Below are 144179 nucleotides of genomic sequence, written 5' to 3'. Positions count from 1 at the left end.
ACCTGGTAGCCTCCTATGATGTTGTCATTGGCTGGGTGGGTGGGGGGAGGATGGTGGATGTAGTCTACCTTGATTTCAGCAAGGCATTTGATACTGTTTCCCACTACATCCTTATAACAAAGCTGAGGAAATGTGGGTTAGATGAGTGGACAGTGAGGTGGGTTGAGAATTGACTGACTGGCATAGCATAGAAGGTCATCGTTGGCAGTACAGAGTCTGGTTAGAGACCTTTAACTAGCGGTGTTCCCCAGGGGTCAGTGCTGGGTCCGGTCTTGTTCAACATTTTCATCAGTGACCTTGATGAGGGGATAGTGGCCACCCTTAGCAAGTTGGCTGATGATACAAAGTTGGGAGAATTGGCTGACACGCCTGAAGGCTGTGCTGTCATTCAGTGAGACCTGGACAGGCAGTAAGAAACCAGATGAGGTTTAACAAAAGCAAGTGTAGAGTCTTGCACCTAGGGAGGAATAATTGCATGCACCAGTACAGGCTGGGGGATGACCTGCTGGAGAGAAGTTCTGCAGTGGGACCTGGGTGTCCTGTTGGATGACAGGTTGGCCATGAGCCAGCAGTGTGCCCTCGTGGCCAAAGAGGCCAATGGCATTCTGAGGTGCACTAAAAAGAGTGTGGTCAGCAGGTCGAGGAATGTGATCCCCCCCTCTACTCTGCCCTGGTAAGGCCTCAACTGGAGTACTGTGTCCAGTTCTGGGCTCCCCAGTACAAAAAAGACAGGGATCTCTTGGAAAGAGTCCAGCGGAGGGTCACAAAGATGGTGAAGGGCCTGGAGCACCTCCCCTATGAAGAAAGGCTTAGTGAACTGGGTCTGTTTAGCCTTAAGAGGACTGAGAGGGTACCTGATCCAGATCTATCGGAGGTGTGGGGGCAAAGTGGGGATGCCAGACTCTTTTCAGCAGTGTATGGAAAAAGGACAAGGGGAAATAGACAGAAATTGGAGCGTAGGAAGTTCCGCACGAATGTGCACAAGAACTTTACGGTGAGAGTGACGGAGCACCGGAACAGGCTGCCCAGGGGGGTTGTGGAGTCTCCTTCTCTGGAGATATTCAAGATCTTCCTGGACACCTACCTGTGTGACCTGGTGTAGGGAACCTGCTTTGGCAGGGGGGTTGGACTCGACGATCTCTGGAGGTCCCTTCCAACCCCTACAATTCTGTGATTCATAGTACTTTTTTTTTTTTTTTTTTTTTCCCACTATTTTACAAGGAGATGTCCTGTGGGGCAGAGATTAAATTCTCTGAGAAGACTGTTAATATGCTGGAATAAATATGTGAGGTCTCATAATGTGGAAATATAATTAATATCACCAAGTAGTTACAAGGAGAGGAGGTGGAAGAGGATTTCATTCAGCTAAATTATCACCACATTATACATAATAAGTTAATCTCAGGATAAGGAAATAAACTGGTTTCCCAGGTGATCTGGTTTCTATTTCTGGCTCTGCTACAGATCTGAATTCTGACATTGGGTGAGACATTTTATATATAAACAGACATTTAAAATATACTGTTGCTCACATGCAGTCAGTCCACAATCAAAACCAGATCGGTACACAACCAAAAACAGAATCTGAGGTATGTTAGATCTGCTTTTCTTCCCAACTCTCGGTCTGAAATGCTCAGATTATTTTAGAAACATGTTCTCATTTCTAAATACATGTCTTTTCAACAGCCATCTCTGGGATCTCAGATTAATCCTACAGGTAAGATACAAATAATAGTAATACTGATCACCGACCATATGCATAGTATAAATACTTGAAGAAATGCATGTTATGAGTCATTTTTTTCTCTTTTGCCTTTTTCCTCGTGTTTCCTTCCCATCTTTGGGGCAGTTGCCAGTACTTCATTAGTTGCTTGTTTGCAGCAAAAGGACTCTGCATTCCTTGTTTTGTTGACATCAGGGGAAACATGAAGGAAGGAAAAGGAAGTAATACAAATTAATGATGTTTTCTTCTTCACCATCTCCCCTGCTTGTGACTTGCCTTTAACAATCCTAATTCAGCACATGTAGCAACTCACACAACTGTCAGATTTATTTTTTTCATGGTTCTTCTATTTTATCATAAAGCAGCAAACAAGCCTTCATTTTGACTCCCTGATAACATTATTTGAATTCATTCCCCATTAAATGTTACTTGCTTTATTGTATACTAGGGCAAGAATCATTTTACAATTAAAAAAACATGCAGAAAACCAGTCTCAAAATAATTACATCTGTTTGAATCAGCTTTAATGCTTATGCATGTTATCCAGACCAGATAAGTAGTTAGAAGAAGATACATATTTCTGTCTCTAATTTGTTTGTTCTACCATTTCCGTCATCAGTGTTTAGACTGTGCACAAATAGTTCTTTGATATCATTGGGTATCTGAGATGTAATAAATTCACACTGCATACTTACACTGTCATTGGATACACAGAAGAAAAAAGCTCTGCCTTTCCTATTTGATCTTCTTTTCAATACATCTGCCAGAGCATTTCTGCAAAATGATAATAGTGGAAGAACATAGAGAAGAGGAAATAAATCTATTTTGATATTTAAATAAATCTTAGATGGCTACAACATATTTACTTATTGCAATTCTAATTAACTAAAATAATAAAGATCAGATTCTAACCTGATTCTTGACATAGCTCTATCTAAAAACATCTACTTCAAGGTGATAAACAAATGCAACAATTGGTATCAGTCAGGATGTGCAGTGAAGCACAGCACGTGTCTTAAATTAGAAGCTGCCTTTTCATAAGCATGTTAGCAGAAGACTGTGTCCTAATTGCAGCCATGTGACACTCTGCACAGCATCTGAGATGGGAATGCTGTCTTAAGATGCAACATTGAGAAGAGATGGTTTATCCTTGCTGTTCTCAGTGAAGAACCTCATTTAAATATATATATATATATATATTAAAAAAAAAATAAATAAATAAAGGAAATGGGCAAAAAGTCTGCTAGCAGAGTACAGAGATGTGCTTATAATGAGTGGTTTTAGAATGGTCCATTTCAAGCAGTTAATTTGTCTCTGTTTTCTTCAAAGTGAAAGGACAACACAGTGCTAACACACAAAGAGTATCTTAATCAGCCCAGCTCTTTGTCACACTCCTTTCATAATGGCATTATGTAAGCATCTGATTTGCATCAGTGTGCAGTTCTGATTGCTGAGAAAGCAGTTTGCCATTCAAAAGGCTTCATAAACAACGATGTCTTTCTCTTATTTTCTTGAAGTAGTGTTGATAGCTGGAATTATACCGTTTTGTTTTTTTTTCTCCTGCACTTACAAGCACAAATGCCACAATGAATAACATGATTTTTTTTTTTTTTTTTTTTTTTTTTTTTTTTTTTTTTTGTCCCTGGATGTATTAAAAGACCTTTCAAAACTGAAAGAGATAGCGTTCATATTTCATAAACGCTGGGCTCAATATGAAAGAGACAGAAAATGTCACTAGGTCAGGAAGGACAGACATATTGATTTCTTCAAAGAGAAGGGTGGGATTGCTCTACAATACACTTCCAGCTCACAGTGACTGACCATTTGCTGTTGGGAAGTATTTTCTTGCTACTGATGACATCCAGCATCTCTGAGCTCAGCACATTATGTTTTCGCTCAGAAACTCTAAAGATGACATTTCTAGCCCTATTTCACTAAAACCACAGAATACAGACCTGCACTAAAATCAAGGATATTTATAAGTGGTAATCTCAGACATCTATTATGAGCACTGTTATGTCTGTTGGAAAAAGCCCCAGAAAAAGACAAAGATTTGAGAAGGGATGAGGTAGGCTCCCCTTTCTATTGCCTGTGCCAAGCAGAGATAGCCATGAAACGGAAGGCATCAGGAAGCTCTCAGTAGAGCTGGACATGGCATCTGAGCACAACTCCTATCTTCCCTATTCCACCAGCTTCCCTTTGAAAGTAGCAAGCACATCCAAGCAGTAGTAACACCGTGGGGTCTGGTGGCCACATCTCAGATTGCCATAGTTATGCTGGCAGTCACTTGCAATCATGGGCCTACTGACAGGCCTGCCCCTGGCATGTTGCAAGGAGGCCATGGTGTAAGACTCGTGTAGACAGATCTTAGTGACAGCAATATTTACATGTACTCTATGCCATTCTCTTTAAACTTTTTACTGTTGAATTCTGATGAGAGTAGAAATGCCCGAATTAAACTACAATATCAACGCTAGGGAACAGGCAAAAGATCAAAATGATTGACTATTATAAGTAAAACTACAGGAACATTAAGTATTTTTTTTTTTTTGCCCAGAAAACAATTATGTTCTCCCCTGCTATTTCTTTCAAGGATAATGCACTAAATAAAGGGATTACTGCTACTTTTGAGAAGATACTACCTGAAAGTAGGCCAGTAAGCCAGTGTTTTTCAAATTGTCCTTATTTCAACCCTGAATTCAGGTCTTCCTTATCATGTGACAGATGACTGAATTCAAGTGAAAGAAGCAGACTGAGGTCTTGCTTTCAACTTTCCAATTCCAAGGCTCCCAGTTTTTTCAGTAATAGAATTCAGAATTTATTTCTATAGAACTGTTTCTCATCTGAAAGAATGAAACATTTGAGATATTCTTTGGTGATGAAGGCATGTTAAGAAAAAAAAAAAAAAAAAAAAAAAAAAGGCAGAACAAATGGTATATTGGAGCCCATGAAAAAAAATCCCTTAGTAGTAAAGCAAATGAGGTCTTCAATAGCATGAAGGGACCAAATGCATTACATCAGCGACATCTGAGCCACTTATGGATTTCTGTAGCCAAAAGGTTCATGACATTTTTATCTCTGTTAGTCTTTGTATTTTATTTGAGCTTATTAAAGCACTGCATTGAAGTTTCCCCTTCCTTAAAAAATTACATTTCTTTTTGAATTGTACTGCTTATATATACATATATATGTATATATATATATATATATGTATATACATATAAATTTATATTCAACTTTTGGATGTGTTATCAGCTTTCTACAGAAACACACAATGGAAACAAAAAGAGTGCATCTGATAATGGACTATTCTACAGAGCTACATTGCACTGACAACTGCCAATGCTTTGTTTACTGTTGTAGATGCTAACGAGGCTGAACCTTGTAGTATTCGGAGGGGGTAAACATATAGGCGGTAGCGGGGCTTCTTCGGGATGTGACGGTGATAATAGCCCCTCCCGTTTCCGTCTCATGCCCTATAAGGTACATTGGCACGCATTTCAAACGTGTGCCCTAGGGGGCGTAGACGAAGTAGTAAGGTATATAAGGTATTGATTACTCCTAATAAAGGCCATTTTGCCACGTTTCTTGATGAGTCACGGTGGTCTTTTGGCTCTAGCAAAGGTTTCGCAAGAAGCTGGGAAATAGGGGTTTCCGAGTCACGGCAACAGTTTACTTGCAATTGCAAGATATATCAGGAAAGACCACTTCACATTTTACAGCTTAACATGTGGAAGTGGACAGTTAACATAAAATATGTATTTGTATAGGTGAAAAGCACAAAATATGGCTATTGTAAGGTATGTGTATATGGGGGTTATGTTCACTTAATTGCTTTACAAGCGCATTCACAGTGCAATTTCAAGCTCACAACAGTTAAATACGAGACATCTTATGTCATTATGACATTACCAATTTTAAGCATATATTCACCTTCATTTTCTACCGGATGTTCATCTATGTGATATTTCTCTCTTCTCTGCTTCTTTCTTTTCCAGTGCAATTAATTCTCCTCCCCAATTTCTAGTCTGTCTTTCCATCCTCAGGTAGTGCCAGCCTTTATGACCAGCCTCTTTGTCCAGCACCACTACAATTTAGACTCAATTTCTTTACCTCCAGTTTTTTGTCCCAGTCTGTTCAGATCAGATCTCTCAGTCATCAAGCATCCAACTTGAATGGCCTTCTTCTGAATTAGTGTCGGGTGCAGGGGAAAGAAGAGAGAAAAAGGGATATGTATAAGACCAACTCCCTAGATATTTTAATGTCTTGCAGGGCTCAACAAAAAAAGCAGACCATTTTAGCAGTATGGTCTGTATGGATTTGTAAAGGTGAAGCAAAATAAACAACTCTCACAAAATCAGCTACGAATTTAAGGAATAAAATGGAAAAGCTCATCTTGCAGAAGATACAAAGCATCATTCCAAGTGCTGGACACTACATTTTATAATACGAACCTATTGGTTGTCTCCATAATTTTTTGGTTACACTAGAGAAATTTTCCACATGTAATACATACAGACACTACACATAGACCCATTCCTGTTTCTCTATGATGCTTCCCCTTCTCTTATGTTTCTCAATTTCGTTTTGCATTCATATTTCACCATATAATGATTCCACAGATTTTTTCAATTAAATGTTTTGGTTTTGGTTTTGTTTTTTACCTTGTGTCCCTTTTTGTTGTTGTTTGCTTGTTTTTCCCCCAGACACCCTACAGATATTAAACTAAACTCTTGAACATGTTACTGTAACACATTTGAAAGACAGGACTGATTTAAAGGCAATACTGTGCCTCATCATTATAGGAAGGTAACTGAAGAGGTTTGGGAAATACAATAAAAATGCGGAAGTGGTATAAGAACACCATTAAATAATATTATCAACAAGATAGATTTAAATATATTTGTCATCTGACTCAAATATCTTTTGATTTCCTGGCTGTAAGTGATCTTTAGAAATGCTTATTGGAAATGGAAAACATTGCTATCAGCTTAGTTTTTTAAATTTCTATGTTCTCTTAAGATTCTTTTGGCAAAATTGAACTTCCAAGGGCCAGTAGAACTAAATCCAGATGAATACTCCAGAAGTGAGAGAAATACAATCTGTACCTCAAGCTCAAGGCATTTTTTGGTCCCATATTTTTTGCAAGGTGAAGTTTGTCAGAAATGAGGCTTTACACCCTCTCGACTATTAATCAAGAATCACAGGATGCCCAACATCAATTGCTTTCAACACCTGAACAGAACCACTGCCTACCAGCAGACTCACAGACTGGAACCAGAGCATGGAACAAAGCAAATCTCTATATTGAGACATTTTTAATGCACAGTAGAAACCAACAGGCACTGGAAACTGTCCCCCTCTCCCTGATAATTTTGCAGAACAGTGCCCTGTGCAAAAACCTCCACTGCATCAGAAAGAGGAAGTACAGCAGAGGCAGATTTTTTAACTTCATCACACGTGTGAAGGAGCATGCGTCCCAAAGAATTTCTTCAGATGCCAGTCCTCCAAATAAGAATGAAAGCAGCAGGCGTTGAGCCTGAAGGCACTGAGAGAATCAGTAGCACGCCCTCCAAATACTAATTCAGGAGCAGGCACTCCACCAGATGTATTCCTTTAGGCCTAAAGTCACCTTTCAGCTGCTGCTTTACTGAAGGAGCAGTTACATCTTGGTGCTGCAGCAAGCCCCAAGTAACTCCCAGAAATAGCAGTAATGAGAAATAAGAGAACAAAAATGGTCAGAAAATCAGATGTAACAGCTAGTATTAAGGCAGACACAGAGGATATGGAATGCAAGAGAAAGTGTGTTTTGAGTTTCTATCTGCTTTCAGTATCAAATATGAAGTCAGTAATCTCCATCATCATTTTCAAATGTCTTTTTCTGTGTCTTTTCCACAAAGTGAAACAAATCCCTGCAGACTTTGCACAAACAACTTTCAGAAGAGACTTGTTCCACATAAAGTCCTCTGATGGGACTATAAGCACAGCCAGTTCCTGCGGAGAGACTGAAAAGAGAACTGACTATGCAAAACTCAGCTGTTGACCCATTATGCAAAGATATTTTAATAGCCTCGGAGCATTTCTTCTTAAGTGTTTCATTTCTATCTAATGTGAAATTAGCACAGGTTGCTTGTGACAGAAACACATTGACAGTGATTAGAAACTAAGCTAATCAAATCAATAATTGGTAGCATTAAAATTTACCAGGCTGTAGAGATCAGTGGTTGTCATGTTTTTCAAACATTTTAGAGGATCTTAGAGGACATAAAAAAAACTCAAAACATTGACAGATTCCGTCTTTTTCCTATAAATTAGACAAGAAAAGTGTAAGTAGGGAAACAAGAGATCAGCAAAGTAAAATGTCTAATAGTCCTGCATAATACACAGTTACCCACATACACAGGACTCAGTCTCCCTTCTCCAGGTTCTCAAGGTGTCAAACCAAAATTCACTACTTTGCACTGAAAGTCAGGAGTCATATCTCTGGAAAAAAAAAAGCAAGGAGACAGCTTTTCTCCTTCTCATCCATGCCTCCCTCATTGCTCTGCTACCCATAAAACAAGAAACGAGTTGTAACATATATGAAAGGAGTGGCAGAACTGAACCTTTAGAACCCTTTTTTTGCCCTGACTCTATCTGCTCTACTACTTCAGCTGTCATTAAGTACATGAATCTGTTAAGACTGCATGGTATCTCTCAGAAAACTCTCACCTCTGGACAAAGTGGATATGGACAATTTCCAGTTGAGCTGTCACTTTGATTTTGACCTTCATAATTCATTTTCTGTTTCCTCTATTGAAGTGTGGTGCTTACAGCTTGTTTGTGTTGCTAACATCTTTGCACGCTAAGATGCACATAGTAGGTTTCTCACACAGAAATTGAGGAGATTCCATACATATAAGATATCATGTCTAGCTCTCTGGAAAAAGAAAAAAACAAGCTCCAGAAAAAATAATACCTTTAGTGGACTGAATGAAGTCTCTAGATGTATTTCTAGCAAATTATTTTGGATGGAAACTGAGGTTTTTTGTTTTTTTGTTTGTTTTTAAGGGGAGGTAGATATGAGCTTTACTTTACTTGTGATCTACTGCAGGGCTGGCACTAAATTTGACAATAGCGAGCAGAGATGAATACAGGAAATTTGAAAGACAGAAAAGAGGAGAGGAACAAGAGATGTCAGGAAACCTATATTTAAAGAGTTACTTCAGCTGGTCTTTGAGATAATAATGGTACTGCAGGTGCAAAGACTAAATAAAATCAGTCAACAGCTCTGCATTTGTATTAAGCAGTACATAAAACTCACACATTTAAATGTAGAGGGTGCAGGTCTAGTGTTACTGTAAACAAGTAAAAAATAGAGAAAATAATGAAAAAATAAATAAAATAGAAACATGGAGCTATATTGTAATGTCATGCCTTCCTAAGGCGAAATGGCGAAAGACAGCTTCCAGTAATGAGTTCTTAGCCAGACTGGAGTATCTTCCAACAGCATATTGTTTGGAAAGACTTTTATAGCAGCAATGTAACTTTCCTTCCTAACAGCTTCAACAACTTTGTGAAACAAAAGATATCAGTGGAGATCCAGCAGCTCACCAAACAGTACATTTGGCCTGGACAGTCTGAATTTGGAGTGAAATAGGATCCTAATTCAGACTGGAAGGATTTGCTTTACTGTGAAAATGTTTTACTTATAGTCTATCTGTGTCTCTCTTGTTTCAACCTCTTGCCACATCTTTTGGCATTGGCTCTATCATATTTAACTTCATCATTTCTAAGCAAGCTCTTTTTGCACCTCTATCTCTCAGGGAAAAAAAATAGCTCTCCTCAAAGGACCTATCACAGAGACCTGTTATTGCACTGGCTGACACGATTTTTGACAGTACTTATTTTTCCCTTATCTAGGAAGGGAACTGAGACTAAACAGCCCCATTTTCTCAGCTAAAGATAGATTACAGAATGTTCAACCTTTTTATTTCCTTTGAACTCATTTTCTCAAGCTATTAGCAAAAAATAAATGAAGGGAAATTCAATTCTAGGAAGTGGGTCACTATTTACATTGCTTGCCCATAAGTAGATATTTGCGAAGACTGACAAGAAAATGATACCGCCAAGCAAGTTTTTTGTTTACTTTTACATGGTACCATATTTGCTGGTTTGACTTCCATACAGATCAGTCAATTTCCTAATAGTACCTATTAATAACACACACAAAAAAACTGTTTACCTCTTTTCCTTGTTTTTGTCTCAACAAAGAGAATGATGCTGAAGTCTGCAAGTGCATTACAATTTGTCAAAGCACCCCCCAATGTCAGTTAGAGAAGCAAAAGGGTTCCCCTCATTTGCACTGCTAAACACTGAGTATATTGGAATTGGCACTGATTAATTAGATTCAATAGGCTGAACTGAAGCAAATAATATTTAATAGAACAGGGTGATCAGTAAAAGCAAACAGTTTGTAAACAACTCACTTTCAGCTTGAAAATTCAAATTCATACAATAAAATCATAGGCAAAATTCTCAAAAACAGTGATATTTTATAAGTCGCAGTTTATTTATTTAAAAAGGGGTCTGAATTAATTGCCCGTTTACCTCTAACATTAAAATTACAGATTAATATTGATTATTTATTTATTATTATTTTTTATATTACCGTCTTGACCATACTCTTACTGGGTACACTGCTTTGGTAAGAAATATGTCTTCCTAGAAAGGAGCCTCTGTTCACTGCTTACAGTATCTTATCTTTGCTGGAGAGCTGTCTTTGAACTGATGTACTCATACAAAGTAAGATCTAATGACTGACAATGCTTGCAAGTTAATCACATTTAAGCTTAGGATACTTTTTTGTGGTTCAGTGACAAAACTATAAACGCACACTTTGAACAAAATCCTTAAGTAGTTAAACCACATTATAAAGTAGCAACATTTGGCTGAAAAATCAAAGGCATACAAACAAATAATGATGTACGTATGTCTGAGCAGGCTGTGCATGTGAAGGAAGATGAATCACTTTGTTTTTTCTAATGTTGGCCCTGTGATAGCTGAGCAATGTAATTATCTTCTTTTGCATTGTGTTAGTTTTATCTCATTGGCATTAGATTTTTATTTCTTCCATATCCTTGTTTCTACAGTGGGTGAAGTGCAACATTCCAAGAAGTAAGGCATTGCTAGGATAGATATTGTTCAGGCTTCACACAAAGAATTACTATGATTAATAAATGTTCCTACTGAATAGTGTTAAATTATATTAATTTACCTTCATTTAAAATAAAGGAAGGCAACCAATCAAGAAAATCCTTTTAAACAGCCCAAAGGGTATACTGAGTACATAGGATGTGCTAAGAAGTGTATATAAAACTAGAAATATGTCAGGGGATTTTGTTCCTTATTCCAAATAGAATAAAATGCCAAAATTGACTAGGGACATTTTCTCTTTTCACCTACATCATGACCAGAATTAACATGACATCTGTAAGATATCTTTCCGTGTAAGGATATAAGATCTATGTAAAGCAGATTAAATTGGGTAACTCCTAAGGAGTCATTTTAGAATGTGTTTCTCTTGGAAATCATGCCCTTCAAAAGGCTTGCTCATCAGTAAGAGCTTCATAGGAATCAAATCAGAACAAAACAAAGTGCTCGTGATAAAAGATCATGCAAAAAGCAAGGCAGCAATATTCCCCACTAGTTTGGAAGTTGGGATTCAAATGATTAATATGACCATCTACCAGATATTGCCCAACTTATAAGTGTACACTAAAATGAGACATCTGTGATCTAGATTAGGACTCTGTAAAGCAAGTATTTAAAGCTAGTGCAAAGAAACTCAGATGATGTGACAAATACTGCTCAGCAGTCAAGTTCTGACTTAAGGAAAACACTGTACAAATAGCATGAAAGGAATACAGGCGGGCAACTTTATCTGACTGTCTAGGCTGACTCAGCAGTCAGACAAGAGTAGCAACTTGACAATAGTGCATATGTATACGCCTAAAAAAAGAGTAAAATACCCTGGCTTCCAGACCATCCATTGCCTAGCCAACATGATGTTAGCCTTACTTGGGTTGCCCTTCAGCCTCACAGTGCAGCAGGCAAGAATAGACTTTCATTAATTACTCTGCTGGAGCTCAGCACAGGTGCCACATACACAACATCTATGCATGATGGTTCAGTGTGTGCTGAGGGCTCTTCAGCAGTCAAAAACTGCAAAATAATGGTTCTGCATCAGGGTGGAGGCCAGTCACAAGCAGTGTCCCACAGGGGTCAGGTTTGGAACTGGTGCTCTTCAACATCTTCATTGTGGTCTTCCTGTACTTGAAGGGAGTATTTAAACAGGATGGGGAATGGCTGTTTACGAGGGTGGATGGTGACAGGACAAGGGGGGATAGTTTTAAACTAAGACAGGGAAGGTTTAGGTTAGAGATTAGGAGAAAGTTTTTCATACAGAGGATGGTGACACACTGGAACAGGCTGCCCACAGAGGTTGTGGATGCCCCATCCCTGGAGGCATTCAAGGCCAGGCTGGATGTGGCCCTGGGCAACCTAGTCTGGTGGCTGGCTGCCCTGCATATATATGGTGGGAGGTTGAAACTAGATGATCATTGTGGTCCTTCTCAATCCAGTCCATTCTGTGATTCTATGATTCTGTGGTTCTATGATTCTATGAAAAACACCAGACCAAATCCAGGTTTTGTAACTTATTTTGTAGCTCAGAGACACTTCCATCAATTCCTAAGAGCTGTAACAACATCTAAAAGTAACTCTGGACCAGTGACTCTAAATTATTCTGTGCAGCAGCAGATATTCTGCAGATAATACTGCAGGATGAGTCATACAAAGACATTTATGAACATGAAAAATAAGATATTTTTTAAGAACATGACATCATTTTGATCTGAACACTGAATTCCAAACTCTCCTGGAGAAATCCAGATTACTTTTTACATAAAAGAATTCTAGGACTGCACAGTTCCCCCAGGCAGCCAATTTTGCACAAACAGCAACTTTCTCACATGACTGTGAAAAGTAAGCAATCAAGTGGCAACGTTATATGAGTAAAAGGATGAACAATCATCCACACAAAATCTATTAAACCTAAAACCACTAGGCTCCACATTCAAGGCACTCAAAAGTCAAAATCAGAAGCATTTCTAATGACAGGCTCATGTAATAGGATATGTGTGGTGAAGCAATGCATAGCTGTGGTCAGATTTAGAGCCAGATCATCACTTTAGAAATATCAATATCTGGATGAGGTCCAAGTTCCTTCCTCATCAAAGCAGTACGACTCCTGAAATAATGGCCTCAACTTGTGGAGACAAAGTCCTGATCGATAATGAATCTTAAGATGTCTCAGGGATCTTCTGCCTTCTCAGATGTGAATTAGTACTGACACCCTTCTGGCACCCTGCCTGCAACAGCTGCTCACAGAATGTTGAGTGGCAAACGTGGGCTGGAAGAAATTGAATACAAATACAATATCTGGAGTAAGATTTGTCAGAAAAACAGCAAAACGTGTCTATTAGAAAACTTTAGAGGAACACCTGATTGCACTTGTTAATTTTCAGAGATAGAATGTAGCCTGACACAAATATGGAGCGATCCCTTAAAAGAAAAACAAGACCTCAGTCCTCAAAGCAGCTTCCCCCAGTTTTGGAGCCAAAGGACAATCATCAGCCTTTTTTAAGTCTTGTATGGATTTCCACATAGCCTGCTCACCAAACCTTTAACTGAATGCATTATATTTTGCTTGTTTGTTTATTTAACAGACACCACAGCCACGGGCCACATATCAAAGCTATGTGACTTGTAGCTAGAGAAGCACAGCTCTAAATTGTGCACATTGTTTTCTGTCAGCTCAAATTTCTAATGTTTTGTTTCTCAAATTAACCCGGCATTCATCAAGAAAGTCCCTGGAAAACTAGTGGAATTGTTTTACTAGATTAGGCACCTGGTCCATTTCATCCTATGAAGACTTAAGAAACCAGGCATTTGTGAGCACCAGGTTAGGTTTCACTCTGATATTCAGTTTAACTCAGAGACTGATGTAAGCCCTAAATTCCAGGTTTTGTTTTTCATTCTGTATTTTATTGTCTTATATTTGGATGAGAATTAGAGCTCTACAATCACTGCATTCTTAAAATGCATTTCACATGAGAAAAAAGGATCACTTTAATGAATGACTGCCCAGGTTTCCTCTGATGAAGCTCCTCTACACTATATCCACAAGCATGCAGACACAAATACAGAATTCTTCATGCTCTAGGACATCTGTTTCACAGGCAGTATATTAGAAATAAGTCTCCAAACAACATATTGTACATTTTGTGTAACTTTTCTTTGTTTTGGGTTTAAATAATTGTTACATTAAAAATATTCATACCCATCACCTGGATAGAAATGCAAGTATCTCAAGCTAGTGCTGGAACAGACACTCCTGCAGGATGGAGACTCCTCAAAGATCACAAATGCTCACCTAAACACCCACTGATGTTGGTGCTGTATCTGTATGTGAAACTTCCGACCCTGCTCTCAAGCTCTCACACTGCTTCAAGCCATTTTTCATCTGGACTTCCAGAGACGTCACTACCATTCTACTCACAAGTCCTGCACTGTCTAGTTGCATGGATAATGTTTCATACATACATGTAGGATAGACTCAGACTCCAGAGGCTTGAAAAATGCATTTTACTTGTAGTATTCCAAATCTTCCCTGGAGCAAACACATATATATATTAAATTCTAGAAACCTCAACTCCACAGCATTGCAGCAGAAATTATCTAGTATTTGTACAATAAGGACCTCAGGCTTCTGAATACATGCTCAGATGCCTTAAGAAATGACCTGATTTTTAAAAGCAGTGAGACTCAGGTGACTTCAATGGATTTAGAGTGAGGTGCTTAATAAAGCTGGGAAAAAGCAGCCTGAGCTGCTCCTGTTGTGGTTGCTAGAAGTGTTACTGTTGAGCTCAGCTGCTAATTTTTAGACTTGTTTTTGACAAACAGGTAGTCACAGGAACTAAATCAAAGAATACTCAAGGAACTGGGCAGGGTTTTGAGAACACCACAAATGAAATGTACTCTCCATTTCTGAGTGTTTACTTGCTTGACAGAATAACAAGTGTACAGGAAATAGGATACAAGAAAGACACTTTATTGTAACAAAACAATTTTAATTGTGCCATGTTTCCTATGTGTCCTCTCTCCTGCCTGAATCTTTAAAGGGAAAATGCAACCTCTATTATTAAAAAAATGAAGATGGAAGGTATGTGTTAATACAACACTGGCCAGATTAGGGCAGTGCAAACAGAGAAAGCAAATAATCTCCTTTTAAAATACAAAACAAGCAAGATTATTAAACAGTAAAACAAACTGCTTCATACAGTAAAAATATATATTTTTAATCTTTTAATTACTTAAATTTCATGCACAGTTTTTCTGTATGGCATCACATCTTTGTCACCACCAAAACTGAATAATTTTATCATGTAATGCAACAAACTGGAGAAGCTATAGTAAACCAAAATCTCTCTGTTTATACTTCATTTTCAGATCATTTCTTGCTTATTAGTAGGATCTTCTCAAGTATATTATATATATATATATGTATATATTGTATTTTCTCTTTTCCTCTAATGATGGAGTCTCTTCTTATTGCAGCTCGTGCACTTTTCAGTGTTTCATTTAAAATTATCAAATTCAGAATGAAAACGAAAGCCATTTAGTTCTATAATTGTCTTAGAGACAGCAGGGCAATTAAAGCCCTCAGAAAAGCAGCCTAGAGGCACTGGTTGTGCAGAAAGGTAAAGAAAACTTAATACAGACATCTCAAAAAAATGTCTAAATAAAATATTGTAGGCAATTATACACGCGTCCCTGAACAGATGCCCTTAAGAACTGTATACCTTAATCAACATAAAATATCATATTTACATATGAAGCATGTGCTGCAAGACAGGCCACTATAAATCAGCCATTCAGATGTTATAAAGGAGACCGAAGCTGTATACAACATTACAAGAAATAGGGTTGAAGATGATGTGATGCACAAAGATAAGAGTAGAGATGTCATATTAGAAGTAAGTATGAAGTTCTTCAGACACAGACATCCAAGCCTTTGCACTTCTCTACACTTTGGAAATATCTGCAGCTGCACACAGCAAAACCAAAACCAGCTGGACTTTCTTATACAGCAGAAGGGCAAATCTAAAGTAGTTTCACATTTATGACTCGCATGAAAAATCTTCCAGCTAAGTTTGGAGAAACATGGCCATCTATCTTGCTAAAAAGCCTTAACCTCTTCACTCTGCTTTGTGAGGTGATGACACCGGAGAGGTTTTGGTTACCATCAGATGGAACTAGTTAGAAACCACAGCATTTCTGCTGCTGCTCAGAGGCAGGAAGGGTGACTGCATGCACAGTGGAAAAGCCTCATCAGCTGCAAGAGTGATACAAACCCTCAGAAGTGCTCCAAACCCACACAATGTTCCCTCTCTATATAACTTGTATCACCTTAGAAATAGCAGCACCAGAGTTACTAAGCTATTTCTCCCAAGTGCCATCACCACGCAGAAAGCACCGCTTCATTTCAAGTTAATAGAAGACGTAAACAACAATTATTTTTTCCTTCGCACAAGGAAATCAGCTCCCTTCTGTTCCAAGCAGTTAACTTTCATCTCACACGTGTTTTGGCACTTGGCAATAGGTAATTATTGGCTGCCGCCAAGTTCTTCCCTTTTATAATTAAGCTTTCCTTTGAATTGTGGACAGTTAACTTTTCTCCTGCTAAAAAGCTGCAAGCAATTAGAATATAAACTACAAGTTGACACCAGCAGCTCACACGGACAAGACAAATAACGTCTTTCTCCTGCACTGCAGGTTACCTGTACTTAAAGTCACTCAAAATAATGATCTTTACAAGTTCCAAAGCCTTGAATTGATCAGAGCAGAAAACCTGTTCCTTCCTTCTACCATTATGAATCAAGGCACTGCCCCAGTGAAGATCAGAAGATGCAAATTTCTTTGAATGAAAGTATTTTTTTCACTTCCCTTCTGCGCAGCTCTTCCCTTTGTTAACTTGGACCTGCACCCCTGAGATGCTCAGTCTGTGCGGCACCCAAGAGAAACAAAAACAGGTTCTGGAAAAGAGATATAAGGGAAACTCCTCCTGGAGACCGTGAGATCTTTTAGCAGGCCTAGGGCTGTCACACAGCACTCGAATACATCCAGACTCAATGCTCAGCTTGCTGATCGGCCCTTGCTGACTTCACAATTTCTCAAATCTCCAGGCTGGATGGGGCTTTGCACAGCTTGACCGTCTGGAAGGCTTGAAGTTATGACTTAAGTTATGACTTATGGTCCCTCCTAACCCAAACCTCGCTGTGACTCTTGCGAAGGGGCCGAACTTAACACGAAACTCTGTTATTGTGGCTCACTAATCTGGAAAGGAACGTTGTGGAATCCCTGCACAGACTGCACAGAGCCTCCGAGGCGCGCAGTGACTCGCCCGCACATCTCCGCTCCCTCACAGCAGAGAATCCCCGCACATCCCCCACGCCGGCTCCCCGCTCGAGGAACCCCGCACGGCGCAGCGGCGCCCCCTGGCGGGGCAGGCAGTAAGCCTGAGCACGAGCGGGGGCGGCGGCCCCCAGAGGCCTGTGGCTGCACCCGGTGGCTGCACGCCGAGATACCAGGTGCGGCGCTCACGGCGGAGCGGGCAGCAAGCGGCAAGCCCCGCAGCTCAGCGCCCCCGCTCTCCCCTCCCTCGTCCGCCCGCTCAGCCCGCAGACGGCCCCGCCGCGTCCCGCGCTCCCATTGGCCGGCGGCACGTAGGCGGCAGCCAATCGGAAGGCAGTTGTCAGGCTCCGCCGTCTATTTTTAGCTGAGGTAAACAGGCGCGCGTGTGGATGGGCGGGTGGATCCATAGGGTTGGGGCTGATGCGGGTGTGGGCGGCGGGCTGCACTGAATTAGCGGAGCAGGTGACAGGATGGCCGCTGACGTGGAAGTGTGTGTGCAGCAACAGTGTGTCGCTGGATTCCTTCATGCCGAAATGAATGGCACCTGTGGACGTTCAGTGATGTTTACTGTACGTTTATGGAGACCGAGCAGTGGGTGCGAGCGCAGTGTGAGGCTTTGGGTGATGCATTTCAGCAGTGGTGACAGTGACAGAGGGTTACCCCTGCTAGTGCAGATTTTCACGAGCACAGCATGCAGGCTCTCCTTGTATAGCTAATAGTGGTGACTGTGCTGATAAACAGTGCTTTGTAGCTGAGAATTTGCTCTCTTGCTTTCATTGCAGCGAGTACTCCATAACACATCTACTGCATGACACACTTGTAGTATTGGAATGGAAATTTGCCAGCTGCTCCTTACAGTGTCAGCCCTTTGGTGGTGGTCAGCATTGGGCTGTTCTGAAACCCCCATCCCCGTGGTTCCATGGATGCATTCAGCTTCCATAGGATATACAGAACCAACAGCAAAACAAAGGAACTAAGTCTAAGCTGGCAGCATTTGGATGGAGTTTCAAGAAAAAAGTGGCCCATGGACTTAAAACCAGCCCAGAAAAAAACGTGTATTCTGTCATCATCGGAACATTCATGTAGTCAGAAACATTATTTCAGTGAAGTTTTTACATGCCGTTGAATGTTTTCTCTGTGTTCACGGGTTGTCAGTCTTCCGTGCAGATTAAACTAAGTTCTCACAGAGGAAGTGCACGCAGCGTGAATTCCGTTAGCTTTGCTGATCCCATTATGCACCATAATGCGAGAGCGAAGATTGCTCTGCATAAATATTCATCTCGCATCTTTCAAGTTTTCACTTTTCATTCTGCTGCTGCCTGACCCTGTCTGCCGCTTTTCTCTGAATAATCAGCACTGCTGAGCAATCCATTTGGAGGAAAAGACGTTTGCAAGACTAAAATATCGGAGCTGGACGCCTGTGGGTTGTCACTGGGACAAGATGCAGCATATTGCTGCAGACATTACAGTGATCCAATGTACTGTTTGAAGTTGCTCTTTGTGTTTCTTTATACTGTGGCTTCTGGACAGACCAAACACAGGGACAGCAGGACCTTGATTTTTGCTCCAATCACTTAGAGTCAACATTACAAGTTTTAATTCTTGTAGGTTTCGAGTTACATCAGTGACTGTTTGAATGCAGTTTCTATTCGTCTACAAGCCAAGGGCTCTGCTTGTGCTTTGGGGTAGACTGGGGATGGTGAAATTAAACAGTGTGTTTTTGTGGAGGTGGAGAGTGAGGCTCAAGGGCTCCTTTGATACCAAGTGCCTTAAAAAGACTATAGACTAGAGGATGTAGCCCAAACATGATAAAACACAATTCTAATGTGAGTCCTCGGCAGGTCCCAAGATAGCAGTGTCCATTCCCCACATTTGTTTATTTAGCCAGTAAAGAGATCCTTGTTGTGTTCTGTTGGTAGCCCTGATGTGCAAGGATTGGCTGTCCTTGGGAAAGCCATTCCCCAGATCTCGGGGCCTCAAGTCTGCAGTTTGTGTCTCTTGCCTGGGGGGGTGAAGCTGAGGAGCTATTGTGTGACTGGGGAGCCTGTGCGTGGCTCTGAGGTGAGCTGGTAAAAGGAGATGCTTTTCTTTTTAAACCAGCCTTCTTTTGCCAGGTATTGTCATAACACCTTTTTCTTTTCTTTCTTTTTTTTTTTTTTTTCCCTCTTTTTTTTTCCATCCCGTCAGAGTTCCCCTAGACACCATTTGCATAATTTTCCCTGCTTATCAGCTTGACATCTTAATTGCAGAAATAGCACCAAAAGGGAAAAGCTGCTAAATAGCAGGTGCCAACACCACAGCAGGTAAAAAAGAGTAATATTGTTGCTCAGAGAAGACCAAAGTGGTGAAAACACTCCCCTCAAAAATCAAGTTGAAACCAGACACATTCCCATGCTGAATGAATGAAATCTCTTTCCAATTAGACATCTTTCATCCAATCCTGCAGCCAAAAAAAATCCCTCAAAAACACAGCAGGGTGAACAAGGGGAGCTGGTGGCAATGATGACATACCACATCGTGCCCTGGGGCTGCCTGAACCTGGTCCTGTGCACTGTGTCTGCTCTGGGGAATCAGAGGAGCAGGGCAGGCACTTTCCAGCTGAATCTTGATTGTTTTTTCTGTTGGTAGCTGAGTTTGTGATGCTACCCCAGTCTGGTTAGAGGGAGGTTAGAGCAGCAATTGTGTTCCCATTAGCGACAGCATAAATCCTGTTTTAAATGTGAACTTCATATCCACAAGCCTTAAAGTCAGTCTTGCCTGTGTGTTTTATGATGACTGATGCTAACATTGATGCTTCTCTATGCCCTATGCCTTTTCCTAAAATTGTCATTTGGAAGACGCTCATTCTTCTAATTAAGATCAAATAATATGTAGAGTGTGTCATGTAGTAGACTCATCATGTCAGAATGCGTACATCACTCTGACTTATGCGTGGTGTGGTCGATCGGCCATGTGAGTGGAGGATTTTGAACTAGCTTTCTGGATGCTCTGGGGCTTCAGCCCTCTGAGCAGCAGATCACAGATGCTTTCTGTCATATATTAATAGCTGGCTCAGGATGAGGCCTGTAATGCCAGAGCTGCCATAAATGCAGAAAATGTTTCACCTCCAGGACATAGAATACATAACTTAATGTGCTGTTGAATGTTCTGGAAGTGGTTTTCCTTTCTTTTTCTCTAAGCCACTTCTAAGAGGAATGTAAGCTCATAGAAATATTCATGTGTCCTAAAATTTAAAACCAGTATGGCATTCTGTTTTATTCTTATTTATTTATCTATTTATTTATTCATGGAAGTGTAGTAACTGGTTTCACAGTCAAAATGCATTGCTTCAGTTTTCTAAGAAGAAACACCTATTTTGTGTTTGTGGTAAAGCAGTAGGAGATGAGTAAACCTGACGCACTGTGATTACAGCATAGGTTGTGCAACCCTACAATGGTTTGCCTTTAAAATGTGAGTGAGGTGAAAGTGGCTTCTCTGATGGAGTCCCTGGTGAAATTAAGTTTTAGGTCATTAAGTCAATAGCTCCTTGTCCCAGTCCTGAGTCATCACAGCACAGCGTGAGAACTTGTTAGTGTCTGCAGCCTAGGCCTTGGAAGATAAAAAAATACACTGGGTTTTGTTGTTGGTTGTTTGGTTTTTGCAGTTATTTAGTGTGTGTTTATCAGGGACATAGTATCAGGGCTTTGTTGTGACCAACTTGGGCTCATTTTCATTATTGCCTTGCAGGGTGTCTCCTGAAGCATTGATAAGCATTTAACAAAAGTAAACATGGATCTCTGGGAGCATTCAGACAGTTTGGTACTAGAAATGGAGCAGCAGAGAGGAAAGGTAGTTTCTCCTCTTCAGTGCCAATTCTTTGATGGGGGAGGCACATCTCCTGGAGAAATCTAAAGATCTGTGTTCAGTTCACAGCCCTGATACACAGCCAACATATTTGGCCACAGCATCTAACTAACCTCATTTGAATGTGTGTGATAGTGTGCTCCATGTTGCAAACTAGAAGTAACATTTGGGTCTGGTCCTGTTTTCAGTGGATTTGAGGAATTTTTCTCTGTAACATGTTACACATGTATCTGCTGAGTTCACACTCTATCCTACTTTGCTTAGGGCGTGCAGAAGCAGATTCTTCTTTGAATGACTGATCATATTCCTTTCTTGCCAGTATTTTTTTTTAATCAGCAAATAGCTAACCTACCTTGCATCTCTACCTTCCTTCCTTATTGCTTTCATGCATCCATTTGTGAACTGAAGAGGAGGGTAATCAGACCTCTGGGTGTATGCTTCCTTAATCTGCAGATGACTTTAGGCAGAAGCAGGGCACACAATCTCATGTGGGTTGTGATATATCATGCTACACCATATGGGAGAGGCAGCTGTACAGCAAGGTAACAAATGAGCTACAGACAAAATCCATCACTATTGCCTGTGGTGCTGTGGGTCTGGCAAGCTCCTGTTCTCCCCCTGCCTGTGAAACATCAGCTTTTAGCCACTGCCAGGGGCACTGTCATTGGGCTTGTTTGTCATTCTTGCTGCTGTTCCAGGTCAGTAGATCCTGTGTTCTCCCAGCACTCTGATAAATACATTATTTCCCAGAATTGTGGAAGTCTCCTTGTTTTTCCTTCAAGTTTATGGGAATCAAGTGAACAAATACTGAAACTTTTCATATTGATACAGTTTCTTAACACACTTTTAAGACTTGCTTTGGCTTCCACACTTGCTTGAGGTAGGATTATGCATTATGTATTCCATGGAAACCAATTAGTTCAGATCCTGCTGTGTTGCTTTGTAGGTGTTTAGTCCCAAACTGAAACAATGATTATGTAATTACAGTCTTTTTTTTCCTGTGACTTTCAGTAGTGGTTTTACTGTGAAGTGACTCTTACTTGTGAGAAGGAAGCAGTCTATTTTAAGAATAATGATTACACTAAGAGGAAGAGAAACACAATTGCAAATAATGTTCCAAAAGTCAAATATATCCTGGTTTTGCTTGGTACTTGAAGATACTTGCCCAGGTTCATTAATGTCTGAACAATAAATAACTGTATCTGTTACTCTAAGAGATGACACAGGGAAATTCTCTCTGGACATTATTCATCTCTGAATCCAGGTGACCTTTAAAGATAGTTTTGGAGAAATGGCTATTCAGACTTCATTTCCTTTTCCCTCATTATCTCTAGTACTGCCTTGCCTTGCTTTAGAATGTAAACCATGGAAAAGATTGCCTTTGTGCCCTTTGAACTTCTAGCAAGAATGGTCCCTTCCTTGGTACAGCAAACCTTGGAGGGTCTCTCATTTATTGTAGTCTTGTGAGGGATGCAGCCAGAGAAGCTGTGGGTGCCTCATCCCTGGAGGCGTTCAGGGCTAGACTGGATGGGGTCCTGAGCATCCTGAGCTAATGGGAGGTGGCCCTACCTGTAGCAAGGGGGTTGGAACTGGATAATCTTTAAGGCCTCTGCCAATTCAAACCATTCTGTGATTGTGTGGTAGTTGAGGGCATTATTAGAGCTCATAAGTTCTCTATCACACCATGTGATATGGAGAAGAATGGTATATAAGAACAAATGAAGCTGAAAGCAGCTGAATAAACAACACACCTCCCACCTCGGCAAATATGACTTTGAGGTGTAAAAGGACTTAACAAGTCCATATATACTGGTAAGACAGCATTTGAGTCTTTAACGCTTCCTCTATTATTTGGAAAATGCTCTGTATTCCACATTGACGGTATCTCTCACATATCTATGGTATGGTTTTCATAAATACATCCTAATCACAGTTTTTAAAAGTGCATGAGGGAGGAAGAAGTCAGTATGTTGTTAAACAGCAGACAGAGTCAGAAATTCATGCAGTAAATGATCACCTTAAGCTGCTGCTTTGAAGTTTCACCGCAGTTTTCCAGCTCGTTTCCTACTGATGGAAAACTTGCCAAAATTACTCCCGGCAGAGATAAAAATTATTTGGCCTGCTGAAATCCACACACTTGGAGATTATCTGCAGATCAAAGCAAAGAGTCAAACTGTGTGCCATAGACATTTTACATAGAACTTGTATATTTATAAATCACTGCCTGTGTATCTCTAGCTAATTAATGCATGCATTACTTACATCGGTAGCTCTAAAGCAGAATGTGGAAAGATGTGCCAGTGAGGTCTATAATATGAAAAGCATATTTCAGATGATTGCTTTAGACTTCAAGTATTTGGGACTGGTCCTGTTGTGGTTTTATTTTCTTCCTTCTGAAAACTGATTCTGAAGTACCTCTGTCAATTTTGTTGTAGTGGTTACAGGGTTTATAACATCAAGAGTGTGACATGTTTTATTTTGCTGTACAAGAGCATCTGGATGGCTTACCTCTCATTAGATCATGGTTATTTGGAAAGGGTACATTGCCCAGAACCAACAACCAAAAATGAGTTTTTTAGTAACATGAGTGTTTGAACTGATAACAGCCCATTTAAGTTCATGTTTCATTAATTTTCTGCAGACAGAGGATGTTGGTAGAAGTTGGCCTTTCATGCAGATGTATTTGTAGTTTGTTCCCCTTCTGCTTCACTGTGGCCAGTGGCCTCATCATGAGTGGGTCTGTGGAGTCCAGGGCTCAAGTGGTGGGGACCAGTGAGGAGGTGACACAGATGTTCCCCCTGTCTGACCAGACCCCACATGACAAAACAGATACGTACAGATATGCTCTTAAATTGAACTTGAAAACAGTGCTAAGCAGTGAAACACTGAAATTTTCAAAGTTGTTGCAAAATGGCGTTGTCTTTGCTTACCCTAAACACAGCATTTCTTCAGACCCTCACCCCTGGCTGGGTGTTGAGAGACATAAAAAGAACCAGAAATAGAACAGATTGGAACATTTCAAGAGAAAAAAAAGTAATTCTACTCAAGGCGGTGCAGTGTGAAACAATCACACGTCTCTTTAACAGTAAAACCAGAAACACTGCATGCTTCCTGCTCTGTGTAGTCAGAATAGTCGACCCTGACTCACTCATTACTCACTATTAGATTGGGTTCAGGTTCTGTAGGAATTTGTTGTTCTGTTTTTGTTTTGTTGTTGTTATTTTTTAAGTTGGGTTTCTCAGAGCAGTGCCATTTTGTCGTATTTCAGTTTCAGTTCCTGCACCTATTTGCTACACAGTTGGCTGAAAATACAACTAAAAATAAACTGCTTTTTCCCTTCCATATGTTATATAAATTCAGTCTCTAGCTGTTACATGGTTCTTACCCAACGATGCTGAGCTGATTTCACTCATATCTTGTGTAACTTGATGAAACCAGCTGAGACAAAACACGCCAGTTGTTTTTTTCCAACAAGTATTTGTGTCAGATCTTTTCCTCAGTCTTTCCCCTGCTCACTGCCCAAATCAAACATATTTTAAAAGCACAAGGGGCCCTCAGTCTTTTTTGATGTGGTTACTATCACTGCATGTAAGAGACATTTCATTTTCATCCCTGGAAACCTCTTTTGGATATCAATTATATTTAAGCCAGTCCTGTTTGAGCTGCTCCATGTTATTGTTCCAGCAGTTTGAGCTGCCCTGCCTCAGCCTGGTTTGCCTGTTGGATTCTTCTCTTCCATGTTTCTGTGTGGCTGCTGAGGACAACGTTCCTATCCCTGGCCTGTGCATTTCTTTATAGAAAGTATCAGGTCTTTAGCACGGTCATTACATTCTGCTGAGCATAGTGACCTTCCCATTTTGTTCAAATACTTCTGAACTTCTAATACCGTAATGCTTACAGCAGGAATGAAAAATAATAATAATAACCGAGTCAATAAAATAGAGGTGCTACTGCCTTGCCTCTATGTAGATCTAAAACTAACATCCTTAAAATCTTTGCTCAGCTGCTGCCTGGATCCGTGTGCTTTTTTGTCTCCACTCTCGATAGGCACTCATGGGGAACACTAACAAAAGGTGTTGTCTTGTGAAAAGCCCAGGGCTTGCTGCCAGCTCTGTAGGCTCAGCTGCTAGAGGGCTCATTCGGGTGTGGGCTCCAAATTTTGTTGAATCCTTGGCTTGCAGGAATAGAGTTTATTCAGCTCCAGACCATCTGTTGAAATTTTCCATGTGGCAATAATTAAGTAATTATTAGGGCAGAGAAAGCATGACTCTGTGGCCTGGGGAGATGGATGGGGTGACTTCTGCTGAAGCTCTATTGAACAGTACACATAAAGCACTCAGACACTTGTGGGAGAAGAGGCAGCAGCTCTGCCTCTCATCTGTAACTCGGAATATCCCTTTGGCTAGAGCATCCATCTGTCACTGCTGAGATGGACCTTCAGATCTCTGCAGGCACCAGAGAGCGGTACGCCCTAGGTTCCTCCTGCTGAAGGAGAGCCAGGCAGGGAATAGCTGTGCAAGCAAAAGAGGCATGTTCATTCATCCTTTTGGCTTTTTGTGCATGAGATCAAGGTCAGTGCTCTACATCATTATCTCAAGACTGGCACCTCCAGCCTGCACCAAACAGCACCATCTTGCAGTTAAGTTTGGATAATGCACCTGAACAGCTCAGGCTCGTCCTGTCAGCCTATAACTTTTCCATTTTGCTTCTGTTCATAGAATGTTTAAATCATTACCCTAAGTTCAGTCTGAAAAAGGTCCAGGAGGTTCATAAGTTTCTTTTTACAACAGCTGGTCTCATAAAAGATGCTACTTTCTCTCTGAGCCCTTCTCACTGTGTTTGTGCGCTGTCTGAATCTGCGCTAGGGATACCACCAAAGGATTTGGAAACTGATCTGAATTTATTGATTAGGATCATCATGTTCTTGACAAAATACCAGCGGCAGATAAAAATGGTGCATGGAATTGCGAAATAATGGTGTTTCTGGGAGTTTGATTTTACAGATCTTAAAATTAATTTTTGTTAACCTTGTATCACAATGTAATATGACTCCAAAAGATACTTTAATAAAGCCATTGCATCCCGGATTAATACCAAGTAAATGTACAAACTGTCAAATCTTCATGAATTAATCAACTTCTCATTTTACTGAGGAGAGGTGGTGTCAGTCCAATTGTCATAGAAACAATTACACTGAAATTATAGAACTAGGGACATAAGTAGGGATGCTCCCGGTTCTGTAATTTGGGAATAGAATGAACTAGTATACCTCAATAGTTTTTTCACCCGTTTTTCTTGAGTGATTTATTAGATTTTTGTTCATGAAAGATTTTTATTTTAAAAAATATTCCTATTATAAAATCACTGCACATTTTTTTTCAAAAGCTGTTTGAGATATAAAAGCCTTATTTTATTTTATTTTATTTTATTTTATTTTATTTTATTTTATTTTATTTTATTTGTTCTTAGCTTTAAGAGTCGTTTGTCTCCAAGAGACCTTTAATCACTGAAAGCTTGGTAGTCCTTCTATACAGATAACTTAATAGACCACTTGATGTCACCCTTGCGCTCCCCTGAAACAAACACAGCAGTAAAAGAAAAAGAATGTAGTTTTAAAGTCCTGGATGTGCTATGAGAAGGCAAATGACAGTTATTACCAGAATATGGATATTCTAGGATAGCTTATATCCAACATGTGAAAAAGTCTGCTTTTAAGAGTTTTTGTTTCGCTTTAGATGAAGAAATCTTTGAGCCCCAAACTTGTGGTTATTCATTTATTTCTACAGTCCCTGCAAAAGTGGCACTGTAAATTTGGAGCCTGCAGAACCTTCTGTAGCTCAAATAAAATTTGGGATTCAGCTCAGAGTCGCCACCTGCTGATTTTATCTATTGTTATATGCATTTTGTGTAAGTTATGCTTGACTTACCGTTAGGTAAAAGAAGACGAATAGATTCTAAGCTAAGGCAAGATATGTCAATTTTCTTATTGTAGCCACTCAGTTCAAATACTGTCTAATAGAATTAAACCGTATATTCACATTTTTTTTTTTTTTTCTATCAATGTGGCATCCTATCAAATCATTTTGCTCTTGTCAATCTTCTGTGCCTATGATCATCATTGACTGCTGTTTCATAACTGTCAAGGGGAGTCCTATACAACTCAGGAGTGTATGCTATGAATCCATTACTAACAACTCTCTGCATAAGCTGACTGGAGGAAGAGAGAAGAAGGAGATGCATAGCTTTTGTGGGTTGTCCTACTTCCATCAGAGATGAACAGATAAACATGTAAGCTAAGAGTCTGGCCCAGGAAGTTTAAACAAACATGTTTAAATTTGCCTCTCTGAAACATCCTTAAGTTGTTGGCAGGTTGAAGATAGCCAAGACAGTATGGTCCTTTCAGGTTCCTCAGCAGGACTGCAAACAGGGATGGGCTTTCAACAAGGTTTGCACTCCTTATTCATTACTCATAAATTATCCTGCAAAAATATTACAGTCCTCTTGAGATACCTGTAATTTGATGAATCATTATCAGCAAGACAGAAATGAAAGATTAGAGAATACTGGCCAGCACATAGTCCATGAAATATTTCAGTTAGTTGTGCTTGAGAGACACTGTCCCACACTTAGAATAGAACAGGTTGTGAAAGTGGCATTCTAGCAATGTTATTGTTTTGTAGTGATTTCTTTGTGTGAACATAAATGTCTCTTACAGAGAAACAAAAGCAGAGGTCATTGAAAATGGAAACTACTTTGTGAAAACTTCTGATAGCACTGATTATCCACCATCCCACAAGGAGTGAGATAATGAATTAGAAATAGCATTTTGCATTCAGTTTTACAGTACCTAGTGTACTGAGCAATCTATACTGTAAGGTCTTAAGACCAGTATACTATACTTACCCAAGGGACCCAAAATGCTTCAAAGTGAGGCAGTCTAAAAAGATAAGTCAGGAGATGATAAAAAGACAAAATATTCTGTACAAATTTGAAAAGAAAATGCATGTGCTGTACCTTCTCCTGAGGTAAGAAAGAGGTAATAATAACTATGATGTGGACTTTTGAAAAGAAAAAGAGGAATCTAAACCAAGCCTTAGTGGGTTCAGACAGAGGTAAGGCACAGTCCAAAGCCAACAGCATTAAAGGCTGTCATGATCTTGAAAAATGATGAGAAAGAGGCATTAGAGAAATCATATTAAGCTGGTGTGTTACCAGTAATGACAATATATACATATATATATATGTGCATATATACCAAATTCTTTTTTTCCCCTAAATTTTTTTTCATCAAATATATTTTTTACATTAACATGAAATCTTATCAATCATGTAAGTCATATCTCCTTCCCTTGTATTTCCCAAGTTTGAATATAATACTTTTTATTTTCAGATTTACAGTTGCTTGTGAATACTGAATTCTTCCTTCATCCACTAGATGGTACTACAGCTTTAAATCTACCATTCGAGGCTGAAATTACAGAATCGCTTTGTTTCTGTTCAGCCCAGGTCACTGTTATCAAGGGCTGCATTACATTTTTTTGTATGCTCCAGTGTAAATTAATTTTAACTTTTCTAGTTTTACATCAGTTTCTGTAGGAACATCCATGCATAACCAGAGATATTGGTGCCAGACCTTATAATGATATAGAGACATTTCTATCAAATAGAAGTGTTTACAAGCAGATCCTATAGTTAATAACCTCATGTAGTGAATCACAGTTAAAAGATTGGCTGCAAACCACTTCTTCCTCAGAATTCAGCTATGAACCACAAATGGCTGAGAGGTCTGAACCTTTCTACAACTGTGAAAGCATTCTCATTGCAAATGGGATTCAATAGCCCTTTTCGTATAATTATGCTATTTTGTGGTCAGAAATTTCAAATAATCAAAATTGAATGTCAGCACATGATCATGTCTAATTGACAGTATGAACACTTAAGATCTGATTTTTATATTGGTTTTAAACACTGTTTATTTTACTGACCATCATCATGCCTATAAACTGTATGTTCATTTCTGCAGACTTTTTTTAGGAATTAGCAGAAAAGAAGGCCAGAGTTGCTCTCTGAGTCAAAAAACTAAGCCATCATTGCTAAACCTTTCCCTCTGTTGTTTGTTAGAAAAGTTATTCATCAAAGGAGTGAAAGCTGCTCCCATAAATCTTCATCGTAATGCATGTAAATGAATTTCAAGTCATGGAGCTGAGGGGGTTTAAGAAGCAATGGGAAATAGCAGAATAGTAAAACTCAGATGTCAAAATAAGTCACACTGAATCATCACTACCCTGGGAAATGGAAAATATGTGACATCTGTAGCAGGAAAGACAATCCATGGGGGTATGAACAGCTGCATGATCCTGCATATGTGATGCAATAGGAAATATCACAAACATATGCAAAGTGTGCAAAGACTTTTTTTGTTTTCTGAACTCTGTAGAGTTCTTGTTGCAAGGTGCTGTGAAAAATGATATGCCAGTGAATCAAAAAATTAACAGATTGTTACAGGTAAAACAGTAAGAAGAGAAAGGAGGATGCCAGAAATGTATGTCTCAGTAGGAGTCATATTCCGTCTCAATAGAAAGGAAGGGAGTCAGGAAGTGAAGGCTACCAATTAACTGTCCTCCAGAATACCCATGCTGTAGTGCTTAAGTCTTTCCAACAATTCATGGAGTTCATCCATATTTAAGGGCTAGAGCATTTCTTCTATGAAGAAAGGCTGATGGAAGTGGGCCTGTTGAACCTGGAGGAGAGGAAGCTTTGGGGAGACCTCACTGAAACTTTTCAGTATTTAAAGGCAGCTTATAAACAAGATGAATACCCAACTTTCTACACAGCATGATAATGATAGAACAAGGAGAAACAGTGTTAAACTAAAAAAGGAGAATTAAATTATATGTTAGCAGGAGATTCTTTACTCAAAGGGTTATTAGGCACAGGCTGCCCAGAGAAACTGTGGGTGTCCCCTCCATGGAGCTGCTTAAGGCCAGGTTGGATGGTCAGCCTGATCTGGTGGGTGGCAGGGGGCTGGAAATGCAGGTTCCTAAGGTTGCTTCCAACTCACAATGATGCTGTTTTCACATGAAACAAATGTGTCGGCTTTGGACAAAGTTGCAGTGGGTGAACCCTTTAAATGTTGATATATTTAATCTGAATGTCTATATCCCCTGTTCTTCCTGAATTTAGATCCATTACATAACCTGCATCTAGATGCTTGACTGTTCTGTGCTCTGCACATCAAATTATGTTTCTTACTGTTTGTTTATTTTGTGTAGCTTTCCCACTGAGCAACCATTGCATTTGACCTGGCTTGATGAGAAAACGAGAAGTGACTTGTGCACAGAAGCTGAAACAAATTACGAGGCATCAGTAAGAACTTATGCTCTTTCAGTCAGGAGATGACATGATCCACAACCTGAAAAATACAGAACTACAAGAGCTCTTGAATCCAGATAATATATTTTTAAATTCAGTTTCTGGTTGTTGAGTCTGTTAGCAATGTCTGTTAACAATGTCTGTGAACAGAGCTAAAGTTGAAAATCACCTTTTGAGGTGTGGCAGACACCATATGTATGACAATCAAAATAATTTTCCAGGAATATTTTAAGCTTACACATAGAGAATAATTTTCTGTGTTAAAAGAATTCTGTAAAAGGGCTGTGGTTTGTTTGTATTCTGTGAAGTGACATTGCTGAAAAGCATTAGGAGGGAAAAAACCATTCCAAGGGGAATTTCCTACTGGATCGCTAATGTTGACCTTGATTTTCTTGCTCAAGAATTTTATAGATATCTGTCTTGCATGGTAGTCCTTTTACAGTCATAATGTAATTCTTAGAAATTACTCTGTTGAACACAAAATAGAAATTAAGTCAAAATTCACAATCACTGCAGTGTTGTCACTCAGCTTAGAACAGAAACAAGTGAACAAAACCATTTGAAATTAAATTTGTTAAAGAATCACAAACTGGAAACTTGGACTTGATAGGGTATGCTGTTAACAGATGAGAAAAAGTAAGAGTTCACTCCTGGAAAGTTCTTTCTGTGTTGAAGAGACTTCAAGACCACCTTAGGAAAATATACACATTGTTATTAGTTTTCCATCTGCTTGTATTGAGTATGTTCAATTCATCATATACCTTCAGTACAAAAAGATTTCAAATTATCTTGTCAGAATTGGATGAATATAATAGGTTTTCCATTGATATATATCTATGTATTTTAATGACATCTTCATATTTCCAAGGGTGCAGTGATGGGTGTACTAATGTTGAAATAGCACCAGAGATTGGTTATCATTTTATGCACCTGTGATGTAGCATAACTGACAAGATTAAGGCATTGGCAAAGAAATCAGTGTGATCTCCATCCAAGCAGACACCAGCACCCTTTCAGCCATTCTTTACAGCCTGTCATGTGAATGATGACAATGTGGAACTAGTAAGGAACTAGTAAAGAACTTGATGACTTTACCTTTAAGCAGTGGGACAGTGAGTGCTGCTCAAAGCAAATTTACACAGGTATTGTTAATAGACAAGTATACTTGTATTAATTATTTCACAGAAATTATTGGAGAAGCTGAAGCTATTGTGGACAAGACACATGGTTTCATTGAACAGAAGTATATAGAAGAAATAAAATGTAAAAATGTATTTTAAGTGTATTTGCCATATTAAACAAATCATGACCATTCATATTTGTTGGATGTATTTGCCATGTCAAACAAATTGTGACCATTCATATTTGTTGGATGTGCTTTATGTTTGTTGTTTTTTTTTTACAAGATTGAGACTGTTGTTTCACCGCTTGGATTTCCCACCTGAACGGGCTGTATAAAGAGATACAAGAATATTCAGTTCAGAATTGAACTTGGAGCAGAGGTACGAAGTTTTTCTAGATGTTTAGAATAAACTTACCCCAGTACTAACAAGGGCTGTGAAAACAGCCCATAGAAATAAGTAACTTCTTGACTCTCTTATCATAGGTGGGAGTTTCATATTCTTTAATTTACTATTATGTGGTTCATTAAAAACAACTTCATGAATTTGGATCACAGACACTGAAAGTAGATAAAGCACACACAAGTATGAGATAGTGTCAATCATATTCAAAGAGTTGCCCATGGTCTGTGGTCCAACATCTTTCTGCAGGTCCTCAACTTACCGGTAGTAAACAAAGGAATGATTTAGTAGAATATGATGGAATAAAAGGTACACAATGCATCTCTGGTCCAGGTATGTGTTGTATCTCTGATACTTTTTATGAGAGATATTATGTGTGCTTTCATCAGCTGGAAGCTAAACAGACAAACAGACTGAAACAGTTAGGAAGGATCAATAAATCCTTCCCAACTTGGAACTTTCCATCAGTTCCAGAAAACTGGTACAGCAATACCTCATTAGGTGCAGCTGGTAGATTTGGCAAACTGATCTTGTATTTAACAAAAGAAAGGTTATATCTTTGAAAGTGTCATCCAGAGAATGATCTTTCGTCACCTTTTGTCTGGCAGTAACACATCACTGATGTAATGCAAAAGGAAAAAATGAATCAAGTTCTTCAAAATCCATTATTTAAACCAATGTTTCATTCAGGAAAGACACTATACGCTTAAAAACTGTGTTAGGAAGATGTTGGAAGTTTCTAACCAAACTTCAAAGAACAGGACAATATACACTGTTATAAATTCAGCAATAGATCTTAGAAAGCATTCCCCATATTGTTTCTTGGTATTCTTTAGTAGTAAGATGGAATTCTGCCATTATTTCTATACATTTCTTAATCTCTCTGTTTGACTTTGGCTGAAAGATAACGTGATGCTTCTGTGAGTCAAATGCCTTACTCATTAATGGGGTTTTATTGCAGCTGTAGAAGATGTTTCAGTTTGAGGGAAGAGATGTTCCAGTTGTGTGGATAGCCGTGGTATTTTATTCAGCTTTCAGATGAGGTATGGCCAAAGAAAGAAAGATGTTTGACAAGTCCGTGAATATCTGAGTAGTACACAGATATTCAGTGCCTTTTGTCCTCTGAGAAAATTCAAGCAGCTGTGCCTGAATTATCTGTGGTTCTTGGCTGGGAAATTATTTGGACATTCTTGGTGTGGCAAGTACAATCCAAGGTTATGCCTTGATAATTGGCAAAGAGCAGGCTGAAATAAGGAAATGGTTTGATGGGTCATTTGTATCGGTCAGCTGACAGGAAAAAGGAGGAGAAATGGAGGACTAAGGATGTCCCCTCAGACTATTCATATTGAGTTATACTTCAATTCAGTGCCTAGAGGGAAGCTTCAGGTGTCAGTAACAAAGGTTACACTGGTCAGGTAGATACAGCTCCATAAGACAACCATAAATCTTACTGTGATAAGGAGATACAACCAAAGCAAGTAAAGGAAGATGAGAATACATTAGATCAAACAGAAAGCTGGAGGGGAAGATGAAGTGAATTAACTTATCAGTCCTCAATCACTACTCTAGGACAGACTTAATAGTCTGGAATGTGGACTTTGGTGAAAGCAGAACTACTTGCCAGTTAGTAAGAATTAAAGCCAAAACCTGATAACCCGATACTTAGAAATGGTGGAGTTGAAAATTTTGAATTCAAATAAAGTTTTCTCAAACTGCTGAACTAATTCCTTGTTTCTGGTTTTCCTCTGTGTCTGCTAGGTACAAAACAGATGATATGATGTCTAAGCTGCTGAGCTGAGATCTGATAACAACAGAAGTCATATTATGGCCAATATAATTGTAACTATAATATAATATAATTTTTATTTTTTTTAATCATAGATCAAAAAGTTGTCTGTTTGAAGCATGAGTTTTTCAATTTAAATAGCTCTCTCTGCTGATTTCTCCTACATGTTTTCAGATGCATTAAACCAGTTGATTTTGTAAGATTATATTGTTAACAGGCAAGTTTCTGTGCACTCATTCAATAGTCAACCTGGAGTTCCTGGATTTTTGTTCATTATGTGTTGATTTTGTTGCTTTTTATTCTTCTTTTGAACTTATTAGATACAAAGAAACCCATTATAGGATTATTGTTGTCAAAACATCAGCACACAGGGTGTCTCTGGTCATTATTTGCCTGATAAATAGAGAAGCGTTAATTCTCATTGGTGAGCGTACCAAACTAAATGACTGTGCTAAGCCTAATAGATTTTACTTACATTTAGCAGCTCAAACTTTGAATCTTCTTCAGAAGTTAATTGTGTTAGATTCTCATTTTTTTACATCTGCATGCTTTAAGCTTAAGGCCCCTCTAAGAAGGAAAGTGCTGTCATCTCTTTGAAGCTCTGGCATGCTGCTGAGCAACATTTAACAGTCTGTTTTCTACTGACAGGAAGCTTAATGTGCTGCCTCTTAGGAAAGAAACTGGTGTAAATTTCTAGGTTCTTACTTTTTGGAGAGCAAGTTTGTTAGACCTGAAAGAGGAAGAATTTGCACTGACAAGTACTGGGAATGTGGAATAAAATTGAAGTAAATTAAATCTACATTAGTGTACTCTGGTATATTGATACATCTTACTGCTCTACACTCAAAAAAATGTGGTTGGATGTGCTCCCACACATGCACGCTCATACTTTTCTTTATAGTCATTTGTGTGTTGCCTGAAAGCCTGGTCCTGGACCAGACAATGCTGTGCACAGCATGCACTGCACAGAAAGGCACTTAGAGTCAATAAAAAAACCCAACTGATTTATAAGAGTGAACTAAGAATGCTTTACCTGGTAATGGAATTGGTAGTGACTTCAACACATCATCAAGGTAATAATTTCCAATGCTTCAAACTGAATTTGAAGCAAATTTAGGCTTTTAGGGAGGAAAGAAAATGATGTAGGTTTATATATAACTACTGAACATGCTTCCTAAAGATGAGTCTCAGAACAGAAGAAAACTGGAAATGCTGGCTTGAAAACTTTTCATCTGGGCTGAAATGAAAGGGCATTGCAAATGATGAAGTGATGAAGATAATTAAATGGAGATAAACCACTGGGGTCTTCGAAAGTGAAGACTAGTAACTTGAATCATTTCAACTATCCAAATTTAATGTTGTTTAAGAATGTGGGTAGCTTCTGTGAACTTATGTGAGTCTCTGTATCTCACACACAGAAGCAGAAAACACTCCTATCACCCATTCCTTGCAGCTGTTTTTTGTGGTTAATGATTTACCTGCCACAGTACTGCAGAGGTATTAGAGATAATCCACTCCTCTACTAACATCTCAGAAATCTTCATGGACCTCCACACTAAAGAAGAAAGGCTTCCAGTCCCTGGAAACAAACTAATAATCTTCTTATGAATAACAGCACAACTGTTATGAGAATATATTCACCATTTCTGCCCATAGTCACCTACTCACTATCAGACTCATTTTTCAGAATTTTTCTTTCCATATTGGAAAATATACTGTCTTTCTATAGGTATCTCCTGGTAGATTCACTCATTCATAAATATTACCATTCAGCTCCTCCTCCCTATTCACCATCGCATGCAACTGTTTACACTTGTACAGAGTCTAGAATCGAAATAGTTAAAGTGATTTAATCCTGAGTTTTTAGCATTTCTGTACTTCTTCATACTGAGTTATTGATATACTTATTTCAGTGACTATTTCACAGCTGCAAAAAGAAAAACAAACAAACCAAGAAAAAAAAAAAAAAAAAAAAAAAAAAAAAAAGAGTAGACTCTTTTGTGACCTCTACACCTATTTTAGATTTGGAACTAAAAACAAAATCAGACGTGTCCAGATGGATAATGGAAATCCCATGGGCAACATAGACTTTCTGTGTAAGTCTGCTTGATAAATTTATTCTATCTGAAGCTGAATTGGTCCAGCCAAAACCACAAGGAGGAGAGAGAGAGCTGACACAGACTACTATGGGCTCTTTGCATCCCATATTTGCACAGATGTGTGTGATTACACAATTCTTTGGCTCAAAAGACAGGAGGGTGAGTAACCAAAAGTGGAATACAGGTGGTCTTTTGCTCTAACATCCCCATGCAATTGCAGTGGGTATTTCTGTCTTTCTGTCAGCAGCGGATTTCTCCAAAGCTGATGCATGAGGAGGTGCTAAATCCCAGAAAATCTTTTATGAGATTTATCAGTTGGAAGTAAATTCTGCTTGAGTGGGAAAGAATAGATGCGGTGATAAAGTGCTCAGAGCTGGAAAAAAACAGTTGTGGCAAAGCAGCTATATAACACACCATTTGTGATGGAGAAAGCAGACTCAGAATTATATAGTAGGAGTTGCCATGGACTATATTTATTTTCTTTTCCATGAGTGAGCCACAAGGATGATGTAGGCAGCGCTGAGAGGAAAGTGAGCAAGCAGAGGCCTTAAATTTATTCTCTGAGCTGGGGTCAGTGGGATAGCTATGTTTCAGCACTGCTGACTTCAGCTAGAAGATCTCCCCAGGGCTTTGGAGCCTCTAGGCTGGCAGATGGGTTTCTATGCTAAGCTTTGGTCTTAAATCCTTTCAGTGCAATCCAAGACAGTATGCAAAAGCAGAAGACTTTCATCTACCGGAGGGGTCCATTTTTAAAGCCAGGGAAAAGTCTGTGCACTGTAACTAAATGGTAAGATATTATTTTACTGTGAGCCCTTAGCATATCCTAGAAAGCAAGACAAAAAGAGGGCTGTGGTTAGTAAGAGAAGTTTTGGAGCGAGGATGAGTAAATTAAAGGAACTAGTTATGATCTCTACAACCGGTCTGTAGTATTCTGACCCTCAAATTTAAAATATATAAATTTGTTGCATGGAGTAACATTAAAAAAGCACACATGACTACAAAGTCTAATGAACAGGGTAACTTGCCCTGTTCAACAGGATAAGACTGAATTTGAACTCTTGGTCTTTTTGGAGAGAACTGACTTCAATATTGTCAAAATAAGCCTGGAGATGGCTGCAATATGTGTAGCCAGGGTTGTCAAAATGTAAACAATTTATTATCCTGAGATTTCAGTGAAGAGCCATGTTGTTGTTATTATTATTATTTTTTAATGTTATAACAAAAATAAACAAACAAAAACACTTAATACAGCAAAACAAAGCCTCAGCAGCATCTGAGAAATATTTTGCCTGATCCATATGTTGGATAGACTCTGGGAGAAGCAGGATCAAAGATTAAAAGAAATGTGTGGATCTGAGGGAAAAGAGTGCAGTTGTCAACAGCAATGAAGGGAAGGAGGAGGGAAGATTTATAAGGGGAGATGAGAGGTTTAAATAAGATGAACTTCAGCTTGTAGCAGAAAGTTCCAAAACAGTAGGTCAGGAAGACTGCTTTGTATGATATAAGGAAGGGGATGGAAATCATGGGGTTCATTCCTTAGGGATAGGTGTAAAAAGCTTAGAATGATCAAATGACACTGATGGAAGGAGAACTTATTACTGTGCCTGTAGAAAGACTGGTAACAAGACAGCCCAGAAGGCCACCTATGTTCTGGGCTGCGTTAAAAGAGGAGTGGCCAGCAGGGAAAGGGAGGTGATTGACTCCTTTTACTCAGTTCTTGTGAAGCCTTATCTGGAGTACTGCGTCCAGGGGCCCTCAGCATAAGAAAGATGTGGAACTCTTGGAATGAGTCCAGAGGAGGGCCATTAAGATGATTAGGGGGCTGGAGCACCTCTCCTAAGAAGGAAGATTGAGGGAACTGGGCTTGTTTAGCTTGGAGAACAGAAGGCTCCAGGGAGACCTCATCATCACCTTCCAGTATTTCCTGTAAACAGGAAAGAGAATGACTGTTTACAAGTGTGGATATTGATAAGTCAAGGGGGAATGGTTTTAAACTGAGACAAGAGAGATTTAGGTTGAATACTAGAAGGAAGTTTTTCACACAGAGGGCGGTGACGCACTGGAACAGGTTGCCCAAGGAGGCTGTGGATGCCCCATCCCTGGAGGCATTCAAGGCCAGGCTGGATGTGGCTCTGGGCAGCCTGGTCCGCTGGTTGACAACCCTGCACATGGCAGGGGGGTTGGAACTGGATGATCACCGTGGTCCTTTTCAACACAGGCCATTCTATGATTCTACAGTTCTGTCACATATGGGAAGAGTATTGGCCCTTAGCTCAGGAAATAAGACTATGGGGATCTCAGTGCTTTTTCATAGTGCAGTATGATCTCAAGAACATATATTTCTATGCTTAAAATTCACCTAAATAATCCATATCCTTTTTGGAAACTTGATTTTTACTGTTTAGAAATTTTTGCAGCACTCTGCACTCACAGCATGTTATCACACTGTCAGGCAGGGTGAAAACTCTGCAACCACTTTTGAACAGACAGTCACACTTTTCTCTTTGGCTCTGTTACTGCATTTGGATCAGGTCTACGAACAGGGAAATAGTTTCCCTAGCTGATATAACACTGAGTTATCTACAAACAGAGCTTTACTCAGCACTTCCATGCTGTAGAGTAGGACTCTGATTTTCAGCCCACCTTCGCTCCCTTTCATTGCAGAAGCGGCACCACAAAACCCTTTCCTCAGCTGTTATGAACATTTCCTCAGTATAACAAGTGACTACCAAGCTCCAGTAGTGATACCCTACTACTGTTGCAGAATCTAACTACCCAGAGATTCATTATCTCTCCAGACAAAATCACCTCCACTGCTCTAGCACACACCAGCAACACCTCCTGAGCAGTATCTCTTTGTTTTGTGAGAAGTCCCTTTCTTGGTTTGCACGTACGATGCATTCTGTGTAGACTCACTATTCGAGGCAAACAATTCCAATTTTTGAGGCAACAAGTGGTTGACACGAGGACAACTGAGCAAATAGGAAAGCTTAGGCTGTTTTTCCAACTTGTTATTCAACAAGTTAGCTTCAAATGTTTGACTTAGATGTCGAATATATAAACTTCCTCAGTACTCTATCTGAATACACTTGTTTCTGAAAGGATGATTTTAGAAGGAATGCTCTGGAAATGGCAACACCAAGATGTGCATGATGACTAATCGTTGATTCATTCAACTGCATTTTGAGCTGAGCCAAAAACTAATTTTCAAAGAAAATCAGTAGAAAATCTATGTCTGCGACCCCAGTTGTCTCACTGAAAACACAATGTTCTCTACAAAGGAATTGCTGGATCAGAAATTATTTTCATCAGTCCCTTTTCACCCCATGTGAATTGCACTCAGATTTCTTATGGGATGTCTTCCTGATGCAGAACCTTGGTCAAGTTGAACTTTTAGTGGCTGCTGGTCCTTAGACTCCTTCCATTCCCAACTCGTAGAAGTCTCCTAATAAGCTGTGCAAAAGCTCTCAAAGCAGTAGTTACCAACTACCTTACTTCTCTTAGATGTTTTTCCATCTTCAGCCACATTGTTTTTATTTATTTTCTTAAACTATCAGCTGGAATTAGAACATAAGCTGCATTTGTAAATAATTAGGACTGTTTCTGGCACAGCTTTGGCCAAGGCCAGCTCATGCTGTCTCCTACGATTCCCATCTTTAGCAATTGCAGGGTCTAGGTCCCATTCCCTCCAGGCAGTCTAGCTGTGGAAAAGTGTCTTTGAAAGATAAGAAAATTTAAATAATGTGAGTGCACTGCATGACTGTTGGCCTGGTGATCCTGTGTGCTATCAGGCGCATTTACATTACCAGTATAAAGGCAGACCATCTGAACTAGGAAACTCGTGTTTGAAAACATGGTCATGAGCCTTAGGAGATGCAGTAAGAGAATGCATTTGCAATAAACAGTAGAATATATTGCTTTGACACCATCTGTTGGCAGGTGATTCAGCTCTTCTCACGTGTACCAAACATGTTCCCACTTTGGGCAAGAACCAGCAATTCAAGACCCTCTCTGCACCTCTTGCTCTACTTTCAAGGGAGCAGATTTTTACATGTATTAGGGAAGTGCTATTTTTTAAGCCAGATGTATGAACAACCTTAGTGCATGCATCAAGTAGAAAAATAGATTACTGCATATCCATCAATCACTCCGCTGACCTGTACTGATGTTACCAGACTGTGCCGTTTTCCAAGGCAATGATGTTTTTACTCCATTTTCATAAAAAAAAAAAAAAAAAAAAAAAAAGGCACAAGAAAAGCTTGGAATGAGATAAAAATGCATAATTGCTCATTAAATTAAGAGTTAGTGAACGTAAGTTACATTGTTAATTAAAAATTGAAAAATATTTATATGTATAGAAAAACTGCTCAAAGTGGACATGGTGATATTCCAATGCCTTAGTGAAGTACATCAAGGAACTATAGAGGTTTTAGGGCACAAGTTTCCCCTGAGCCAATGAATAATGGTTTGGAAGGAACTTATGGTTCCCAAGGAACACCAAGGATTATATAATCAGGTTTCTAAGAATGGAAACATTGTGAAGATCTTATCTGAACTATTCTATTACACGAGACTTCCATATTATCCTGTATGAAACAAACTGTGTCTTGTAAGAAAGCATCCAAGTAACACGCGGGCCTGGTAGGGACTTCCACTATTTCTGCTTGATTCCATTCTCACTTGACATACGCTGCTATAGACATGGTGTCTTGAGAATCCATACCTTGTCAGAAACCTTTCAGAGAAAGACCAAAGATGTGTAAGCATCCCACGCTACATAGACCAATGGCATTTCACAGAGCCCTGTGTGATTGTGTCACACAGCAGAAAGAAATACTAAGTGGGATGGTCTGTCTGTAATAGGCTGAAGTGTGATGATTTAATTTTTACTCTTTTTCACATCTGGATGTTCTTCAGACATTAGCATTATCTAAGTGTGTGAAATAACAGATAAGATTTTCACAGCATTTAATTGTGTTTACTGGTATCATTATCAAAACTTACTTCTTCTGGTCTTTTATCATGAAATACATGTAATTTTCGGGACAGTTCTCTTGTTAAAGAGGCAGAAAAACATTGCTGTCATGCTAAGCACTGTCATCTAACCAAGAGGTGCTTCTGACTGCTAACAACTCTTAACTAAGCCAGTTTTAATCCCAGCAGAGAATATTATCAGACCAGAGCATGCTCCATATGTACAACTCAGAGACATTAGAAAAGTAACAGCAGTAATAGCAGAAGAATTTAGCCTACAGTGAAAAACACAGGCAGAGCTAAGAACGTGCTGAAACATATAACATAACATGTAAATGTCAGCACATAGTTGACGTGGAAATGATTATAAAAATAATACACAGTGGAATAATTGCAAAGTGAAACCTTGAGGCAATCCTTCCTATTTCAAGCATTCAAGAGGAAAATTACTGCTGGATTTTCATCTTACCTGAATGAAATCAAAACTGTTTTAGGCAGAGCTATAATTAGTTTAGAATTATTTCAGTTGATCATTTATATATATATATATCTTTAATGGAGACATGCAGTTGAGAAAAACATGTTCTTTTCTTTCTTAAATTCAGTGACAAACCATGCAAAGATTGAGTGAAACAATATGTGAAAATCTTGCTGATCTTCAACACTGACAAAATGAACCTCTTTTGTACTTACAAATAAGGGGTTTACAACTGATACATTCAGAAGTTCCTGTTTTCTCCTAGTCTGGTCTTTGGATACCCTGCATTTAAGTTAGTAGCATTAGAAGGTGTGCAAAAATCAAACCATAGCTTGTAGTTGAGCCTAAGAGTTTTCAAAACAAATTAATGGGTGCAAAGAGGAAAATGTTATGGTTCATATTCTGTTCAGTTTGACATCTCATCACAAAAACTGTTTTAAACAATCTTCTTAAAGGATAATTGACTTGGAAGAATTTTCTCAGCTCATAATAGAATTGTATAGATCAAGTCCTACCAGACAATCGTGTCTTTTCAAATTGTCTTACAAGACTGCAGTAATTACTGTCTTGCTGCACATCCTTAACAAAGGTGGTGACGTCATTGTACTGCTTTATTCATTCTCCAGCCCTTCTTAAACTCCTAAGTTTGTTCCAAGTCAGCAACAAGGTGAGCCAGTTCTGTGCAAACACCTCATATGAGTAGGGAAGTTCAAAGTACAAGCCCTGTGCTGTCTATAGATGGGGCAACTGGCAGAGCTGAGCAGCAGAGTGCACTGCAGATTTGGTGACTTCCATGTTCAGGTGAAAGCCTGCAAGAAGTTGCACCCATAGGATAGAAGTAAGAATGAAAGGAAAGGAAAAGGTTGCAAGAAAAGTTGTCCTAACTGCAGGTGTAGTCTAGTGAACAGACTGTTGGCGAATGATGGATGAATGGATGGAAAGAAAGTGGGGAAAAAAAAAAAAAAAAGTAATAATTTATTAATTATAACTTTATTTATATAAATAATTAGCTGCCATAAATATTCCATTCTTTTACTTTTCTGAGGTAGGCAGATAAAACAGATGTGGATAAACTGTTTTAGTTCGGCATGTCTTTAATAAATCCACACCTCCTCTGGAAATCTGTCTCTCTAACACAGGAATTCTCACTTGCCATGTGTCTAAAGGCACTGAAACTGATCCTATGTTAAAAGATGGATTAAATAGAATGTCTAAATTAAAGAGCCATGTTATTCTGATTCATATTGAAATACAAATGTATTGAATAACTTAAAAAATCCACTAGCATTTACAATGAAAGAAGAAATTATATCCTCCATTACTGGAGGATCCACATCTCAGGGGCTGGTATAAATATAAAGAGGAGATATTAAGCAAAATTTTCTTAATTTACACAGATCAAAAGTTTAATCCATGGGCTTTTAAGTTAATATGTTTTATTGTTTATGCATTTCTTTTTTTGTTGATTTTTTTTTCTTTTTTCCTTAAAAGAGACAATGGTGGATAAACAGAAAAAATGTGAAAGCAGGAAAAATTGCAGTGAAGACATTCCAATCAGTTCAGAAGTTCAACGAGGAGTTTAATAATGCAGTTTTGCCTTTGAAACACAGCAGCATTCTTTCAGTCTTAAAATGCAGTGACAGAAGCTGCAGAAGATTGTGGAGGTACAGCGTTGCTGAGTGATCCTCTGGTTGCTGCCACATGTCTGATGGATTCCCCTGCAGAGGTCAAGGACGGCCTGTTGGGTAGGAGCGCAACTGCTGACATCCAAGGAGAGCCAAGAGAGAGGCCTTCTGTCCCAGCATACCCATGGACAGGCAGAGTGCCTGTTTGAGGTATGAATCAGAAACCAGGTCAAGATGTGTGTTTTCTTGCACCAGAGAGTCAGGCTCAGTCCAGAACAAAATGTCAGGAGAGAAGGGAAGGGAAGGGAAGGGAAGGGAAGGGAAGGGAAGGGAAGGGAAGGGAAGGGAAGGGAAGGGAAGGGAAGGGAAGGGAAGGGAAGGGAAGGGAAGGGAAGGGAAGGGAAGGGAAGGGAAGGGAAGGGAAGGGAAGGGAAGGGAAGGGAAGGGAAGGGAAGGAAAGATTTTAAGGTTTAAGAACTATTAAAACAGAAAAAGCAAAGAGAAACATCTTTGAAACTAGAAATAAGCTTGCAAAGAGTGTGGAAGACAGAAGAATAATATAATGAAAAGCAATCATATGACTGTAGGGAAGTGGAAGATAATACAGTCAGATTGCCAACATTTCTTTGGAGATCAATTCTGCCCTGCAGAGTGTGCTTGCTCTAGCAGTTGAGTCCTCCAGATAGAACAGGTTAGTTACATTCAGAGAATAAACTGTTTAAAAATAATTGTCATAAGGTATTTGGCTAAACATGTTGAGGATATATGGTGGAAAGTCAAAATAATACTTGTTCCATAGGATATAAATTGGTAGTGCCACATTAGTGTGAAATTCCTGTGCACCAAATGCATGTAATCAGCAAATGAACAATCTGATATTCAACAATATCAGCAAATAAGATCAGTGATAGAGATACAAAAGAACCACTTGAAGGCTTGCAAAGGCTCACAATAATTTTAGCAGCATCCCAGCAGACACAGACACAGCAGAGCAGACTTGCACTCAGTACAGGAACCTGAGTAGTACTGAGTTTTCTCAGTAACAGGTTATCCCACCAATCCTCCTGTAAGGAGGCAGTTCTTTCCCTAAAATCTTTGCATATTATGACAGTGACCTTCAGTCAGCTGAGGAATATTCCAACAATCTTCCATCTATGACTTAAGAGTTATATTTAGCAGCCAGCAAAATGTCAGTGATTCCTACTGATGTCTTCTGAGAACTGTCAGAGCTAGAAAAGCTTGATCTCAGTCACAACCAAATTACTGGGAAGGACACTACGAAGGCAGATTTTGGTAATCTGACCAGACTGGAAAACCTGAACTGGGCAGAGAATTTGCTCACTGGAGAACCACAGCAATTGCCTTCTCTCTGAAGGATGTCTTTAGTGAGGCAAGAAGCAATTTTAAAGCTGGAAAACTCACTCATATTGATCTTTAAAGCAATAATATACCTCATATAGGATCCAGAATTTTTCAAGACAGGGAAGATTTATTTCCTTGAGAGGTAAGATGTAGTATGTTATCATAAATACTTCACCAACTTCCTATCACATCACAATTTCTTTTTGTCTTTACTACACATATTCCATCTATGCCAGAGGACCCATTCTGTGGCAGTCATAATGCTGAAAACATCGTTTTCTCGTACACATGAACCTTGATAATTATGTGCATGCACTCATATGCCTGAAAGACTAAGCCCAATTTTATTAAAATACATTAAAAAAAAATGAGAGAGTTCACAGAGAGCAACCAGAGAGTGGAACTCCCTTTGGGTAGAAATAATAGATAGATATTGGATAGATGTTAGTTTTTGACCTCTGCCCATGCAATAATAAACTGCAATAATACATGAAGTTAACCACAGTCACAAGAATAAGAGAATACTGTATGTATTTTAAAGTATTTAGAAGTAGTTTTGTTTTATAAATCTCTGTATTCACAATCTCTGTGAAGTAACTAAAGCAAAAATAGCAAAACCTTTTTGTTCCTCAGTGAAATAAGACCTCCATCATGTTGTCAATAAGTTCAGTGCTGTAGTATGTCATTGCACGGATTCCTGAGATTACTTTTTTACTGCAATTTACTTTCTGTTCAGATTTTCAATGTAAAAAAAAAATACGTATAGCAGGAAACTGTTATAGTAGGAAATATTCTAGACTTGTCCTGAGTGCATTTGATGCTTACAAAAATTTAAACACATTTGTAGGTCATTGTTTTGTAAGCATTTCATACACACACACACACACACACACAATTATTTCAATTTATCTGTCTTCTCTATGATGCACTCCAATGCATGTACCCAACACTTCAGCCTCATGGAGGTTTCCTGTAGTAGGACACTTGTCCTCCTGTGTGCTGGTCCTCCAGCTCCAGTGCCACCTTGCTGGTGCAGCCTCAGACATGCTTTCAGTTCCCTAGAATGCAGTTAATTTCCAGCACCATTGAGCAGCAGGGGCATGCTTTACTATCTGCTGAGAGTTGTTCTGCTTGCCATTAATATAAGACATGCCCTTTTAAACATGCTTTGTGCTTGTCTGCACAAAATGTAAGATGGAGCATCACTTCTGGAAAGAATTAGATATGCAGATAGATAGACATAAATGGTTAACTGGAGATTTACCTGCCTAGAGGGAAAGCTGCTGGGAAGAAAGAACCTTTGTGCTGTGATTTAATACCCACAGGAGCTCAGCTCTCTGCAGTTGTTCCCATCAGCTGTAATTCTGCTTATTTTGCAGTCTGAAGCCAGGTCAGATTCTCAGGTGCAGCTTCAGATGCAGACAGCAGAACGGTGTTAAATAACTCTCCTTGGTTTTCCTAAAGCTTGCTTGGGTGCAATCTTGCATTTTGATCTCATACATAGACTGGATAGAAAGAAAAATTTTTTACAATTAGGGTAGCAAAGCACAGGAGCAAGTTGCTCAGAGAGGTGGTGAATGCCCCGTCCCTGGAAATATCCAAGTCAGGTGAAAGCATATTCTGAGCACCCTGATCTAGCTGTAGTTGTTTTTGTTCATTGAAGGATAGTTGGACCAGATGACTTTTAAAGGTCCCTTCCAATTTGAAAGATTCTGTGATGATGGTTCCATAATACTAATGAAAGGAAAAGTCCCAAGTTCTCCTATCCACTCCCACAGGATGGGTCTGTGCTGCGCAGGGCCCTGCCTCCCCTTTACAGCCCAGTGAGGGCCTTGCTTGCCAGCAGTTCTAAAAGGAGTCCTTTGGGTTTTACTACACCCCGTGCTTATAAGCCAGTACTCATTTACCCTTCCCCACAAAAGCATCATGCAAGGAAACTTCAGCAGCCTCCACAGACAGAATAACCTTAAGACAGCCAATATAAGCTGTTTTGCTAGCAGGCTGCGTGGCCTGGGAGACAGGTAACATACTGGAGGCAAGCAGAATGTGTGCAGTGCTGCTGAAGTCTATGAAGACTGGGAACCTGAGCCAGGAGCACAGAAATGGTGGGCTGTTGAAGCTGGCGCACCCAGCTCCATTTCTTCACCCTACCAACCACCACTAACTAAAACTAGCAGAGCCACCTCTCTCCCTTCTTATGGGGTGAGAGATTTGGCTTTCTTTCCATGTGTGTACTCCTTCTCTCCTTTTAACCTTTGATATGGGCAATTTCTGCTTGCCTCTATCTGACTGGAGATGGAATGAGCATGGAAGGGAAATTGATTCCTCCTTCCCCAACAGCAGGTGGTGGTGCTGGGTTGTGCAAACCACTGAGAAACTGCTTACAGATGTTCCTTCTTCATTGAAAAGATTGGATTGCTAAACATTTGTCCTCTGCTTTCCCCTCCTCGTTGGAGGGTCACTTACTGTTTATCCCTTTTCAATAGGCTGTTTAATGAATGTTTGGAAGTGTGTTTTAAAAATGAATCTTGCTAAAATAAATACTCCAAGGCTTGGAATAAATATAGCTCACAGTATAACATTTTGTTAGTTCTCTAAAGATCTTGCATATTGTCTGCCATTTTTTGTGAAAACTGACAAGGAAGTTTTGTGTTTCTTATCTCCTGGAACAGTTTGATTACATTCTTTTTTCTTATTTTCTTTTCCCCCATATATATATATGTACATATATGTATATTTCAGATTGGGGCTGTGAGAAATGAAACATATTTGTTGCTCTCCTGTCTCACATCACTTACAATACTGACACTCGCAGTACGATGCCTTTTACTAATTAAATATAGCGCAGCAATAAACCGAGTTCCAAATCAGTTTTCATCACAGTTTCTTTTCCTGTTATTTCTGACTGATTGGTGCCATGTTGTTTCTCACCAGTATCATTACTTCAAATTAGCATTGCAGCATGAACATTAAAACAAATTAACATTGTAATATTATGAAGCCATGCCTGGAATATCACAATAACCCACCAATCAGCCAAAATACTGCTGTTGCCTACAATAGCTGTCCCGATTAAAAAGTGGTTGTGCTTTAATAGCCTATTAAGGTTTGCATGTGATTTTACTTACGCCTTTTGTATTACTAATAATTCCCTCTTGCCTGGGAAAAAGACAGCAATGAAAATGTACATGTGCCTATGTTGGGCTTACATAAAACCCTTGATAATAAACTAATGTTTTCAGGAAAACACCTCAACAGTGATATATTGGTGCTAAGCTGCTCCTAGACAGTATTGCACAGGACAGAGGCAAAAGGGAAAACAGATCCAATCTGTAAGATTTTGACAGACTCTTCAATTGACTCTGAATTTTGCTTATCTGCGTCTCTCCTTAGAATATATCTGCAAATGCAACAATCCTCTATTTTATAAATATTTTTGTACAAATTAATGCCATATGCAAAGTAACCAGAGAAAGGCAGCTTTGTCAACAACGTAAGCTAATGCCAGCATTCCCTGCGTTCAGTCATTCACATAATTTCATCGTTGCTTTGCCAAGAAGTTACAAAGAAGTTACCGGAGGCTCCTGCACCAGAGCAATGTGTATGCAAGTTATGGGCAGACAGGAAGGAAGGCCCTAGGACTCAAGCCCTGCAGTGTCCCAGATGTGGCACAGATGTCTCTCACAGCCGACTTTATCTTTTTGGGCCATGTGTTTGGCTGGTATAAATCAGCACAGCTCCACTCAGCTGCCCATATTTTCTGCAGCTGAGGTTTCTGACCCCTGGTGAATCAGCTGCTCATCTATATGGCAGAGATATTAACGCTTCCCTACCCCTTCTGCTGCAAAAGGATCGGCTCTGAGTTTGCAGCTCACATAACACAGTTTGAGAAGCTACAGAAATACCCTCACACCAAGCAGCTTGGCATCCCAAGCAGGTCTTGAAGAGGTCTACTGTGGATGTAGCTAACATGGGGGTTGATGATGGCTGTGTCCAGAAAAATCCTCAGACCTCCAGAACTTGTCAGTTGGTCATCCTTCAAAGGTAGAGGGGAAAGAGAACTTTAGGTCCCCAGTATCCTGATTAAAAATAAGTGCTGCTGAACATGGACCTCAGCAGGAGATGCAGCCAAACGTGGGCTGAAGTAGGCAGAATTTTAGCAAAGGGCAGCCATCCTGTAAAGCTGCCTTTCTTCCTTGATTTGGCTTGGGGTCTTGCAGAGTTTCATGCTGGCAAAGCCCATTTCAGTATTGAGTAACGCAAGGAAACCTGATGTCCTTTTGCAGCAGTTACTGAGCAATAAAAGCCTCAATTCTCAAAGGATATGTATGGCAGTGGGTGGTCTCATTGATTTCAAATCTATTTGTGTGCTTTAAAGTAGGCATGCACATGTGTAACTTGTCCAGCTGGGCCCTCCTAGAGCTGCTGGTGAGATTTCCATTTTAGAATCACTTCCCAGTCCCTAAAGTTATTGCTGGAATGGCTTCCTCCTCTGGGCATCGCACACACCAGCAGTCTGCCTCTGCTTTCCCACTGATTTAATGCCGTGACACTGTGGCACAGATTCATGGCAGCATTTCCACTAACTCCACACCGAGCTGCACATTTCCCAGTATTCAACATTAAACTGCTGCAGCCGTTCCAGATTATGAAAAGAAATATTGAGATTGACTTTCTTTAAAAAATGCTTATTTCACGTCAAGCAGGGCTTCTTTGCATGAAGATCTGTATGCATCAAGTAAAACAAATCACCTGACAAATCTTTTGCTTCCTTCAAAAAGTTAAATGTAGCTCAACACAAATTCCTATGCGGTAAGTGTATTATTGGGCTTTAAACCGGTGCACATGGAAGAGGCTGAGCTTCAAGCAAAGAGAAAACTTTGATTACGTGTGTTCAGGTGGCAGTGTATGCTTTTATGGCTTCCAGTGTACTGCTGGGTTTCTAAGAAAATATTTACAAGATGCAAATAAAATGTAAATGAAATCATGTTTCCATGAAGAAAAATGAATGAACAACATCCATGCAGCTCATACAGTTTTACACACTGCACCAATGTTGCCTTATGATCCTCAAGGACCTTTCTTTGCACAGAGATCTGATTACCTGAAATGTACTGCTGCTTCCTCATCCCTTTTATTTTTTTTTTAAGCAGACATTCTGTTCGAGATTATCTTGCCTTGCAACACATGCCTTTAGATTTTATCTCTTCATCATGGAAATAAACCCTGTTTTCTGAGATGGCTTTCCATTTCCACAGGTGTTTCTTATCAGTTCCACATTTTCTCCTGACAACGTGAAAAAAGAAAATCATATGTCCCTGCTTAGTAGCTGCTGCCTGACCCAGCCCTGAAAAGCTTTCCTGAACCCAGAAGTGTGTTGCGTGGCTGCTGTAATATCTCCATAGCCCAAGGGTCTGCTGCTGCTCTCTTTTACAGCTACAAAGAGGTCACATGCCTGGCCCTAAGCTCAGAGGAAAATTTGATTCAGACTGAGAAGAAAGATGTGACCTATTTAAAACCACCAAAAAACAAAACAAAACAAAACAAAACAAAACAAAACAAAAAAAAAACCATCAACACCCACAGTTATTAGGTATTGTACCTCATTATCTTGCCAATCCACTTATTTATTTGCCACATAATGGCAAATGTGGAGTATCTCTGTTGCTAGTGCTGCTTTTCCTGTGTGGCAGCACGCTCTGTACAAAGGCAACAAACCAGATCTTAACAGCAGCCACATGCAGTTTGACCCACCATTACTTTAAAGATTCAAAAGCTGTTTTCCTGCCCCAGTGTCAACCGTCCTTCACGTCAATCTTCTCCTTCCATCCCTCTAAGAACATAAAAAGATCACTTCATACAAGTGACCTGATAGATTCTGGGTTCTGATACAGCAACTACACTGAAGCACACAAGGACCAGTGGCACCTCTGTTTGGATTTACAGCACCTGTTCCTGGCATCTGTTATCTCTGAACATTCAGAGTCCCCCTTGAAGGTGTTAAGAACTGTTGCACAATTTGGCACCAACAAGCTGAAGAAAGAAGGGTACTGTAACTTCCGGTTTCAAGTCTGAAAACGTTGTTGTCATTTAAGATCCTTAAAATTACTTCTGAAGTTGATTTGGTTCATTTTAATATAAAAAGAGGAGAATATATTTGGAATATGCAAGCCTTCAAATAACTTTTATATGGTGCATTCATGTTTCCATCTCAGGTCATCTGTAATAAAAATACAGTTTTAGAGAAAACTGTCATCTATGCAGCACCTGAAATTCCTTGTGTCATTTTGATTCTTTGGCATGTATTTAATGTACTTATTAAGGTACTTGTCACTGAAAAAAGACTGCAATACTCTGTTATAACTTTTGGAGTGATACATCTAATTACACAGGAATCTTCTTTGAGTGAATGCTGGTTTTACTACCAATCGTAAATACCTACGAGGCTTCAGCCCTAAAGGGGGCCCTCAGCTGCTGTGCTGACTGAAACAAATCAACATTCTCACTCAGATCACACTCCTGTCGGTGAAGTCACAGAAGCAGCTTGCTGTGTTGCTACAGTACAAGCAGTCCGTGGGCAGCCATGCAGGGCTGCAGGCTCTGAGGATAGCCAACCACCCTGCCTAGCCCCATGCTGCTGCCCCGTACATAACTTCTTGTAGTGGCAACAAGGGGGACAGCAGGTGAAGCTGCAGGCTGATGTTAGCTGCGTGATGTGGGTTGCCAGGATGTACAGCTGGTTTCTGTGCAATTCCACTGTAAACCTTGCAATCAAGTTTGGTGTACCCCATGGTTTAAAACACAAGAAGCGCATTGTTTCTATTGGCTGTGCTTTCCTTGCCCACATATTAGTGTAATAATCTCTTTACAGCCTTTAAAAATAAAGCAGAAAGGAAAATCCCAAACTCTTCTCCCCACTGAGGATGACAGGTGACAGAGCAAATCAGACTTCAATAGCACTGCTTTGCTTTTTACACTTGCTGACAGCATCCTTCTCTCTCACAGCAGTTTCACGCGGCTCCCACGGCCGCTCCCAGCCCCGAGCCGCCGCCACATAGCCGCCAGCAGAGGGCGCCCGCGCAGCCCGCTCTCCTCCTGTCTCGGGACCGGGGGAACCAGGCAGACCCGGAGCAGCCAGCAGGGGGCGCCCACGCGGCCCGCTCGCCGCCTGTGGCGGGGCCAGGGGAGCCAGGCGGACCCGGGGCCGCCGCCAGCCTCCAGCCGCCCGCGGACGTGGCGCTGGGCGGGGTAGAGCCTGCTGCCGCCGGGCGGGCGGTGGTGTGCGCGGCGGGGCGAGGCCTCTCCCCTCGGCTTGCTTTAATTTGTTTGATAAGACCGAGCGGGCATGTTTTTCATCCTTAAAATAAACAATTAAGGAAAGCTAAACAAACAGAAGGGAGAGACAGAGCTCCTTCCTGTTCTCACAGCTAATCTCTGTGAAAGTTAAACACGCTTATCGGTCAGCTGCGCTTTGCTGTAATCTCCAGCTTCCATCTTTTGTCCCAGGCTTCAGTAGATGCAGGCCATCTGCTCTGTGTCACCCAGCAGTCGGCTCTGGCTGGGCCCGATAACGGAGCCATCAGCCCTTGTCTTGAAAAAGGGTAAATCTGATAGCACAGAGCCTGCTGCAAAGGGCATCAGACTGGTGATATACGGCCCCACTTGGGAGTGAGGAGCGCTCCCACCTGGGCTGGCAACGTTACTTCCTTACGTGTTGGCCTCGTTATTACTCCCTTTGCTGCTGCTCCACTGACAAGGAGCGTGCTGTGCTCTGCCTGATCTCCAGGCTTGGCCACATCTGGTTGCTGTGCACATGCCAAAGTGTTTGGGATTCAGTGGAGAAGTGAGGCCTCAGAGGACCAGCTGATCACCCTGCCTTCGTACACATGGCGGTGACTGCGTGACCAGTGCCAATGGCCCTTGGTGACTGATGTGTGCATTGCCAGGGAGAGGGAAAATGGACCTAGTGAACACTCAGCATCCTTTGCCTTGCTGTCACGCTCAGCCCGGAAGGTGGCTGTGTGCAGAGTATTCTTGGCTGTTACAAAACACAGAGCAACTGTGAAAGTGCTGTGATTGTAGTGGGGCCACGCCAGCACTGTGGGGAGGTGCAGAGGTGTGGTACAGGCACCTCTGCCTTGCTCCATCTGCACCTCTTCCCACCTCTCACACATGTGCACTGAGTCTGCTGACTCCATGTTGTCTGGGGAAGGAATCAGTTATGTACCTCAGCACTCCCTTGCTGTTCAGAGCACAAAATTAAACTCATGCAATGCACTAAAGGAATTGTGGACCAGGCAGCACGCCTGTCTGCATGGACCAACACATGGGTTCAGGGTAGGGTAGGCAAAGGCTTAATTCGGTGGGGGGACACATCACATCCTGCTAAATCCAATCTCATGCTGGAATCCCTTCGGGATGATGGGGGAGTTTACACCTTCCAGGAACACCCTGGTGCCCCCTGTGTTGCCGTGGCATGCCGCATGAGGTGGCTCCAGCCACCAAGGGGCGGTGTTGGGGCTTGCTAAACTCCAGCGTTGCAGCAGCAGATCTGGGGGAGATGAGAAGGGGAGATTATGGATTATTCCCCCCTCCAGTCAAAAGGCCCCACCCTTGCTGTATAGGCAGTCTGGGTCAGAATATCTGAAACAGTTTAGAGGCATGCTGAAGGTTTCATGTGTGGTATTACAGGTATTAGCAAACTCAGGCCAGTTTGCATCTTTGAGTGGAAAAACCATTCTCAGGTTTGCTGCTGGAGAAATGTCTGAAGTTGCAGTGGGGTGGGTGTCACTTAGTGGGTGTTTCTGTGGGGGTGATGGTTTTGGTTTTTTTCAAGCCTAGATTATTCCCTTTGCATTTCAGGGTTAAGCAAAACCAGACCTCAGAATGAAATGTAGAGTGGGAGAGAGCACACATCAATTTCAAACAAAAGAGGAGAAAATGGTTCTTTAATACTCAAGTCTGCACAACTGTGGTATCCTGTTGAGCACCAGAGTTTCCCAGCCTGCTGTAGCTTCTACCTCAGTCTGCTGGTGGTTGCACTGAGCCAGGCTGGCTCAGGTCACTGGTGGCCAGGAGCAGCTGTATCAACTGCTCAGAGCCTGCTGGGCTGTGGGTAGCAGGAGGCAGAGGGCAGTGAGGTCCTACCCAGTGCTGCATTTTTGGTATTGCCTCAGCTGGTGTCTGGATGTCTGGTCAAAAGTCAGAAATACGGATATCTGAGCTACACACTTCTTTGGGTAGAGCTTTCAAATTCTCTTTCAGATTTTTTTATACCAGAATTCAGTGGTTGTTTTTGTTTGTTTGTTTGTTTGTTTCCTGAAGACTTTTTCAGGCATCTACAGCTGTCCAGTTTTACCAGCATTGTAAGTTTGCATACTGTCACCCTTCGGTGTATTTTATAGTAGGCCTTACAGTCACCACATGCGGCAGAAACATTGTTGACCATGTTTAACATTCATACAAGAGAGACTGTATTCATCATCCTATTCTGGGAAGACCTAAAGAATGGAGAGGTCACGCATAGTCTTTAAAAAGTGCAGTTTTGAAGCGTGTCTTACCACTGCTTTGGATGGAAAGGGATTGTTAATATACCACGTAGCAGGGGCTGGAAAGAATTCTACATGAAATGACAGAGGAAGGTTTCTGATAAATTGCTGCCCATGTTACAACTTGTGAGATAAATATGATGCTTTGTCATGTGCTCTTTCTTTGAAATGTTCCATGCATTCAGCTTTGGTGAGCTTGTAAACTACCACTTTATTCATTAGTTTGCAGCTATAATAAAAAGAAAGAAAGAAAGAAAGAAAGAAAGAAAGAAAAAAAAAAGACTGTAATTAAGCATGCAGTTTGAGAAATCCTCTGCAGCAAATATATCAAACCCCTGGTTTCATCCTGATGCCAGAAAAGTTCTTTCACCCTGCACCAGGAATTCAGTTCTGTAGTAACTACTGCTAGCAGTAGCTGAAGGGTGACCGTGGTTATCTTCAGAAGAAATTTTGGCAGGGCTCACTGCTGAAGTTTAGGTTCATCTTAAAAACAAACAAACAAACAAAAACTTGAAAAGTTGAGGTCTTTTTACAGGTCACCTGCAGGATACTGAGAAAGTCTGAGGATCAAAAGGGAAGAAGGGATAGACACCGCTGTCTGGTGCTATAAGCGCTCCATATCAATGGAAAGGAAATGCTCTTTGTGTATGCATCACCGTACAGGAGTGTGCATCTTTATCTGGGAAAGAAGACTTCATGAAACAAAACAAAACAAACATGAAAAAAAGCACAAGAAAAAGTGTTGCTGGGGCTGCTAACTTATGTTGCTGTGCAGCCTGGTGGGGTCACGTGCTAAGAGAAAAAGGGTGCTATGAAATCCACCATTGTTGAGAAGGCTTTGTCATTGCCATAGGACTGACAAAAATAATAAATGAAAACACCCAGACCTGCAGATGAAAATTTCTTGTGGTTGTTCTGGCCTTCAGGAGCACATTCTCTGCTTCCTCAGCTGCCTGCAGGGTCAAAGCAGGATCCCAGCAGCCCCAGACATTCCTGTGGAGGAACTGAAATGCAGAAAGTTCTCCGTGCTGTGCTCAGTGTTGCTGCTCAGATGGATTGATCAGGAATCTACACCAAAAGGAAAGGGCTTTCTGACAGGTGACATATCAGCCAGCAGGCAGAGCCAAACCTCTATAGCTAAAAAGGCTACAATGAGGCCAGACTGTGAAATGCACTTGTGCGGCCCATTCTTTGAAGATTTAGCAAAAACAAAAAAACAAAAAACAAAACAAAAAGCCAAGTATGGTAATTAGGTGTTTGAGCTTCAGAAATGCATAGGTTGTCAGTGTAGATTAGACTTTGTTCAGAAGTGTTGCAAACATATTCGAAACTAAAGGGTCAACATATATATTTTTTTCATATCTGATATTGTCTAATGAGGTTTGTGAATATAGTTCTTACAAAAGTCATTTCATCCACTTAAATGGTTGCTGTCATCTCCCTGCTCCCTTAAATATTCAGCTGTTGTGAGCATGCTGTGATCATAGTTAACTCTTGGTTAAGTTAACTCTTAGATGATCTCTTGGTTGGATGAACTGTGGGCTTTTCTGGGCAAGTGAGTGTAGTTCAGATATGGATTTAAGAGAGTCAAAGGCATAGAAAAGCCATCGTTTCTCTCGGCATAATCACCTGTTACAGTCAGCTCAGCGTGGTCCAACAGACCTGCCAGATACATCAGTACTAGAACAGCATTTTAGATATCAGAGTGAGCAACTAATAGTTTATGCAGTGTTATAGTTTTGGAGGAGAGCTGGAATGGTATCCTTAATGTCTTGAAGTCTGTTGGCAGTGTCTGTCTATTTGTCTTTAGTGTGAGAGCTGTCATATAGCTTTTCAATCAACATCTGACTAACGTGGGCCTTCCAGGCACTCCAAGATTTTTTTCCTCAGTCACAGAACACAGAATTACATCCATGACTTCTGAAGAGAAAATAAAAAAAAAAAAACATCTGCCTTCCCCAGTGGCAATTTTTGTTTACTGGATTCAGAGCAGGCTGGAATCTCTTGAGGAAACAAAACTCAACCCGAATGGCTTGTTGCTCTGTGTTTAGACTCTACCAAAGGCCTAAACAATCTCCAGCTTTCTGTAGATGAATTTTTTTAAATATTTTTTTATTTTTTTTTCTGGAATTTCGTCACATAAAACTGACACCAAATGGAAACAACATCTTCCTCTGAGGACCTGCGAAGCCTCAAGTCCAAAAGGGACTTAGAGCACTCCTAGATGTTCTCTCCTCAGGGGGTTCAGTCCAAATAACAGAGTCTGTCCAGTCAGGTGAGTTTTGCTTCCTGGTTGTTTGAGCAGGGTGGCTGAGGGCCAGGAAGGGGTTGTGTGCAACGTGGCCGCCCACCAGCCTCTCTGCCAGTCCTCTTCACATCTGTGGAACAAGAGGAGAGCATCAGGCCTTCAGACCATCTCCCAGCACAGCCCATACTTCGTCTAGGCATGTATTCAGACCATGAGTTTGGAAAGTACTCCTTGGATCTGCCAGCAAGGGCTAACCACTGCCTGTCTGGGAAGGACTGTGTGCATTTTTGAGAAGGAGTGGGTTTATTCTTATTTAACCATGTCTCACATATGGGAGGCTGCATAATAGCACAGCATGGCCTAATTGCTCACATCTGGATCCCTGCTGAAATTGTACAGTGGTGTACATGCAGTTTCACTGGGAGAGGCATGATTTACTGAACTGTTCTTGGAAGCTGCAGGAAGGTTAGCAAGCACAAACCAGACGTACTCCAAGTGGCAACTGCAGCCCAGAGCTCCTCTCCTCCCTTTTATTCCATGCACACACACGCACACACACACTCTCACAGGCCCTGGCTGCCATAGGAGTATTGCTTTCACAGTTTTGTTGTTATAGTAAAAGCAGACAATAAATGCCCGTTCAAAAGTTACTGTAGCCACTGAAACTGTTTGTTCATCAGAGCTGTGTAGCTCTCAGTCTTGAAATTTAAACAGAACGAAAGCACACCAAATCATTCTTACTGATTCTACTAGTGTAAGTCTCCCTCTAGCACCTCATTTTCTTCCAGAGTGCCTCTGTGAAATTGGTGCAAGCTTCCTCCCAGGACCCGTGTATGTGTGAGCTGTTCTCCCTTGCACAGCTTTTGCAGTGATGCAAAGAAACTGAAAACTCATTTTCATTTCACACTTTTACTTCAGTAGCATACAAACGAGATATCTCATCTCCAGTGCATCCACCCCATGCAAGTAAAGCAGTTTTTAGAGGAAAGGAGTGTGGGAATACAAGAAAAGCTGTTCAGAGCAGCAGCTGTGGAGCAAGATAAACAGCAAAGGAGAACTTGAAGTTTTGTGCAACCCATGTGTCAAATCTTGAACACTGTTTGTTTATTTGGGGCCTTAGAGAGTTCGGAGGATCTTAAACCTATGTGATGTATGTGAAACTCTGAAAATTGTATTTGTTTGTGTGAGGGACTGAGGGGTGGGGAGGATCTATCCTGACATCAGTTCATTTTATAAGTGAATGTTAAAGGCTGAAATTAGAACGTTCACTCTAGCAGTGAAAATTGTATTTGAAAGCAGGAGCGTCCTCTCCATCCCTGTTTCAGTGTGTGGATGAATGCTCCTCGCTTTCCCCTTCCTATCTAATCAGTCCCTCATGAGTATTTTCATAGTCCCATAAATTTGTATAGATACACACTAAGTCCACTCTTAGTTGCCTACTTCAATCTCACTTGCTTATCCTGTGATATTCTTATTGTCTTGTTGAAGAACAAATTATGTAAGTGAGAAGGAGGAGTGTGACTTTTTAGCGTAGATATTCTACTAAAGATCATAATTACAGAAATCTCTGTAGCTAGATTGGCTGTTTTTTGTGTTTGTTTTTCCTCTTTGTTTTCTTCAGAAAAGTCCTCCCACAAATCTTAGAGCTGTACCTCACACAGAGAGAGGCTTTTGTTTCGTTTTGTTTTGACTTATTTTTGTATAAATGTCAATCCTCCAGTTATATGCTCAGGTTTTAATAATAATTGTCCTTATGGATTTCTGTTCTTTCTGCTTTTAATGTTGTTTTTATTTTCCTTCAACTTCATCATTTGCCATTAGTCTCTAGCTGGAACATACAAGTATAGGCAGCCACTTATTTTTTTGTAGGTTGTTTACTGATGCAGGAAGAAGCTGTTAACTTGGGTTACTGTGTAGAGGATCATCTGGCAAGGAATTCACAACTTTTCAAACACCCAATAAATACATAAATAAATAAATAAAAAGGCAGGAAAAGACAGGCCAACATTTTTTGTCTGTCTTCTCAGCGTGACAGCAGCACTGCAAAGATGTAGCTGGAGATGAAAGAAACAGAGTTAGATGCAATTTTAAAGCTCTTTAATCTTCACTTGCCAGTTTTTTCACCCTTGGTCTTCCTGTGGGGACAGAGACAGGAAGGAGGCTGCCAATTGCTTGTTTGCAACCAAACAAATGATGGTGCTGCTGTACCCACTGCTCCAGAGGACTTCTTAATCCGTGTCACTTCTCCACTGAGGTGCTTTGTCCAGTTCCTCTTCAGTGAGGGTTGGTGGGCAGCAGAGTAGGTGTCACCCAGTTGTGTGTCTCACAGCATCTCCTGTCCTCAGAGGGCAATGGGCAGTGTGTGCAACAGATTTCAGTGGTGCAGCCCCTGATGAGACCTTCTCTTACATATCTATTCTTTATTATAATCTTTTCTGCAGCTCTGAGTCTCATTTGGTTGAGCTCTATGTTGTGTCACTACAGTTTCTTTCTTTTTCTCCCTCTATCCTTTCACTTTTTTTAATTTCTTTTCTTGTGTGTATGTATACCCTCATCTATCTCTCCACTGATTTTCTGATTCCTCCAAACTTTATCAATTTATTGCTTGATTACAATTTATTGTTGCTAGGGACACCTTTGGTGGTGACTGCATGGTGAGTAACCAGAAGTACAATGGGACCAAATTCAGCAGATCCTTTATGTTTTCTTTCTTTTTTTCTTTTTTTTTTTTTTCTCCAATCATAGTTTTGTGTAGCCTAAGACAAACTAAAACCTCATAAACAACACTTCTATTAGTGACATTTAATTAAATATGGGTATAATTTCAAAAATAGCCATTTTCAGCGGGGTTTCAAGGGCCCTGAATCCTTTAAGCAGTACCAAAGAGAACACTAGTTGCCTGTTTCTGGAAATATAACAGTTTTCCAGTGACAAGCATTCCTGGCACTTACATGACAGTTATCATCCAGTGGAAGAAATTCTGCCACTAACCGGCATGGTTACTGTATGCAGTATTCCCAGATGTTTCTTTCTTCAGATGTGGCTTCCTCATGAATGTGTCCCATTTGGCAGTAGGTAAGGCAGTGGAGGTGAGTTCCTCTGTCTGCAGCTGAGCAATAGAAAGTGCAGAAGACCTCACTGCATAAACTGTAAGGATAGTTCTGGCAAACCGTGGTCATGGTTGTTGGTTTTTTTTTGTTTGTTTGTTTGGTTGGTTGGTTTGGGGCTTTTTTACATTTTAAAAAGACTTTTAAAACAGTTGTAAAAAACTTACTCATCAGAGACTTCATACAGAAAAAAAAAATAAATTGTGGTGTTGGCTTAGTTTTTTAGAACTGGATTTTTGCAGCGTATACTGGAAATACTGGGCAGGAACAGACAATCAAGACTGTGAGACTGGAAGCCATCAATTCCCTTCCTAAAAAAAAATAAATAATTGAAAAAAGAACAAGCTATTGATAAGCTAAGTGTCATCAGCATACCTAAAATAAGCAAAATCTTTTTATCAGTGAGTTCAATTGTTGCTAAGTGTAGTTGAGACTTTGTTTGTTCTTGTGCCCCCATAGGAAAAAGCAAAGCAAAACAAAAAGCATTTCTTCTATCCGGTGTAATAAGATTGGAAGCATTTGTTTCTTGGAGTGGAACGATTCTCAGCTCTTGTACCCTTCCAAATACTACATTCCACAAATTTGAGAACACCAAAATTGAATGACTGATATTTATTCAAGAAACCACAAATATGCACAAACCTTTCAGCCACTAGTATTGTGATCAGTGCGAGTCCTATTTGAGTTCTGATGGCAAAAATGATTACTTATTTTTAAAATAAAAAATAACATTCCATGCGCTCCCATCTGGTTGAAAATAAAGAGGAATTGCTGCTTCACTAAAAGCTTCAGTTAAAAATAAGCCTTCATTTTCTTACCATGAAAGGCAACCAAAAAGCTCTCCAAGGGTCTTAGCTGATCATTTTCTTTATATTTTTATTACCATTATTATTATTTACATACATTTAATTAGTAAATTTGTTAACCTGGTCTCCTGGGAATTGTATTTGTATCTTAATATATATATATATATAAATAAAATAAAAAAGGAATATAGCCTATTTCCCATGTACTTCAGTGGAATAACATTTCTGGTGAAAGAAAGATGAGAGACAGAGAGGGAGAGGAAGAGAAGGAGAGAGATGCTTGTACTTGTTTAGCAGAGGGTTAGCGTTCTGCAGACACAGGGTAAAATGTGCGTGCATAACTGAATGCAGTAAGGTTTTGAACAGTGGCTTTATACACTCAATTGCATCATCTAGGCCTGTTCTCCAGCATACTGTAAGTATCCCTATTGATCCCAAAGAACAATGTGGAGAGAAAGTACCTTGTTGACTACCTTTAGAGGAAGCTTAAGCACAGACAAGATTGAGAAAACGGAGGTGTTTATTGAAAGCTCTATTTGGTCTTCAGTCACTTTTCTCCAGTGAAATTAACAGACAAAAGTAGCACATCCACATCTGAAGCTGCACTGAATTATTACTGTTTTGTTGTTGCTGTTGGTGGTGGTGGTTTTTTTATTGAATAAATACATTTTTAATATAATTTTCAAATGAGTATTGTGACCTTGTAGGTACCTGATTTGCTGTACAGAGGACTGGAAGAAAGATCTTGCTGTCTTACCCTGAAAGGAAAGAAAGGGTGAGAGAAGGGAGATTTTCATTCTTTGGTTTCTATTCTTTGTCTTTTCTCAGTTTTTCTGATAGTCCTGAGGTCTTATTTCATGATAATGATATGGAATAAATGCGTACAATATTGTAACTTTTTAAAAAATATATTTAATATTCTTTAATTTGAGGCCATCTATATTGTTTTTTTGTTTTGTTTTTGTTATGTTTTCTTTTTGGTTGTAACTGTTTACTTCAAACACCCTTTGGATACTTTATGATTCCAGATTCAAGAAATAATCCCACTTATCTATATAGAAATGACTCAATACTAGCCACTAGTCAGTGACTCTCAAGCAATCATAATATAAGAACGTTAGAAGAACTTTGTTCTGCTTTACTGTTTGTATCACTGTATGGAAGATGTTCCAGTTGTTTTTATAGATTTTAAGCTGATATTCTGTTAATAGCCTTAGGAAAGGGATGTTGTAGAGGAGACATAGCATAGCAAAATATAACAATGCAAGAAAGTACTTTAAACAATTTTAAGGTTTTTTTTTTTGTTTGTTTGTTTGTTTGTTTTTTGAGGCACGTTGCCATGAATGAATGAATGATATTTTATTGAAACTCACAAGTTTTGGTTTTATGTAGATGCGCAAAGAATAGCTGCATAAGCTCAAATATCAAGCCTTTAGGCAAGTGTTTAAAAGTCTGCTGGCTACACAAAGCTTACCCTTCACTCTTTAGATATGCCCTATGTGTTTTTTAAGCACAGCACTTTTTGAATTCTGATTCAGCCACAGTCAACTTTCCACTAAGTTCTAATGATTCATCACTTAACACTTTGAAATTTTTTCTCTTCTGCAGTCTCTGGGGATCATTCACTAGCATGTAAGCAGAAATGGACTCTAACATCTAAACAGTAAAGACATAACACCTAGCTTGGACTACATTCATATTTCTCTTAAAGTCACACAAAGTCTTAAGTTTATTTATTTGCCTTTCTTCGTACAATATTCTGTTAACAACCCCTTCATGGGATGAGTTTTGAATAGAACATTATTATCTGAATTGTTGCTGCTTTCATATCAGATATTATTTCAGGACTTCTGATGTCAAGCAAGATGACCTTCCTCAAATCTGATGCCTCTGTATGACTCAAAGAAATGTTTGAGGATGATGTAACTGACTCCTGCTCCTTATGTTCATGTTCAAAATCCAAATGCAAGAACTGTAACACATATTGCTGCCATTGCCCGAAGAGATTTTTAACAGGCTGCAAGAGAACACACATAAATATTTGAAGTGGATCATTTTCCTGCAACATTAGTTAAGTTATCCTTTATAAGAGGAAAATTAAAGCTACGTTTCCACTGAGTTCAGGCAGTATTTCTGGAAGTATGTTCTTATAAACAAAATTACAAGGATTCTTCCCACCTGCTTCTACTTTTACTACCGATTAAACCCTAAGGTCACTTATTTGCAAACTTGAGGAAACTTCTGAGTCAGTGGTTGATTTAATTCCAGAAAGAGAAGAAAAAGAACACATGAGACAAACCCGGTAGTGTTGATAAATAGGTTGGCTTTCTTTAATGTAGTCTGTCAAATTAGGTCAGGGAAATTGTGATGCAAGATGAACGGAAATTGTTGGTCATAGTATAACTTGACATTTATTTTAAATTGTTGGAAAATTTCAAAATAAGCACATTTGCTCACATTTTATCCACAGTGCAAGAATGTGAGATCCAATTTGTCTTCTTGTGGACAAAAAGATCCTTCTCTCTGCGTTTCTGTATTTTTCATAACAGCTGTTTAAATTAGACATCTGGTACATTTATCATTAAAATTCTGGATGAAATGTTTTGATTATCTCTTATTATAAGATGACAAGCTGCAGAAAAAAAAAAAAATAAAATCCGTGTTTCAAGACAAGAAACTTACTGGACTACCTCTTATTGAATATGTGGAATAAAAACATAAGAACATTCCTCTTTTAGTATGAATAGTAAACATTGGCTTTAAAGTGTTTAAGCCATCTCATATTCTTGCTCACACTGAAATGACACGCCACAAATACAGGTGTATGTTTGATGGAACTTGGTTGATAAGCATCCAAGGCAATCCTAGATACTCTTGCTACATCTATATTTGTAAATAAAATGGGACCAAGATCCTGGAAAAGCCTCTTCAAGAGGTGCTTATTTGACCTTCTCTTGGGTAATTTCACCAGCATCTCCTCAAGAATGTGAGAGCCAGTGGGACAGCGTGGGCTAAAGCGTGTTCTCTGTAAACTGTCTCCATTAATCTACACACATGGGGGGAATGGAAAATGTTTCTCTCCATGGCCTCGGCAGTACAAATGATTACAACATATTTTACAGCTGTCATGACAGTAGGTCTGTAGAGCAGACCACTTCTCATTTTAACAGATGCAGCTCCTAAGGCAGTGATGCCCTTGAGGGTCTTCTGTAGCATCTGGAACCAGGCACTGAGATGCAAAATATATCAAGGAGAGGAGACTGGTAATTATTTTTCGAGGGGATATGAGTGATGCAGATGTGTGGTACATTAGTGGTCTTGTATCAGCTGTCAGCTTCAGTGGGAAAGACACAGCCACAGATGATCACAGTCTGGTTTTGTTCCAAGGCCTATACTAAGGTAAACTGAAATCTCAGATAGATCTTTAATAGCCGTGGTGTTAACAGGATGTAGCATGTTGCAAAAGCTAACCAGGAGCAGAGGTCCAATACTGTTGTGGGAATTTACAGTATTCTTAGTGCTTTTCATATGAGACGTATTTGCTGGATCTGGGGTGCTAAACTTGAAATGTACTGTTGTTTTTTGTCAGATCAGTGGTAGTTCATGTAAATACCATGCAGACAGTTGTCTAGTCAACGGTCCAGGATCTGATTTCTTTTAGAGTCAGACTTTTCTAAAAATATTACTCTTCTTACTTTTCTGCTGATGTACACTTACCAAGAGAGGTGCTAAACTGTGGAGTGACCCTGCTGGCTTAGTCCTGAGTACCGCTTCATAAGGAAAGAAAAGCGCTACTGGCATACTCTGGCATTCTCAGTAGTGTAACACAGAAAGATCACACCAAATCCAGATAATGGGAATGAAGAAAACATTCAGTGAGACGTAGTAATAATATTCCAGAAATTGGAAATCCCATCAGATGAAGTCAGTGAAATGGAACGTATGTCATGAGACATAAAATGTCTGCTGAAAATAAATAGGGTTTAAGAAACTTATTGAAGACGATGAACAAAAATATTTCTGTCTCAGAATCAGGAAGTCTGAGAGAATTGTCGGGTGTACTGGAGCCTCAGGAATCTTAATAAGCTTTTAAGGAGGGGAACAATTTTTATGGAGATGGTAGGTGGCTTTTTAACATCTGTTTTTGACAGTGATAATTCAGTTGAGACGGTGCCTGAGACATACTTTTTAGAGGGATTAAGTGTGAGATCAGCGAGGTGCAAAAGAAGAATGATGGAACAAATTAACAAACTCAGGAGATAAAAAGCTTTATACACTTAGAAATTGTGGAAAGACTGAATAGTGGATTTTCTGAGATGCAGACAATAACAGTTCAAGCTGAATAGCATCAGATGCTAGATGAGGAAGTGGGATTGTAGCAGATATTTATCTTAATGCAAGTGCTAAAGGATATTTTATAATAAAGAAAATGTTGATTAAGAAACCGTAAAGAAGGAGATTAAAAACAAAGGAATGCTTAAGATATTTCTGTAATGCAGCCGTATCATTTTTAAATTATCTTTTGCATGTTTTATCACTGTCTAAACATCTAGTCTTGTACTGAATCTGTAACTGACAATCCTGAGACTTCTTTATTTTTCTGTTTGTCTGAGGTGAGGGTTTTTTTGTAGTTGTTGTTTCCACTTGTATTTTTTTCTTTCGCATTCCTTTCGGTATGTCTCCAATAGCAGCAGTGCAGGAGAAAACCAAAAACCTAGAGAAATGAATGGGAAGAGCAGTTGATTAAAGAGATTATATCTGTATCTGGGCACGTCTCAGAAATCTGGATTAACCTTCAGCAAATGAGAGTAGAAACAAGCTTTAATTTTGTTCCAAGAGTAATAAAAATGTTCTGGATGGAAATGTGTATCATTTACCAGCACACCCGCCTTCTTACTCACATCGTCTGTATATTGCATTACTCCCCTGGGAACACATTCCTTCACATTTTTCTCCATCAAAGCCAGATTGTTACAATGCCACGTAAGCTGAGGCAGTACTTGAAGTGAAAGAGCTGATGGCTCATGGTTATATAAACCCGTCTCACAAGTTGAGAAGCAATGGGTTTACTGTTCTTTTCAGTTCTGTTTAGCGATGGGGATTTCAGTGGCCAGCTTGTCCTTCTGCAGTATGTTTTTTGATGGTAGTTGACTGTAGTGTCCCCAGCCTTGTTTCTGGGCTCTGCATGCTTGTCTGCTGTCACCTTTTAGCCCAAGCACAGAGCTATCAAATTTATTTTGCAAGCCAGTTTGCAGAACATCTTAGATACATTGCAAACAACAGGTAGGAGGGAGCCTTCCTAAAGCTGCAGCATGCACGGAGCAGCATGTTGCAGAGAATCCTCTGGCCAGTACTGGGATGTTGTCTTCTGCAACTGTTGAAGCATTTTCCCTGGATCACTCTTGTTTCTTTGGTGACGTTCCTGTAGGTGATATTCACTCATGTTACAACCTCCCTATTTAACAACTTTTAGCCCAGCTCACTACACTTTGACCCTGTATTAGAGTCCAACCATGCTAAGCCAGTCTCTACTGTTCTCTCATTAAGAAAATAAGAAAGTCAGGATCTTGGCAGGAGAAGAGTGAATCCCCCAAACTGATGAAAGGTGACCACATGCCCATAGCTACTTTTTTCCTTAGTCTTCTTGTGGAATATGTAAAGCAGTTGGCAATTGTTCCTGAAAAACAAGATGAAGAGGAATGAAAAGACAGTTTGGTAATGAAATATTAAAAGCTTGGGAACATTATATAAATCAGTGAGAACAATAATAATGTTTTACTGTCTTCTATCATTCTACATTGAAAACTTTGTGTTGGGGAGCAGCGTGGTCTGTCTGACACGTACTCAGGGGCAGTGTTACTCCACAGTTCTAAAACATTTCCATTTCTCCATGATTCTGGACTTCAGGAGCTTCCTAAGATGATCATATGAGAATTTCTGGAGCCAAAAACATTAACTCCAAATGCATGCTTTTAAAGCTAAAAGTACATAGCACCTTTTCCCCAGCAGCTTCACTGCTTCTGGTACCTAGCAGCTGGTCTCAGTCCATGAAATTGGATCTCAGTCCAGCTCAACAGGGAATGGACAACAGACATTCCAATTTTAGCTTGAAAGAAAAAGAAAATCACAGTAGAAAAGTGTTTTGAGAATGGTTTGGTGGTAGTCAGTAAGTATCAGGCAACAGAGCATCTGGACAAACACTGAACTGCATAATGCAGTGACAATGAAGTGTTTGCCTTTGCTTTCTCTCACTGCTTATTTAAAGCTAGTAATTTTCTTAGCTTCTCACAGTATTTTTCTTTACCTTTTGATCCTAAGAGACCCAAGTATTGCTTTATGCATTCTGAACTCTTCAACTGCACAATATAGCTCTGGTTTCTACAGAAGGTCTGCAGGCTGGAAATAAAAGGCTGAATTGTCCTAGAGATTCTGGATAGATATCACACGTGCCTGTCCCAAGCCCAGTGACCACATGCTTTATAGTAACTATTTTGTGGCCCTGCACAAGCAAATGACAATGTGTGCTGTTGTGCTAAATTCTCTCTCTGCCCAGTGCAACCTACTCACACTTACTTTGCAGTTCCCAACACCAAGACAAAAATGAAGCATTAATTAAATAAATAATTAAATGTTATTCTCTTCACATCACAAAGTCAAGCAAGTGCCCAGGGATAGAAAATAGCAGATGTATACTGTGGACAGTCTGAAGGCCAAAGAATAACTTGCTGGGTTTGGGATTTGGGAATCTGATCTTTTCCCAGGGAAGCCAAACAAGCACTCTATGAGCAGACGAAGTACAGAGCAATGACAAGAGTGCTGTGGCATTTCTATGGCAAAGAAAAATAAAAATAAAAAAATAAATAAATAAATAAAAACAAAGAAAAAAAAACCCAACCCATAATTATTTTGTAGTATTTCCAAATATTCCTAAGCAGAAGCTATCTAGTATCCTAGAGAAGCTGATGGGAACTGGCGTAGAAAAGGTAGCTTTACATTATTAAACACCTCTGAATATGGCTGGATATAGGTGGGTACGTGTATAGAGCTACTGCTCCTTGGAATTGGCTTCCTGTTCACTACTGAATTAGATACAAGTAGGATTAAACAAAGAAGTTATGGCAGAAAAAGGGACAGGGAAAAGACATTTGACTGAAAAGTAATCAACAGGATGAAAGAACATCTACTTCAAACTTTCTTGTGTATAGATTTAATAAACATTGTGAAACGCTCCATGGTTTCTATTATGGAAAAAAAAAAAAACACAAAAAGCCCAAAAGTATTCAGAGGCCTTTGAATAATGTATCAGAATTGCATATTTCTGTAGTAAATGCCACAGCAAACTGCAACAAGAAAAAAAATATGCTAAGGATATCAGTGTTATGTTCACGTTTATCTCCTGGTTTCAGTACTTTAAGAGTGCTTTTGAGTTATAAACTTTTTTTCTTGAGTGAAAGCATCCAAAAATTATCTTAAGAAAAAGAATGCAACTCTTAGATGATACTTCGAAGAACTCAGATATTAAACTACTTACTGATGCTTCACAGAGACCACCAAGTATTGTGTGCTTAGACTAAGACCACAAAAGCTGGACATCCTTGGAAATGTGATGATCATTATAAGTTCTGTGTCTGGAGATCCCAGAAGGAAGTGTGCTAAGGAGTGCATGAAGGGGACTGTTGATGTATGAGCTCATGTACCAAGTGAAAATTTCTAATAGATTAGCATAATCTAGAAAGTGACATTAAGTTCCCTTATACTCATAGAACTGTCGGAAAACCTGTCTGACGGCATAAGTTCTTTGTTTATTTATATCTTTTGGAAGCGATCTGCTTCCTGACACTGATTCTTTCCACAGGAATGTCTGATTTAAGCGTTATTTATTTATTTATTTTACAAATGCCTTTTCTATTTTGTTTTATTTTATTTTTATTTATTTATTTGTTGTTCAGGATAGAATTGCTGATTAAGTGTGAGACTGAGATCACACATGCTCAGTTGCCTGGTGTCAGGGCACTCACTTCAATAAGAGATCTTCTTGCTAGGACCGGAGCAGACTTCACTGATACTTTATTTTAGGTGTATCAGATGAGAAGTGATTGCCTCAGCTGTCCATAAGGTGACTATTTTGGGCAATAGTGTTTTGTGATCTATTGTTCTTTGGCATAAGGATAAAAATCAACGTAGTCTTTTCACCAAGAAACACTGTTCTATTCATGTTTATTTCTGAGCTTGCAATTTGCAAAATACAAAAGACGTATGTTGATCACTGAAATGGCACCATTTTCACTTTCATGGGAACAGCAGAAGTCAAGAGCCAGTGTTTCACCATTAAGGACAGAAAACCAAAGGTCACAGATGACAATAACTGTTAAATTTATGATGGCTTAGGGGTGTTTTTGCAAATTCTAAAGACAAAACAGAGTGTCATCTAGCAGGTCTAGTACCTTTGAATGTCTCTGACAGGTGAGTCTGTCTTCATTATGAAGAAATTCATAAAGCACAGCTTTGATATGGAGCTTAACTATAGTATACTCATACTTTGGAAAACTGACCCAGGGACAGTTGTGCCGTGGACAAGCAGCAGCTTCACAGTACTCCCAAGCAAAAATACTCAGTTACTGCTCCTACAGTATCTTGTAATGAGTGAAGATTCTGGACAAGAAAGTTGTATAATTTATGATTTTCTTTAATAAATCATTGAAGGCCTCGCTCTTATCACTGAACATGTGCAACATAGGGAAGAAACAGTATGTATAAGGGAAAGGCTGCAAGGTACAGATATCGAAGTAGCAAATAGTCCTCTTAGCTCAACACTGTAGTACTCGCTTGGACTACAGGATTGTGCAAAGGACAGATTTTAAAGGCTTTGCAATAGTTTAGGGTATGATTTATGGATCCTAGGCATCCATTCTCAGCTAGCCATCTAGACTCCTTCCGTGGTCTGTGGAAAGAAACTGCATAGCCACATGGTCATGGATTTATCTTAATATAGCGACCCATATGATTAACGGGATGAATCACTTTCTATAATTGCCAGTCCCTCTCCACTCACTAGTGAGGTTACACACATAACTTATTACCTAAGGTACTTAATTTATAGAGTACAAAACTTAAATTAAGTGGAAGTCTTCTCCCCCTAGCACTGTAAATAACCATCTAGTTCCTGTTGAGTATCTGGAGAGTGTGGTCACTTACAGTAATATACAAAACAAACTCCCCATACACGGTTTCTGGTTTGGTTCTGAAGAGGTCGCATGTGGGAAAGAAGAATCCATTCTCTTGTTCCTTTACAATTTATCAATTTTTAATCCTATCCCTTACCGACATAGGAATCTGCCATTTCATCTTTCTAACAGAATTGTTTCTAACATATAAATGTTCTTTGACATATGGAGATAGACAAGTTCTATAAATGGGTGGAAGTGAAGGCTGAAGGAAATGTTGTGGAAACATTAAGATCCTTCTGGACATAAATTCTGAGTGTTGCCAGCTGGGAACTATAATTTAAGAATCAACCTACAATAAAAGTTTAACTTAAACCAAACAGCGTATATACATATATATATGCAGTTCTCCTCTGCAGTGTGAATTTTGCACTTACTGATTGTACCACACTGTTACCCTCAAACAAGTAAAATCCCCTGGGATATGTGCATGGTCAATAAATATTAAGTAGTACAACACTATTGTCTTTTATTTCTAGAAGCCCAGACCTGGAACATCCATTTGGGACATATAAACATTATTCTGTCTTAAACATCTTCAGTGGTATTCAAAAGTGGAAGAAAATTGGGGTTGCTCTCTTTCAAAACTGCTTCAATGCCTGGATCAAGAAACAAAGTGAATATCTTTGCATGAGAAGGGATTCCTCCTGTTTGCACTTCTAGCAATCTTAGACTGTAGATTGAAATTCTGTACTCTCCTTGAAAATTTATACCTCATATATATACCTCTTCAGGCTTTTGAATACTGCCCAACATCTTTATGTCAGAGTCTGACATAAAAAATCTATTTCTATGAAGATAAGATACAAAACCTCCCTGAATGCAGTAGGCCTTTCTACTGAGATGATTCTGAATCATGTTCCATGGTCTGTGGTGGAAGTCAGATTTTTCTCACTCTTTGTGAAGTTTATCCTCTTAGCTCCTGCAGAAAAAATCAAATTATTAGTAGCTTTGAGACAGACTGATAATAAGACACATCTCGCAGTCTTAAAAAGAATAAGCTGTACTGAATCTTTCTGAGTAGATTTTCCTATTATATTATTAAGCAACTATTACTAAAATTCTAAGGAATTTAATAGTGAGCAAGAATGGAGCCAGGTGGCTGTTGTAATCCTTCCCTTCCCGTCTGTTCCTTTCCCTTCTGCAGGATAAGTGAACTTTTGCATGCAGATTTAGGGACTTTTTGTCTGAAAAGATTAGTGAAGAATGATAACAGATCAGAGCGGAGCCCTACAGGCTGCACTCAGTACTTACTTCTCAGCATACTCCATGTACTGGTATCTTGCTGGGGGATTCACAGCACTGGGGCCCAACTGTGTGTTAAAATTGGATGGTTTAAAGTCAATTCCTCTTTGACATACCTTTCAAGTCTGAACAGATTGGAAGCCCTCAGGGTTATGAATTTGACCTTCTCTGGAAGATGTTTATGAGATTAACTCTCAAAGCACAGCTGGTCTCTGTCTCCCATTATGCTACATATTAATGATGCCATCAAACTCTATTTGGAAAAACAGAAAGTTCTGCAAGTCTGAACTCAGAACTGGCTGAGTAAAGCTTGTACAAATTCCTTATGTTTCCCTTCACTTTGCTCAATGTCCTTCATAGAAACAAACTCCAGAAAGAATCCCATCTGTTAAAGTACATTATTTTGCATGTGAAGGAAAATATATACTCTTACAGAAATTCTGGAGAGACTTGAGGCAGTTTCACTTATGTACAGCGAGCCTCTCAAAATTGTGGTAAAGGAGAGAAGCATGTTTTTCCCAGCATTTGTACAGAGTAATTTTAATCAAATAGAACTGATTCCTAGCACTGACAACAGTTGCTGAACTATTGTTAGGAAATAGGATTTAGAAACTAATCTAAAGATACGAGAGACAGAAGCTCCCTTAGAGCTCACAGCGTGTTATTAAGTGCCAAGATCAATCCACGGAGTTTTCTTTTAAACTGGATTTATTCAAATGTCCATTATATAAACAGCACAGGAAGAACAAAGACTCAAAATTTATTACTTATATCACAGTTACTGTTCACTGGAATTATGTGGCTGTCATACCCAGAGCAAAAATAAAAACTGATTTCATTCAAGTACTACAATTGGCCAATGTCTGGACCAGAGTGGAGGGAACCTAAAGCAAATATTTGTCTAAATTTCCCCCCCACTCCCAGACAAAAAATGTTGTTACTTTCTGGTTGATCTACAGTGCCCTCTATCCTCTTGTTACCTGATTAGAGATGGAGTCCCTAAGACAAATGTTCTTCTAGATTGGCAGTTGCTGATTCAAACACAAAAGTAGGCATAGTAAAAATAACTGTCAAACATTCCACTGTTATGCCTAAGAACCTAAAATGTTCTACCACCTTTGCCTTTATGCTACTTCATTTATATCTGAATATTAGATTACCTGATACCAAGGAACATTCCCCCAAAACCTGGTATGTGAGTCTTCTGGCAAGCAGTTTTTATCCTGAAAAGGGTACTGAGAGTACTGAGAGGGAGCATATTTTCTTCCATCAAAGAAAATTATCAGTGGGTGAATGAATAAGGAGTAACATTTGGACACAAGCCTACAAAAAGTCATGAATTTGCAGAACAACTGGTCCAGGCTGTCCAGACACAATGGGTGATGTAGAGCAGCTGCCTCAGCCATATATAAAAGCCTCAAGTGCAAGTTTGTGTTGCTCAAACTCCTGGAAAACTGCATGGTTCTTATTTAGATGTACTAGTAAGTTTTAATCACCCTTGGCTAAGGTTGTGCTGAGTAGAAAAGTATAAGTTCCGGGTAGCTCTACATAAGCTGTATTTTCATTAAGTAAGTGATCACATTCGCTTTGACCGATTGCACCATTTTTTTTTTATTTTTTTTTCCAGTGAAAAAGGAAGTGTGGATGACACTGTGATAATCTCTGCCATTACAGGGGTAACACCTCAATTTCTTTCTGAAAATATACATTAAAAAAAATAATAATAATGTATCTCTGGGAACAGAGAAGAAAAAAAGCCTGGAAACTTCCAGAGAAACCCACGCAGCCATTGACGTTCCTGGGCCAAAAACCTTCTGATCAATGTTCTTTATAATGTTCTCATAATTTTGGGACATGTGACAGAGCAAATGAATGACTGCACTGGAGAAAGAGAACAATCAGCAAGGATGCGAAATTACACTTGGCACCATTTCATTTGCCTCAGAGGTTACTAGAAAATCAGTCTTTCATTTCAGCATGAGCCCAAACCCATTTTTTTCATTTTTCATTTTTTAAGAAATTTTAGGTCTTCTGACTGGTTGCTCGAAATGTGGGTAAAAATGAACACTGAAAAATGCTACACCATTATATTTCCAAGAGCTACATAAGGCTCTGAACTGCTTACTTTCCTGGGGCAGGGGAGAGGAAGAGAGAGAAATAATTATAATATTTTGAATTTTTTTGTTCCTTGCATTTATGTGATGCAGGGATAAAAAATTCTAGATCAAAGGAGTACTTTTAAACAACCTCCAAGTTCAGCCTCAACTAAAGACAGATCCAAACGGTGTTCTTTTGATCTATTTCCATTTAATTCCTGAAACCACTCCCTTGGTGCTCAGCATACCTTCCATCATATGAGCTTGGATGGTAGTAAAGACTCCTCATTTTCAAACAGGTTCTGGTCCACAACACTTTTGTGGCAAAAATCATTATCAGCATCTTTGAAGGGAGGGATTACATCTTGAGTTATCTTCCCTGTTCTGCCATTGTAAAACCAGAACTACGGAGGAACAACTAACAGCAACCTTTATCTTTGTGACACAATCTACTGAAACTAGACCAGTGGGCTGAGCAAGCATCTGTTTTCAACATTTTTGTGGAATATCTGTAGTCTTTCTTTATCCACATCTTTTGTGAGTTGGCTACTTGAAGAGAGTTAAATAGCACCAGTGATCGGGGTCTTTCTCTCATCTCTGAACTTTAATTAAAGCAAGTGTAACTGACTGTGGAATGTTTGGGTTTGTTTGTTTGGTTTGGTTTTTTTCTGTGTGTTTTTTTTTTTTTTTTTTCATATTAAAAACAAAAGCAAACCAAAATCATTGTTATGTGAGCAGTTTGACTGTGAAAGTCTTTCATGTTTACTGCAGTGTAATTAGAGTTTCATCAGGTATATTCAAATATCCAATCACAATCAAGGAAAAAGCAGAATCAGTGAGAAGGCAGTGGGGGAAATATACAAGCAAAGGCTTTGTTTCCCATGCTGTTATCTGAAAAAACCCTACCACATCACTGTGGCAGATTGGTGGCGTTACGGACCAAACCTCAGAGTTTAACTTTGAAAAGACATTCTGTAAGTACCCTCCCTCTCCCTCCGTTTGTTTTTTCCCATTTCACAGTTAGAAGGACTTCATTGCTTTAGAATAAGAATTAATGGTAAAAAAAATTTAACGGACAGTTAGAGTAGTTGGCCTTAATAGGACAGACCCGTCTTCAAGGAACAAATCTTTTGACAGTATTTGAGAGTTGTTATCTCATTCGAGAGCAAGGCTCTTTCAGATAGCTTTCTGAAAAGAGAACTTTCTAGAAGAAACCAATGTGCCACAACTGTGAAGCCAGGTTATCAAAGCCTGAACTTTTGCAGCAAATTTTTCATCACTTCCAAAAATGAGATCACATCCATCATATTTGTTCATAGTGCAAATGACTGTGTGAATTACAATTAATGTGGGAATGAGGCCCTAGAATATATTTACATACATACATACACATATGCATATACAAGGGATGCTCTGAAAGAAATGCCTCCTATTTTATTATGTTGGCCCACAACATCAGAGGTGGATGTTGGTGGTACAGCAGTAGAGGTTGAACCCTCCAACCAGTATTCCATTTCATTTGGTTGCTGTGCGACAGATGGCAGCAGAAGTGCAGTCTGACAGAATGGTGACAGAAGTGGAAATGTGGATGAAGCAAAGATGTGTCACTGAATTCCTCCATACAGAAAAAAATGCACCCATTGACATCTGTTGACACTTGCTGAATGTTTATGGAGACCAAACAGTGGATGTGAGCACACTGAAGCAGTGGGTGGTGTGTTTTAGCAGTGGTGACAATGACATGAAAGACAAGCCACATTCTGGATGGCCATGCAGATTGTTACGAGTGCAGCATGTGGGCTCTTGTTTATCTCTGGTGAAAATGTGTAGCTAATGGTGGTGACTATGTTGAAAAACAGTGTTTTATAGCTGAGAATTTGCTGTATGAAACAGTGTTATTGTGCTCTTCATATCTGTTCTAGTTTCAATGGAAATATAAAGGAGGCATTATTTTCAGAGTGATCTACATACATATTTGTTTTAAGCGCTTCCTTGCAGAACTGCACTTACCAGATATATTTGTGCCCACCAATAAACAGAACCACTGCTTTCAGATGTCACTGGCTATATTTTAAAATCACAACTGACAATCAGGCCAGAAAAAGCTGAAGAGCTGCTTTAAATTAATCTCTGTGCAAGACAAGAGTCTTTCCTGTTACATGAAGATGCACTGATTCAGCAAGAATTGAACCCTAAACACTTCAATAATTTCTTCAAGGAGGAACTGCAAGAAATGCCAGCAAAATCATCTGTGAGTCATTAAGAGAGAAGCCTCTATGGAGGCTGGTCTTTCATGTCCCAGAGAAGGCAGTCACAGAAGAGCCATCTTGAACACTGTACTTGACACAGGGTCCATATTGGGGTAGTATATACAAGACAGTACCACTGTCTTTTCTGGTGTAGCCTAGGTTTTCTTAATCAAATACAATCTTCTAATAGCTCTATTATCCACTACAGTATCACTGTCTTTAAAGTGTTTATTTTAGAAAAGAAGACTTGCTTTTATATTCCAGCTTTGTGACTGCCAGAACCCTCAAGTATTTTATTATAGCACATTGCCAGTTTTGTTGTAGCTTAGGTGGAGAATTCCTTACATTTGCAAGCTTTTGTTCCATATAAGAACATTAACTCACGCTTATCTTGCCAAAAATTGTACAGCTTTGCTCACGATGAAGAACTTTATTTAGTGGTCCAGACCTTGAATTCAGCAAGATGTTCAGAGACATAATTTTCTGAATAAAGCATCATTTCTTGGAGGAAATCCAATTCTGAATGTATGTATGTATAACTCTGCTACTCCCAGTGAAAATTCACACACCCTCGATTCACCCTTGCCCCAGGAATCTCAGACATTCCATGTAAAACTGCCACTTCCATAGAGAACAAGACAGAGAAAGATCGTTTTTATTTTTATTTTCAAAGAAAAAGACAGAGATTAGTCTCGGCAGTGAGGTATGCTTCACTGTCAGGAACCAGATGAATTAAAGTGAGCATTGGCAGGCAGAACACCTAGTGAGTCTCTGCCCATGAGCTGGGGGTTATGTGAACTTAATTGCTCGAGGACACATACTTTGGTTGCTGATTTCATGTCACACCCAAGCAGTGTAAATCTAAACTTTGCTCGCTGATGAAATACGAGAAGTATCTGCAGGCGTTTTACTAAAATGCAGCTCTGCTACAGGGGTGTGTGTGTATGGAAGAATTGTAATATTGTAATCACAGTCTACTGGATAACCAGGAAAGAAAGTGAAGCATGTCAGTGCTGGCTAGGGGGCTATGGGGGAATATCAGACAGTGGCTTTGGGAAAGAAATAGTCTGCAGAGGGCAATAAACAGAATAAGAAACTAAGGAGCAGTTAAAGGGCAAATGGGGGCTGGGAGTTCAGATCAGCAGAGGGAGGAAGGAAACTGGGGAGGCATAGGGATGTCAGATGTGGCTGAGACCAGAGATCACTTTGCTCTTCCTTCCCAGATGTGTTCTGGGTCACAGAGCCTGGTCATGGGTCAACAGGATCCTCATCCTGTCTCCAGATTTAGTCAGAAATTGGGGCTAGGTGGAAACAAAGAGAGTGATCATATGGATTTAATCCTTAGACAAGAAAGGGCATTTAAGAATAAGGCATGGACTACCTCAAGTGTGAGTACTGCTGTCCTGGGCAGCATGTCACGAACTGAGGAAGGCCTTAAATATATATGGATCAGAACAAGAATGAAGTAAACTGAAAACAATGCAGGATTTCATTTCAGTAATGTCCTATAGGTGATCTGTTTGAATGACAGCTCTGCAACCCAGAAAAACCTTAAAATCACTGTTATTTTCAGCATCCTCTATACCAGATGATGTGCAGAAGAATGTTGTGTGCTGTCTGGTTACCGGTTACTACAGGGTTAAACTGTTAAGAAAGATGGAAGGATCAAAGGAGGAAGTGAAAAAGGGAGAGAACTAATTGCAAAAAGAACCAAAATGAATTGCAGAAACTTGCATGGAAGGAAAGCAAGACAAAGGAGACACACCACTTGTTTGTGTACTCTTTGCCATCTCTAATCTTTAGCCTGTAAACAATGTTAGTGCTGGGACAGATCCTACACATTTTCTATATTTGTTCTAAATTTGTCTGATAGCACTGGCAGATGAGATGTGATTGCTTTTAGTCAGAAATTCTGGTCAGGCTGCCATATATCTAAAGTCTCAGGTATGTCCCTAAGAAACTGTGCACTATATGCTATATACCCAGATGGATCTGGGAAGCTTTGGACTTGCTTTGTATCTGCTTCACAGGCAACTGTGCAACCATGCTGTTTTGGTGTCTTGAAGTCATTAAACAGATTATGAACAAACTAATAGCATAAAATGTGTGTAGTAAGTAGATACAACACTTCCTGTGTGTACCACATTTTTGCAGCCTTGTGTCAGCAAGCTCACTGCAGCAACATGCTATAGGCACCAGAAGGAACTCTGTCTGCTCTTGCCAATATGGGCACACATGCCATGTACTGCACATGAATTATGGACAAGAGCAACATTTTAAAAGCTGAGGAAAAGGAGAGCTCAAATGGGAAAAATCACACTTTTCAACTAAGGCTGTGAGAAAGGCTCTCTGTCAGTACAGCTAATTGCTGGCATTAGTGATAGTATCAGTGACAAACACCACATTCTGAATCAAAAGAACAAAGATGCTGCAGTGTGTCAAGCAACCCTTGCAAATGCTAAGCAAGGTACTTGCTGTAGTACGGACAGTATAGGGGCAGGTTGAGGAGGAATGGATCTGTTCCTCCAGCTTGTCACTTTTCTGCTTTCAGACATAAGTTTCCTTTACTTTATGCAACCAAAATTGTCTAGACAGCTATGGAGAGAGACAGGAATCTGGGAGGGATTATTTTTCAACATAGTGACTATGGTATTTCCAGAGTTCCCTTGTATGTTCATCATCTACCAGTCTGAGACAATCCAGAGCACTAAAACTCTTTACACATAAGAGCTTTATAGGTGCTATCAAGCTATGAAATCCCTTTCTGAAATTTCCTGACAGTTATCTTGCAATATTTGGTATTACCTTATTATTTGTACTATACAGATAATAGAAGCTTAGTACTGGATTTCAAAGTTAAGCCTGTAAGCTGTCCTGCGGTTTCCTACTAAAAAGACATTTGGAAAATAAGACTTATGTGGAAAAGCTGAGAGAACTGAGTTTGTTTAGTCTGGAAATGAGGAGCTGAAAAGGCAAATGATAACAGGTTTCAGGTATGCCAAGACAAGTACAGAGAAGACAGTGAATTATTTGGATTCTCGAACTGTGGGAGATAGGACAAGAAGAAACTGGCTTATTTTGTAGCAAGAGAGATTTGGATCAGTCATTAACTGAACACTGGTATAGTTTATTAGAGAGACTGTGGAATTCCTTTAATATGTATATTCTTTCAAATGTATGGATATCAGTGTGTTGTATCTGTTTGAAAATGCCCCTGAATGCATGGATGGGCTGAATACCTGACCCTTTCCATTGCCTTCAGCCACATACTTCTGTGATGTTGCCTTAGGAAAAGGAATAACATCATTTTTCTCCCCTTCCTTTATTTATCAGCCTGATTTCTTTGAGGGGATTTGAGGGGGAAATTTCTGAGTTCTGTGGAGAGCTATCTGTGTTGGTAACCCAGCAAAGAATGGAAAGGTGGTGGGCAAAGAGGAAGAGAGACAGAATACTTTCAAAATCTTCCACCAGACAAGCATAGCTAATGAAATTGGGTTACCAAGAACAGTCCCTGAAATCTGCCAGTGCTGCAAGAGGTTTGTTTCCAAATGCACTGCTGGTACCCTGCAGCCATCAAGGTCTGATCATTAGCAGAGGCTGAGTGCTGAAAGTGTGGAGGTTTTGGAGAAAATGATTCTCAAAGCAGTTAAGACTGTGATCAGTGAGAGCACTACCTACAGTGGCATCCATGACATATATCAGTATTCAAGCTTGCTATGGGTATGCGAAGGACTAGGCTGCTGTTGATTGGCAGTTCCATGGAGCCTATCTTGGCCACAGCTCCTCCTGCCACTGCCACACATTGAGGGAGCTGGGTGTAGCTACCCGAGCTCTTTAGGAGGAGGAAGACCACCCTCTCCCTAATATCCTAGAATCCTGACCAAAACTCCCAACAAGCTGTTCTACTGCCAGAAGAAAGAAAGACCACTCTTGCTCTCATTGGGCAGCAGTAGCCATCCCATGATCTTCATCTGTCACTTGGCTCCCCTGGCAGAGTCCTGTTTCTTCACTTTCTCCACTTGCTGAGATCCTGCAGGTTCTTTGTGGAACAGCCCCATATTTTCTTTTTGTGAATGCTCTAGATCCCAACCGGGCAGAAGTCCTTAGTATTGCCTCGCTGTAGACAGTACTGAAGCTGTGCTGTTACAGCAATGAGTTACAGAGATGTATGACTGTCATACACTGAATGAAAAGAAAGTGACTCAAAACTCAAGCAAATTTACAGTAAAGAAATCTTGGTGTAAAGTTCTTAATTCTCTTGTTTTTCTCTGTGCTGATGGTGGCTGTGTATTTCCCAACCGTATAAAGAAGTGGAAATTCCAAAATCCTCATGGAAAAGTTTTGCCTGTGGTCTATGACCAAGCCACAGATGTAAAGTACTGGAAACATTGTGAGAATGTTTTTACTCCTGAGCTTGGCAAAGGGAAGCAGTATTTATTTATTTATTTACTTATTTATGGCTTAAACTGGTTCAAGCATTTCTATGGTAAGCACCAGGTTTTCCCAGACATTTATTTATAGTACCTTTCTCTATTTCATAAATAAGAGAGTTTCTATTTGTGATTGCCAACATATCCTTCTACAGTTTTTTGCTGGTTCAGAATTCTTGCAACAAATAACTAAATAAATCAGCCTCTGAATTTCTAAACTAGCTTCACTTCCTACTCTATGACTTTTTGTTTTTTAATTTTTATTGTTCTTCTGTTCAGTGGGACTGTGTCTTAAGAGTAAAGTGCATTCAGCTATGTTCATACCTGTGAAACTTCAGTAGGGGTTCAAAAGAAGAACAAATGTTTCACATTTAGTAAAGGGAGAAAGCTTTTTCAGTTTCTTTAGTCTGAAAAAGACTATCTAGGATTACTGAGATATCCCAGAGAAAATAAAAATAAAAAGTGAATATATATATATATTTAAAATATTCCTTTCTGCTGAATTTGACACCAAGACATATTATATCTGAGCTTTGCACTCTGAGTTTGTGCATCCATTTCCTTGTTCTTATATATTATCCACCATTTTACAGTCATTTTCTTGAAAATGAGTATTCTTCCTTTCCCTTTAAAAGGTAATTAGAAGAATTTAAATTTCATTAGCTGAGATACACAACAAAATACTCTGTTTTTACAAGACATTTATGGACATGCTTTCTTTACAGATGATCATTCCAAATTCATCTTCACGTGCATTACAAAGAAGCAAGTCTCTCACTTAAAGTTGGGACATCTAACCATCTATATTATTCACAGACTGTGCAGTAGTGGTTCAGTGCTTGTATGCAAAATTGAGAGACTTTAAATGTTTTGGATTGACTCTCATACTTCTATCTGTTTGTTCATCATCAGTGTTTGCTTGCTTCTATTTAGTAGTAGAGTTGGAGTCTCAGCAGTAATACAGTTATTATCAAGGCCCCACAGGTATCTCAGATGCTTGGTTCCACTGAGCTTTTGTCATAGCCTTCTGGATTTGTGTCATTAATAATTGTTCCCATGGCAGTGAGTGGCCCAGTCACTTGGGTTAATGTTCACCAGTATGTACAATAGGGAGGAAAGGAAGATTTTCAGGAAGCAAAATAGGTTTGACAAATGAAATAGGTTTGACAATAGATCTTAACTGTGTCAAGAATGAAAACAAGAGCATGGTCCTCTGAGTGGACTTCTGAGTGGAGTGACACCTGCCATATGATGCTTATTTCCTTTCACCTTTGCTCGGCTGAGCCCTTCAGGAGAACTTTGGATCTTTACCTGTAATGCTACAATGACCACCTCTCATAAAGCCAGGCAGGCAGCACACAACAGGTATTCAAAGGTTCAGTCTATTAAGAACTACCTTTTGCAAGCCATGCGACAGTTCTGAACTCAGTGCTTGAATTCTGCCCTCTCCTTATGTAGGGTAGAAGCTAGTTGGTATGGAGCTCATCAGCATGCTGTGAGCAACCTCACTGTAATACTAGCTCAGTCAGCTACTCTACATTTTGAAATGCAGTCAGAGGGTTCCTTTCTGTTTCTGGAATTATTCTCCCTTCTGCTTCCTCTGGAACTGCTTTTTGAAAAGTTTCTTAACTGGAATGGTGGAATGGTATTGACAGTGTTTTCTCTACTACCTTGCTTTAAAATATCTTTTAAATATATATATATATTTTTTTCTTCAGTACTTCCCTCACTACTGCTAAATTATTTTTAACCTTTTATATCTATTTTCATTTCTTCAAACATTAGGGAGATTTCTTACCTTGCTGGAAGTAATTGAGAATTTGGCTTTTGCTTCGGAGTAACCAATGTTTCATATTTATCTTGAAACCTACTAAAATGAGACTGAATTTATAAATGGCAAAGCTTATTCTCTATATTTCCAATTATATTCTTATAAAGTAAAACCATTCAGTGACCTTTTTTTCCCTGAATTTTAATTTATTTTGAGTTCCATGTATAGATATCTCACAGTACTATTCCTACATCTTTCCTAGTCCAGGGTAAAGATCTTTAGGATTCACTTTGACAGCTGCCCTCTCCATTCAGCCTATCATCTATATTGCTACAGCAGAGAGGTTGCCTGAAGAGCTGCTCAGAGAGGTTGTAGCATTTCTGTCCTTGAAGTTATTCAAAGCCTGAGTGGACATACTTCTAGGGAGTCTGCTCTGGAGGGGTGAATTAGGTGGTCTCCAGAGGATCCTGCCAACCAAAAATCCCCACATTCGGAGAGTCCATGAAAATATGAACAACAGTTTTGTTTCCTTCCTGACAAGTTTTTATGTTCCTTCCCTCTCCAATAATTTGGTGGGGTGTTCACTGGAAGTTTTATGTTGCTCAGTCTCCAACTTTCATTTGGCCTTCAGTATTGTCTTTGTTTCTCTATTCTACCTATTTAAGATTATTTTTGTATGAATTAACACGCTATTGTTGCACTGCTTTATTACTTTCTGTAACAAAGTTTGCTGTTGCATCTGTTGCATGTAACCTGAGTAGTCATCAATTTTCAGGGCTTTGCATAGTTCTGAAGTAGTTTTCTTTGTTACTTTTCCTCAATAAGAATAAAATAATTTAATGAAAGTAATTCTATTTTTTATTTTTATTTTTTTTATTTATTTATTATTATTATTATTTTTTAGTGCAATCTAGTTTACCTACAATGAATACCAAGTTCCATTCACTTGGAAAAGAAGCAAACAGAGGCTGTTCCCTTGTGCGATTTTTTCAGAGCTTCAGTCTTTGTCTTTTAGCACCTTCTCAGGGCCACACTTGTTTCTCTTGCTGCTTCCAACCTGTAAATCCACTCTGCTTCTGACAAAGCAGCCAATTTAAACAGGAGGGGAAAAAAAATAAAAAAAAAAAAAAAGAAAAAGAAAAAAAAGCCCATATCTCATCAGTTTGTGGCGTCAGCTCCACCCATGTTACTCAACTTCTGCTGAGACATTACCCACATCTGGAGCTCTAGCTATGAGGATGCCAGCTGTCTTATTATGGGTAGGAGCTCAGCAGCTTCTTCCATTTGACCAGAATGAAGAACACTTCACATATACATGGCTTATAAGCATATTTGCTGGAAGCTCTCTGTAATAGATGTATAATTAGTGTGTAAAAGATGTAGATTAGACTGACAGGTAGAAAGCTGAGACATAATTTATCTTTGAAAGAAATGACTGTATGGGCTTCTTTTCCAAATGGAAAAGGTTAAATATTCCAGTTCAGGCGCAGCTGATGAACAAATGCAACCTTTGACTCCAAAACCATACAACCACCCCTTACTAGTCATATAAAAAAGCACATAAAAGATAGCTTGGGTCTGATTTTCCTTCCGAGTGTTTCATCATGTGAATTAAAAAACTGCATTCGCATTTCACAGATGAAAAGGGAAAAAATGTGATAATTAAGCATTTTAATATAGCAGAAAAGTTTCTTGAAATGATGCTGAGTGTTAAGTTAGAAACGGCTATTCTAACCTCCATTGCTATGGAAGCAACTAATTGTCATTCTAAGCATTGCGTTGATACTGTGGATCACAAAAGAATGAGACAAACTCTAAACACAGATTGATTCTCTCTCTGGAAGCTTCCAGATGTTTCCCTTCCTCAAAAACTGAGTTAACCAGCAAAACTGCAAATAGATAAAAATATATAAACATATACATATATTCTATTTTTTGAAAGATAAACCCCGTCTTTTGTATAACACCGCACTGACACTTCACTATGAATGCATTCTTATTCTGCTTTGTTTTTGAAGAACAAAGGAAATGCATGACCAAATGACTCTTGCACTTTCTTTCCCTACACAAAACATATGTTCTGAACTCTAATAATAACATTCAAATTAACCTATTACATTCATGGGAAACAGTTATGAAGGCCCTGCATTCCAAAGATCTTTAACAGTTAGCTTGAACTATTTTCCTCTGTCAGAATGAGACACATTATTTTTCTTTCTCACAGAGGTCACTGCATATGTAAAACATCACTGGAAATTCCTTCCTTTCTTCACGCTGAGTTTCTCTGCCTCTCCCCATCAGTTTGACTATTCCAACACTTATAAGGCACTCCATATGTTGATGAATATACCGTCATTTCCCACTTGTAATGAGATTACTCAGTCCATGGGAGCAGATTTATTAGCTACAGTTATTTCATGTCTAATCACATCCTTGCTTTCCATGAAAAAAACGAACAGAGATGGATTGAATTTGAGAGCTTGGAGTCCTAAATATTTGAGTCAGAAATAGGTGGGCTTTATTGCTTGGAAGGAAAGCAAAAGGAAACAGTAAAAAAACAGAAGGGGAGAGTTTTTTTTTTTTATAAACTTAAGTTAATAAATGCAAAGAGTTTGTCACTGGACTTACTGCACATGCCTTGAAGTTTTTACACACCTTCACCATATATTTGTCCAGCAACTATGTCATCTGTTATGAATAAATGATGGGTGGGAACAGAAAAAATGCAATGGAGGGAATGAACTTCAGTGGTGGAATAAACAGTTCTTGCAGCAAATGCGTGGTGAGAGAGGCTTTGTGGGAGGTAGAAGCCACATTTCTACCAGATGGCATGGGCAGCTGTCCTGGGGGAGAATGGATATGATGGAGTCCAGCTGTAATCTTACTCTCCCAAGTATTACCCTGATCCCAGCATCACAAAAACAAAACAAAACAAAATCCTAATACTCAGATCTTCTTCCTTCTTTCCTACCCATCCTCCAGAATGAAATTCAAATGGAATATCTAGTCTGAGGCTCCGGATGCAAGGGCAGCTCCAGATGTAGCCCAAGGAGGGTCCTTTGCATGTTTGGAGAACTTCCTACCTAGGGGGCCCATCATTACTATGTCTTGACTCATCTCTTGCCCCAAACTCTCCTCCTGGCCCTGATTCATGGTAATCTCCTCACTTTGATCTAAGATATTACTGCCTCCCCTATTTTCTTCTTCCCTTCTTGTAATCTTGTTCCTTTTGATTGTCCTTCCTCTTCTTATCTTTCTTTCTGTTTATTGTTTTCTTCCAAAGTAACCCTACTCTCCCTGAAGCTAACAGCAATATGATGTCTCACGCTATTCCACACAACTCTTGTATTGTGTCAAAACCATAGTGGAGTCTATCTCAACTGTTTAGGTTGAGTATTTTAGTACTCTAAAATACTAGTAAAGGCCACATTAATACTTCTGTGAGTCATCATGATAAGCAATAAGTTTAACACTCTACATACAGTTTCTGAAAGAATTAGGAAAGGTTTTGGCCTGTGATTTTTTGCTCTACCCTACTGCTTACAAAAGTGCATTAAAGAACATTTAAAAAATGTAATTATTAAATACAATTCAGTAATGTAAGCCATGTGCCTAGATACCTGTGGCTATGTATTTACACAGATACACAAGGGGAACAAAAGGAAACCATAGTAACAATGTTGCTCAGGAACAACACAGATTGGAATAATCAGGTTAGGATGGAGAATATAGTGATTCTTATGCAACTAATATATAGGCTAATGTATGATCTGACAGAAGACAATGTTTCCCAAACCTATGTAGATATGTATGGTTAATAACTCTATTACCAGTAAAACTCTTTGACAAGAGGTACTATAAATAAATAGATAGATAAAATAATCCAATATTTTGTCAGTTATAGTACAAACAAAGCCTCCTATTTGCTTCATGTAATCCTCATAGAAAAGTACATTTCTAGAAACTTGTGTATGAATGGCTTTCAAAATTACCGCTGACAGGCACTATTCTAGACTGGACATTTTTTTTTTCAGACATCAGCATCTAAAAGCATCTGAAACCTAAAGCAATGATTTTAGAGAGCAGGTTTTAGTACATTATATCAACAAAGGAATGAAAGAAGACAGTAAACACAATAGTGAGTAATGTTAAGGAAACTAGTATCCTGTTTCCACAGCCTGTTCAGCAAAAATGAAATTTCTAGCTGACAGGAGAGAAAAAGATACTGAATGGCATGACAAACTGCAAATTAAATAAAATGCAAGAAGAAAATTAAAAGCAATTGTGTGATTGTTTGCCTGATTTTTTTGCCTTTTCCTCATTTTCTCTGTTTTTCCAAAGTCCTGTACTTCCTAACACCATTGTTTAGAAATATTTCAATGGGATTTTAGAAAATGAATAAAGACCTCTGGCACTGAAACATTTTTCACATGACGAATGTTTTTCAAGGATGTATCTGGTAAAAATTTTCATACTGGCATATGAAACTGAAAGAAGGCTGTAAATATGATTCCTTTTTTTGCTCCAGGAGAAATGAGGCAAGAAGTGTAAAGGGGATTGCATTTTCCAAAGGGATTGCTTATGCTTTATTGTTTGTGAATTCTTTTGATTAATTTAATTAATACTCCTCATCTTCCTCCTTGTTCTCTTCTTCCTTCTCCTCCTCCATGTTACATCAACAAATTGCTTGATTGGCATGAGGGGCCACAATTTGCTTCTGCTTCCAATTTGCTCCTTTCTGCCGCAAATACTCCTTCCCTACACAGAGAATGTCAATATTATGTGAATGCAACTAGGCCTGGAAAAAAAAAAAAAAAAAAAAAAAAAAAAAAAAAAAAAAAAAAAGCTTAATTAGTTTGAGACCAAGAAAATAGGAGTATCTCAGTTATCAGTTTATTCTTTTTTACCATTTTTTTTTCTTCCTAACTTTTGTTACTTTATTCTTGCATTTATTTTTCATTAGTTTTCCACCAAAAGCCCCCTTCCTTGCAATAGCTTGCAGTTTGGTAGACAAATATAAGCAAAAAGCAAATAAAAGAGAGTTCCTGGAAATAGTAAGACACCTCCCACTTTGTCTTCAGTGTAAAAAGCCTGAATATCCAGATGTTTTTGATGATGGTGAAGCATATGAAACACAATAGTATTTAAGTTTTTAAATAGTTGAAATGCTGTGCAAGTAAGTAGTAAGAGCAGTCAGTTTTTCATTTGGCATTGGACCAAACAGCATTTACAAAAAGCTTGTGCCTATGCTGCTGCCTTTATTGGACTTTCTGCCTTCATAAGTCTACTAACTGACTGGAGATCTTACTACTAACATGGAGGAATCAGCTGAAATTTTCATTTAAAGCAACATTCTTGTCCAAAGACATCATGTTGCTCCATAGAGAATGTTTTCCCATATGCTCTTCAAATTACAGCTGCTTGGACAATCCTCCTACATCTAAGTCATTCAAAACAATGAATATTGTACTCATTCTGTTGAGGCACAAAATGTTTTCATACTTCATCAAGAAATATTTTAAACCAACAGAACATTCATAATTAAAGCTGCCGATTTGTTCCCAGTTCACTCTTTTTTTTTTTTTTTTTTTTTTTTTTTGACAAAATATACTATGCTGTTTTTCTGGAATGAAACAGAAAGAAACAGAAAGATTGAGCAACTAGATGTGAGTCCAGAGATAGCTGCAAAGGAAACTGAAGCTGGACCTTTTGAAGTGTCAGGTAGCTGGTAGATACAGTAATTAGCACTGCTGCCAGATTCCCCTCCTCCCAAAGGCTCAAAAATGCCCTTGGCTTTCAACTGATAAAAGCACTTCTGCTGTCAGAGAAGTTTTCTATATCTTCTTTGTTACATGAATGCAACTTCAGTCTCTTTTTAAGCAGAAAACTTACTTGATCAGGCTTGAGCAGTAGTGCTATCTAGATGCGTTTATCTATGACTTCTTTCTGGGCAGTGAAGAAAACGAACCTATGCTCATTATTATATAATATAACAGGAATCCAAGAACTGTTTTACTACACTGAAGAAATAGAATCTCTCATCGTTATTATATAATGCAGCATGAATCCAAGAACTGTTTTCCTACATTAACTAATATTAATGTTCCTTCTGGCCTAATGTAAGGAGAAAAAGTTGACTTTAAAAATACATTTTGAAGAGTATTCAACTTCACAAAGTCACAGAAAGTTTCACTCCCCTACCAACATTGATAGCTTTTCAGTTTTGTTTCTGTTTTCCTGTAGCTGAAAGATGAAATTGTCCCATTTTCCATAGCAACACAAAACAGTGGAAAGTAATGTATGCATACACTGAGAGAGATGGAATAAAAAGATTTTGAGTTTAGTGATGGAGAACTCTGAATCACTAATCATTAACAAAAGTGTTTAATGTAAATGATGAAATAGCTCACTTCCTATGGCACCAGTCCTAAAAATGACAAAAAATGTGCAGTCCTCTACATCCACAGAGAGTCCAAAGTCTCCTGCTGATGTCTGTGTGTGTAAAACAACTCCCCACTGGGAAAGAAGGCAATGGCATATCTCCATACTTCTGGCTTTAACTTTAATTGCTTTTTTTTTTTTTTTTTTTTCCTTGTACAAATTTCAATATAGTTTTCCAAATGCAATTATATTTATACTCTCTTATACCTAAGTTACATTATTATACTAAATATTTAAGCAACTGTCAAAGTGCTAGTTATATTTTATGACTTAATTGTAGAGAGAGGAGAACAATTGATTTCATTTGTTGTCTCTTACTATTTCCCACGTTTTTAGGTTTGCTCTTGGCTTCTTACATCTGTTATGTAGTTTTAAAAGAGCTACTAGATTCAAAGTCAATTTTAGTTAGCAAACACAGGCACTGTTTAGTAAACCCAAACACTTCACTTTGGTGTCCATTTGTACATGATAGGATTATCAGCAAAATATCTCCAGAGGAAGTTTATTGTGATACCATTTTCACTCTGCTTTTACCATTTTACTGAAAAAACTTTAAAAGGTGATGACAGTTGAAAAGGTAAGAACCTGAGGTCAATTTGCTGATACATCATGATTTGAAGACTTTGTTTTCAAATAGATTTGGGAATATAAATTTTGGTATATTTATATATTAAAGGCCTGAATGTAGATTCAATTATTTCACCATAGCACAATTTATCCTGTCAACACATAACTATTCACAGTAGCCTGTGGAACAATTCATCAGTTCATAGGTAAAATAAGGGGGAACAACAGGAAGCCCTGGGATAATGCCCTACTAATCAGATTCAAATGGACTGTAAGGACCTACTGAATTCAAACCTAAGTTGCATGAATTAGCACAAACACAGGAAGCAAGTGGAACCAGGTACTAGAAAAAGAATCTGGGCATAAGAACTGTGCCATGATAGAGTAGGAAAGACAAAATAAAAATAAACTGGGGATACATATACAGGAGCACTGCCTGTGAGAGCAATATTTTTATAATCTATATATAGTAAATAATAAACTCTAGATATATTTCTAACGGAGTACAGTTTTGAGTGGACCCATGGAACAGAAGCCACAAGGAAACACTTGGGACAAATCAGAGAAAAAAAAAACAATGATAATTGTCTATGAGGAAACTACCAGAACTGGGGGCTAGAAAACAAAGACCTGTACAGTCAAAAGGTCCACTAAACTACTGAAATTGCAAAACAGACTATCTCCTGCCCCCCTTCTCAGTGGCTGTAGCAGAGGAAGTGAAGGGCTTTGCTGCAAGACTTCAGGGTAGATAGTGGGAAAAACAACCAACTGCCAGAAAAGGTCACTTTGCTGATGCTGGAGCAACTGTAGGACTGCTATTGCTGATGGCCCCATGTGTCGTGAGCAGCATGAGGGCATCTCAGGAGTCAGCTAACTCTTCTTTGGATCTGTGTGAGTCAGTGCCATTTCTCTCAGCTGCAGGTTTCTCTGATTGAAGTTCTTACCGGTAATCCAGGGATCACTGTAGAAAAGACAGTAAGGGATAATGTTTGTTTAGGAAATAACATCAAAGAGCTAGGTAGAAAGAATTTCTGGGACACTTTTTGATGCCTGGAGCAGAAAGTCTTACTGAGTTTGTTACAGGTTCCATAACTTTTTGGCCTCTCTGTGTTACTTGCTTTTGGCTGTTGAGCTCAAGAAGCAGACTTCAAGAGTTTGATATACTGGGTCATTGGGTTGGTTTGGTTTTTTTTTGGTAATGAGAAAAAGAAGTACCCAGAGTTAAGAGTTCAGAGAATATATTCAATAAAATGTGTTCTACTTTTTATTATTATTATTATTATTATTATTATTATTATTATTACTATTATTATTTTTCTTCTAAACCCTTTTTCTTTTACTGGAGAAGAAAATATTCCCTATCAACAATTTCAATTTCTTATTACATCCACACTTTTTGGATTTAACTACAAGGTGCATCAAGAGGCATGAAAGTGTACACCATGACCAGCACACCATTAACAGTTAGCATATTTACTATTATTTATGGCCATCTTATAGTCATCTTCAAATTTTCATCTATAGTCCATCTTCCTTTTGATTTCTGTATTTAACTTCACTTCTATACATGTGTTGTTTCAAATAAATATCTTAAATATCTTAATGTTATATCCAATAATTTCTCAGCCCTTTTCTTAGCAGAAATTACTACAAATGCTAGTATAATTTAAAATCACTGATAATAAACAACTTAAATGCAGAATGGTCCATTTTTCAAAGGTAGGCTACTTGCCAAGAATGAGTTCTTCAAGGTCAGTGACTATTGTTGCCTAGTTGCTATTTTTATCAACAAACCTATACTTCCTGGATTGCTAAGTGCTTATAAACAGCATCTTTCAAAAAGATATAGTGAATGAAACATATAAATCAGCCTTTCAGATATAATTTAAATGCATGCCATTTTAATATTAAGATTTGTGCCACAGCTCTTATGGATGTGGAATGACAGTAGGCCTTATTTTCTTCTTATAAATGCCTTATATGAAACATTTTTAGTCAAATTATCAAAGGATGTACAGCCTCAATTTTTCTATTGTTTCAACTCTTCAGAGTGAAGAAATAAGTTTTCAAGTCTATAAATCTGCTCTATTTGATATTTAGAAATACTCCAAGTATATTAAAAAGCAATAAGTGATATTAATAAAGAGGAATGCTGCCAAGAAGCCTGTAAATTGTTAGGCTAATGCACTGAACATTCACTCACTAGCTGTGTATAGTACACTGCCTTCTCCAATACTCTGCATGTGAATTACCATTCACGTAAACCAAAGCTCCACAGTAACTAATGTGCAACAGTATATTATATGCTATTTCTGAAATATCTCTACATAAAGAATGTCAGATCAGTTCCACGCCAAGAAAAAAACAGTATGAGATACTGGGTCTGGGAAATGCTAAAAGACTTTGCATCATTAGGGCTTCTTATCATTAGTGGAAATATACACTGTGGACAAAATCCGAATTAGTGATAACAGTGGTCCATCTAAATGTGTTCTGCAGAAGTAAAACTGTATGTCAGCCAGCAATTTTCTTTTTCAGTAAGTGAAATATCTGGTTACTCTTCCTGCAATATTTTATTCATTTCTGATTTCACAGTAGCTTAAATTTTCTCTAACAAGTCCAAAGTGACATACTTGAAACCATCTATGTGGTCTCATTCAAGAAATGCTAATTTCCCACATTTTTCACTGAGCAAACACAACTGAGTTGATGCACAAAACTGACCTACTTACTTATGGCCATATCCAACATCCACAGGAATTAGAAAAAAAGAAAAAATGTCCTTATATGAAGTAACATGAAAGAGCTTGATTAGTCCTTTAGGCACTTATTAAAAGAAGAAAAATAACCTTTAAAATGCCAAGCAGATTTGGTAAAAAAAAGTTTGATTTGAGAGGAAAATATTTGCTTTTGAACATAAAAACCTATTTTGGCAAACATGTTTCTAAGTCCTGTACTGTAATAGCTGTTCATAAAGAACAGTGGCAAGGAAGCCTCAATATTACAGTATATCTTACTCAAAATATTACTCAGAATTATCCTCCTAAAAAATTTCAGTGAAAGAAATTGTTATTTTTCAGTGTTCTGTCATAAAGCAAGAGATTTGTTTCTGGAGAATAATGCAAATACCCTCAAGCAAATGCACTATAATAATATTATTCAAACTATTTTTGTATCTCAGACTATTAATTCAGAAAGTTTTCTCATGGCCTCTCATATAATCTATTTATACTGTGTCTGCCCGAACAATATGTGACTGAGAATGATATTTATTTTACAGCATACTGGGAAATGTTCATTGCCCTCTTTTAAACAAGCATTTAGAACTTCCTGTCTCTCCCCCCACCACATACACACACACATACAAACCCTCCCCCATCCCCGCACAAAGAAAAAGGATCTTTCTCTTCAATTATGTGCAAGGCTGGCAAAACTGAATGAATTTGAAAGTGAAAAAAAATCAACTATTAAATGGCTTGCTCCAAAGAGAAGCATTATTTGTTAAATAAAGCAAATAAAAATGGTTAAGTAAAGCAAATAAATATTGGAGTAACAAGTCTTAAGAAAAAAAAAAAAGAAAACTGCAGTGCATATCTAATACGCAGATTTGCCTACTAATTAGCTGCCTCAGGCAATTGATTTTTAAATATCCATGGGTCTTCTGCTTACCCTCTGAGCTGCACAGTCTTTTGCACATACCTATGACAGCCTTTACTCTTCTACCCTTGTCATACTCTGCATAACCCTAGAACTACACCAGAGTGACCACGCTGAAACATTTAGTTGAAGTCTTGTCCTGCAGTGGCTACTGAGCAGTGAGACTGCTTGTGCCAGAGAGCTAAAAGGCTTTCCATGACCTCTATCCAACATGTAAAATTGAAAGGAGTACAGTTATGAATGATGTTAATTCAGCATTCAATCTGCTCTGCCTACTTGTTCAGAAAAATAAATAAATAAAAATAGTCCAATTTTTGAATTAGGGAACTCTGAAAGCAGAATTTTCTAGAACAGACTTCTAGTAAAGTTATTCTTCTAGAAAAGATTGAAGAAATATCTCAGCATGGGAGAAAGTGAAAAAAATATATATAACCCTGTGGGAATGTTCAAGCGCATGTATTTCTTAGGTCTCGGTGAAAAATGGGAAGAGATGTCAGAGAAATATATGTGCTAGGGGAGGAAATCTCAGTCTGGCAAGCAACAGGCATAGCTTGAATTTTAATTTTTCTACATCTAGCATTATCCTGCCCACGTTCTCTAAGTTTTTATTGTTGTTTTGTGTTTTTTTTTTTTTTCTTTCCCATTTTTTCCCCATTAAGTTCATTTCACACTCCTAATTATTCACAATGAATCTTATATGGCTATTGCATTATTTTTGTAGCAAAAGATGTCGTGTTTTTTTTAAACATCACTAATATTCATAGCACTGTGTGCAAAAGCACAAGGTTTTCAAATATTGAAAAGAAACATTTCTGCATATAGGAATTTCTTCAGTTTAGTAGCATTTAAGACAGGGAATAACAAATATAACTATTTTATCTTTTCCACATCCACCCTCCAAGAATATTTGGACTACTAACACTATCTTTAGTGCCAGAAAATACTCTGCTCTCTCTGTGCAACTCTACAGGCCTGTAGAACTGCAGTTTTAAAGCTGCCTGGCTATATTTTCATGTCTACAGATTTCAGTATTGTGTATCCTGATGTTAGAAGCTTCTTCAGTAACATTTCTCAGTGATCAGTGGATCATGTGAAATGAGTTGCTATAACATTTATTTCCATATTTATACTGTACTGGTGAAGAGGAAATCCCAGGCTGAACTCCATTGTTGTTTACTCCATCATTTCTTACTTCTTTGTCTCCAAGACACAATAATGTTTAGCTCCATATGATTGGAGCAGCCCTTTCTGGGTGCTGTTTGCGTAGATTGATGAGTCCACACAATAAGTATGTGACATAGACAAATTTAATCGAAATAAAACATTGCCAGTCTTAGTTTCAAGACATTTTTCAGAGCTTTGGTATTGATATTTGCTGTCATACATGAAGAAGGAATTTCACCATTAGTTTTTGCATGATTGGACGCTAATTTGTTGATGCAGGCAATCCTGAAATCTACAGAAAAAATAGGAATGCAACATTCTTACACTGTTTGAAACAGAAGATGATGTATCAACAATTTCTTCCTGTTTCAAGGTATGCAGTCACCTGTGTTTTTAGAGGAGCCTTTTATTATTATTATTATTATTATTATTATTATTATTATTATTATTATTATTATTGGTGAATTATTTTATTGGGTTCTGAAGCAGGAAAATTAAACACTGCAAGTAGATCATGTTTCATTATTATAATTCAGATAGTTAAAGACTGTTAGGGAAGGCCAGGTGCCCAAAAAATCCACCTCATTACTCCTTAAAATAAAATTATATTGCTATCAATCTGTATAAATCCTCAGAGTATAGGAGGGGAAACCAAGCAACAAGTTCTGATGAAGTCATATGAGAAAATCTGTAATTTTCACACGGTAGGTGGTTCTGTGACTTTGCATTGGGCACGGATATGGAGGTTCATACATTTCAACAATTTATGAGAGCACCTAACACTGTGAAAACAGCTCATTCAAAACAGATTGTTTCTTCAAAACCAGGCTTTCCCTTTGAGAATTTAGCTTAGAAGAGATTTAATTACTTTCAGGAAAAAAGTAACTGGGCATTTGAAAAAGTCTGTTATAATCAATCAATCAATAAATAATACATATACCAACACCACTTTAACAAGGTTAAATGCATGTCACTGCAGTATAAGAGTTGCTCGTAGCAGACAAGGCACAGAAGATGGCTGTTCCACTCTTCTGAGCTCTTCTGAATCTCATGCAAGGTGCTAGGTACCCAACTTAAGGATTAAATGGAGAGTATCTATGGATGAATAAATGAGTCATCAAAGGACTGGAAAAAAGAGGATCAGAATGCATTTGTTTAAAACAGGAAATTACAACAGTTTTCAAGCATGCAAAAAGTTGTTACAAAGACCATGGTGAATTATTCCAGAAAAAGTAGAACAAAGAGTAATTGGCTTAATCTGCAGCAGAGACTCATATCCAGTATTAGGAAAGGTTTAATAACCAGCAGGACAGATGAGTAATGGAATCCATTGATGGGGAATGGAGTACTCTTGGATCTGCCTGTGCTCAGGGAGCAGAAATGACCACAGGAGAAGAATCAACATTTCTCAGAAGTGTTTTGCTTGATGCCACCTCACAGTGGAATGATGAACAAGATGGTCTCTTTCAATGTCTCTCCACATTGCTATTAGTGATATGAATTTCATTCTGCACTTCATCACAAGCTTGCAAAAGCATACCGCTATTCTGAAAATATGTGCTGAAACTTCTGCTTCATAGATGCGACATGCATCTTTTTAAACTAAAAAAAGAAAAAGGTTTCAACTGTGGGGTAATCTCATTGCAGCCTTCCAGTACTTAAAGGGAGCCTTCAAAAAGGAGTGGAGTCAACTCTTCTTAAGGGTAGATAATGGCAGGACAAGCGGAAAGGGTTTTACATTGAGGGAGGGATGATTTATCTTGGATGTCAGGGAAATTCTTCACAGAGGGAGTAATGAGGTGCCAGAACAGGCTGCCCAGAGAGGCTGTGGTGCCCCATCCCTGGAGATGTTCAAAGCCAGGTTGGGGCCCTGGGCAACAGGTCTAGTATTAAATGTGGAAGTTGGTGGCCCTGCCTGCTGCAGGTGGGTTGCAGTTTGATGATCCTTGAGGTCCCTTCCAACCCAAGTCATTCTGTGATGCTATGATTCTGTGATTCTATGAAGCTATGCTCAGCTCTAAAGCATGCCAGTGCCAAAAGAGTTTTAGATACACTTGTGCCTACATCTTACACAGGCCTTTACCCCATGATACTCATGTCAAATTGTTAGCTTACCTTAGGTGGTATATACTGCTTTTTATAAATTAAGGAACACTGAAGAAAACTACTTCATTTTGCTGCACCCCTGTAAACACTATGTCATATTTATTATAATATGTAGCTAGTCAGTAAGTATATTTAAATAGAAGAGATATGGAATTCCAGTTTACAGTCAATCTTATTGAAAAGTCTTACTGAATTTAAAAGGAATGAAATAAATATGCTTTTACAGAAATTACTTAAAACTCACAAGAACCAAATAATGAATAAGATTCTTTCAACAGAATTTTTACATGGAACAGGATGTAGAACAGAGATGTATTGCTGGAATATAGTTTTGCATAACTTTTCCATGTGATTGTGTTGACTGTTTCAAAAACAGTAACTGTTTTGTTTCCTGTTAAGTGCTTTTGGACTGTGCCATAAAAACGTATATACAATTTTCTACTACTTCCTATCTGGTGGATAGAAAAAGGATGGCAGCATTCTTCATGTCTAGAATTATCATGTTTAATTAAGATAATAATAAGTTGCCCTAACTCAACAGTTTATAACCAAAGGAATCACAATGTTACCAAAATATTGCTTACAGTTCCACTTAGCACACAGTAAATGCTTTATCTATCTTTAGTATCAAATAGCAACCCCTTCTTTTCTGATATAAAACACCAAATCCCTTTTTGCACGTAACTGGACAAGATGAAAATACACACAAATATTTACTTCAGTGTTTATGTGTATATATTCATATATATACATATATATATATTTAAAAGGGGAAATTCACAACTTTTTCAGAATAGGCTAAAGAATTCTTAGACTGGAAACTAAACTTAAGCTATCAAAAATATCATCCAAACTTTCATTATAAAGCAGTAATTTGACTCTGTTATTCCTTGATGAAAGATATCTGGCATTATTTTTAAAAGCTTCAGACCTGAAATACAAGAATATCAATTTTAATATTTTACAGCCCCTGGTCTTTTATTCTAAACATAAGGTCATATTATGGTTTTATTTTTAATAAATAAAATATTCTCAGACATAATCTCATAAGAGAAGCCACATAAAAATAATAATCTCAGATAGACTGAAACTTCTTCTGAGGTTTAAAGAATATTTTCTAAAACTATAGAAAACGTTTTACCGTCTCCAGTATATTTGTTATTACTATTCCACTTTTTTTGGTCATTTTCTAGTGCATCAATTTTATTTTCCTTTAGTCTGAAACATATGATAAGAAATTATGAATTCACTATTTGTGGAAGCAGCTTTACAAAGAAGCTGTTTGTTTTAGAAAGTGCCACCCATCTGCCTCAGTGAACAGAAAAATGTAGAGGTCAATGGAAGACTTGCAGAAAAGGAAAAGGAATTTCAGTTGATGGTGAGAGTTCTGTAACTGTACAAAAATCACATAAAATACCTGGCAAATGAATCTGTGGGGAAGAGATGGTAAGTACTTGAGAAATGAGGCTACCTGGTTGCAAGGGATGAAATAGAAACATACTACTGGTGCAAAATTTTTTGTTATAATTATATTTGAACACATACTAGTTGGACTGATCAGGTCATCAGGCCATTAAGCCCAGTAGTGCCCTCTCCTGCAAGTCCTGGAAACATTTATAACGAAGGTTTTGGGCAGACCCAGTAGTTTCAGGTAACATCAAGTTTAGCACTTCAAGATCAATGAAAGCGAAATAAATATATTAAAGTAACCTTAACTCAAACTGAGAATTTCTTGAATGTATTTTTAAAGCCAGATTTTCTATTCTATAATTAAAATAAATAAATAAATAAAAATTATTACTATTCTTCTGCTTATTTTTGTGCCTCCATTCCAACTTCTCTTTTGCCAAATACTTCTTATTTTAAATTGACACAAAAATGGCTGCAACTGCTGCGAAAAGGTAATGTGCAGTGAGAATTTCTCCTCACAGAGCTGAATTTTTTAACTGTCACTGAAATAAAGGTACTTTCTCTTGCAGAGCTGATTCTAACAGTTTGGAGTACAAACAAGGAAACAAGGTGCAGGAGCACAACGGAAGATCTTTAACAACATAATAAATGACTGTCTCAAGCTGTCCAGTCTCAAGATCCAACTTATAGTGGTTTTGGTCTTACAAATCAAGAGCAGGCGCTGAGCAGATTTTTGCTTGCAAACGTGTGGCTTCTTCCTCAGATGTAAGTTTTCCATTTCATCATAAAAGGCTGATGCATTCATTGCAAAACATCCTATTTTTTTCTATGTGTTAGGCAAAACAACCCTATCCTTAAATTTAGTCAGTATATTTAAACTTAATATAATGAGGTCTTAAAGGTGATTAGTCAATTTAGTTGTCTGTTTAAATCTGAGTCCTATTTTCCTATACTTGATTTTCAATAACTGCTCTTTGAAAGCCTCTTTAAAAATCAGATCCATTGACATGTTGTAGAAAACTTACTTTTCCAAGCCTTGATTTAGATCTCTGAGGGATATGCTTCCTTGTATATTACTGTAGATCAAGATGAGTCAAGAGATTCAGTGGCCAGATTTTGAAATGGTGTAAATCACAAGATGCTGCAATTTTAATAAAATTATATGATTTATGTCCATTGAGGGGTGTGTCTCATCATGTTCATAAATCCATCTATTTCATATACAAATCTAAAAATAATTAAATCAGATGAGATCAATAAATACAAACCAAGCACCTTCCTAACCAAAATATATTTTAACTTTTATTCAGCTGAAATATAATAGATTGCCTGTGTTATCCTCTAAATTAAAACACAGATGGTTTTGCTTGGAAGCTGCATTAAGTATCAAATAGAACTAACTGAACATCATGTTGCAAACACAAAAATAAAACAATACACAATTTACAAGTAGAATAGGTTTCAGTTTTTCTCATTGCCAATAGATAATTCAATAACTGAAGGATGAAATGTTACATTAAAAATGTTTATTGTAGAATTAAACTCTGTGTGGTTTTGTTTGTCCATTTATTTCTTTGTTGTTGGCTTGGGTTTTTGTTGTTGTTGTTTTGTTTTATTTTGCTTTGTCTTTTTTTTTTTTTCTTTTTTTTCCTATGAAAAAACTCACACTTTCTCTCTTATTTAACTATATTTTTTCAACTTGAGTATTGAAAACTGCTGTTGAGGATCATTGATGCAGTTGGTTAGAACAGTTCTTATCCATAACAAGAGCTCATTCATATAAACAGTTTATTTATAGGAATAAAAGAAGAATCTGCTTAAAATTGTAGGGAAATAAATAAGAAAGAAAGAAAGAAAGAAAGAAAGAAAGAAAGAAAGAAAGAAAGAAAGAAAGAAAGAAAGAAAGAAAGAAAGAAAGAAAGAAAGAAAGAAAGAAAGAAAGAAAGAAAGAAAGAAAGAAAGAAGAAAGAAGGAAAGAAGGAAAGAAGGAAAGAAGGAAAGAAGGAAAGAAGGAAAGAAGGAAAGAAGGAAAGAAGGAAAGAAAGAAAGAAAGAAAGAAAGAAAGAAAGAAAGAAAGAAAGAAAGAAAGAAAGAAAGAAAGAAAGAAAGAAAGAAAGAAAGAAAGAAAGAAAGAAAGAAAGAAGGAAAGAAGGAAAGAAGGAAAGAAGGAAAGAAGGAAAGAAGGAAAGAAGGAAAGAAGGAAAGAAGGAAAGAAAGAAAGAAAGAAAGAAAGAAAGAAAGAAAGAAAGAAGGAAAGAAGGAAAGAAGGAAAGAAGGAAAGAAGGAAAGAAGGAAAGAAGGAAAGAAGGAAAGAAGGAAAGAAGGAAAGAAGGAAAGAAAGAAAGAAAGAAAGAAAGAAAGAAAGAAAGAAAGAAAGAAAGAAAGAAAGAAAGAAAGAAAGAAAGAAAGAAAGAAAGAAAGAAAGAAAGAAAGAAAGAAAAGAAAAAAGAAAGAAAACTTGTACCTGGATCAAGGTAACTCCCATTACCAATACAGACTGGAGGATGAAAAGACTGAGAGCAGTCCTGCCAAAGATAAACCTGTGTGTATTGGTGGATGGCAAGCTGGACGTGAGCCAGCAATGTGCCCTTGCAGCTCAGAATGCCAACTGTATCCTGGGCTGCATCAAAAGAAGCATGGGCAGCAGGGTGAGGGAGGTGATCCTGCCCCTCTGCTCTGTGCTGGTGAAACCTCACTTGGAGTACTGCGTCCAGATGGGGAGTCCTCAGTACAGGAGAGACCTGGACCTGTTGGAGCACATCCAGAGAAAGGCCACAAAAGTGATCCAAGGGATGGAACATCTTCCTGTGAGGACAGGCTGAGAGAGCTGGGGCTGTTCAGCCTGGAGAAGAGAAGGCTGCCAGGTGACCTTATAGTGGCCTTTCAGTATCTAAAGGGGAGCTACATGAATAAAGAGGACAGACTCTCCAGCAGGGTCTGCTGTGATAGAATAAGGGGAAATGGCTTCAGAGCTCAAAGAGCTCAAAGATTTAGGCTAGATATAAGGAAAATAATCTACAGTGAGGGTGGTGAGGCACTGGAACAGGTTGCCCAGTGATGTGATTGATGCCTCATCCTTGAAAACTTTCAGAGTGAGGCTGGATAAAGCCCTGGGCAACCTGATCTAGCTGTGGTGTCCCTGTTCATTGCAGGAGAGTTGGACAAGATGTCTCTCTGAGATCCCTTCCAACTCTAACAATTCTATGATTCTACAATTCTATAAAAAGCGTATGTGGTCTACCCATTCTTGTATTCCAGGCATCAGCTAAAAGTAAAGAGATTTACTTTTCAAATACTTAATGAATATCAATGGATTATTACCTGGACTACACTGTAACTCTCTGCATTTCAGAAATAGTTAAAATTTGAGTGAAATGTCCTGGGTGCTAGATATCACCTGTACTGTTTGGACTTAAAATCTGTGCTTCTTGGACTCTGCTCTCACATCATTATTTTTCTTTATTGTGTTTTCAGATTGTTACAAATGCTTACTTATTCCTTTAAAGGTTCAAGAGGAGTGCATCTTTTTCATTAGAACCCAATGGAGCACACTCTGTTCAGACAGCTGGTGTCTTTGTAACTCATCACCATCCACCTTAAGGTTCCCAGCAGCACTTCTCTGCTGTGAGTGAGTTCATACAATCCAAACAAAACCAGTAAGTTTTATGATGCCATTCCTTGTATATTCAAAATCACCGTTTCATAAGTTTAATTGAAGTTAGAAAGTACTTATTTCTCAGCAGATTGCCAATAGAAAAAACAAAACAAAACAAACAAACAAAAAAAAATTAATACAGAAACATTGACACAAATGGTACTATGAATGTCTTCTTTTCATCATTACACCCCTTTTCTTAGGACTTTCCTGAGTAGTACAGTCACTAGCTTCCTCTGAAACAGTTTGATCTCTGTGATGACTAAAATGGAAAAAAAAAAAGATGGCCTGACCATTCACATGTTTTTCATAATCGGGGAATAAGCTGTTCAGAGCTTCACAGGATGTGTCTCATTATGAATTCTGGTTCATAACCTCTGACTAACAAAGGAGATGCAAGGCGCATAGTTCCAACTGCATGAATTACTGTCATCCTTTTCTAGGGCATTGTGTAATCCAACTGAGATGATGAAAGTTGTCCAGGGCATGATCTAAGGGCCATCAAAATGAAAATTAAGCTTTGGATTTTCCATCAGAACCTTGAAAATGGTTGTACTCCAACTCAAAATACTGTGAAATATAAAAGAAGCCAAAATCTCAGGAAACAGCTGCTCACTTGAAATTTCACCTCCTCTTGCCTAAGCTAGTCATCTCTCCTTTTCAGATGTCACTTCCTCATTTGTGGCCCCCACACTTAGAGTGACATTATTTTGTGGGAAGGCCTCTTTGCATAGTGAGCTGTATCTTCCTAGGCCCTTCGGTGAGGTCGATGCAGTTGCATACTCTCCTTCATGTTAGGGATTTTCTGGAGGTCACGGGACAGCTAACCCTCACCAGAATTCAGACAAGAAAAAAAATGTGACATTATCAAGCACTGAAAACTGCAGAGTATCTCAGTACTATTAGCAACACATATTAGTGTATATGATAACAAATGCTATTGCTCATGCTTTCTTTATCATTAAACAGTCAAAGTGAGATTCTGGGGTCTTTGGTCCCATGATCACTTTTACTTTTCTCTCATTATTTGCTTCTAGAATGGATAGCAGCTAGGAGGACTCATGTAATTCTGATTTTATCCATTCACTTCTAAAGGGAGTAGGTAAAAGAGATCACAAAATGTACATCTACACCACAGAGGTGTGAGGAATAGTTAGGACAGGCTTCATCCTCCATGACGAAAGTTAAATTCAGACCATTTGAAATTATCATTGAGTAGTAAGGCTACGCTGACAGATAGCTCCTGCATTTACTGGAGGTACTTGGACAAAACAGTTTGATTCATGAGAGAAGAGGAAGACCAGAGGACAGGACAGACAGTGTCAAGTGTAGGAAAAGACTGAGATTTCCATTGAAAAAAGGTCAAGGTAAAGGATACGTTCACATGCTGAATAATTCAGTGGAGAACAATTTGAATCTGTTTCATTGAGTGACCTGCAAGTCTCACAGATTCCCTTCAGAAGAGAGCAGGGAGAGGACCCTGAGAAGTGGCATGAACAGCACATGGTCCTGATGAGTCGAAAAGGGAGAGAAAGACAGACTTGACAGAAGAGACTCCGCACCACTGAGAACTCACTACTAGAGGTTGTTTGCTCTTAGATCAAGCAGTTGTAACAAGTTCCATTCACAGATATAGAAAAATAATGCTTCTGAGAGCACTTGTGTGGAATCCAATACTTTGGTCTTTTTGATCCGTAGAAGTGCTGAGAACTTCTTGACTGTAACTTGTGAGTTCACAGAAGACTGAAGGAAAATTGGTATTTAGAATATCCAGAAATGACATTTCTGTCTCTGTAGCTACCTTGTCAGTCTGTGCCTGGGTCACTATTTACCTGGATCAATGTTTAATATGCTTGGGTCAACATTTACTTTGGGTTTTAGTAGAGGAACTCCATTGCAATGGTAAGGAAGAGCTTTTTACAGGAGACTGAGTATAGAATCACCAAAGCTGGAAAACACATCCAAGATCATCTAGTCCAAAATAATAACTGTCACTGCAATGAGTGACATGCAGCACCACCACAGAGGAGAGGCTTAGAACAAATTATTATTTGTGCAACATGGAAAGGAGAGACAACCAGTGGTATATTAAGAGGCATAGTGGATAACATAATAGGGAGCTAGTAAAGGCCAGGCATGAGACACAGAGCAGGTGGAGAAGGAGTCTGAGAAGTAGCCGAACAAGGGGTTCTGTTTCATTCTTTGCGACTTTGGGTGGACACTTGACTAGCTGTTTCATGAAGTCTTTGAAGTGGATTTGCCTGCTCTTCCTTACCACAGCAACCACAACAACACTAACCACACACTGGTCTTCAAAGCTGACAACCTTTAGAAGGCAGCCCAAGAAAAATTCCTTTTTTAGAAGACAAAAATTAGAATGAGGAAGATCCTGAATCACTGGGCCACCAAGTCCCTGCAGGACAGATCCTGTCTTCTTGCTTTGGTTTCATTCCTGCAACTTTCTGGACTGCGATAAATGCCACACTCCTTCTCAACGCTTCCTAAAAACAATTCTCCTTTCCAGTCCTTTGAGAGGAGATTATGACAGCTCTACGCACTTCTAAGGAGCCCTGCAACCTGTCTGAGATCTCCTGATGCCTGCAGGTCATGCCTGCTGCCCAGTCCAGCCCCGTGCTCCAGAAGCTCTTCCCCCAGGGTGCAGGGCAGCTGCACATCCCCTTCCTGCACAGAATTCAACCTGACCCAGGCACAGCCGTCAGCAGCAGACAGAAAGAATGGCTTGCTCTCCTGTCTCCTGCCGCTGCTCTTTGAAAGATCCACGGAATAACCTATGAGCAAATGAAGCAGATGCTATCCATCAAAATTTAATAAAAATACTGTTATATAAATACCATTAATATGCAGTTGCCTGTAACTTGCTGAGATCTGGTATTTGGAGCAGCATGTATCTGTGTAGGTTAGTTAAGCTGAACTAATAAAATCTTGTAGAAACCAATTGATCTAAGCTTGCTTTCATTTATATTGATGAAGTAGTTGTCAAAGCAGATCAGACCAAGAAGGACAGTTTATCAGTGCTAGGCTTTGCATATGTTTATGTTCCTTATAAAATAACATAGTAACTTGCTATTTATGCGTTTTTGCTTGTTTGTTTGTTGCAAAGCTGTTTTTCTTGACTGACATAACAGGTGGCTATGAGAAGGGGAAAAGGAACACTTGTGTCAGAAGGGATCCTACATCCCATTATAAACATGCAGTTTACCCCAAAAATGTTGTACATGGACACTTAATAGGATACTGCACCGGTATTCAATCTCAGAAGACCGTACCTTCTCGGTTTCTGAGTCCCATAAGTAGTCTGCATTTCAGGAGAGGGTGGACACCTAATTCATTCCTGTTCTTCTTGATATAAACAGGAAGAATTAGGGATTTTCACAATTCCTAAAGGCTGTGACAACTTTACTCCTCTGAGCTTCCTGTGATGGACTTTACTACTGAAAGAGGAAGAAAGTCATCTAGTTGATTCTGATGGAGAGTCCTAAAGTCCACCCAGGAGACACCAAGTGCTCCACTTGCACCCACCTGGCTCTTTATATTTTATTAATGCTCTAATTCCAAAGACAGAAAAGAAAAAAAGAGGTGGCCATCCATCTCCTCCAGTGCCTCCAAGAAAACTGATGACGAAGCTGTTTACTTATAACCACTCTCAACCCCATAACAGATATCAGTTCAAAAGTATTTCAGTTTTAGTGGGAAAGGATATGAATGGGTTTTGTGAAGCAAACTGACAACAAGTTTACCCTGACCTGTTCCTCATCAAAACCTTGCTTTGAAATGTTTTTTAAACAAGCAGATGCAGCTGGTGACCAAGGTTCAAATAGCTGACATTACTAAGATACAGCCAAGACTTCAGCAAGCCTCATGGTGACACTTCTGGACAAAGATAAGGCTTTGTTGTAAGTATAAAAGCTTGGAACACTCCTTGTCATGTGTAGAAAAATGCCACAACAAAAATCATTAACAGTCTTGAATACATTGGAGAGGCAGGGGGAAAAAGACAGAGGTAGCCTCAAGGTCCAGGGAGGAATAAATGATCCTTACTTTAAGAGTAAATATATAGAAAGAAGCTGTAACATAAGGTTAAATGTGATTGCAACTTTTTGCAAATCTGACCAAAACAAGCAGTAAATTATTCCACCATGTTTTCTTTCACCAAAGAGGAACAATTGTAAGATCTGTTTTCTTGGCTCTTGTTAAAATCAAACTAAAAATAATAGCTAAAAAGTCAAGATTCCATTGTGTTTCTAAAAAATCAGACTTCTTTTAAGCAAACTTTGACATTTTACATGCTTTAATTTCAGAATTGCACCTGGTCCTAGCCTAGGGGCAGAAATAAAAGGATACAAGTCAAAACAGAAAGACATAAACCTCCATTATTTTGACGGGACAGTTAACAGCACAGGGAAGCTACACATGTTTGCAATCTGTTTGAATAACTAAATAAATAGTAATTATTCTATTAACTCCCTTTCAGTTTGCCTGAATTTTTACATTGTGCAACAATAGAGAAATTGCATTACAGCTTCTGCTGATATTTGGATCAAAACAGAGATTACTGATTAAATTTTGAATTTGGACAATGAGTCAAATACATTGTTCCATTCATGTTTAAAAAAGTCCCAGTGAATCTTAAAAAAGAAAAGAAAGCAAGAAAAAAAAGCAAAAAGAAATAGAGTTAAAACTAATTTCCCCTCTGCTTTGCTGTCCTGGTGAGAAAGCAGTAAAAAAAAAAAAAAAAAAAAAAAAAAAAAAGCAAAGTTTATATAAGGCTGTTTTAACCACAAATGCTGGAATCATTCAGCTGGTAAAAAACATGATTTTCATATATATCAAAAACATGCTGACGTTCGAAGAAATCTGTAAAGCTCTTTTTCATACAAGATAATAAGAGTATATTACACTATATGCTGTTTACTTAGATAATGATTATAGCATAAGCAGAGGCAGGTTAATATCTGTATAGTTTTACCTAAAGCTACCCTGCTTTTTTTTTCTGATGTTAATCTCCACTTTGACTAGCTGTAAGATTAATTTTATATCCTTTCCTTGAATTACATCTATTATAAACAAGAAGAACAGCCAACCTTTTTATTTTTTCTCAGCAATGAGTCAGAAAAAGAGAAAAAAAAAAGTTAAAACCAAGAAAACTTTACTAAATATATGTTTTAGAAACCAAAATAAAATAAGTGAGATGATTTACTGCAAAGCATCTGTCTTAAAGTGTACAAGCAGTTTGAGATTCTAAACAGATGAAAAAGGAATAAAGCAAATGGAAAAAAAAAAAAAAAAAAAAAAAAAAAAAAGGAGGAAAAGAAAGCAAAAGAGCTGATAAAGTTTCTGGCTACAATACAGGAGACATATCATTACCATATGATCTAATGTGGGTGTCAGCCTGGATTGTGTTCATTGAGAGAAACCTTATTTTTTAACTGTGCTATGGAATAGAAGCAGGAGGGTTTTCCACCAAGTGACAGTCACTGAGCTGAACTTACCCCCTCCTCCTTTCCACACCTGCAAAGCCTTTTGCCTGGGTTGAATATTTAGTTTAATTACATCTCAGCTTTGAGAGCTCCTGTTGCAAATCCCTGGATTAAAAGGTACGGTTTTCGGTAATTCTCCTGAACTATGCTACACTAATAAAACTTCAGGGAAGTCTACGGCAAGAAGTAGATGGATTTTAAGAGAAGCAAGGAAAAATCCTACTAAAAGTTTAGCAATGTTGAATGTTGTATCCAGCACTTTTGTTTCTCGAGAACATGAGAATGCGTTCGTAAGGACTGTACACATTTCCTACTGTTTATTTGACTGCTCTGTCTCTTGTTTTGATTTGTATAAGCGCTGCTATAGTCCTTTCTTTTTCTGTACCGTAAACTTTTGCAGCAGCATGTTCTCTGTTTGCAAGTCAGTGTTTAGAATCTATGATGTAGTGAGCGTAAAAAAGGGTTGAGTTCATGTATTTCTCATTTAAACTGCACTCTGAGATATATTTTTCTTCTGTTCAGGTTTCTTTGTACTTATTACAAACTCTAATGAGTATAATTTTGTTTTCAGAGGAAAAGATGTGTAGTAGATAGTTAGACAGGATCAGTGTATGTCTTTGTGATGTTAGAAAGCACCGTGTTACAGCGTGCAAATGAGGAACTTATATTTAAAGAAGCTGCCTGTGAATGAAACAGAGGGAAAGAAAATCCCTGGATCTGAAGCTCCTTTTAGCAGATTTTAAAGCTCTTTTTGACTCTCAGCTGCTCTTTTTCCATACTTAGACTTTCATGTAAAAAAAAAAAAAAAAAAGTAAAACGTAATGTAGGAGATGTTTTTTTGAAGCTGCATGTATTTTTTAACTCATCTTTTGTGGAATTTTGAGGGATTTCTGAGAGCGGATGGACTAATATTTAAAAGATAAGGTTAAGGCAAGCTGACAAAAAGACCACCAGTACTGTGGTGACGTGAACTGATGAAGCATATTTCCAGGGCTATTTTGAATTGAAATGTGGCCAATTCTATGGTATAGTTTCCTCTGTTTGTGGAAAAGTCTTACTCACTGTAAACACATAATTAAAGCAAATTTAAACAGTTCTGTCTGCAGACATAAATATTTTGTCACAGACCTTTAAGAATTCAGATTTTTTTCCTTCCCTATTTTTTCAAAAGTGGAATGTAAACATTTCTTACTAGAACAATTTTGTACTGTTTTATATCTAACTTTTTCTGTCCATTTAAATGTGTAAAAAACAGAAATATATGTACCTTCAGTGGGAAAACATGAATGAAGACGTGTACACATCTACTCTTATTTCCTTATTAATCTGCAGTTTGCTTCTGCTGTTTGTGTTTGAATTAGATCCTTGATATCCTTTGTTGTCATACAGTCCTCCTTTATACACAACTTTTTTTTTTTTTTTTTTTTTTTTTTTTTCTGAATTTGTTCTAGTTTGGACAAAACAGGGACCAAAAGAAAAGGTCTATTATGGGCATTAAATTAGATAAATTAAATTTATCAGTATTAATAAATGTGAAGATGCTTCCAAAGTGTTACTTATTTATTTATTTATTTGCCCCTTGGGAGAAGAGTGTTAGTAAAATAACTCCAGGATAAGATCCTCACTGTGCATTCCTGGAGGGGGCTTTCAAGGGGAGGATGTGGAGGGAGGAGTGGTGCTTTTTTAGTGACACTGGAGAATTTAGAAGCAGCTTTTATTACTATTATTATTATTATTATTATTATTTTAATTTAGCAATGTGTAAAAAGGGATCTAAGGAAGCTTTTTAGAAAAATACTGATTGCCAGTGCCAGGGGAGGTGACCAACTTTCCTGGTGTTTATTGGGCATTTTGAAGTGGGCGTCTTTAAAAATGCTATGTACTTGAGTAGTGTTTTATTGTTCATTTTCACAAGGCAGCTTACTAAAATGGATGGTGATGATTTAGCAAGTTTGCATTCCTGTTTCAAGCAATTAATCAATTGCGCTGTTATTTTACAATCTATGATTATGACAGGAACTTGAATTAGGTTAAACCATGGCAAGAACTTACCACCTCGTATTAATACCTCATTGCTGTGATGCCCTTACTTGTCTATCAGTATTGCATGACAGGACTGCATGCTGGGCATGGGACACACCTTGTGTTGGTGGGGGCTGGGACAGGAGGATGCAGGAAGGTGTCACACTCAGGAGCATGGCCTGTCCCAGCCACAGGACATGAGATTGCATGATGAGGGGCTGTGTGAACAGGACAGACTAAAACTGTCTGTCACTGACTGTGACCCTCCAGATGACATTGGTGTCTGCAGAGTCCCGCAGTTCATGCAGTGGGTAACATGTCTGTCTACTCCTGGAACAGAAAGTATATCACAATCTAAGAAACCAAGTATGTTTCTTATAGTGATAACAAAAACTATGTTTTGCTCCATGTGAACTCACTTGGAAGTCTTTGGGACATCTGAAGAAGTTAGATGCTTGTCTTTCTGCTAGGTGGATGACAGAAATGTAAACTCTGATGTTAACACTTGCATGGTTGATAAGGTCACCTTCCCATCCTCTCGTGACTGAGCTTCAGAAGTTTCTGCAGGACTGCATTTTTGGCATCTGTATGTAAAAATCTGTAAAGGAAATTGAACCCAGGAACAGTACAGATTGTATCTAATTCCAGGCCTGTGATTTTTATTTATCTAGCATTTTTTTCTACTGACCATTTGTGCTGGAGTACCTGCGTGTTCTGGAAAGAGAGGCCTCAGTATGCAGCTGTCACCTATTAACAACTGTCCTATCTAGCATATTTCAATACAGTGAGGGGGATGTTCATTTTCCTCTCCTCCCTCTCAGTTTTTTTAATCTCCATTAGTCAAAATGGAGCTGGGAAGTACTATGTGACGCTCTTAACTGTTAGCTAACTTCTAGATAGGATAGAACCCAGTTAACACCCAGAGAAGGCATATCAGAGGTAAATTTCAGTGATCCAGTTATTGACCTGAAGAAGCAATTGGACATCTTTGCTTTCACTACAAAGAGCAATATCTGTAATCAGAATTGTGCTATTGATTTTAAGAAAAGGCTCCTAAATAAGGAACAAAACTGTCTATCACTTGATGAATTGAAGACAGTTTTCTTTTTTATTTAATTGTGGATTGTTTATACACCAATGAAAGGTTGCACAACATAAGCTTCCTCATGTAAATTAAATAGTAATAGAAGGTAATTTTTAGAAAGTAGGGTACAGCCTTGATACAAAGTCTAGAAAAAAACCACTGTTTTGGAATTTTTCCCTAGTGTACAACAGAGGTAGCCCAATATACAGTGTCTTGAAATGCATTTTAGGCCTAAGTCCTGAGAACACATGCTTAGCAGTTTTCCTTATTATTATCAATGGCAGTTCACACTTGTGTGAAGGTACTCCTGTGCATGAAAATCTGCAGGGTGGGACCCTGAAGTACCATTTGAACATGTGCTGACAATACTGAAAGCGCCAGTTCAAATGTCTAAGCAGTACAAAGCAGATGATTTTCAGAGTGCATTGTTATGAGGTAAAATCCCCTAGCCAAAAACTTGGAAAGAAAGCCAAGAATATCCAATGTAATACAACACTGTGTTCCTTCTTATTGTGTTGTTTAAACTGGGAATTAAGAATAGCTTATTTTAAAAACTAAAGATCTTTCTCTGTCTCTCTCCATCCCATTTCTAGATCTTACTCTTTCTCAGTCAGCTCTACTAGGATATAATTCAAAACACACAGCAAACTGGCACTTAAAAAAAAAATAGATTTCTCAAGATACAAAATACTGCATTACAGTGAGTTTGGGAACCTCAGGTTCATCCCGAGGGAACAAACTCACTGCCATGAAACAAATGTTAATGAAATCAGACTATTCTGTTGGCAGAAAACATACACATGGAAAATGTGGCTTATTGTGTTGACTGTTTTGCATAACAAAATTGACAGTGCTGCCTGTTCCTAATAAATATTACTCTAAATATGCAAACAGATGTATCTAGAGTTGCCTTTAAACCATCTTGTGGGGGGGAAAAAAAAGGGCTATTGACAAGTAGTTACCAGACTGCTATCATATAACTGTCCTATTTTCACCATTCAGTTTTCATTTATCGAAAGGAATAGTTATGCAACTGTGGATATGTTGGACCTCCTTCAGCAGGAACTATGCAGCTATGGAAAATTGCTACTTTTGTTTTAAATCCTCTACTGTCGTTCCTAGGTTCTGCCTGGAGTTGATGAACTGAGCCATGAGGCTAGATCTCCTCTTCATCCTACTGCTGCCAGTATGCTTGGCCACGCCATTCCACCAGAAGGGCCTCTTTGACTTTATGATGGAGGATGAAGGGTCAGCTGATATGGCTCCAACAGATGATCCTGTCATATCTGGATTTGGGCCAGTGTGCCCCTTCCGCTGCCAGTGTCATCTTCGTGTTGTGCAGTGCTCTGACCTAGGTAAGCCCAGGAGTGTGTTCATAGGGTCGTGCCTGTGAGGCTGGACAGTTGTGAACACAAAATATTCTTTATATTTTATGTATATTTTATGAACATACATTTCATTTGCTCTTGGAAAAGCACAGATCTCAGTTGCAGGGAAAATCGCTTTTCAAGGTTGTGTCTTCAAAAGTATATTAAATAAATTCAGTGAGGTTAAATGTGGGGATGGAAACATTTTAAAAGTTCTTAAATTGCACAGTCCAGACTTTAACACTCTTAATCATACTGTCGAGTACCTCAACATAGAAATCATCCTATTTCCATAGGATTACATGAGCATGGAATAACGAACACTGAATCATGGAACAATCAACCTTGGAACCAGCTCTTTGAAGGAAAGAGCTTGGAAACTCTCCAAAACAATGAACACATTTTGGAGCGCCTTATTAAGTATCTTTCTTAGACAATGTTCAAGCTGAAATCATGAGAACCTTTCTCACAAACTCCCCTCACTCCCACATGTACAAGGGCTTGTCTGTACAGTAAGACCAGCAGAATGTGAAGCCATGCCATCTGTCACTGTATTCTGACTTTATAATGCAAAAATCTCCAGTAATGAAGTTGATTCCAGCAAAACTGCTTCTGGTTTGTGCCAATGTTATTTGGTGAGCGTGTAGTGTAGAAAATTAAAGGTTTTGTTCGTTTGTATGTTTGTTTTTCCTCACAAGGAAATTAGGCAGTATATTCAATGGACAGACAAGTAGTTTTCCCTATGATTTTATATATACATATATTTCTAATGAATTCTCTCTGCTGTTTGAATGTATTTCTGGTGTTTCTATTTTACTAAGTTATTGCATTATCTTTGATAATTACTGTAAGTTATGACACAACTCTAACAAATAGGACCTGGGTCTCATTGTGGTGGGTGTTGTACAATTATAAAATGAGGGGAAAACATTAGTTATATCCCTTGAAACTTCTGTGAATTTTTAAAGTAAGCCACATAATTACGCAATAGATATGTTTGGCAAAGACCCAGTGAACAAAGCAAGCCAAGTTGCACAAACTAGCACAGACTAACCTACCCGTGCATTCACAAAGCTTTTACAGTAATGGCTCCAAAGAAAGACACTTTTTCACTATTTAGATGATAGATACTAGCAAACATGGAGTGTCTAGTGGAGAGGAGGTTGCACCACATACATAAAGATCTCAGACTCTTATTTTCATACAAACATAGAATCACAGAATTGTTTGAGTTAAAAGAGACATTTAGAGGTCATCCAGTCCAACTCCCCTGAAGTGAACAGGGATACCTACATCTAGATCAGGTTGTTCAGAGCCTAATCCAACCTGGTCTTGAATGTCTCCAAGGAGGAGGCATCTACCACCTCTTTGTGCCATCTGTTGCAGTGCTTCATTGAGCATTACTGTAAAAAGCTTTTCCCCTATTTTCAACCAAGATCTCCCCTGTTCTAATTTGAAACCATTTACCCTTGTCCTATCACAGGACACCCTGCTAAAGCATCTGTCCTCTTCCTTCTTACAGCCACACTTTAGATACTGAAAGGCTGCTATTGGGTCTCCCCAGAACCTTCTCTTCTCCAGGCTGAACAGCCCCAGCTCTCTAATCCTGTCCTCATAGGTTGGTCAGGCTTTGATAAAGCCATGTTAGTTGTCTCAGATCACCTCCCTGTCTTCCATATATATTAGCATAGTTTCCAGGAGGATCTTCTCTACGATCTTTGTCAGCACAGAGATGATGCTGAAAGATCAGTAGTTTCCTGGATCGTGCTTTCCACCCTTCTTAAAAATGGATGTGTCACTGACTTTCTTCCAGTCAGTAGGGACTTCATCTGGCTGCTGTGACTTTTCAAATATCACTGAGAGTGGCTTACATCAGCCAGTTTCACTAGGACCCATAGACTTATGGATGTTCAGATTCCCTCGGTGGTTGTAAACCTGACCTTTGCTTACAGCGGGAAGGACATTGCTCCCCTTGTCCCAAGATTCCAGCCCAACCACTTGAGGGGTGTTTGAAGAGCTGTTGCCAGTGAAGACTGAGGTAAAAAGTTGTTGATTACCTCAACTTTGTCCTTGTCTGTTACCTGTGTGCCTGTATTTCCCACTTGTGGGAGTACACTGTTTTAGGTTTTCAATGTCTGGTTGCAGCTGTAGAAGCTTTTCTCATTCTTTTTGCCCCTTGCCAAATCCAGTTCTGATTGGGCCTTGGTCTTCATGACCCCATCCCTACACAGACTATCGCCATCACTATACTCCTCCAAGGTTACCTATCCCTACTTCCACTGCTTGTGCATTTTCTTCCTGCTTTCTGGTTTGACTAGCAGGTCCCAGTTCAGCCATGCTGGTCTATTGCCTTTCTTTCCTGACTTCCTGGAAATATATATCTGGGATGGAGGATTCTTATGCACTAAGGAAAGCTTCCTTCAAGATCTGCTTGCTCTGCTCAGCTTTCTTGGTCTTGAGGACAGTTTCCTGTTGGGACGATGGCTTCCCAGGGGACTGTAATTATTGTTATACTGGATAACACTGTTCGAATTAAAGATATTTTAGGAACTTTTCCCCAGTCTATTTCAATTCTACAGAATTGAATTCAGTTAAAAAGTAGAGTTGTTCACACAGGAGCCCTTTGTTTTTATGCTTGCTCCCACATTCATTCAGTTCCCTCTCACAGACACGATTTCCAGAAGATTGCTCTGCATACTGCTGCTTCTGGGTTAGTAAAGTTCCATACTGTCAAGGAGATTTGAGAATAAAGTGATTAAAGCCTCAGTTCTGTGTTCCCCAGATAACTTTGAGAGAGATGATAAGAAATACGTATTCAACTTGGTTTAAGCCCACACAGTGCAGATACTGGAATGAGAAGACAGCGCTTTTGAAGCAGCTGGGCTGATAACATCCAGCCTCTGGGCACAGAGGAAGAGACATCTCCCAGGGGTTCAAATACACAGCACAGCAAAATAAGTAATATTTCCCTGGCAGAGCTCAGGGAATTTATAACCATTCAGTGTTCCAGCCTCAGCTTGAAGTTTCATCCATCCCCACCACATGTGGTTACAACAGCCACTTCTGGACCTGGCCCAAATGAGATGCTTATCAGAATGCAGGCTGCCCCTGAGAGCAGGGACAGGACAACTGAGTATACCTCTGCTCCACACTCTTTCAGTCTCAAGTCCATTTCTGTGTGACTCAGTCTCCATCTAGATCAGATTTACCCAATTACTCTAGGAAAGCTGGAAGCTGGCTCTAAGAGCTCAGCATTTCTTTGGGAACAGTTAAAGTGCTGCCAGGATGACCTAGTGTGCTTGTTGGCTGTCAGTGGGGGTGCAGTGATCAGGCTGAAGCCATAACACCAGCATTGAGGACTGCACCTCCCTGAAAACCATCACTCCTGGCTTGCCTTTCCCTGCAGCTTAAGGCATTTCCTACCCAACCAAATTAGTTATCTCTCCCACCTAAAATTATCACATTTAATCATCTCGTCCCACGAGTACTAATTGAAGAAAAGCTTCAGGCAATAACAAGACTCCTCCCAAGGACATATTAAGAACATTCTAGATTAAATCTCTGTCCACAAAGGAAAACTGAAACCTGGATCCTGTCTTGCACTCGGACTCTGGCCTGGAAGAAAGGGGCCCCTTGCAGCTGGGTGCAGAGGGCAGGTCAGAGCAAGGCATCTGAGAGACCTAACGTGGGCCTTCTCTTCCTCTGTAAACCTCATTTGGTCCTCAAAGGGGCATTTACTATTTTTAAACTTCTGCAGCGTAAGGAAGAAACTCACTACGTGACTTAAACTTATGTGAAAAAAACAAAGAACAAAAAACAGCCAAACTATCACAATCAGGATCCAGAGATCAGGTTTGTTCCTTTGATGGTTACGTTTTCTTGTCCAGTTGCCACTTCTCATGAGGATTGGAAGGGAATATTAAAAATAATAATAATAATTAAAAAAATAAATAAAAAAATCTGAACTCTGAAAAAAAAGAGGCCTGGTGGTCCAGTTTCACTAGTGTCAGCTGAATTTTCTCATTCTTGTATTTTCAAGCTTCAGTCAAATCTTCCCAGGCACATACCTCTGAATTAATTTATTTTGCCTCCAAGCCAAAAGCTGAACTAGCAGGAAGGAGAGCACTGTCTTCTCACACCCTGAAGAAGAATTCTCTCAGAGGTGCAGTTACTGACATATTGAGAACAGAACCGTGTGCCTACCTTATATGAGATTAATTACCTTTGTGCAGCAGGCTCAAGGATCTTTGTGATACTTTTATTAAAGTGCTGCCTTTTCTGAATTTCCCTCCTGTTGCTAAAAGGAGGTTCACTTTTTAATCATGCTTTGGTGAAGATATTATTGTGCCATAGCTGGATTTTCCATAGAGGTTACTGTCTTTCTTATTCACATGCACTGCAGAGTGACCAATACAGCTAGTCAGAGGAAACTTGCTATGCTGCAAAATAATTAATGTAGGGAAGATATTGCAGTTGAGCAAATATGCCTGATGAAAGCCCTAGCAAGGCGTAACAGTTCAGTTGAAGTCCCAGATTTCCAAAGAGTGTCTCAAGCAAAGGTTGCTCTCAGAGAGCCCTATTAGGCAGGAGGATGTGTATTTATTCAGCCCAGATCAGATGAAGATACAGAATGCTCCCTAAGCATGTTCAGTGACAGTGGACAGAGCTTTACTTGACCTTCCGATGAGTCTGACAGCCCCTTAGGAAGTGATCAGTGTAAGTGTTCTGCAGAATGCAGTAACATTGCCTTCCTCAGAGACTTCACCAGGTTGAGGGTTCCTCCAGCTTTCTTGCTGTGAGAATCCATGCAGGCTTTGTGGTCTCCAAAAGGTGCAGGAGAGATGAATGTCAGTAATTAAAGTTGAAGCAGTGTTATATCTTAAATGGGATCCTTAGTCACAGCCCAGAAAGGTGAGTTTTCTCCAACTGTAAAGAAGGGTGTATTAAAGCTCAGTATGGGTGCTGGATTGTGTATCTTAAGAGTACTTTGAGATCAGCAGGAGAAAAGCTCACAGATGTGTAACGCATTATTCCAGGGATCCAGTAACATGAGTCAGTTTATCTGAATTTACCAAGTGTCTACATTGTATTAAATGATGATTCATAATGTGTCAACGTGTCAACAGCTAATTTATTTGTTGACAGAAGGCAATTTATCTCCTTGTGCAAAATATTCCAGAAGTGTCTGAACACCAGTTTTCTGATCTTCATGTGTTTTTCACTTCATTCTTGGGATCCTCATCTCTCTTTTTTAAGGAAATCAACTCCTTTGGGACATACTTTGATTTGAACTTCCATAGTCAACACTAAATACTCTTACAGAAAATCATAGAATCATAGAATTACTCAGCATAATAATACTTACCTTATTGGTGATCAGTCCCAATCATTTTATGAGTTCCAGAAAACAGATGGAGTTACTCCTTGGTATTATTTGAATATCATCTTTTCAAAAACATAATTCTTAAAGCTAAATGTTTAGCTCAAAATCCAGCGAGTTTCTAAAAGTGCAGTAAGAAAAATGATAAATCTGTAAATAATAAGATATTAAAAAATACACTTTTAACCAAATCTTTTGTTATTTGACATTTTAATTGATGAAACTTTAGGTTACATTATTTCATATTTTATTATTTTCTTTCTTCCAACGATAAGGGCTGGAGATTTATTCCTTTTCTGTTTAACAGAAGCTGAAACTCTGAGGAAATTTCCTAAATCCATATCTAACAAGAACCATGATCAATAAAAATGGTACTGTGAAATCTAGGGGAATATATTGCTGCTTAAACAAATAGTAGCCCCTGTTTAATAGTATAATGGCCTTGGAACTCAGACTAAATGCCTTTTTAGACATTATCAAAACACAACTTATGGTGCTTCACACAGAAATAATTAGGCTTATAAGAATTATTATAATAATATTCTAAACAATAATTGGGCTAAAATAATTTTAATATCATGTGATAATTAGGTGAATTGTAAGACTGAGACATATTGGAGATAAGACTGTAGGACCTATCTGAAGCATTACAGATAAGATATAGAAGTGATTTCAGGTAATGTTCATTACCTAAGTGTCATCTGTTCTCCTTCCACAGTGATAGGGCATGGGGCAGTTCTTCCTGCCTAAGGTGGACAATACTGACTGAAAGTAGAAATCCTTCCTGGAGAATTAGGCTCCTGTTAGAAGGCCTCAGTGGTCACTTGAGGGTATACAACTGATTTTCAAATTAATGAAGAAACGTGTGATGAAATTAAAGATTGAAGAAGGCCACACAGGTTAAGAGCATTATTATTACTATTATTATTATTATGTTCCTTGGAAGTCAAAGAAAGCAAAAAGAAAGCCCTATACTCAGTAAATCTTGAAAAATTATTAAGAACAAAATATTTAGAACACCATCTTGAGAAGTTTTCAAGAAAAAAACAAAAAAACAAACAAAAAGAAAAAAAAACAACAAAAAAAAAACTTGGCTAGATGTAGGATTTTCTGTATTTATAAACTATGGTTAGGTTTCTCCTGTGCAAGAGCAATAGGCAGGCCTTGTTGCATTGCCACTAGTTTTACAACCTGTATTGCTGATGTTCCAGTTCCTGTTGACAGACATGATTCTGGGTGAAAGTTAGTCCATTCTAATTATATGCTTTATTTTTTCATTGCCTGCTCCAAGGTAACAGTTACCACTCATCTGTGCCTTGGGGTTGGTTTGCTTGGTTGACTTGTTTTGGTGAGGTTTTTTTTGGACGATTCTACATCTGTTTGCTTGGTTTAGACTAGGGAACATACTTTAATATAGCCTAGTAGAGGGAATGGTAATCTTAAGTGCCAAATACAAGTGGTATGAGAAGTGACTGTTTTCTGCATCAAGATATGACAAGGGCTGGTTTCTAAAATATCCCACTCTTCAAATAAATAACTAATAGATGGATAATAAAGCATGAATCAATTGTTGTGACACTGCAAAAAATAGCAGGTGATTGAAGCACTTGAGATGTACTAAAAAATCATTAATGATATCCACTAATGCTATTGAAATCTATAATATGTGTATTAAATTCTTTACATCTCTATTGGATGTAGTGTTTGGTAACACATATAACTATTTAGGAACTATTCTTATTTTCAACATAATGAAGCCTGTGCTGTTCACCTGCTAAAGACTCTCTGCCATGTCCTAGGAGGACCTAAGGACTCCAAGAGTTCCTTCCCAGTGTTTACTGTGCAAATAGGAATGTGATCTGGGAGTTTGTGTCCGACTTGAAGCCACCAACGATAACAGTAAGAAAATGCCATTCTCAGGAAAACCACTTTTACAAAGCCCAATTGCTGTGGTATTTAGAAAAGTTCCTGTTTTTAAACAAGTCTTCAAAATACCTCTTTCTAACCAAGTTTTGACATTTCTAACCCTTATTAACTTTGGACTCAGTAGTCTGTGTATTTCTTTATCCATATCCTGGATCTGTCATGCGGCTACAGGAATTAAAGTTGTTTTTTCTTAAGGTTTCAATCTTTTCTTAAAGTTTAAGTCTACAATATATGCTTTTTAATTTCTCATACATTCTTTTGCAACTTATTTCTCCTGCTTTTAGTGTTCATCCTGACGAAAAGTATTAGCAGATGTTAGAATTCAAGTTCTGTCCAGTTGTATTACATTTTATAGTTTATTCCTGCAAGGCATTTTTGTCCTTTACACTAGGAAAAGAAAACAGATAGGTGGAGTGGAAATTTCTTATTGGCTTCTCAGCAAGGAAAGAGATGGAAACAGTGAACACAGAGACTTTTGAGACCAAAGGCCGTACTTGCAAGTGGTGGTTATGAGGGAACACTTGTGTGTTTTGTGCTTTTGGTGCTTTTGTACAAATCATGGGATTTATAGTGTTCAACATGTCTGTGTCCTGTTGTCAACAGGATTACATTTGCTATACAGTCAAAACTACTGACTTAGGCATTCTATAAAGGAAGAAAATGGTGAAAAACAATATGTAAATATTCCTTGTGCAGTCTCTTTGCATGCTTTTAAGTGAGGACAACAAGGAGTGCATCCTCTACCAGCCTTTTGTTACTGATTAGAGTACTTTGAATTGCTACAAAAAACAAAAGCCAACCAACAAACAAACAACAACAACAAAAAACTGATGAGGAGAAGATGCTTGCAGTTCTTATTTCACTATGAAAAAGAATGCAATAAATATGCAATGCCATGAAAACCAGAAACCACTTCTGACCATCTCATTTCTTGTCAGCTTTATGTAGTTAGTGGCAAGATAAACGGGCAGGTTGAATGCTCCAGTATTTAAGATACTCAAATATAAATGACTTTGCAGCTTGGTCCTGCAATATATCATCATCATAATAGAAATGTGCAATAGGTCATCCTAGATCCAGCTTCTTCTGCACTGTTTGCATCATCTAACATGTGGAAGCCCAGGATAACCTCAGTTTCTGTGCTGGAGAATTTTCACTTTGAACACAGCTAATCACAAACTCCATAAGTTCATTTTCCAATAAATGTTTTCCCTTATACCACTCCAGTGAGAGCCTCAGAAGCTAACCTGGCTCTCAGTGAATTCCTATTTTAGATTAACATGGAAGAACTGTGTACTAGCACAACATCCACTCTCTCAAAAAAAACTCCTCACTGAATATTTTTGTATAAGACGTGTATGAACAAAGACAAAACTAAATTAGCCAAACAGGACTATGATGCAGTTTATTTCCATAAGCTCAATTAGGATTTACATGCCTTCAAACTGAGGAGCTCATACTAATTCTTTACCCATGGGAAGTACAAACGAGAAAGAAAAGGGAACAGAGCTAGCCATGTCTGTATAGTAGAAGCAGGTCATAATGAAATTAGGGCTGTGCAATAGCCATGTAGTCAGGGAAGGAAGGTGTAAGTTTACTGGAAAGTAGAAGAGCTCTTCCCAAACTGCTCTTTATTGCTGCCTCTTTATGTTAGTGCTAATTCTGTTAAATTCTAAAGCAAGGATTAAGAATGGTATCCTTAGATTAATATCTATTGCCTGCTGCTTGAACCATGAATCAGGAAAACATCCTTACTCCAAAGGGTTGTTAAAAATTTAGTGTTAGGTAGCATTCAGTTTTCCCAGTCATTGTAATGGTCTCTTCTGAGTACTCTAAAGACATGCAAGAAATACATATTTATTATCAATGCATGAGTAGTCATGGGTAGTGCATCTGCATTGCATCCACAGTGATTGAAGTTACAATGCACAACGTGCTGGCAGATTATACAAATCACACAGGGCTGTTGCTGTTCTCTGATGGGATGTTTTATGTCAGTAACCATGACAGTAATGTCATGTTGGCAATTCTAGCAGTTACTTCAGAAATCTCACGATAGTTGATTGTTTTACGTAATGCCTTCAGCCCTGAAGGCTCATGATTTTTTTTTTTTTCAAAATACTTTTCTGCCTTTCTAAGATAAATCTCTGCTTCTTGATAAGGTGTACATCTTCCAGACCTTTGAATTTAACAGTCAGTTAGAAAGAACACAGAAAAGGGATTTGCTTGATTTTGAGTATTAAGGATACATCATTACTTCTTGGTATGAGTTTGGAGCCAGGAGACTGAATCTATCTGTACCAGAAATGTGACTAACACTGAAAAATGATTCATAACATCTGTAGCTTGCAATATCCTTTATACTCTGAAATATGTGTTCAGTACACAGAGTGGGTGGAAATGGAAGCAAGCAGATAAGCTATGCACTCATTTTAAAACCTTTGCTGTGACTTTTTCAATTTTTAGTACTATCATAAGAGATAACTGAGCAGTTGATCACAGTGTGTGATTTTATTACTTTTTTTGCTGTTCTTCATTCTATTCTGGGAAGCAGTGTTATAAATTGTCACGATTCTGTTATTTTGTGAAATGTTTACTGGGAGAAAAAAATAAATAAATACAGGGTAGTGGTATATCTGTAGATCTACTTCTGTGAGAGGCCTTCCCAGCAGGGGATGGGTTTCATTTTCTCATTCTTTCATAAGGGAAGAGTCAGAGGTATACAAAAATAATCTGTGAAGAAAATAAGCCCCAAATGGATCTTAATAGATCATGAATCTTATAGACTGGAAGCAGGAAAAACATCTGAAAATGGTTAAAAGTCCCCTTTAAGAAGAGAATTTTAAGTTTCAGGTATTCTAGTGGACACTCCTTTTTAGAACAATCACACGAGAAAAATAGTACTCCACTTTTTCAGATTTTTATTTTTTTTATTAATAAAGTAGTCATTAGTACTGATAATTTCATAGGGAATGAGAAAGGTGGAGAACAGACTTTTACTTTGAAAGTGGGAGAGAGAAGGAGTCTGTGTATACTTCTCAGCAAAGAAAGGCATTTGTTTCTTATTTTTCTGGCTGGTAGGATGCAAATTATGAAATTAATCTTATTTTCAAATCCTACACAATAGAGAACATATTTCCAGTAAATACTCAAGTACAAAGCCTGGGAAAGCTTCAGTGAACTTTTCTAAGTCCTGTTCTTTTCCACGGCCAAGACTGCTGAACCCATAAGCTTGCCATTCACCCCATGCATCCCAGAATACATGCGGGGTACCACCAAGGGCATTCAACCCGGGGAGGGAGGGAGGCAGGGAATGAGGGGTGCTGCCTGCTGTGGGACGAGGCAGAGCCTGGCTTGGAGCAGGGAGAGCATGCAGCAGAGGAAGCACAGGCAGCTGCCAGAGAGGCCTCCTCTGCCGGGAGAGCAGCCACTGATGACCACGGCTGGGAATTACACGTAGCTCTGGCCAAATTCCTCAGCTGGCAGCAGCTGTTAGTGGAAACTGAAGCAGACTTGAAAAGAACCCTATTTTATGGCCCCTATGATAATAATCGTGAGTGTTGGGATGTAATAACACATGTATCTGAGCTGCAGAGTTCAGATCTCCCCTCTGCCTTTTGACCCCTTCTCCCAGCTGGGGAAGGGAAGGATTTTCCAGCGGAATGAGCCCCATCCTCAGTTGTTGTAAAATGGATAGGAGAACATGGGGGAAAAAAAGAAGAAAAAAAAAAAAAAAAGAGAGAGAGAGAGAAAGAAAAAAGCACAGCAAACTGCTGCATTAAGTAGTTTGTAGTAAGCATGGTTCTCTTTTTGTTATTTTGACTATGTGGTCTCAGCACTACAAAGACGCAGTTCCCAGGGAAGCGTCTTCATCTCTGGGCTACAGACTCAGACTCCCATTTGCTTCGTTTCTCTCACTAGCCTCATAAATCTTGCATTCCTTTTCTGTGGAGCTGTATGGCTTCAGCAGAAACGTGGCCCCATGCCAAGCTGCAGACTCTCACTTCTGAGAAACTGAAGGAGCGAATTGAATCCCCTTCATAGCTAGTGGGGTTCAAAAGCCATCCCTGACATTTTGGGGGTTAAACAATTCCACAATTGCTTGATCGCAGCTCCTGCAGCTGAGTGCGTAATTCCCTGTGCTGCCAAAGTAATGAAGTTTGCCTTGTATACTGAAATCCCTAATCTCCCTTAGTCCTCAGAATATTCCCAAATCCCTGTTACATCTCCTACACCTGCTTAGCCGGTTAAATGTCAGTATATGTGAGTTGGGCTGGTGTATCACCATGCTGGAGATGACTGTCCACTGCCCGATGGTCTCTCTAGAACTCAGTAAATGCTGAATTATACCAGACTTAGCCTTACTGTGTCATTAGCTTGGCTTGTTTCTGCCTAGTTTCTGGTTTCATAAATCTCCAGACCCACGGGACCTGTGTCTTCTCCAGGTGGTGAGGCACAAACAATCAGGCAGGCATTATAATTGTGCAAATCTAATTTACTTAAGGAATCATGACAAAGCAATACACACCAGATAGACAAAATCTCATTTAGACAAGCCTGATTTCTCAGTCCTCTCACTAAAGAGGGGTTCCTGGACCTGAGAAATTCTCTCCACTGAACATCTTCTATATGGTTGTAGTTGACCCTTTCCTTCACTACGCTTCCAAAAGTGAGTGTGGATCCTTGTTGTCTTGTGTGATTGAAATCTGCTGATCATCCAGCTCTGCTAGCCATCCCTCTGATGCATTTGATTGCATTAATTATTCCAAGCATCTGTGATGTAGTGACTAGAGCAAGAATAAGTTAGGAAAGCTTCTTCCAAGGAAAATAAATGTGCAATTGATACTGACTATCAAAAGGAAGTATTTCAAGCTTAGCAACATACTTTTTTTCTTCTTACAGTCCTCTGGCATATTCTGCTCTGGAAGTATTATCATATAGATACTGATATATGTATATGTATACATATATATAACTGGACATGAGCCAGTAGTGTGCACTTGCAGCCCAGAAGGCCAACTGTGTTCTGGGCTGCATTAAAAAGGATTGGCCAGAAGGGAGTGGGAGGTGACTGTCCCTCTCTACTCAGCTCTTGTGAGGCCCCATATCAACTACTGCATCCAGGCCTGGAGACCCCAGCACAAGAAAGATACAGAGCTCTTGGAATGGGTCCAGAGAAGGACCAGTAAGATGATCAGAGGGCTTCTTCTCCTATGAAGAAAAGTTGAGAGAACTGGGATTCTTTAGCTTGGAAAAGAGAAGGCTCCGGGGAGACCTCATTGTGGCCTTCCAGTATTTGAAGGAAAAATATAAATAGAAGTGGGAACAACTTTTTACAGTGGTGGATATTGATAGGACAAGGAGGAATGGTTTTAAACTGAGACAGAGGAGGTTTAGGTTAGATATTAGGAGGAAGTTTTTCACTCAAAGGGTGGTGACACACTGCAACAGGTTGCCCAAGGAGGTTGTGGATGCCCTGTCATTCAAGGCGATGCTGGATGTAGCTCTGGGCAACCTGGTTTGGTGGTTGGCGACCCTGCACATAGCAGGAAGTTGAAACTGGATGATCATTGTGGTCCTTTTCAACCTAGGTCTTTATATGATAGCATGATTCTATGATATCTACATTATATGTACGTATACTGATGAGAATCACTGAGTGCTCATAGGTTGATAAGGTAGAACTGAAGAAAAAATCTACTTTTTGAAATCTGCAAAGCATGATACTGATCTGGTCCAATTTGCAGTTGATAATTGGAATTGATAGATTTTTAGCTTTGAAGAGGAAGATGTGTTTTCTCCTGAAGCACTACTTTAATGCCAATGACAATAGTTGTCTGACTAAAGAAACACAGACTGATTTGTTAGGTTCCTTATGTTTTGAGAATCCTTAGGCTCTTGATTTCAGCATAAGCAAGCATTTTGGAAGGGTGGGGCTATACCATTTTTGCTTATTTGTGAATTTTTGAAATACAGTTATAAGCTTAAACAATAACTGATTCACTTTTATTCAATGAAAGTAAATAAAGCCATACATTCAACAGTTTAACAGACAGTAGGAGAGGCAGAAAAAATTAAATCTTTTCTCAATTTTAAGTTAATCTTAGAAGTCAGAGAGCTGAAATGTTGCCAGAATACCAAGCTTTATAGTAGTGATTATTTGCATAAAAAGTCAGACTGCTATGAAGGGCTGTCATGTAGTTTTTTAAGAAAAAAGCTCAAGTACATATATATATGTATATTAAAAAATAAAACCAAGAGCTGGAATACTTGTGTGAACTGGTTTTAAAATAATTCAGGAAGTGACTCAGTTGGCATTTTCCTGTACTCATTCCCCTTTTGCTTGGTACTACATAAATTTCACTGGAAGGCAACTGTAGGTGGACTTAGAGTCACACTAAAACTTGTTTTCAGAAGTATATGGACATCATGTGTGTTTCTCAGAAACAAGTAATAAGTGCAGTCCACAGTTATCATCTTAACTCCTTTGTCTTCCATCCAGAAGAATAAAAAAATCTCCCTGGGCAAAGGTAATTCTATGTGTTAACTCCTAGAAGTACCTATCTGGAGATCTATCTGTCTCTGTAAAGACTTGAAAGCTCATGTAGGAGTGACAAGTGCCAAAACATTTGGATACTGTCCATAAATCAAACACAATTTAATCTTGAATTATTTAGCTGCTGATTTTATAAGTTGGTGTCCAGATTCACATATTTACAAACTTTTATTTCACTGGAGAGATCTATTTTATGTAGCTGTCAGTTGGTGGATGTACCATACTACTTAAAGCTAATATAACATCTCTATGGCACCAGAGCTGCATCCTGTGTTCCTCCACACACAGTGCATGATGCTCTGCTCTCATATATTCAAAAATAATACAAGACAAGGAAAAACCAAATGTCACGTCTAGAGCTGTTTTCTGAACCATTTTTTAAAATGGTTTCTGGAAATAAATAACAGAATATGTGTATGTATGTATGTAAGGTAATAAAACAAGTTCATATTTTAAGGGATGGAAGTTATATTCTTTGTATATGGAGCTACATACATCCTAGTTTTGAATTCAAGATAGGAAGCTTTAATAAAATCACTTTTCACTAAAGGCCATTTGATTATAGCTGTTTTATTGTTATAATATGAAACTCAGTTTAAATTCAGAGCTCTATGAAATTATTAGTTCTACCTTATTCACAGGAAATGCTCCAGTGTGTAGAATCAGCCACGTGAAGCTTGAAATGTACAGCTGGAAATTTAATTTGAAGCTTAGTCTTTAGCAAATCAACCCTTTAATGACAATCCAAGTATTCTTACGAAGCATGTTCCAAGGACATCCAATAATGTACAGCTGTGCAACTCTCGTGTGCCCCAGTTTCTGCCACAGGCACTTAAATTACAAATGTCAGTGTTTATAATATGAATGTATTGACAGCTAGAACATGCTAATATTACTTTGTAATATTTGTAATATTTGTATTCAGTAATTTTTTGCATTTGTACATTGCTAGACTGAAACTTTTCACAACAATCATGATCTTAAACAAATAGTGTTTTTTGGGAGAGAAGTTTTAGCTGCTGACATCAGTGTTGTCTGCTGAGGACATAAACTGTCCAGAAACAACATGCAAATTATATGGTATTATATTTGTGTATATTTGGAGCTACACTTCTGAAAGTAATGAGAGTTTTGCCTTCAGAAAAATTGAACTCCATGTCTAAATGAGAAAACATTATTTTAGGAATATGAAGAACCCTAGGCTCTATAATTCATGTGCTGAAAATCAGTAAGGTAGGAGATATGAGCTTTGTCATTTTATATGCAGTATATACTTTTACTCATTCACTCTAGGCTGGAAGATTCTTTTTAAAACTTTTTGTTATGGTGTGATTCATCCAGGTTAACCTATGCTGTAGTCAGTTTTACTAAATATTAAACCCATATATTTTTATACTTCTTTAGATAATACTTTGGAACTTATAGATGGCAAAAAAAGATTGGAAGAGTGGTTAGGATTTCTTCAAAAAACAACTTTTTACAACATCAGGACAATAGAATATGTTCTGAACAGACTTACTTATCACTTAAACCTAGGAAGCAACCTCTTCTAAAGTTGAGGTCTCCTACACTCATAAATAAATTCAAGAAGGCTTGTTTCCAGGTTTTGCCAAGCATTGAACAGCAGTTACAGACAGCAGTGGGATGTGTCAAGTACTCAGCGCCTTGGAAGAGTCTGACCAAGTTCCAAAAGACAAATTTGAGGTCTCATCTGCATGGAGTTATTTTAAATAATGTGACCAGATCTATAATGAATTCTTAGTGAGCCACTAACCGTATTAAAATGTGGCCTCTCAAGAGCTTATGGCAGTTTTGCAGTATTAACCAGAGGACAGTGCTCTTTACGTGAGTTAGACGCACTAAGTATGGTGCCAAATACACCATTCTTTTAACGATTAGCCATAATAATTCAAAATAAGACCTATTTTATTTTATTTTATTTTATTTTATTTTTCCCTCCTCTATTAAACACCTCAGAATCACAGAATTTTTGAGTTTGGAGGAAATGTCTTCAGATGGTATCCTGTCAATGCAAGATCCATTACAGTAGGTTGCTCAGGGCTGTGCTTTGAACATCATCATGGATGAAGACTCAACAGCCTTTGTGAGCAACATATTTGGACAATAATATCTTAATGTCTTTGAAGTCCCATTTATTAGATTAAAATATACTTATTTTAAAAGATAGTCAAAATATACATAAATTTTTAATCTGAGAACACTGTTTGTTATGCAGTCCACAGACATGTTCAGGAGACACTGCTGATACTTACAGACCTAATTCCAAGGAAACTCTGTGTACAGCTTCAGAAATATTTCTTGAAAAATTTATTGGAATTCTACCTGGTGATATTTACTGCTGTCAGATGCCCATATTGAGACTTCATTAATGTCTGTAAAGTATTTATACCAGCTGTTCATTTCTTCATTTAACATTTCACATTCTGTTTTTTGTTGTTGTTGTTGTTGTTGTTGTTTTTTGTGTGTGTGCTTTTTGTTTTTTGTTTTTTTTTCTAGTTGTGGTTTGTTGTTTTTTTTCTTTTATTTTTATTTTGTTTTATTTTAAAAGTATTTATTTTAAGGATGAGCTAGGAAAGAAACATTAACTTTGTGGTAAATCAGAATGACTATTAATTTGCTGTATTCCAAGTCACACTATGAAAGGAAAGCTGGGTAAAGTGAGTGTTATTTAACACTAAATAATTTAATTTCCATTACTTCATTGGACTTATATATCAGCTATTCAGAAAATAGTCCCAAAGAGAGTCTTTAATTTAAACTGTCTGATGTTCTTTTGGCAGCTGTAGAGAAACCAAGAGATTTGTTCTCCAGAAATCTTGGACGCAGTTTCAGCTGACAGAAAAGTGGGGGTTTTGTGTCTTTACTTTTTTTTAAGGTGGACTTCACTGAAAGTTATTTAGCTTCTGTCAAACAAACAATATTTTTTTTCTGGAAGTGCTTCTAATTAGCAACCACCTTCTTTCAATACAATATCCTACTACCCTTTAAATAGCAGAAAATGCTCTCTATCCAAAAAGACTAACACACAGTGAAATCAATAAATGCAGTATTTCTTTCTGAAAGCAATTTTTATTCACAAAATTCAGTAGGTTTGAATGCATTAGAAATAATTTTGACAAACTCAAGTTATAGCTCAGATATATTTTCAGAAAAGGGCATAATGGAAATGTTAATAGATAAATTACAATTTGACACAGCAAAATAAAACTCCCTCTAACTCTTCAGAGACAGAAATTCTGTCAAATACGTTTTCATAAGCTTCTTCAGGAAATGAGTTCTAGAAATGTTTACTGAAAGGTAAATGTAACTAAGGAAAATACTGGTCTCTGTTGGAAATTTATTTCAAAGTCAATTGTTTATTCTTTTTACTGATCCTAGGTCTGGAAAGAGTGCCAAAAGACCTTCCCCCTGACACAACTCTGCTGGATTTACAGAACAACAAAATCACTGAAATTAGAGAAGGAGATTTCAAGAATTTGAAGAATCTTCATGTAAGTGTAGAGCTGAACTAACACACACACAAATTGGATAAAAAAAAATGGTGATTTTGGCCTAGTGCCCATGTTTTTAATGAAAATTGATTAAATACTCTGTGATCTTCCTCTATCATTCCAGTTTATACATTCTCTTTCTAATTCCTCCCCTGTAAACTCTTTCCTTGTGCCACTAAAGATCTTCACTAGTTTTCTTCTCTTTGTAACTGTCACCCTTCCATTCAGTTCCTGTTCTCCATGACATACTCACTCATCATTCACTCATTACTGTATTCCTTCCCCTCCTGCCTCTGAGCTCATGGAGTGCACTTTACAATCTCTGTGTTATCAGTTGTTTTTTTTTTTTTTCTAATTTTAGCGCAAGCATCCTTTCAAGCCAAAATTCTGCCTGCTGCACTACGATGAAATTATGGTTTTGCCAATAATCACCTATTAGTAAAATTCTACCCTTATTCACCTACAACTGCCAACGCTACTTTTCCAACACTACTGACTGCTTTCCCTTTGCTATCACCCAAACATGCATTTTCTCCCTCTTAAATTTCTTTGAGCAGTTTTGAACAATTACTAGGGATAAAATGACTGTAATGGAGGAAGTTGCATGAGTAGATCATGATGAGGTTCTCGTCATATAATTTTAGCAACTGTTGCATAGATGTCTACATCTGACCTCGAATGAAAAGATTTATGTCCTCAAATTGTTTTTTCCAATTCTTGTGTTCTGATACTGAACAGATTTGACAGTCTACTTCCTTCCTGCTTGTTTTAGTTTTCATCCACCTTGGATGTGTCCTGTTTTTTTTCATTGAAGATTGTCTACTGGATGTTGAAACAAAAAAAAAAAAACAAAAAACAAAAACAAACAAACAAACAAAAAAAAACAACAAAGAAACCTTTTCAGTGAAACCAGTCTTTTCCTCACAACACTGGATTAAATGGTACTGCATATGAAAAGCACTGGCACCAATAATATCTTCCTACTTGGCACACAGCTCAGGTCTTCATTATACCTTGTGCTGTGAGTTAAGCTGTTGTGAGTGATGTCATCTCGCTGACTTTAATTCAATGGATATTTTTCTTTCCCTTATTAAAGCAGGTATAATTTAATAATGAATTAAATAGGTAACACTTCAGGGAAGATATTATTTCTTTACCTTAGTCCCAAAAGTAGCCAGGCATGTTTAGAGACCAATGGAATACAAAGAAGAATGACAACAGTAACATAGGTTTCACTAAATGACCTACAAAACATTCTGATTTTCTTAGCTTTTCTCAGTAAGGGAAAAGGATTCCTCTATCTCCTCCAAAAATAGTGAATTACCCATGTACATTTATGCAACTAATGCACCACCTTTATGCTTGACAGGCATCATTTTTCTCGTTGTGTAAAATGTGGGAACGATTTTTATCCTTCCACTTAACAGTATTCTTCAGAGTCATAGTAAAAGGAGAATATCGCTTTTAGATAAACCTACCTCAAAAGTTTTACACTTGAAAGAGGTCCTTTTTTATTTTAAGGATATGTGTGTGCATGTTTTTGATATATATGTATATATTTCACATATAAACATTTAAAATCATATTCTCAGATACACATCACAGACTTGTGATAGCCTTAACACTTGACAGTGTGATGTTCAAAAGTTTCTGGACTTCTACCAAAATATGAAACCTTTTAAGACTCTACTAAACCAGAAATAGTTGCATAAATTATATCTATTACTGTTTCAGAATCTGAAATAATCAGAAACTGCACATTCTTTTGCATAAAAATACCACTTGCATAAGCATTTAAAGAGCAATTCTCTGTAATCCTATTCATACACATCTTGATAAAGAAAAACAAGATGGTATATTCAGTTTACTCCTTTGAACAACACTTTTAAATTCATTTCTCATTCCTATAGACATGACCTATGATAGATATAATAGTTTTAGAAGATATTTTCATTAACAAATCAAATTGCAGTTGAATTTGTGCTAAAAGTCATGATAAGGAGCAAAAGGATCTCTTTATCTTGCCCATGTCTTCTCTTTCAGTACAAATGTAACTGATTAAGCTCTTAAATGAACATAAAAGAGGACTTAATAACTACAAAGATGTTCTGCGTAAATTAAATTTTTTGAGAAGGTCAAAATGCAGTCAAAATTTGCAGCTGGGGAGCATGGCAAACAAGTAGAAAAGGTTTCAAGTTGGGGAATATTTTAAATGCAAATAATATATGCCTGCATAGGAGGAGGCACAAAAAGCACCAAAGTAGAGGTGGTGGTATACCTGATATTTTTATAGTTTTCAAGTAATCCAGGAAAATGTGACTGAGCTGTCAAAGTTGTTCTAAAAAAAAACTGAATGGGATTCCATACTATAAAAATGAAACATGAGGTAGACTTTAATTGGAGGTCTCAGAACAATAATGAAAAAAAAAAAAAAAAACTTGGAGAAAGATTTATTTTTTTTTAGGGCCAAAGACAACGATTTGCATTCTCAGAAAATTGTGTGACTTTATGTAAATTATTTTCTTATGATTTAAACTTGTGACAAAACACTTAGAAATGATACTGGAAAAGGAAGAAATCTTTTTATGCTGCTGTCATAATCTTCCAGGCAAAGTGAGACTCCTGGAGAAAGTACAGTGCTTTGACTCCATGGATATTTTAAAAAAATGTGAAATACTACATAAGTAAGCTGAAGGAGGAGTTTAGAAAAACAACACATGAAGTTGCATGCTGTGTGGCAAAGCCAAAACAAACCAGCATAATACCTGGCACTTTGGAAAAGAAGTAAAGTAAAATAACTGTGTATGACATCAGTGAAAGATTGCACAAATAACATAAAAGTAACTGCATGCTTTTCCAACAGGAATTTTTCAAAAGCATTGTGTTAGTACAGTAAAGGAAAGTGAATACAATATTGGGCTGAAATCAAATGGAACATTGCTTAGTTGAAACTGATGGATGAATACGAAGCCATGGTTCTGTGTACAACAGAGACCAACCTATTTTCATTTATAATAAAAGCACAGGGAAGATCAGTGCAGGGGACTTAAATTTACAACCATAACCACAATAAGTAATGATCAGTGTTAAGTGCATGGGCAAATAAACTGAAATACACTTTGTAGCAATATTTTATGGAAAAAATAGTGTTTTACATGAAAAATGTTTTATGATCTCAACTTTTATTTATTTATTTATATCAGAAGAGGGCTCCCTATTGAAGGAGAAGAGAGTAAAACAACTAAGAATAAGTCTAAAAACACCTTCCAGGGATACAGAAAATTTCTTGACAGATAAAAATATTAATGAAAGAATACAGACTTTGGATGACTTATCACATCTTCAGTTTCCTTTACACAGGCATGATCAAAGGAGAAATTAAGTACAAATGCTACTCTTTGAATCACAATTGCAGACTGTATAGTAACCACTAGCTTACTGTAAACTATAGGCAGAAATCCCTGCCCATTTTCTACTTCTGAACTCAATTCCCACTATCACCTAATAGATATTCCTAATAGGACTGAGAGACACTTCCCTCCTCTCCATTTTAGAACTTCTTAGAATCGCGGAATATCCCAAGTTCAAACTATATTTCTGTGAGCATTATCCAAATGCTTCTTGAACATTGGTGGGTCCCTGACAAATATTCAGAGAAAGAACATGTTAATCTACCTGAACTACAGCACTCCTTTAGAGGCATCCCATTTTTCAGACTCTCTTTTGCATTCTGCTGAATGCACGATGAAATTTTCCACAGAAACAAGCAATGTACGACACTTAACATGCATGGAAAAAAATTCTTTTTAATGTGCAGAGGACAAAGATCTTTTCATGTGAGCACAACAACAGCAGGAAAAATTACTTTTAGGTCTTCAAAAATGTGGAGAGTTTCAGAATACTGAAGAAGCAAAGAAAAAAGAATTTTAATAGAACACAGCAATAACATAAATAAATAAATAAATAATAAAGTAAACAAGTAAATTATGATAAAGTGAAAGACCTAAATGCTTGCCCCAGTAGACAACAGTAGTGTCAGAACATTCTTTATAATGCCAGAACATTAGGATTATTTTTAAAGGAGTAATAAAACACAGAGACAGCTGTTCTCTGGTCATCTGTGGAAGTCACATTACGCAATACTTCCCAGTGACAGCTCAAATTCTGTGCAAGCTACAGCTGCAGTAGACTCTTTGGCTTGGTGAGATTACCCAACAAGGTGCTGTGGATGTGATCAAACTGCTTTCCGTAGTTTTCTTTCCTGTATACTTACAGGTTTGTTTCAGTGCCTTGCCATCTCCTTCTGCACAGTTCATCCACCTCTTCCCTCTCCTTTCCATGCCATCCCTTATTCCTTGCCTTTCCTAGCTATGGCCACTTGATCCACTTTACTTAGCAAAGAATTTAACTTGAAACCTAAAAAAATATAATTACACCACCATGCTTTTTTAATACCATTATCTTTTCTCTGCATAAAAACTGTAGATCGTATGTTCTTCATCAGATAAAACATCTAGAATTCTGTTCAGAGACCTCCTTGGATTCAGGGCCTCTTGGTTCCTTCAACATTATCTGTCTTTATGATTTTTAAAATGAATGCTTATTTTGTAAAATTCTGTCTTCCGGTAAAACACAGAAAAGGAAGTAAAAAGGGTTTTTTGGGTTTTGGTTTTGTTAGTTTGTTTCCCCTGCACATGCACACTCACTCTTAGTATTTGGCAGAAAAGCTTGTCTATACAAAAGTAGTCCAGCGTACAAGTATGCATTAACAACTGAAACCATCAGGCAAACAAAAATGACCGAATTTATTAATATTTTTATTTGAATGCGGACTCCTCAGCTTACAGTTCTTAAGGCATTACTGTTCCTAGCAGCACTACAATAAAACAACGGGTAATAATAAAATACATAACCCAGGAAATTAAAGAAATTCCATCGGGCCAGCAGATTGATTTTTTAGTTTAAACCCTGAAGGCCGCATGCATCATTAAAGATTTGATGTTAGGTAAGAGCTCCATACCCAGCTGGCAAAACAGATGTATCAGCATGTATTAAGGTTGATAACAATTTGCTGATTGTTCTACAGTCCATTTTGGATTTTGGCAAGGCTCTTAATTCAAACTCTTCTAAACTATGAAGGACAGATGTAAAGATGGTAACCCCATAGAACCCTGAGGTTCTCACATAATGAAATGACACCAAAAGATGTAATGGCCCTCTCGTCACCTCTGGCCAAGGTAAAAATCTCAGGTTATTGTAACTCCAGGAACACTATGCTAGTTCCTATATAATGGCCACATGTTCACTCTGCTGTTTGTTTTTTGACAAGAGCATGCCAGCAAGTGTTCCAAACTCTGCCTGAACTGTGAATCCGTTTTTGTTCGGGTAATGAATATTTGGGGCAGAAACCAGGTCAGGGGGAGGTAAATGGCCAGACTCTCATGTAGGAGCCTGCATCTATTTATGTCATACAGCCCTTTTCCCCTTATATTTATTTATACATGTATTTTGTTACTACACTAATATAAGAGATGTGTCAGTAAAAATTAAACTATATTTGGAGCACAGCTTCTCTTTTTTCTCTCTTGCTTGAACTGCATGATGCAGTGGTCCATAGGTATTAGTACAGAGTAATTTACAGTAATAAACATAGTGAATGCTTACCTTCCAGGAACTGCGTAAGAGATGCAGGATCTATGATATGCATATCATATTGTGTATAACAATAGAAAAAGTCTTTATCTCAGAACAAGAGAATGGAAACTAATTTTTCTCTTATTCATAACAAATTTCTGTGTAGCCTCTGATCTCAAATATGCAGTGTCTTTAATGCTTCATAAATTTGTGCCTCTTTCTCTTTCTTTCTCAACTCTTTTCCTGCCTGTGGCTAAGTACCTCAGTATCCATAGCAAGTCATGCTAGAACATGTGAGTGCTAAAAGCTTTTTGTTTGGGCATTGGTGATATGCTTCAATATTGGTGATTTTCTTACATACACACGCATATGTATATAACTATCTCTAGTCCCTCCACCAAATAAGGAAAGAAGAGAAGAAGAGAGATTTTTGAAAAAAAATTATTCCTATGGCTGTCTTCAAGTATTATCCTAAGGGATTCTTCAGTCTGCTAGATCATTTTATGCAAGCAGCACTGCAATTGCTAGCTACAGGTTGGGCTCTTTCAGTGCTTTCAGATTGACCCCCATTTTTCCCTCTGAGCATTATTTAGCCCTGCACAAACTTACTGCATGGAGCCGTTCTTTTACAAAATATGTATCATGTCCCGCCATGCCATCTGGGCTATATTCAGGAAATAGTCCATGTGGCTTTTTTTTTTTTTTTTTTTTTTTTTTTTTTTTTTTTTTTTTTTTTTGCCTAACATCCCTTCCTCAGTAGAATGGCCTGCAGATGTTTTCCCTCAGCTTTTCTCCTCTAGTTCCTGTTTTCAATGACCTCTAAATTCCCCAGAGTTTTTCATTTAATTTTATTGTGTTTTGTTTTAACTTTTGTTACTTGCAAACCATACGGGACACATTCTGAGGAAAATAAACAGCAGTGCTCAAAGGCTAATAACTTCTTTCTCCAAGTCTTGCGTATAATAGAGTTATTGTGAAGTGGGAAAGAAACCCATGGGTACGGCTGGCCAGGTGCTCTGCTGGTGTGTTATCCTCATCATTTGCTGTTGCTCTGGGAGACAGTAAAACTTCTCCTTTCAAATTCTGATGTGTGGGCTTGTTTTTACTTTTTAAAGCCGCACAGCGGTGTGAGAAATAATGTAGGTTCAGAACAGCAGGACTCACACAGCAGGATGCAAGTGAGAACTGATGTTCTGATGCAAAAAAAAAAGTTGAAAACTACATGGTTGTGATACTTTTCCAGCTTATACCACCAGTGTGTATGTTCCCACTGTGAAAGCATTTCTAAGCATACTTTTGAAGGACACCATCATTTCTAAGTGAGGTAGATATTCTGAATCTTTGAATAAAACAACTCTTCTGTGTGTTTCCTCAAGATGGTTTTGATCAGGACAAGCAGTCCTCACAAGAGCTTTAGCTGTTCTCTGAACATTAACTACTTACAGGATATTTAGATTACAAGGCAAGCTGAATGTATACTCATCTATTTCTATTTTTAGTGAGAAATATTTTACATCAGAACACCAGCTTTATAGTCAAACCACAGATATTTTTATTGAAAAGTAAAAAAAAAAAAAAAATAATAATAATAATCTGAAAGAAGATAAAACAATTATTAAAAGATAAAGCGAAACTTTAGCTGAAAGAGATGACCAAGTGATAAAAAGCAGATGTAGGTTAAAAAATTCACTCATGGGTCAAAACTCTCTTAGTATTGGTTTAGATATCTACAGAAAACTGTTAAAATCAACCAAAAGGATTGTAAAGCAGTAGTACAGTCAGTTATTCTGTCATGATTAAAGCAGTGAAAGAGACTAACGTGCATAATTCAAGCTGTACTCCTCTTAATAACTGAATGTTTCCCATGTCCTAACACTGTGCAGGTAGATTTTGTACTCAAAGGAGTTTCCAAATTCTGCTTCCAAATTCTGGCAGATTTCCCTTAGAAAACAAAAACTATTCTTATAGCAGTTCTTACAGCAGTCTGAAATACAAGAGAGCTGTGGCCCTAGCTTCCACTGACCAGTATATTTACTTTGGGAGAGACTTATTGTTAGTGAAATGCTTTGCTGAACTGTGAGTGACCTCTTCTACCTCCTTTCGCAAATCTGGTATTGCTAGGTAGCATACAAAATTAAAACCAGATTTGCTCAACTTTACGCATACTCAGTGAAACCACATACAGATCACAATGCTTGCTTTGCTCAGGATAAGCTCAGGATGAGTCCATTAGGGAAAAAAGACACATCAAATATGATCTTAAACTATCTTCTTACCTCTCAGTTTTCTAGATAGGTAGTCCAGGCACAATGATTTAGTACTTAACTTATTATGGTTGTGTGATGATGGATAAGATATAAGTTTATTCTCTGATTAAACAAAGCTACTACTATACCTCCTATCTAATCAGGGGGAAAAAAAGAGCAAATAATACTGATGTTAATTTTATATGCATGACTTACTCTTCACAGATTTCAAATGGAAGGATGCTGCTTAGTTTTGGATATAAATTATGATACTTCTGGATATTAAGAGGAGCTGTATATAATTTAGCAGTGAATTATCATTTGTAGTTATTATGTAGGTCTTGCTTATCTTTCTCTATTTCATAAGTCCTTAGTCTATTTATTTTAGTACTGCACAACATTTTCTTCAGCTCACTATATTAGCCATCAAGTGACATAAAAAAAATGCTAGAAAAATAATAAATATTTTTTAGATGCTTCATTCTTTAATTCATTTTCCCAGTAATCATCTGAGATTTCTGTCATTATTCCACAGGCACTGATCCTTGTTAACAACAAAATCAGCAAAATAAGTCCAGCAGCTTTTGCTCCTCTGAAGAAACTGGAAAGACTGTATCTATCCAAGAATAACTTGAAGGAACTTCCAGAAAACATGCCAAAGTCTCTTCAGGAGATACGTGCTCATGAAAATGAGATCTCCAAGTTGAGGAAAGCAGTTTTTAATGGACTGAATCAAGTGATTGTCTTAGGTATGAGCATGGTAATCTGTAAATAAAACAATCCAGCATATTGCATATTTTTTCAAGAAGTACTTAGTTCTCTTGGTAATTTTATGTAGAAAGCCACAAAAATGTGTTAGTAAATTATACCTCTAAATTAGCTTTCATCTAATAGAGACCTGAAGTTTGATGTATATTGATCCACCCACTACAGTACAGCTCACTGAACATCTTTTGTCAACAGAACTAGGCACCAATCCACTCAAGAGCTCAGGCATTGAAAATGGAGCTTTTCAAGGGATGAAGAGGCTTTCCTATATCCGTATTGCAGACACCAACATTACTAGCATCCCTAAAGGTAAGAACTAGTAAATATTTGACAGATTTACACAAGTGTAAGACAGTGACTTCTAGCTAGCAAGATAAACTTATCAAGCAAATAGATTAGGGACTTAGTTTGTAGCATATCCACTATCTGACTATTATTAAAGAGATACAAACAAACAAATAAACAAACAAACAAACAGACACCAGACAAAAACACATGCTCAAAGAATTCATTCTCTGGTCTTTCAGCTTTAATTGGTTTGGAAATTTTTGTTTTTCCCTTATTGGAAGCTCCAGAAGTGGTGTACTGTAAGAATAAAGGCATTTTGTTACTTTGCTTTCTTTGTCACATAGCTGAAATATAAAGCGGAAGAATGTTTTCCTCCTCTAAGCCTGGTCTGTGAACCTGCTCGACACTGTACAGATGTAAAGCCATGCAGAATTAACTGAAGGTCTACAAGCATAGAATCAGCCATCCATGAACCCAGTGAATTGAAGCCAAAAGACCATTCCTATGCAAAACAGAAATATTTGCCATTTTTTAAGTATTTCATTGTAAATCACTACAAAGCAAAAACAACTTTGGTATAAGCATTTAAAAATGAAAAGAAATAAAGAATGGCTCCAATGCAGAGGAAATTGTATTCAGTTTATTCATACTTCAGCCAGCAAAATGTTTTGAAGTAGCTCTACTTTTCTGAAAGTTTAATACCAGTTGTTATTTCTTTCTTTCCATGTTTCCTGTTTTGAATATTTCTTTGAGGGAGTTAAGATAGATAGTTAAAACATTTGGTTCCAGTTTCTTTTCCTGATAAATAGAATTTGCAAACTAGTTTGTACCCCATTTTAAATACAATAAAACTATTTTTTTCCTCATCTTTATAATTTCATTTCCTGCTATTGTTATTTATATATAAGAATGTCAGAGAAAAAGCCTTCATTTTAGTCAGACTATTCACATGTAGCACAATTATATGTGTCCCATTTATGTAATCACAAAGTCTAGAATATCTGTGAAGAACTTCATTTAAATATTTCTTAAGAATGAACAGGGTTTTTTTGTTTGTTTGTTCGTTTGTTTATGACCTTAAGAACTTCATTTTATTTAATGGCAAATGAATCCTTATCAGCTGTTTTCAGTTTACCTGAGCGTGAAAGTGCCCTATTCCATTCATAGAACCAATCTTGGCCATATCTGGCAATAACCTTTAGCACAACCTCCCCTCCTTTTCCCCTACCCCAAAGAAAGAAACAAACATAAAATACTCAAGTTTTATCAAAAATAATTTGATTATGTTCTCTGTCTCAGGTCTTCCTCCATCCCTCACTGAACTTCACCTTGATGGAAACAAAATCAGCAAAATTGATGCAGAAGGTCTGTCTGGACTCACCAACTTGGCTAAGTAAGTGTTTATTGTTTTCTTTTCACCTGTAAATATTAGTTGAAATTGTAACCATTGCAGATGCAATTAAAAACATAATTCTGGGCTCGTCAGCATTATCATTGAAGCTTTAAATAACTTAGAGGAAAAACTCCTAAAACTTGCACACTGAAATAACAATACAAAAAACTTTATTTCTGTGCACTCTTTCCAACTATCTTCAGTTATGAGTGATGTACTCCAGTTTGTTCATGTGATTACTGTTGTATTTTAAAACTCTTTTAAGAAAATAGAAACATTATTCACTATTACTCAGATTATTGTGTCTAATTCCTAGATCTCCATGTTAAACATTCAGTTGGTCATAATGAGAGATAAAACAGAAATCAAACAAAGACTGTTCAGCAAAAGGATTTAAATTCACCAATGTTTGGTAGCTTGGACTACAGTTTAGCACAGCAACATAAGTAATAATACACATTCACATGTTTTGAAGCTGGCAGTCCCAAGTGATGAGGCTCACAGCAACTTTCTAAAGCTTGTAAAACAAGACATTTTGATTCATGTTTGATAATCATGTTTGATTAAATTTCCATCCTTGATTAAAATAAGTCTTTTCCTGGATGTCACAAACAAAATAAAAATGCCATAATTATGGGTTACAGCACTAAGTAGCAATTATTGTTAATGATAGACGCTTAGCATAAAATCCTTCAGGCAAATGATAGATAAAACTTTAAGTAAAAAAAGAAAGAAAGACCACCAAGTCCTTAATTACTCAGGAAGAAAGTAATTTACTGTATGGAAATGTACTGTCCTGCAGATGATGCTGTTTTTCTGCTTTTTGAAGTTAATCTCTGAAAAACACTATGGGCAACATTACGTGGTTAATACTGTTGCAATTCCATCTTAAAGTTACGTGGAGCAAGTGCTAGTGGACCACTCAAAATATCTAACCCTGGGCTGCTTCCATTGTGGTTGCACTGTACTGAAAAGCAAAAAAACTCTGTTGTGGTCTGGAAGTGTGGAGCTGTGCAGAGTGGGCACGAACTTATAAAAATGTTCTCTCTGGCCTGTGGTTGAGCAAGCAGTGTAAGCAGAGTCTGAAATCTTTTGAAAAGCTGAAAAGTAAGGCAAAGTAAAGATCTGATGAAAAAGGAGGGTGCTGGGTGTAATATAACGGACACATACAAAGGAATGTTACAGGACAGCATTTGCGATAAATCTAAGGGGCAATATGTGTCCCCCTGCAGTTCCACAGAAATAAACTACCCACAAATAATTCTTATTTACAAGGGTAAGACATTAGGAACATCAGTATGGGGTCAGATTACCACCCTGTCTGGACTCTATCAACAGTGCTCAACAACATAATAGCTGGTCTTTACGGATAGTTGACCTGTGAGAAACAGGTTGCTCTCCTGACTCTGGTTTGAACTATAAACTTCCATGCAAGAACTTGATGTAGTTTTTCCACTTCTTCTCTCTTGAGTGACTGAGCTTTATTATACAAACAATATTTTTCCTTTTTTTTTTTTTTTTTTCCTTTTTTTTTTTTTTTTTTTCCTTGTAAAATTATTCACAAGTCTTTCAAAATTTTAGATATAGTACTGCAGTGAAAAAAATCAGTCTCAGGAATGGAAGTGGAACAAAGATTTTGCTGGTTTCATGCAGGAAGGAGCTTTGCAGAGGAATATACGCATTATACAACTGCTGATACTAAAGTCTCTAGATCTTGTTAAAATTTACTGAAGAATATTGATCTGCATACAGCTGTGGTTACTTCAAGCCCTGCATAAGGCAGTTTGTTAAAGTGCATATAATAGAAGAGCGAGCTATTGAAGACAAAACAAAGCGAAAATGAATATGAGAACTATTTCTATGCTTAGATATGGTTTTGATTATGCCTTTCAATTATGTCATGACTGTATCAGCTAAAACACTGTGTTATCACTTCATTAATATAAAAGGAAATAGAAATTGGCAACATAGTAAGCAATAATAATTTTGAAACCTCTTCTCCTTTGCTCCCATGGGAAAAGAGGAAAGAACCTGTTCTTTCCTAACACTCTTAATCATTCTGTACTTTCCACAATAATCCTTTTTTATTCCATTGTTAAGCATAACCTCAACTGAGTTAAAAAAAAAAAAAACAGTTAATAAAGAGTTAACAAAGGACAAAGCACCTACTCATGACAACTGCAGAATTACCACTGAATTCCTTACTGCAACATAGAGCCTTGAGACTTAGGAGAGACTCACATTTTCCTAACTGGACCACAGAAACGGTGTTAATAAACCCTGAATGTGGATATATGGATTGGGAAGGATGATTTTGTGGCTAAGATTCTGGTCTGGAACCCAGTACAAATGTGCAATTTCCCATTTCTGTGTACTGCTGAGAAGATCACTACATGACTCAGCTCCTGTTTACAGTTTGCTACATGGCTCTAACTACATGTGTACTTTAGAAGGATGTGGTGAGGATTTAAAATTAACAGTTCTAGTCACTGTGGGTCTAGTCTGACAAATAAAGTTACAGTTAGTAATCCTAAAGTCATTAGAGAAACTCTGAGTCAGCTTTTAAAGGAAGGCTGATGTCTATGTGGATATACAGCATGTACTTACAGTGGAATCAGGCATATACACAATTTGCAAAAGTATGCAATACTGTGGGTAAATTAAGTGAAGTCAAGATACCCAGTAAGTATGATAGCTCACACCAGATATCAGACATTTTAATACATTTACTTAAACTATTTCTCAGTGGTGACTATGAACCTTATGCACGGTCTTTTCTACTATAGTAGTTTGTAGAAGTAATCACCCCAAGAAAGATGATTATGTGGGCAAGATTACTGTTGTTTTCATTTGCTTCTTTTCTTTTTTTTCTTCCTTTTTTTCTTCCAGATTGGGTCTCAGCTTCAACAGCATTTCTTCTGTTGAAAATGGTTCTCTGAACAATGTACCTCATCTGAGAGAACTTCATTTGAATAACAATGAACTTGTCAGAGTACCTAGTGGGTTGGGTGAACACAAATACATACAGGTAAGGTTTATCATACTGCCTCAGATAACAATGTTTGGAAGATTATAGATTATATACGAATTGTTATTCAATTTCAAATGAAAACATTTAGTTGTGAAAAAGGTAACTCGATGCAAGTTTCATTTATCATTGAATACACATGGAAAAGTAGAAAACAGCAGGAATCTTATTCTGTGTTGGGTTTTTTATAGCAGTGGAATTGTCTACATATGTAGGCATGAATTTGTATCTTGGTGTGCCTAAAGAGACACAAGTATGGAGATATTCCTGTACTTTTATATTATTAATATTACTATTATTTAAAAAATATGCTTTCTAGGAACAATTGTTGACTTTTGATTTTTTATTATTATTTTTATTATTATTTTTAATTCAGTTCAGTGATGCATTTCAGCTTTTCCCAAAAACATTTCCTTTGGTATCCTACAAAGCTATGTTTTCAGGAGGTGAAAGAGAAACAGTTTACACCAGCAGTGTTTTGAGGTCTATGTGATTAAACAGCAAGAAATATGATCTCTTGGAACCAGTTAAAATCTGTCTCCACTTGGTCTCATGTTTTAGAGGAAAGAATCAGAATCATAGAATCACCAAGGTTGGCAAAGATCTACATGATCATACAGTCCAACTGTCCACATATCACCAATTGTTCTCACTAAACCATGTCCCTCAACACAACATCCAAATGTTCCTTGAACACCTCCAGGGTGTCCAGGGAGAAAGCTTCCCAAGAATCAAGACTCCCGAATGGAAATCACTGCCTTCATATAGTTTGAGAAAACTCATTGGTTGCTCTGGAGAAAAGTAATCATCAACAATTTAAATCAGTATTAGCAGTTACTCTGGCTCTGAGTCCTGTACAGTTGCACTCATGAGAGTGAAAACTGAACAAAAACCAAACAGTAAATGCATTCTTTAAATACAGCATATAATTCTGAACCACAGTGCTATGTTAATAATTTCACATTTGTCTCCTGCTTCAGCTACAGAATGATCAAATAGAGCTACTACTGTATTAGCATGCACAATTTCTGTTCTTTTTCTAGAAAATATTTCTAATTTGATAAATTGCAGGTAATTTAAAAAGTAAGAAGAATCAAATATTTGTCTGAAGAAGTGGATGTGGTTTTAGTCTGAATGATATTTCACAATACTAACTGTTTGACATGAAATTGTTTATGTTATTTGCCACAGCATCTCTATTTCTCACTTCTCCAATTCTATAATTTTCAGGTGGTCTATCTTCATAACAACAAGATTGCTTCCATTGGTATCAACGACTTTTGCCCTCTTGGCTACAACACCAAAAAGGCGACCTATTCTGGTGTGAGTCTCTTCAGCAACCCTGTGCAATACTGGGAAATCCAGCCCTCTGCTTTCCGATGTATCCATGAACGCTCTGCAGTACAGATCGGAAATTACAAATAGATTTCTAAAGGCGGGGTTTGGTTGTATTTCAGCCAAAGTACGTGTTGTAATGGGCCTGTTCAAAAAATTGTTGCTAACAGTTAATGCCAAATACCAGAAACTTCACTGTAAAGTGGAGATGATCCAATTATGTTAAATAAATTAATCGTTACAGATGAACAAGATCAAACATACCATCAAAAAGAATTTCTGTCTGTGCTTTAAACTGACTTATCTCATCCTTCTTTTCCAGCATGCTTTCTGTGGTAATTTTTGGTTTGCTGAATGCTACAGGTTTTCAGATTCCACTGTATATGAGATTCGGAGTAAATAATTGTCAAACTATGATTAAAAAAAAAGAAAAAGAAAAAAAAAAAAAAGATAGCAATTGAGCATATTTTTATAGCCACTGAAGAAAAATAGTAGAGGAAAAAAGGACTCTCAAGTCATCTTGAAACTTGAGGAGAGAGTTACCTCCTTTAAATTTATTTCAAGCCCTGGAGGTTTAAAAATATTACTATAACACTAAGCTAATTTTGAATGTATCTATTTAGCAGAGGCAAATAAAATTGTTGCTGATGTCATTATTTTGGGAAAAAAATAAATTCATATTGTACACATAGTTCTTTTAAGTTTGCCATTTTTTTAGAGCAATGCTATTTGGGATTAGTCTAACATAATCCTAGTGAACAAAATAATGAGTAGTCTGCAGTACGGAACCTATAACCTATGTCTGGAGCTCAATAACTGATTTTCTCTAGGGCAAATCCCTCTCACCTTAGTCGTAAGAGCAGCTTGACTAATTTTCAGTAAAGTGACTTTGCAGACTAAGGTATTAGGCTTTAGCCTTTGGTATCGATCCATGTATATAACTAAAACAAAAATAATAGCAGTTCACTGTTCATTTCTTCTACATTGTACATTTGTCATCATCCTTTCATGTTTTTGTTTTTTAAACACTTCTTAACTGTCAAGTAGAGATATGCAGGCTCCCCATCAGATGAATCTGTGAAATTTAGAATATGTGCAAAATCCTAAGTATAGCAAAAAATGAAGTGAAATAACAGTAAGGCCTAATTGAACATTGCTGGGACATAATTTGTAGAAATATCTTTTGAGAATGTTCTGAAGTTTTCTGCAAAGTAGGATTCTTCAACACATTGTAGTGGGTAGCACGCACATCAAAGGTAGGCTGCACATTTCTACTGTCAATCTACAAAGCTAACCATTATACTCAATCAAAATGTCACCTTAAAAGAATCTTCTGCAGCCTCTTAATTCTCCAAAGCCAATCTCTCTAATTTGTAAAACATATATGTCATTTATATTAAAGGATAATGCAATACAGGCAAATTCCACAGTGTTTGTCTTTATTTTCTGTTTTGTTAGCATGACATACTGTGAAAGAACTTTAACTGTGATTAAGCCCTGAAGAATGAACGTCTTTGGCATGGTGATAATTAAAGTATGAGCAGATTACTTGCAAGTCTTGCAAGTTAGAAAAAAATCATTAATAGGTATTTCTTTTTTAGAATATTAACATGTTCTCTTACTATTTGGCATTTATTTATGTAATTGGAAATTATATAATGAGTCATGAAAGCCATTACACAGAAACAAGGTATTCCCACCTTTGTGTGTTATCTAATTCAAAGAAATAGCTGATGATTTTCCATTCACATCTGATTTTCTGGGTTCCAAATTTTCTGTGCATTATTTCTTGGAAAACAAACAATATTTTATATCCTTCTGTCACTGGGGGGAAAACCCTCCAGAAAATCAGCAGGTTATTTTTTTCCATTTGGCTTTTGGTTGGGCATCTGATATTACTCAAAGAGACTTCACGTGGAAAGTTGAGCACTGGCATTACAGTACAGTACATATGCTTTTTTTTCTTTTTTAGCTTGAACAACCTCACATATACACTTTACAAGAAGAGATTCATATAATAAATAATACAAATAACATTATATAAAATTTCACATAAACATGTTTAAAAGCTTCTCTTTTCTCTCACCATAGCTTAAAAATCTCTACAGACTAAGGAT

General features: G+C 38.1%; 1 protein-coding gene across 1 annotated transcript; it reads left to right on the top strand.

The window, feature by feature from the left end:
* Window positions 1-105448: 105448 nt before the first annotated feature.
* Window positions 105449-143484, top strand: DCN (decorin). The gene is made up of 8 exons (XM_072326506.1): window positions 105449-105640; window positions 109752-109984; window positions 127258-127370; window positions 135786-135999; window positions 136214-136327; window positions 137606-137699; window positions 140589-140727; window positions 141958-143484. The coding sequence occupies exons 2-8, from the start codon at window positions 109780-109782 to the stop codon at window positions 142150-142152; spliced, it is 1074 nt and encodes a 357-aa protein (XP_072182607.1). The 5' UTR covers window positions 105449-105640; window positions 109752-109779; the 3' UTR covers window positions 142153-143484.
* Window positions 143485-144179: the final 695 nt, after the last annotated feature.

This window comes from Excalfactoria chinensis, chromosome 1 (genome assembly GCF_039878825.1).
Source record: "Excalfactoria chinensis isolate bCotChi1 chromosome 1, bCotChi1.hap2, whole genome shotgun sequence".
Lineage (NCBI taxonomy): Eukaryota > Metazoa > Chordata > Aves > Galliformes > Phasianidae > Excalfactoria > Excalfactoria chinensis.
The sequence above is the reverse complement of the archived record's forward strand: the minus strand, read 5'-3'. Positions and strand labels throughout refer to the sequence as shown.

Coding starts and splice junctions, on each gene's coding strand:
- DCN (XM_072326506.1), top strand. CDS start 109,780: ATGAGGCTAGATCTCCTCTTCATCCTACTGCTGCCAGTATGCTTGGCC. Junction 136,000..136,213: donor GAATCAAGTGATTGTCTTAG/GTATGAGCATGG, acceptor TTTTGTCAACAG/AACTAGGCACCAATCCACTC. Junction 136,328..137,605: donor CATTACTAGCATCCCTAAAG/GTAAGAACTAGT, acceptor TCTCTGTCTCAG/GTCTTCCTCCATCCCTCACT.